Source organism: Pseudophryne corroboree, chromosome 1 (genome assembly GCF_028390025.1).
Source record: "Pseudophryne corroboree isolate aPseCor3 chromosome 1, aPseCor3.hap2, whole genome shotgun sequence".
NCBI lineage: Eukaryota > Metazoa > Chordata > Amphibia > Anura > Myobatrachidae > Pseudophryne > Pseudophryne corroboree.
In genome coordinates, this window is record NC_086444.1 from 833,488,050 (window position 1) to 833,632,228 (window position 144,179).

The following is a 144,179-nucleotide window of genomic DNA, read 5'->3' on the forward strand; positions in this document are numbered from 1 at the left end:
GGGGGTGCATGCACACAGTACCTATAAGACATTTTTTCTACTTGCACCACTGCCAATAAGGGACATGGGATATCTGATGTACATGATTAAGGCGTTGTCCTGGGATCACAATACCATGAAGACACTACAGAACCCTATACAGGGGAACTAAATCCTGCCTAATATCCTGCAAGTTGTGGTAGACCACTGACAAGTTGCAGGAGACTACAGCCCCCCACACCCATGGAAGGGTGGCCAGATCTCCCGCATCCTGCCCGCTTCCCAGTGAAGTGGACGGGATGAGGTGATTATACAGGGAATATTGGCACCATATGGAGGGGTGGGCTAAATGGCTCGTTTTCACATAATTTGGTCCCGCCCCCTCCTGATGGACCCACGAATAGCAGCATTTTGGGGAAGGTGCCTAGAGACATGACAGCCAGGGTCCTTCCCCCTAAGTGGTAAACTGTGTCTCCTCTCTGAGCTTCTCCCAGAGACAAGATTTAAAAAGTAGGTACTGTAGCTATAAGGAAACTTCTACTCTGGGGTCATACCCATTGGTGCCGAGAGGGGGGGGAGAGGGTACAAATTACCTGGGCCCAGGACTGATGTGGGGGCCCAGGCCCACGCCTCCTGTGATTAGGCCATGCCCCCTGAAAAGTACCTGGTCCCAGCCAGGCTCTCTACTGCCCTGGCTGGGAGGCATGCCATGCTCCAAAGAGGTGTGGCCATACCCCCGCCTGCTGTGCTCCAGGGAGGCGGGGGGCCCAGAAAGCTGTTGTACCGGGGCCCAGGATTTCTCTTGGCAGCCTTGGTCATACCACCACTAGATCCTCTAGAACATGGTGTTTTTTCTTGGCAGAGTGTTGCGGTGTCGGATAGGGATGTTAGTACACACAACAGCACTTAACCAGGATGATGTTTATTTATATAACAGAGATAACAGCTTGTAGTATATAGAAGATGTTCTGCAACAGCAGGAACTCATAGTATATGTGAAGCAGTACAGCGGTAACACAGTGTATCAGTACACACAAGATGTGGCTGTATACACACAAGGTGCGGCTGTGGGGTAGACAAGGTCACACACTCAGAAGAGCAGAAGCTGCACGTCAGTGAAGTTGTCTCACTCAGGAAGAACTCTCTCAGACTGTGCACTAAGCACCTCCTCCTGCACTGAGATGACACTAGGAGGGAAACACTAGAGCAGGGAAGCTGCCTCTAGTGCTGGGAACGGAGACAGACCGCAGAGTGATCCACTGTCTAACATCTTTCTTGTTGCCAGTCACCACAATATCACATACATGTGGTAAGCAATGTGTCTGAGAAGTTATACGCTTCTAAACTGCCCCACGCATGACATCAAAAGGTTCATGTGGTAAATTAGATTTTTTCCTCCTGGGGCTTGCCTGCTCCTAGTTCTGTCAGGCTTTTCATGGCCTGCAGTTTGGGGTGGAATTGTGGACAACTCTGCATCAGCGGCTATAGTGCTAAACCTGTAATAAGCAAATTGGATTTACTGTACAGGCTTTCATATAGCGGGCTAAGGGGCAGATGTATTAAGCTTGGAGAAGTGATAAAGTGGAAGGTGATAACATACCAGCAAATCAGCTCATGTCATTTTTCAAACCCAGCGTATAACTTAACAGTTAGGAGCTGATTGGCTGTTGCGTTATCACCTTTCACTTTATCACTTCCTCAAGCTTTATACATCTGCCCTTAAATGTGATAGCGAGTTCTGATTAAACTGCGAGGTAATAGGGTGCAAGAACATGCAACCTCGCATGTCTCTCACATTCCCGCCAGGGGCATAAGTTCATCCCAGTTGCCTGGAGGCAAGTTGGACTTTGGTGCCCCCCTCCCCCCAAAAAATGGAAAACAAGTATGGTGTGCGTGTGTATGCATATATTCAGTACTGTGCAAAAGTTTTAGGCAGATATGGTAAAAATGTTGCAAAGTAAGAATACTTTAAAAAAAATAGAAGTGTTAATAGTTTATTTTTATCAATTAACAAAATGCAACGTGAATGAACAGAAGAGACCCTTTGCCTTCAAAACAGCATCAATTCTTAAAGGTACACTTGCACACAGTTTTTGAAGGAACTCGGCAAGGAGGAACCACAGATCTTTTGTGGCTGTAGGCTTACTCAAATCCTTCTGTCGCTTCATGTAATCCCAGACAGACTCAAAAATGTTAAGATCATGGCTCTGTGGGATCCATATCATCACTTCCAGGACTTCCTGCTGAAGATAGTATTAAATGACATTAGCTGTATGTTTGGGGTTGTTGTACTGCTGCAGAATTAATTTTTAGCCAGTCAGACACCTTCCTGATGGTATTGCACGATGGATAATTACCTACTTGTATTTCTCAGCATTGAAGCACAAAAAAACGGGCAACAGGCATCTCAGTTACCTCTGGGAGTTCCGCCCCTGATTCTTGGAACTCACAATGGACAAACTCGCATCCAGATGTTTTCCTATGGAAAATATACAACTTGGCCAATGTAATAGGGCACAAGGTCTAAACTCGCACCAAAAACCTTACCAAAAACTCATCAATAAATAGACCAGCTTCTGACAGGCAAGTTTAACAGAAGCATGCATAGATCAGTAAGATCCGTGCATGAGTTTGAAAATAATACTGTTTTTTTACAGGAGGACTACAGTTCCCAGCAAGCCTCCCCTGCATGCTGGTACTTGGAGAACTGCAAGTACCTGCATGAGGGACATTAAAGGCCCGCTGTTACCTATAGTCCCCCTGTAAAATAAATTAAAATAATGACAGGACACACGAACCGTGAAAGCAAAACTTTAATACACACACTCACACATACTCACATATTCCTGGTGTAGATCACATCTACTTGTCCATGTGGAATCCACGATTCCTGTAAGCCAGTGGACATAGTAGTGACCTCTATGGTCACTACTTCCCGAATGATCGTTAACTGGGACCTTCTCCTATTAGAAACATTGCTGGAGCATTGATTGGCTGAGAGAGGCTCTTTCAGCCAATAAGCACAACCTATATTAACTTCAATTGTGGGGACCGCTAGGTTATCACTAGTCATAGACTCATAGCTATTGGTTGCCACCATTAGAGTGTCAAGTGTGTCACTTGGCTGTGGCATCAACCCCCTGCTAGTAGAACCTGGTGCTGGTTCTAAAAATTTGGGGGACCCATACTCATTTTGTTTCCCCTATTTTTAGAACCAGGACCGGTCCAAGAGCTGGTGCTGGTTCTTACGATACAGGGGAACCACACACATTTTGTTTCCCTGTATTTTTAGAACCAGGACTGGGTCAAAGAACCCAGGGCTTGTTATGATTTAGGGGGTGACCCCACGCTGTTTTTATCCTGTTTGTTTTTCCTATTTTCTATCTTTTACACACAGAAGCATGCACGGTTCTACCTGATCTGTGCATGTTTCTTTACAACTTGTCGCGAGTTTAACCACTCCTATGAAGGAGAGGGAAAATATTGGTCAGTCAGCCATGACAGTGCATCCACTGTCAGATGCTTCTGACCAATTACCAGATCTATCCTACATGCTGATTGATTTCAACATGTCTGACAGAATGATAATTACTGAACATTTGCGACTATGCGCTGTTCATTGTGCCCCAATCAGATTATCGGCATTGGAATTGGATTTTGTATCCCTATCATTATTCTGGAGCTGGTAACTGTTATAACTGTTTCATTAAATACATTTTGTTTCACACAGGTTAAATCAACATTTGACAATTCAGAGCTCAAGGACCAGTACAACAGTTCTCAAGTTGTTAGCCTCAGGTATGTGATCAGTGGCGGAACTAGTGAGCGGTGGGCCCAGGTGCGACAAAATGCTTTGGGCCCCCCCCCCATCCCATCCAAGTCCACCCCCTCACCCCTGGAGAGGATCTGGTGAGGGGGACCTGCTCAGGGCCAGAGAAATGGATACCTAGCAACAGTGCCGTAACTAGACATTTTAGCACTGTGTGCAAGAAACGGCATCGGAGCCCCACCCCTGCATGCAAAACAGGGGCAGTGAGCGCCGTAGGCGCGCGCAAAAATACATAGTGGCGTGGCTTCGTGGGGAAGGGGTGTGGCCACAAAATAATACCAATTCATAAAACGGTGCACAGTAGTCTCCATTATTCAAATTACGCCGCACAGTAACACCTCTACACCAGGTAGAGACCCTTTTACACCTTACGGCGGACAGATTCCTCTTTTTACACATTACGGCAGACAGCGCCCCCTTTTTACACATTACGGCAGACAACGTCCCCCTTTTTACACATTACGGCAGACAGCGTGCACTTTTTACACATAACGGCAGACAGCGTCCCCTTTTTACACATAACGGCAGACAGCGTGCCCTTGTTACACATAGCGGCAGACAGCGTGCCCTTGTTACACATAGCGGCAGACAGAGTACACTTTTTACACATAATAGCAGATAGCGTGCCCTTGTTAAACATAGCGGCAGACAGCGTACACTTTTTACACATAACGGCAGACAGCGTGCCCTTTTTACACATTAAGGCAGACAGCGTGCCCTTGTTACACATTACGGCAGACAGCGTCCCCCTTTTTACACATTACGGCAGGCAGATTCCCCCTTTTTACACATTGCGGCAGGCAGATTCCCCCTATTTACACATTGCGGCAAGCAGATTCCCCATTTTTACACATTGCGGCAGGCAGATTCCCCCTTTTTACACATTGCGGCAGGCAGATTCCCTATTTTTACACATTGCGGCAGGCAGATTCCCCCTTTTTACAAATCACGGCAGGCAGATTCCCCATTTTTACACATTGCGGCAGGCAGATTCCCCATTTTTACACATTGCGGCAGACAGTCCCAATAAAAAAAGAAAGAAAGAAAGAAAGAAAGAAAGAAAGAAAGAAAGAAAGAAAGAAAGAAAGAAAGAAAGAGAAAGAAGAATTATACTTACCCTCTCCTCTGGCTCAGGCTCCTCGGTGCAGCTTCTGGTCACTCACGATTCCCGGGCAGGAGAGAAGGAGGAGGAGGGAGGTGGAGGAGGGAGCCGCAGCAGCGCTGTGTTATTGGTGGAGGAGCTGCTGCTGCTGCCCCTCTGCTTCACTATAGGCTGTTCTCGGAAGACAGCCTATAGTGAAGCAGAGGGGCAGCAGCAGCAGCGCCTCAACCAGTAACAAAGCGCTGCTGCGGCTCCCTCCTCCGCCTCCCTCCTCCTTCCCCCGTACCGCTGCTCCTCTCCTCTCTGGGCGGCTGTGCGCTGCGAGCAGCGGTTGCCCGCAGCGCACAGCGGCATGTAATGAGTCAGTTTGACTCATTACATGCTTTGGGCCCCTGGACAGAGGCGGGCCCCAGTGCAACGCACTGGTTGCACTGGCGGTGGTTCCGCCTCTGTATGTGATATTTGAATACTGTATGTGCTTTAAATGTACAGTAACACCCATTTACCAGGGCCCTCTGAGATATGGTGTTATGTTATGTGTAACTTGAGTAACAATGTCATTCTTCTCACCTCATCTGGGAGTGCCTCCACCCAAATCTTGCTTCAGGCAAATGTCCAGGGGAAGATTTGCGAAATCCATAACATCACCTTTACCAGTGCAGTAATAATTGTCTGTCTCTCATACGGAGGAGTGGGCAGAGTGGGGGCAAAGTGCTAGAGAGCGAAGGCAGAGGAACATGCAGAGAGGTGGTGAGGCAGAGTTGAACACTAGATGGGTGGGACAGAGTGAAGCAGCAGGCAGAGAGGGATGGAGCAGTCTGTGGGCTGGAGCAGGATGGAGTCAGGAGTGGTCCCTTTTCTAATATTTATATATATATATATATATATATATATATATACTGTATATAGTTAGTAGGATGATCAGTGGTGCTGTCCATCCTACTATTGTCCAGGTTGAAACAAGCATACGGGTGCTTTAATGTCATTAGCACACAGGAACAGAAAATTTTAAAAACCTAGCTTTTATTCAGGGCACTCAAAGTCCTCCATGCCTCCTGCAGGTATGGATGCTGGCCTCCAGGCACCCTGGCCTGCTTGGCTGCAACACCCGCCTGGGCTGTATTCTCTGGGCAGCACTAAGGTGTGGGCACACCCCCTGTTTCTCCCTGTGTGGGCTCCAACACAGATTCAGTGGCTCACCATCTCTACCTAGCTAACAAGGTGCAAGGTGATAAATCTGACCATATCACCTGCGCACTTTACACCCCTGAACTTCCAAGTGTGCATTGGCAGTGGATGCGGTAATGCTACCATGATATCCTGTTCTGGACTGTTACTTGCTGCTGTCTGCTTACACCACAGATTTAAACCTGTGAAATGATTTGCAGTTGCTTGTTGGCTGTTCCATACACTAAATAATATTTCAATAAAAGCAATAAGCATGATTTTAGTATATATGCTTGCGTCCAATATTACCTTTTTTGAGGATGTTTCCACCTGAATTTCATCTGATAGCACCTTAGATACTGTTGCTCATGATACAATTACCCATAATCATATGGAACCAAAGCAGCCCATTAATTATTTTACTATATAATGTGACTATGCTGGATAGTTATTTTCTAAGTTAACACATGAACCCCTCCTATGGGGGATCCTTTACTTTCCATTCCTTGGTGTACTTCATTTACTTAGGTGTTTTTTGATTATTATGGTTTTTTCACCCACAACCTAGCCACGGGTAACACTTTTTTTTTTCGATTTGGCAATAAAATGATTTAACTATATTAAGAATTTTATTGTTAATGTGTAGGATATAGTGTTCTCTTTTTAAAAAATAAACATTTATTTCAACCATAATTTGTATTAAATAGAGGGTCAAAGTTTTTTTAACCGATCATATTTTTGAAGTTACAACATTAATATGGGTATATTCAGATTCAGTAGCGATCCCTGCTCATTCCAAGAAATGATGCTGCTAACAGCCTAATGTGCATTTAAGTGACTTATTGTAGAACAGCGTATTACTGTGCTTCAACTAAACATGTCTATTTATTATATATTATTGACCTCTTTCTCTGCAGCCCAGGAAGTGTCATTCCTGATTTCTTGTTGATTTTCTCGTTTGATAATACTGTGAACAAAAATATATCAGTTCAGAAGATATTCATAGAAAGTATGAACAACTCGACTGGGGCACAATTCAGTATTGACAAGAGTTCACTGCAATTGACAGGCAAGTAGCCCGCATGCTGCTCACTTTAAAAAAAAAAAGGATTTCAAACGACAGCTTAGATAGAAGTTAATTTGTGTATTTAACAAGATGAGTATAAAATGTGCCCAGGACTATTAAATATTAATATGCTCTATCAAAACTGACAGTCTGACACCAAAGCGAAGTAGTTCATGGTGCTGCAATGTGGAACCATAGAGAAAGCATGAGCAAAGCCACAAGTACTCATGTTTCCTCTGCCCATCGTACATCTTATAAAGGTTAAACTACTTGTTTCACCCTGATTCTTACAGTACAGAATATGAAACTGATGTAGTAAAAGTATTGTTCCCTTTTACACCTGTTCTTTTCAAAATGCTTTGTATTGTATTCCAGAACAGGTTTATTTTGAACCAGATATAATGCCTCATGATGTTTAGTCCATGTTCTGTCATTTCCATGTTCACTTTCCTTTTAGCTATTGTGAGCGCTGACAACCAATGAGTGTTCACAACAAGAAAAAAGGAGGATCTGTGTCAGACTATCAGACAAGCTGCAGGGCTGTAGCAAGTGCAGTATAAAGTGTGCATTAGTGCTGCATTAATCGCAAGCCTCCAGAAACGGGTTGTATGGTCTACTAGCCACCTAAGCTTGGGGCTTTGAATTTACTGGGTTCACAGACTCTATTTTGTGTTGCAAAAGGTTCATTGGAGGTAGGGGCTCAGCACTGCCAAAACGTCACTAGAGTAGGTTTTGTTGTTTCCATCACGCATCACTATCGCTATGGGGCATACACACAGAGCGATGTGTGCTTCTTTTCTAAGCAATCTTGCTTAGAAATTAAGCAAAAATCGCCCCTGTGTGTACCCCCCTTTACATACTAGGTTTATTTTATTTTTTTGCTGGGAGCCAGTTAACCTACGAATCTTGTTTTGGAGTGTGGGAGGAAGCTGAATCGAACCCATGACCTCAGAGCTGAGCGGCAGTAATTCTAGCCATTACACCATCCTCCGCACTGTCCCATCATTAAATGGTCTCAGAAAAAGTAAATTGAAAACTCTTCTATGTATCTTATTTACAGCACTGACATTTGGATTTGCTACCCATGTCCTATTTGTTACACTTAAAGAACCCCACTTGCCTAAACCCATGTACTGCAAATAATTATGGGACTGAATGGAGCCTATTGGGTTAAACGATTCCATACCCAAGTCTGCTTGCACATGTGGTTCAGGAACAACGTCTGCATGGCAGTGTCCTTTAAGAGTTGCATGCTCCATTTACTAGCATTCACTGAAGTTAACATAAAGGTTGGAGTACCGCCCTTCTTTGACAAGCCCAGGTGTATGTGCAGTACACACTGCATGGCGAGTGGCGATCATGTGTCAGATGCTATGTCACTGACATTTTCTTAATACCATGGACAAAAGGCTTTATTGACTTTGGTCAAAAAGTAAAGAATTTGCTATCAGTCATGTTTCTCATATTAAAGGTCAAACATGGGAATTCCTCACCGTCTGAAAATCTAGAAATAGAAACAAAGACATAATTGCCTACAGTACAAATGCACAAATAAAAAAGGCAAGAAAAGTGAAAGGGGCAAACAGGAAATGGGCAGCTTACAAATATGCTGCTCATTACACTACTACTGATATTCTATTTGTCTTTAACCTTTACCAAAGGTCACAACCCTAATTACATACATTAACAACGCTTAAGGGCTATGTTACAGACAATATTTGGCAACTGATCTAATAGCTCATCGTGTGACCCAAAAAGGTATTGTGATACCTCCCAAAAATTGATCCTAAATTTTTTTTCATGATCAGACATGTTAGTAAACGGCATTAAAAGATGTTACCAGATAACTGCTGGGGTAATCTGAATACTGATCCTGGCACCTTGAACTAAGCTCTGGATAGCCCCATGTGTTTCCAGCTTTACACAACATGTGTACTGTACTTGAAGCAGTACCTTCAATAACTTTATTCCGGGCTGCCATCAGGGGGTACTTGACTATGGACCTGGACAATCCAGGTGGCCTGAACTAGCCAATGGGTCCTCTGTACACCTGTGATCCAGTGACGTGCAGTGAGGTGAGGCAGATGTCATACTCCAGTATACTCCAGAGTTTCGTCTATTTAAAGTATTTAAAAAAATACAAAGAATATATTATAGATATCTTCTTTGCATTATTTTAATTATTTTTATAGTCAAAACTCTGGAGCAAAATGTCTATGGCAGGTGAGGCAGTGCCTCCCCTTCCTACCTTTCTAGCACATCTCTGATCAAAACTCATCAAATTTACAGCAGTATATATTGCAGCATCATTGTATAATGCCTACATGAACGCTTTGGCTCATATATTCTGTGTAAATATGTCTCTCATACTAGCTAGTACCTCCTAAGCCATTTACCTCACCGCACGTCCCTAGTAGACACCATCCCCTTCCTGCACAGTTGCACATATATCTCATCAGAGGCTGCGGAAGTCATCATTTTACTACACTCTCATTCTGGGATGGGCTCTTATCAGCCCATGTCACGGGGATATGACCATGTTTAGTACCTCTAAAAATGTTCCTTTATTACCCTGATTTTTTTTTCTCTATAATGACCTGGGCACAGTATAAGGTAGTAAAACTGTAAATGTGGAAATAATACAGTGTTATTACAAGAAGTGTACAGTTGTACTACAGTTTAGTTTACATTCTGTAGTGTACATGTCGCTTATAATCCTAGGTCACTGTACTGGAAAAATTGTGATAGCAATATGTCTAATTGGTGGGGAAAGTAAATGTAATGCTACAGTAAAGGCTAATATTTCTACAGATTGGATATCTGTAACATGTTGCCACTTGCATCTGTGAAAGCTTTAGCCCAACAGTGAAAATGGTATTGTTTATAGTATAGTATTTACTGTTGCACAAAGAATATGTTAGAAATATCTTATTTGTATTATTCTAATCATATTTATAGTCAAAACTTTGGAGTAAAAAGTATATGGCACGTGAGGCAGTGCCTCCTCAGATCAACACTCACCACATTTCCAGCAGTACATACTGCTGCATCTGTGTATAATGCCCACATGAACCACTGGGCTCATATCTTGTGTGTAACTCTGGCTCTAGTACTTGCCAGTTCCTCCCCAGCCATTTACCTCACCGCATGTCCCTGCTATAATCCCAGGCCTAGGCCTCCCATAAGAGTGTAAACCTCCCACCCCCAAAGCCATCAAAGAGTGCCCCGGTATGTGCAATAGGGTATGGTGATGCTCCCCACACAATTTTCCCCCCACCCACACCCAGTACCGACCAGATCTTTTGGGGGCACTGACTGTATAATTACTGTGCATAATTACTGTAGTAGCATATGGTAGTATCAGTAGAGATACACACACAAAATAGTAATTCATAATAGTGTCTGGTCCCTTGCACATTACTGTACCTGTTACTTTATTAATGAGGAAACAACGGTAAATCAGGCATAATAAGAATTATAGCAATAATAAGCTGTGTAAGAACTATTTTAATCCATTTCCTCATCGCCACATAAAATGCTGTCATTTTATCATTGAATGATAATCACAGATTGTTATTTTCACTTTTAGAAATCACTGCTGACTCGGCACAGGACCTTATTTACAGTCGTAAGTAAAATCTTAAAACCTTACAGTATTAAAAAGTATTTAAAGTTCCACTTTATGTAAGACACTTATGCAATGAAAAGCCAATTTTGAGACATTCTGGGGTTAATTCATAGTTGCTTCTAAATGTGTTTTGTGGATAGTATTGCTATTTTTACACCCGTGCATGCTATGCAACTCATTTCATCTCCACTTGGGCCTGAATGGAGGAAACTGGGTGACAATGGGACGTTCACACGAAGGCTAAGTGTTCTTAGTGTGCGTCTTGAAGGGGCTGGTTGGCAACATTTAACCTGAGCAGCGACACATCCTTAATTGTTTTTAAGTTCAAGTGTTTTTATGGCCCCCTCATATTCAGGGCTGTCTTAGCAGTGTAGGCCCCTAGGCAAAGCAGTGCACTGGGGCCCCTACACATCCCGCAGCGGTAGGGGTGGGGTGTGCTATCAGCGTCAGCTTTGATATCCCGTCGATGGTAGAGGGTGTTCTATCTTCCGCTCAGCATGTAGGACCTGGAGCAGTAAATTGCTGCTAAGTGCTCTTTTGCTGCACAGATGGTGGGAGATGGGGCGGGAGGGAATACACTAAACTGTAGAAGGGGCACTGGGTGGTAGGGCAGGGTTTAATACACAGAGGACGGGTGGATAGTGGAGTGGGCTTAATATTCATAATTTTCTGGTGGGAGGACAGCTTGCTTGGCTGCAGAAATCTCCAGTTCCTGGAAATCGATTTTTTATATTTCAATGGGAAAAAACCAGGGACGTGCGGTGAGGAAATTGGTTCCGGAGGCACTGGCTAGCACCAGAGCCATATTTACACACAATATTTGAGCCCATGGGTACATGTGGGCATTATACACAGGTGCAGCAGTATAAACTCCTGAAAATTAGGAGAGTTTTAATCAGAGATGTGCAGAAAAGATAGGCAGGGGAGGCACTGCCTCACCCACCATACACTTTTTACTCCAGAGTTTGGCTATAAAAATCATACAAAGAAGATATTTTAAACATATTCTTTGTATTTTCCATATACTTTATACAGTCAAAACTCTGGCGCAAACGTTAGTGTGACAGGGAAGGCTCTGCCTCGCCTGTCTCACACCACCGTACGTCGCAGGAAAAAATTAGTCTCCCACCTTTCAGGAGGTACTGGGGGACTTGGGGATCAGAGTTCAGGAGCCAGAGCAATCCACCAACGAAAATATAAAACTGCATACAAGGCATGTGGAGCTGGAGCAGAGACCAGCTGCTGGAAGGCTGATATGTCTGGCTCTGGGCATAGTATAGACAAGCTGCCAGTGTCCACCGGAAGGGAAGAATCCCAGCTTTTATCGTATACCCTCAGAAAAACTATAAGTCAGACAGAACCCGAGATATCTGGCTGGGAAGAGCAGTTAACAGGCTTGGATGGGGACCACTACTTTGAAGTCGGATATCTCAGGTTCCCTAAGGCTGATTTTCAAAAATCTGGTACCCCTGGAAAGAAGGGACCCTCACCTATCAGCCTAAAGCCCTTAGACTCCCGGGCCCTTGGGCAAGTGCCCATTGAGCCCATACGAAAAGCCGGCCCTGCTCTTATTATATTAGTTGATGTTGGGGTTTTTTTTGTTTTTTTTACTGTGTGTGAAATATTATATGGGGGTATGAAACTAATGAAACTACTGTGTGTGAAATGTTATATGAGGGTATGCATTGCCAGAGTGTGGCTTTGCCCTGTCCGCTGAAAATGTGAAATGATGATGTCACACTGCAGGAGTAGAGCCACTTGCACCAGGAATGACATGAGTGTCTTCTGAGATATCTGCTGCAATCCTTCCATAGTACATCTGGGTGATACTTAATATATGCAGAATCCACTGAAAACATTAGTTTACAGGGAATATCCCCACATTATAAATAGGCCCCAAAGTACTGTATTCTTGCAGATGCTGGGCTGATTTACAGTTGGGAGCAACGCAAATAAGAGAAAGTGACTTTACACCTTGGTAAAACCATGCTGCATGTGGTGTGCAGACTCCCATGTTTTGGTTTTGTCAAAGCCACCGTCAATGTTTTGGTTCGGATTTGGATTCCTTTAAAATAGATAAAATATATCTAAACATTGAGAAAAATATTTGAGAAAAATCAATAAAAACAGCTGAAGTCATGGAATTTGGACCTGTTTACATCCCATCTAAAACCTGAGTTCGGGTTTTAAATCCAGGTTCCAAACTGACAAGAGACCCAAGCCAGGTCCTTGTCCCACTCGGAACCCCAAAGTGATTCCCAACTGGGACTCCATTCTACTTGGAACCACTAAGTTCAGGTGTGTTCGTCTTTCAGGAAACCGAACCACACATTTCTAACTGCAGGTACGAGAGGTTGTGCAGAGATTTAGAGTTGGTAGATTCATGTCCAAACTCAATGATAAATTGTGTAAAAATAAAGCTGTTCAGTATTGGGGGGCTACATAAAGCATAGATGTATTTGTACCCCTTGCATTGCAACATGGTTTGTTCAGGAGCTAAGGTACTTTTTTCTCTGCGTTTTTTTTTTTTTCTGCTTTACTTACAAATCTGAATCAGTCCCTCTAGGTCAGGCCTGGCCAACCTGTGGCTCTCCAGCTGTTGTAAAACTACAGGTCCCATCATGCTTTGCCACAGTTTTGCTATTAGGGAAGGCTAAAACTGTGAAAGGGCATGCTGGGATGTGTAGTTTCACAACATCTGGAGAGCCACAGGTTGGCCAGGCCTGCTCTAGGTTTATCTGTTTTGTGCCTCATTCATATCTCCGCCCCAAATCTAGTCTTCATCTAATTAACGCCTATGTAGTAGAAACAGAATTTCTGTGAGGTATCTAATTTGGTATATCTGAGAATGTTTCCATAGTTTACCTGAGGTAAAATAAAATGTTATAAATGGATAAGAGTACAACACCAAGTGAGCAAGATGAGTATGAACGTACAGTATGAAGCACATGATGGCAGACATGTACGGATTAACAATTGGGCGTATGGAGCTGCAGCTCCAGGTCCCCCACTGAAAATAGGCCCACATGATCCCCTGTAGTGCAGCCAGTGTTGACAGATAAAAACAAAATTTCCTGTCACCACCAACAGCCCAGCTCATTCACTGTCCATCCTGGCTGCCCAAGGTAGCATTGCCTAGTAACCCCCACCCCGGACCGGAAGGCTGGCCAAAGTTCTGACCACACCAGGGCCCGACTGAAAGTCTGCTCAATCTACTGTCCTGAATCCACCATAGACTCCGTCCCCAGACCGACCCACAGCCCCACCTCCACATCATCTAAAGCTCCACCCCCTTTCCCATCTGTAGTTAATACTTACCATTTCCGCCACAATCCCACCGCTTTCTGAAGACAATCAGATGCAAGATGAAAGAGGGGAACGGCCTGAGGGAGGAGGCTGCTGTCTGTTAGGAGATCTGGGTCATTGTGGATTTCAGAGCAGAGGGAGAGTGCGTCATTCAGCGAGACGCAGCACACACCAGTCCCGGTCATCTCCCTCTGTCCCCTATTTCAGTAAGTGGTGTCTGTGTCACTAAGTTTATCTGTGTTGTGTGTGTGGAGTGTCTGCCAGTACTGTAAGTGGTGTTTGGGTCAGTAAGTGTGTGTGTGTGTGTGTGTGTGTGTGTGTGTGTGTGTGTGTGTGTGTCAGTAAATAGTGTCTGTCAGTAATACTGCTTTCACACTGCAAATGCCGGGTTGCACCCAGTATTTGTACATGGGTATATCCCTGCTGAGACTCCTTTCAGACTGGCTGTACTGACCTGGCTTATTTCTGGGTTCAATTACGTCACGACATTAGGTGTGGAGATAGCATTTGGTGATGACATAATCTCCAAGCGCTGGCTCAGACTATAGTCAACAGGTCCCAGGTCTCATCGATCCAGCTTACCCATTTACACTGCACCACAAACCGGATTGAAGCCAGCTTCAACCTTGGTTGCTACCCGAGTTGAAGTATCGGATTGCTGGACCCGAGTTATTTCAACTGTCCCCTTTCAGACTGCACAATATCCTGGATTGCGCATTCACGTGCAAGAACCCGGGATATTGCTGGTGGTTTGAAATGAGTATAAGTGGTGTTTGTCTCAGTGTGTGTCAGTAAGGGTTATCGGTCAGTAAGAGTGTTTGTGTCCGTAAAGGGTATCTGTGTCAGTAAGGGGTGTCTGTCAGTAAGTATATATGTATCACTAACTGGTATGTGTCAGTAAGAGGTATTTGTCAGCAAGTGGTGTCTGTGTCAGTGTGTTTCAATAAGTGCATGTGTCAGTTAGTGTGTTTGTGTCAGTGTTTCTGTGTCAGTAAGTGTGTGTCAATAAGATTGTGTCAATAAATGTGTCTGTCAGTGTGTCTGTGTCAGTAAGTGGTGTCTGTGTCAGTAAGCGGTATCTTTAGTAAATGGTATCTTTGTCAATAAGGGGTGTCAGTAAGTGTTTTTATCAGTAAGGTGTTTCAGTGTGTTTTTGTCAGTAAGTGCTATCTGTCAGTAAAGGGTGTACGTGTCAGTAAGTTGTATTAGTAAGGGGTGACTGTCAGCAGGGACGTGCAGTCAGGGGAGGCAGGGGAGGCAGTGCCTCCCCTGTCATTACTGATTAAAACAATATAAAGAAGATACTTATGACACATATTCTGTGTCATAAGTATTTGCTTTATATTATCCTAATCATCCGAGTCCTGTGTAAAATGTGTTTTGGAGGCACCTATCGTGGTGCCTCCCTGTCAGATAGGGAAAGGTAGGGGCGGGCGGGCGCGCGCGGGGCCTAGCAATGGGCATTAAAAGCCCATTGAAAAATTATGGGAAAGCGCACCATTAGTGGTGCCGCTTTCACACAGGGACGTGCTTTTAACCCATGAAAGCACGTCCCTGTCAGTGAGGCCACAGTGATTGGCCAGCTGATCCGTCACTGGATCCGATGTCAATCACTGTTGTGGGCGCGGCGGAGGTGCGGGCGTCGGCGGAGGTGCTGGCGGCGTGGGTGCGGGCGGAGGGGGTGCGGGCGGCGTGGGTGCGGGAGCGTGGTTGCGGCGGTGCGGGCGGCGTGAGTGCGGGCGGCGTTGCAGAGTTTGAGCAGCGGAGCGGTAACCCATTTCAAAAATGGCGCCTCAGCGTCATTTTTGAAATTGAAGATGGCCGCCGCGAGCCAATCACAGCTCGCCGCGTCATCGCTCCGCCCCCTCTGGCTGACTTATATAAGTCAGCGCGAGGGAACGGCTGTCAGTCCGACGGCGGAGGAGGAGCGGAAAAGAGCTCCTGAAGGTTGAAGACGCCGGAAGTCCTGGATGGGCGGCGGCTATGCAAAAGAGCTTAGCAGCCGCCGCCCACCAGGTGAAGACGCTGGAAGCCCTGGGGAAGGCGGCGGCCATGCAAAAGAGCTTTAAGGCCGTCGCCTCCCAGGTGAAGACGTCAGAGGAAGACGCTGGAAGCCCTGGGGAGGTGGCGCCCCCCCAGGTGAAGACGCCTGAAGCCCTGGGGAAGCGGCGGCCATGCAAAAGAGCTTAAAGGCAGCCGCCCCCAGGTGAAGACCCTGTGCAATAAAACTTATTTTTTAAGACTGTGTGGTGTTTTTATTTTAATATTTTCTTTACAGGTAGGCAACAGGTGCCAGCAGGCCATTTATGTCTAGGCATGCTGGCACTTGTGGTTCTCCAAGTGCCAGCATGCTGGGGCAGGCTTGCTGGGACCTGTAGGCCACCTGTAAAGAACAATATTACTATTCTTTACAGGCGGACTACAGGTGCCAGCGGGCCCATTATGTCCGGGCATGCTGGCACTTGTGGTTCTCCAAGTGCCAGCATGCTGGGGCAGGCTTGCTGGGATCTGTAGGCCACCTGTAAAGAACAATTTTAACAATGAACCCCGCACCCACCGCCACCAGGGGTGCGGCGCATAGCACTGGGCTATCAGCCCAGTGCTGGTTATTGCTCGGGAGGGGGACCCCATGTTTATTTTTTGGGGTCCCCACTTCCGAGGAATTCCAGCCCTGGGCTGACTAGCTTGGGGGGGGGGGAGTAGATTAATGCTATGGCAGGGGGACCCCATACCAAGTGTCTCCCCTGCTATGGCATTACCCCCCCCCCCTGGCTGGTTCTGCCTGGTGCTGGTTTTACGTATAAAGGGGGGGGGGGCTACGCTCCCCCCCCCCTCTATGGGGGGGGGGTCGCTGCTTGTGCCTCCCCAGCCACTGACCTCACCGCACGCCACTGACTGTCAGTATGTATGTATGTGCCAATAGGTGTGTGTCAGTAAGATGTGTCAGTAAGTGCGTCTGTGTCAATAATCGTAATCTGTGTCAGTAAGGGATGTCTGTGTTATTAAGTGGTATCTGTGAGTAAATGTGTCTATGTTAGTAAGGGGTATCTGTCATTAAGGTGTGTCAGTAAGAGGTGTCAGTGTAACACCCCAGGGATGGCAGGTATGTCTAATACCTCGTTTATACAAAATATAGTAGGTCACACCTGGGAGCGTGACACTGGAGCTTCCCGGGCGCAACCCGGCAACCCTCACTGCTGCACTTTCCAACCTGGCATATTGCCGTGTTGGTGGCGTCAGTGGTGACGGCGTTTGGAGATCACATGATCTCCAAGCAACGTCCGTGCATATGTGGTGACCGGGTGAGTCTTCCTTACCTCCGTTCGCTGGATGCAACTCTGGAGAATCTCGGTACTTTGTTTCCGGTGAATGAGGAGACAACTACACTTCAATGAAAGGAATAACAATTTTCCAACTGCATCTGTTTTTATTAACTAGTCGATTGTGGATGAATCTCGAATATCAAATGCAGGTAATATACTTTTGTGTAAACAACTATTACTCTAGCTTTAGAACGCGTACAACATAGTAATCACCAAAACGACATAGAATTGCATCAACATCTATGAAACACTTAGGTCGGCCGCAGCTTTTCCAAATATGGGTGATACGCTGCTTCACCCGGGAGCAACCAGCCCATAGGTTCTGTAAATAACAATTCACTAGGACGAACAGCAGCAATACCACTAATACTGGAAGGCGACACTATTTGCCAATAAACACGCACTTTGCATGCAAAACCACAATATTAATACAATACTCCTCTAACGTATTTCTTAATGACCTTGATGCACCAAATTATGTCTCTATTGGGTACCCAATGGTGCGAGGTATGTTCAGAGCAACCCGGGTTGTCTTTTGACCTGTGCACAGGAGTTTACTGAGGCGTCCCTTTGCGTACATTAAATATCTCCCGAGCAACGTGTATCCTTTTCCAGTTATTAACTCTCTCTCTGGGGCATCTGTTATGCAGGAGACCTACTGCTGGTTCAGGTAAATATCTGCATACAACCTGGGTTCGTCTCAACTACAGTCAGTAGGTGGTGCTGTCTCTCCACAAATCAGTGTAAGTAATGATATGCGCATTCCCAACTGGGCTAATAGCTCTCCTGGGTAGCCCCTCTCCCCTCTTCTTACAAGAGAGTTAGTATTTTGTAGCCCTCCAATGAGGATACAGTCCTGGTATAGGGAGGGGTGCTTAATCTGGTTTGGTCAGTCTATCCCGTTAGGTAGGACAGTGGAGTAAGGGCTGTGCGGACCCCTTTTTTACCCTTCAGAGTACTTTAGGAACAGGGTAAATGAGCAGGGGTGGTCCTAATTCACAGGTGCTGACAATGGGGGTTGCGATGGTGTCTCAGACGCATGTGGTGTGGTGACTATCAGTGTCTTTCCCCAACTCTTTCCAAAAATGTGGTGTCTCACCGGTATGTGCAGTCTTCACTGCTGCACACGCGGTTGCTCCTTGTCTGTGAGGCGCTCCACGGGTCGTGCAGTCACCGAACTTCCAAACTCTGCTTCGGTTCTCTGCTGGGGTGTCGCCCACACCCGATGCTGTATGGCTGGCTGTGTCACTGGAACCTCTGCCCGCAGCACTCTCCTAGCTAGCCACTGATCACTAGTGCAGTCAGTGGTGGCAAATTATCCTGTCAGCCTGGTCACCTTACCAGCTCACTCTCCTGCTTCCTTCCATGCTGCTGCACTTCTCACACTGAGTCCTCAAAATCCGCCTCTTCCTGCTCTTCCACCAGCCAATCCAGTCTCCTCTCACCAGTCTGTCAATCAAACCCCTGGGTAGGTCCCGCCCCTCCTCTAATCCTTAAAGGCACCAGGATACATTATCTACAGGAAGTCCTGTACTTTTATCTACAGCATGCAGGCCTTACTACTGGGCTGTTCAGGGACCCTGCAGGGTACCACATTCAACCCCACTTTTTCAAGTGCGTGTCCTCACGCATAGACCTAACATAATTTGCAGCAGTTTACCAATATAACAGTGTACTTGATCACATTTTCAAAACGTATCACATCAACATATAACTTACACGACATGGTTATGCAGTACTAACATTAATCTTGGTAACGATGTGGAAGAGTGCCCCTGGTACTTCTAGTGGAACGCCTCAGTTCAGAGTCAGGAGGCACCTCCACCTGGACAATGGGTACTTGGACAATGTCCGGTAAACAGGGTTGGACCTGGGAAGGCATTGTCGGCCAACTCACATTCATCAGTAGTTCAAGTGGATTAGTTGGTAGTTGAGGTAGGGGTTTGTTGGCAATGTATAGTCTTTTGTCCCGATCATCGGTCAGCACTTCTTCAGGCTCTTTATCCTGACTGGAGTAGGGTTTGATTTGATTTCGATGGACCCACTGTGGCCGGGTGCCATCCTGTCTAGTAATCTGATAGACAGCCATCGTGGATAGAGGTTCCTCTGTAATCACGTACGGACTCAGCTCCCACTTAGAATCCAGTTTACTTTGGGGTCTGTTGTTCTTTTTGAAAACAATACTCCCCACAGGTAAAGGGCACGCCTGTGCATTTCTATCGTAGTCTCTCCTTTGACGTTCATGCATCGCCTTCAGGCGTTGATCCACGAGTATGCTAGCCTCATGTAATCTACGCTGGTGTTCGCGTACCCAAGGGGTCTGTAATTGTACTTGTGTCTCTGTATCTGGAAGGTGGAGCTGCAAATCAGCCGGTAGTTTTCCTGGGCGTCCGAAAAGCAGATAATAGGGTGAGTACCCTGTAGAGGTGTGGCACGTATGATTGTAAATGAATGTCAGTTCTGCTAGCAATGTAGGCCACTCAGATCTTTGAGCTGGGGGAAACGCCCGTAACATGTGGATGAGTGTTTGATTCAGGCGTTCACATGCGCCATTTCCCTGGGGGTGATATGGGGTCGTGCGTAGTTTGTCACAGCCATAAAGGGCACACAGTTCTTTGAAAAGCTGAGACTCAAAAGACGGGCCTTGGTCCGAAAGAATCTTCTGTGGGAATCCATATGGTCGAACAAACGCCCTCCAGAAGATTTCTGCGGTGGTCCTGGCCGTTAGGTCCCTTACCGGTAAGGCAACTGCAAACTTCGTGTAGTGGTCCACAATGGTGAGGACGTGGGTGTATCCAGTACGACTGGGCTCCATTTTGACATGGTCGAGGGACACTAACTCTAGAGGACTTCGGCTCACAATTGGGTGCAGTAGTGCTTTTTCTGCAGCGGTAGTCGGTCTCCGGGCCGCACAGGTCACACAAGACTTGCACCACTCTTCAGTATCTTGTCGCAAGTTGTGCCAGTAGAACCGGCTTCGTAGATTGGCTTCCGTCTTCTTACTTCCAAAGTGGCCAGATCTGTTATGGTATGCTTGTAAGACCACGCTTATTGCTGTACGGGGTATGAGGATTTGTTCACTCACCAAGTGTGTCTTCGGGTCAGTGTACCGTTTGTACAACAACTCTCCTCGCATCTTTAGCTTATCTCGTTGCCTCCACAGCTGCAAGAATTCAAGAGGTGCCGTGTCTCTCTCCGCTCGGGATGGTTCTCGTTTGGCCATTAGATAAGCCTTCACTTGCCGTATGTGTGGACATGTCTGCTGCCACTGGATCCACTCATTACCCACCGCCACTTCTGTTTCTTCAGCATCTCTCATGTTCATCAGGTGCTGTATGGGGGTTTGGAGGTGGCTACCAAAAGTGGGGATCTCGACCTGTTCTCTTGGGTCTATTTCCTCTTCCTCCTCATCGGGCACGGGTAGCCTTGACAATGCGTCGGCATTCGTGTTGCTGCGCCCACTCCTATATTCAATTTTGTAGCGATAGTTGGCTAAACGGGAGGCCCAACGTTGTTCCAATGCTCCCAGTCGAGCTGTATCCTGATGGGCCATGGGGTTACAGTCAGTAACCGCGACAAACGGGGTAGCGGCCAAATAGTCCCGGAACTTTTCTGTCACTGCCCATACTAGGGCCAGGAACTCGAGCTTGAAGGCACTATAATTAGCGTCATTCCTCTCGGTCTTCCTCAAGCTGCGGCTGGCGTAGGCTACTACCCGTTCCTGCCCTTCTTGTACCTGTGCCAACACGGCCCCTAGCCCTTGTTTGCTGGCATCTGTGTACAGCCGGAAGGGGATGCTGTAGTCAGGATAGGCTAGGAGGGGTGCTTCTGTTAGCGCCTTCTTCAAGTAGTCGAATGATGATTGACGGGTCTCACTCCACTCCACCAGGACCTTTCGGTTGTACCCATCTTTGGGGATTCCCCGGAGTAGCTCAGTCAATGGCGTGGCCACCTTAGCAAAGTCTTGGATGAACCTCCTGTAATAGCCAACGAACCCGAGGAATCGCCGGACGTCCTTGACGGTACGTGGGACGGGCCACTCTAGTACGGCTTTGATCTTGTCCGGATCTGGAGAGACTCCTTCTGCGTTAACAATGTGTCCCAAGTATTGGACTTCGGGTTTCAAGAGATGGCACTTACTTGGTTTCAATTTCAACCCGTATTTCGCTAGTTGTTGGAATACCTCACGTAGGTGCTGGAGATGTTCGGGGTAGGTCCTAGAAAATATAATGATATCGTCCAGATACAGCAGCACAATTTCGAAATTCCGGTGCCCCAGGCAATGCTCCATCACTCGCTGGAATGTGGCCGGAGCATTGCACAGCCCGAACGGCATGCGGTTGAATTCGTACAACCCCATGGGCGTAACGAATGCCGTCTTCTCTTTATCGACCTCTGCCATCTGTACCTGCCAATAACCGCTGGTCAAGTCTAGGGTTGAGAAGTATTTAGCAGCTTTAAGGGCCGTCAGTGATTCCTCGATGCGAGGTAAAGGATATGCATCCCGGTGGGTTACGCTGTTCAGCTTCCTATAATCCACGCAGAAGCGTAGCTGGCCATCTTTTTTCTTCACCAACACCATCGGTGCCGCCCATGGGCTGTGACTCTCTCGAATAACGCCATTGCTTCTCATGTCTTCCAGCATCTGTCGGACTGGTTGATATAGTCCTGGGGCCACCGGACGATGTCGTTCCTTGATGGGGCGTGCGTCGCCTGTGGGAATTTGGTGCTGGATGTTCTCCACAATCCCCAACTCCGTCGGGCTTTTACTAAACGCGTCCATATTTTCTCGCACGACCTGCAAGACTCCTTGTCGGTGTTCATCTGGAGTTCCTGCATCGCCTATATGTATTTCATCCCACCACATCGCACCTTGATCTTCACCCGTATCTTCTTCCACCTTCGCATTACACTGCTTGGCTGGTGACATCGGATGTACTACATCTTGAAACGTGGTCCACAGTAAGGTAGCCAGTGGCTGGTTCCGATATAGCTTGACTACGTGGTTGTGTGGGTTTAGTACTCTCACTGGGACCCTTCCATTCTCCACGGTGACCAGGGAACTTGCTACAATGACCTCCTGTCTCGCAGAGAGCAAACCTGACTCGATTAGTGCTTCATACTTGCAACCACCTGGTCCACAGCGGGCTTTTCCCCATAGGATGGTTTCAGAATTGGGCTGTAACTTCACGGCCTTCCCATCTGTCAACCGAACCTTGCCAATTTCTCCCGTCTTCTGCACAAACCTCTGGTGCCCTTGGAGTATCTTGATCGTTTTTTGTAAAACTTGCTGGCTGGAAGGCACGGCTTGGGTCAATTTACTTCTCAGTGTCGCGACCAGTTCGTCTGGGCATCTTTGCAAGACGTTCATCCCCAAAATTATGGGAGCTACTTTCTCCTCGCTGGTTGTGGTGACCAAACATCCCTGCTTGGGTAACAGTGTTGCCCCGATCTTAATGTCGGCTTCCCAATAGCCCGCACACGAGATCTCTAGGCCATTACTGGCAATTAGTTGGAGCCAGGTAGGTGGTGGCGACAGCAACTGTTCTTCTCCCCAATGTCTTCGCAGAGTGGAAAGCTGTATTGTCGTGATTTGTGACCCCGTGTCAAGCATCGCCAGGGTCTCTACTCCATTGATGACCACGGGTAATGTCGGGCATTGTCCGATGTATTGGGGCCTCCATTGTTCTGGGTCTGGATCTACTCCCGATGTTCTCCCCGAGGTTCGGCCCTCGCCCTCGGGGTGTTGGAGTTTAAATGTTCGATCTGGTCGCAGTTCCTCTCAATATGCCCTATCGCCTGGCATCGACGACAAATGGGACGACCCTGGCTGTCGAACTGGTCTGAGGGCCGCCGCCCGTACTCTCGAGGTGGTTCCCAGCGACTTCTGGCTGACCTCTGTCGCTCGGACCTCCATCTAGGTTCTCCAGAATTGGGTGTCGGTGGTCTCGCTAGGAGTCGCATTTCTCTCTGGATCTCTGCCATCCCCACCGTTAACTCTTCCATCTGCTTGCGTAGGGTTTGTATCTGATCTCCTGAGGGGTGCTGACTACTCTGCACCACTGGATCTCGGACTCGTTTTGGTCTTTCGGGACTGGAAGCAGTAGCTCCCATCAGCTCTGAGGATTCTCTGAAGTCCACCAGCTCTGGGTACTCTTCTTCTCTTCCCGATTGGTTTCCAGTTATTGTGATGGCGGCTTCCTTGAAGTCTAGGAAGGTTTTACCCGGCATTTGCATTTTGAGTAGTCGTAGTTGGGTTTTGACACTCTCCCTTGAGGCTCCTTCTATAAACTGAACCGTTAGCGCTTCGTCTGCATTTCTGACTTCATCTTTGTCAACTGCTTGGATCGCTCTTAGTGTCTCTTGTAAACTCAGGGCGTAGTCTCGGAGGGTCTCGCCCGGTTGCTGTTTGCGCGCATACAGCTTCATTTTTAACTCGGGGAGGGTTTTTGTCTCAAAAGTAGTGGACAATCTTTTTAAGATCTGGTCTACCTCTTTCTTATTTTCAGTGGGCCAGGATATGACTTCTCTTAGAGCTGATCCTGTTCGTGACGCCAAATTTTATGTGGTGACCGGGTGAGTCTTCCTTACCTCCGTTCGCTGGATGCAACTCTGGAGAATCTCGGTACTTTGTTTCCGGTGAATGAGGAGACAACTACACTTCAATGAAAGGAATAACAATTTTCCAACTGCATCTGTTTTTATTAACTAGTCGATTGTGGATGAATCTTGAATATCAAATGCAGGTAATATACTTTTGTGTAAACAACTATTACTCTAGCTTTAGAACGCGTACAACATAGTAATCACCAAAACGACATAGAATTGCATCAACATCTATGAAACACTTAGGTCGGCCGCAGCTTTTCCAAATATGGGTGATACGCTGCTTCACCCGGGAGCAACCAGCCCATAGGTTCTGTAAATAACAATTCACTAGGACGAACAGCAGCAATACCACTAATACTGGAAGGCGACACTATTTGCCAATAAACACGCACTTTGCATGCAAAACCACAATATTAATACAATACTCCTCTAACGTATTTCTTAATGACCTTGATGCACCAAATTATGTCTCTATTGGGTACCCAATGGTGCGAGGTATGTTCAGAGCAACCCGGGTTGTCTTTTGACCTGTGCACAGGAGTTTACTGAGGCGTCCCTTTGCGTACATTAAATATCTCCCGAGCAACGTGTATCCTTTTCCAGTTATTAACTCTCTCTCTGGGGCATCTGTTATGCAGGAGACCTACTGCTGGTTCAGGTAAATATCTGCATACAACCTGGGTTCGTCTCAACTACAGTCAGTAGGTGGTGCTGTCTCTCCACAAATCAGTGTAAGTAATGATATGCGCATTCCCAACTGGGCTAATAGCTCTCCTGGGTAGCCCCTCTCCCCTCTTCTTACAAGAGAGTTAGTATTTTGTAGCCCTCCAATGAGGATACAGTCCTGGTATAGGGAGGGGTGCTTAATCTGGTTTGGTCAGTCTATCCCGTTAGGTAGGACAGTGGAGTAAGGGCTGTGCGGACCCCTTTTTTACCCTTCAGAGTACTTTAGGAACAGGGTAAATGAGCAGGGGTGGTCCTAATTCACAGGTGCTGACAATGGGGGTTGCGATGGTGTCTCAGACGCATGTGGTGTGGTGACTATCAGTGTCTTTCCCCAACTCTTTCCAAAAATGTGGTGTCTCACCGGTATGTGCAGTCTTCACTGCTGCGCACGCGGTTGCTCCTTGTCTGTGAGGCGCTCCACGGGTCGTGCAGTCACCGAACTTCCAAACTCTGCTTCGGTTCTCTGCTGGGGTGTCGCCCACACCCGATGCTGTATGGCTGGCTGTGTCACTGGAACCTCTGCCCGCAGCACTCTCCTAGCTAGCCACTGATCACCAGTCAGTGGTGGCAAATTATCCTGTCAGCCTGGTCACCTTACCAGCTCACTCTCCTGCTTCCTTCCATGCTGCTGCACTTCTCACACTGAGTCCTCAAAATCCGCCTCTTCCTGCTCTTCCACCAGCCAATCCAGTCTCCTCTCACCAGTCTGTCAATCAAACCCCTGGGTAGGTCCCGCCCCTCCTCTAATCCTTAAAGGCACCAGGATACATTATCTACAGGAAGTCCTGTACTTTTATCTACAGCATGCAGGCCTTACTACTGGGCTGTTCAGGGACCCTGCAGGGTACCACACATACACTGTGATAAGGAGCCAGGTCGATGCAACCTGGCTCCCATTTACACAGCACTGCCTTCCGGGTTGAACCCGTGTTCAACCCTGCAAACTACCTGAGTTGGAATACTGGGTCACTCGACCTGGATTATTCCAGTTGGGCCCTTTTACACCAAACAGCAACATGGTTTATGCATGCTCATGTGCAATAACCCATGTTACAAGCTGGCGGTGTTAAAGGGGTATAAGTGGTTGGGAGAGGTATCACAGGTGTTGGGTGATTATATGACAGATCTTTCCCTTGAATTGTTCTTCCACATACTTGGTTTGTAGTACCTTGCTCAGAGAGTCATGATAGATTGATTGATACGAAAAAGGAGTGAGCAATTCCAACAGGATGTCTTTTTGTTGAGCCGCAATGAACTCTGGGTTAAAGAGGATGGTTAGTTGTTTGGCAAAAATAAGATAATCACAAGAATGATATGGCATCAAAGAAGATTGGTAAATCACAGTCATAAAAGAAGAGCTTATGGTTAACTTTAGCTAATGGCATGTAAAAAACAGTTGGTAATTCAAAACGACAAGCAATATAATCACAGATAAACATTCTTATTCAAATATGACACAATAATAATGTGGTGATGAGAAGAGTGATGACAAATACAATTCACAGTGACAGTCTCTAAATTCCTAACTTTCCCTAACAAAGGAGTTGCACTTTTCACCAGCAAATAACGTTGGGTCTCTCTTTAAATCCTGAGGTGCCACAGTTTTGCAATGGGGGGGATGACACAAGAAACCTCGGTTAATAAGAATGTCACTTTGACTCAGTCTATTCAGAAGAGGATGAAGCTAGCAAAGATATTGTAGTGTCACTCAACAAATACAACTTACTTAATAATAAGGATTCCTTGGGCAAATAAACTCAGTCCTTTCCAGATAAAGTAACTCAATTTCACTAGTATCAATGACTCAGGTGGTCATTCCGAGTTGTTCGCTCGTTGCCGATTTTCGCTATATTGCGATTAGTCACTTACTGTGCATGCGCAAGGTTCGCAGAGCGCATGCGCTTAGTTATTTTACACAAAAGTTAGGTATTTTACTCACGGCATAAGGAGGATTTTTCATCGTTCTGGTGATCGTAGTGTGATTGACAGGAAGTGGGTGTTTCTGGGCGGAAACTGGACGTTTTCTGGGCGTGTGCGAAAAAATGCTGGCGTTTCTGGGAAAAGCGCGGGAGTGTCTGAAGAAACGTGGGAGTGTCTGGGCGAACGCTGGGTGTGTTTGTGACGTCAAACCAGGAACGAAACTGACTGAACTGATCGCAATGGCTGAGTAAGTCTGGAGCTACTCAGAAACTGCTAAGAAATTTCTATTCGCAATTCTGCAAATCTTTCGTTCGCAATTCTGCTAAGCTAAGATACACTCCCAGAGGGCGGCGGCTTAGCGTGTGCAATGCTGCTAAAAGCAGCTAGCGAGCGAACAACTCGGAATGAGGGCCTCAGTCTCTTTCTCTTCTATGATCACTAAATGTATTTCTCAACAGTTCTTAGGCAGGGGGTGTTTTTATTAGCTGCATTTAAACAGCTGCTGGTTGGTAAGATGTAGCGTTGTAGGGCTGTATTACACTGCTTGCTCCACTTACAATGACAAATGGACACTTGGGCATTGGCACTTTGTTTGCCTGTTGCTCATAACAATAACAGTCTCTGTGTACTCATTTTGAACTTCTGTGCTAGAGATACTCACTAGCTGAACCTGTCTTAGAAGTTCTTTACTGCACAAGATGGCTGCGGCATCAGCGCCTTTCAGTAGGCCTGGCGGTGTCCGTAAGTGGTGTCTGTGTTAGTGTGTCCGTAAGAGGTATATATGTCAGTAAGTATCTGTGTCAGTAAGTGGTGTCTGTGTCAGTGTGTCCTAGTAGCTCTCAGGTTTGTGTGCTCTGTTTTGCCCCCATCTCTGCTCCACTGTCTTGTCTGCTCTGTTATGCCCCCATCTCTGCTCTCCTTTTCCAGTCTGCTTTATTACAGTATGCCCCTGTCTCTGCTACCCTTTCCCCATCGGCTCTGTATTCCCTCATCTTTTCTAATCTTTCCACATCTGGTCTGTTTTGTCCCATCATTGCTCTTTTTTCTGCCTTCTATGCATGTTGATACAGCCACCTCAATGTACAAATGAGACCCACGTGTTACAACCTAATTTATTCTTTATTTTTTTTTGTCCCTGCATCCCTATCCTCTCACCCCTACACCCTGTCCCTGCACCCAGGTACCCTACACCTTGTTCTTGCATCCAGGTACCATCATCCTTACACTCTGTCCTTTCATCCAGAGACCCTAACCCCTACACCATGTCCCTCCATCCAGAGACATAATCATCCCCATAGCAGCATCCAGTCTAGCAGTTTCCTAGACTGCCTATGCCTTAGACCTCCATTCCTATCATCACACTCTTGTCTTCTCAGTTATCTCCTCTCAGTCTTACACCGCAATGCCCTGTGTCATACCCCCTGGATGTGATCTCCTCTGTATTTTATGGTGGTCATTGGAGTTCTGTGTATAATATGATATTCATTGCAATGTTCTTTGTGGTGTATGGAGGTCACTTGGATGCTTGGTTGGTATATTATATGGCAGTCACTGCAATGCTCTGTGTATTATAACCTGGTCACTCTATGTATCTCTTCTTTATGTGGCAGTCACTCTAGTGTTCTCTGTAATATATGCCATTCATTGCAATGCTCTCTTTATGATATGGCAGTCGCTGATACTCTGTATTAATGGTGGTCACAAACTTTCATGGTATAGCTTCACTATTAAGTTTTTGAAGGTAGGCACTAGCTAGGACCTCCATGGATATAGCCACACCCATGACACAGGTCAAACCCCCTATGTAGACCACACCCACACCACAATGGTCACACTCCCACATCACTAGTAAGTTAGCTTTAAAGGGGCACACACAAACACACTTGCAGCGCTTGTCACACCTCCTGTCGAAGCCCACAATAGGCCCTTCATAAATTTCAACTCCAAGCCCATGTGGACCTTAATCCGGTATTTATATCACTGTTAGCAGTAGTTTAATAACACCAGCATAAACGCTACAAGGAAACATTATACATTAGGAAGGTAGGGTTAGTTCTACTTGATGAAGCTGAATGACATGAACGGGTGGTACCAGAATGCTGCTGTAAGTAACAATGCTTAGGACCACCCAAGTTCATTGTATTATTGCATGTTCACATGCTTTTGTAGTTAGCAATGATGGTACTCTAGTATTTTTAGATGGAACACACAGGGGTTGGGTATGTGTGACTGGCGGTCACAATACTGACGCTGGGATCCCGGCTGTTAGATGGCCGGTGGAGAGGGGAGCGTAACAAAGCCCCTTGCAGGCTTGCACTCACCACACAGCAGGCTCGCTGCGCTCGCCACAGGTTCTATTCCCACTCTATGGGTGTCGTGGACACCCACGAGTGGGAATAGTCCCTATTGGTTGGCATGCCGACCGGCGGGATATTCAGGGGTCAGAAAGCCAGCGATGGTATTGTGACTAGCGGTCTCCTGACCGCCAGTCACATAACCGCATCCCACACACAGTGCCTGATTCTATGTTGCACGCAGAAGAAGCTGCTTTATCGTTTTGGGCTACATTCACATTGTTTATCTATCATCTGGATACCTAAGAAAATATATGGTTTCCTTTTCCTTCAAGAATGTTGTCATTTATTTACAACTGTGACCAACACCAGCTGTATGTTTGTTTGGCTAAGAACAAGAAACCCGACAATCAACCAGAAAATACCTGATAGATACATGCAACTTCATGCTAAATACTAGTATAAGCCCTTGCCTGGTGTACACCCTTGCATTCAAATGTGCCTCTTTAGTTGCAACCAGAGCCAGATTAAGGGGGGTCACAAGAAGTAAGTACCCCGGGCCGCCCCGATCTAAGAGGGCCCCTGCCACTCACCACGGATCTGATCCTAAAGACCGATCCGCAACGCGGCAACGGCAGCCACTAGCAGCTGTCATACTGACAGCACCTGAGCGCCACACTGCCGCTGTGCCGCGCTTCCAATGACCGCCAATTTTGAAAGGCTGCGTCGGCTGTCAGTGTAATTGACTGGCCGCGCAGCTTGCACGGAGGAGACGGCTCGGGGAGGGGAGGAGAGTGCGGGCAGCCGAGCACACCCGCCAGAGCCGTAACTAGGTGTGTGCCGATGGTGCCTTGCCCACAGCGCAAATGCACCGAGGGCGCACCATCGGCCATCACACCCGCTAGGTCCGACTGACTGCTGATGGCGGCGGCGCCGCCTGTGTTCCGCAGACGGCGGCACCGCCTGCATGATCCTGCTGAAGTTGCCGCCGCCGCCCGCCCGTGTCCCTCTGCAGCCGCTGCCCGCTCCCCCGTCCGCAACTTCCTCTAAAAACCTCCTCTGAACTGAAGTTGAAGCTGAAGCCGAAGCCGTCCACCTGCCCGCCCGCCTGTGTCTAGTTGAAGCCGCAGGCTTTAGCTGGACACGGGCGGGAGGGCGGACGGGCGGCGGCTTCGGCTTCAGTTTCATTTCAGAGGAGGTTTTCAAGCCACCGCTGCTGCTGTAAGCTCAGTTCAGCACTGCGGCATCAGTATAACAGATGGCCCAGCGGCAGCCCGGACCCCCTCCCCTGCAATTCGGGAGAGATGTCACGTGATGATGTCAGACGTCTCTCCCACACTGCCCTGCGCCCTGACTCTCCTGCTGCACAGCGAGGAGCGCTGGAGCCTATAGAACGTGGAACTTGGAACAGCCTGTGTGCTGCTGTCGACTCTGGTTAGTAAAGTCCGAGTCCCCACTGACAGCACATACACACAGCCGCTGATGCTGCGCTCCGTTTCCTCCTGCCTCCTATTTCCCTGCATCTCCCCCTCAGCACCCTGATCCTCACCCTCCCTGTGTCTCCCCCTCAGCACCCTGATCCTCACCCACCTTGTGTCTGGCCTTCAGCACCCTGATCCTCACCCTCCCTGTGTCTCCCCCTCAGCACCCTGATCCTCACCCACCTTGTGTCTCCCCCTCAGCACCCTGATCCTCACAACTCCCTGTGTCTCCCCCTCAGCACCCTGATCCTCACCCACCTTGTGTCTCCCCCTCAGCACCCTGATCCTCACCCTCCCTGTGTCTCCCCCTCAGCACCCTGATCCTCACCCTCCCTGTGTCTCCCCCTCAACAGCATGATCCTCACCCTCCCTGTACCTCCCCCTCAGCACCCTTATCCTCACCCTCCTTGTATCTCACGTAATGTGTAAAAAGGGGGACTGCTGCCTCAATGTGTAAAAGGGGGACTCTGCTGCCGTAATGTGTAAAAGGAGGACTGTCCGCCTGCCTTATGTGTAAAAAGGGGGACTCTGCAGCCGTAATGTGTATAACGGGGACTCTGCCTGCCGTAATGTGTAAAAAGGGTACTATACCTGCCGTAATGTGTAAAAGGGAGCTCTGTGGCCATGCTCCTTCCCCATGAAGCCACGCCCCCTATATTTTGAGCGCACTGGCCCTGTTTTTGTATATGGGGGGGGGGGGGGGGCGCCGATGCTGTTTCTTGCACACAGCGCTGAAATGTCTAGTTACGGCGCTGACTCCCGCACTGAGGAACATGTCGGTGGAGGACTTGGAGCATTCCGAAGTCACTGCAGTGTGTGCAGCCATGCAGCTCAATATGGGACAGTAAGGCATAAATGCTCTTTTTTGTCAATCAAATACACATGGAAAATTTTATATATATATATATATATAATCAGAGCCGGATTATTATGTATATATGCATAGGTCTATGATTAGTTTGTCGGAAAGACTTTGGGGCCCCCCTGTCTTAAATTCCCCGGGCCCCCAAAGCCGTAATCCGGCTCTGGTTACAACCATTAGACACACTTTCCAAACTTGCATCAGCCCCAGAGTATGTCCTTCAAACTAGGTTATTAGCGGGTAAATGTAATAGGGTCTGAGTTGCCGGAGGTCCAGGTTTTCGTTCAAGAATGGCCGTATTTTTAAAGTGGCAATCATTTACAAGACAAAATCAACCTGGTTTTGCCTTTTAAATGATTGCTGCTTTAAAAGTATGGACATTCCCTGACAAAATCCCAGACCTCTGGTAATTCTGACCCTATTACATTTACCCCTATTCTATTTCTTCGACAAACTTGCTAAACTCCTATGACATGCCCATAAGAGGTCACTGCCCAGGAATGCCCAATTAATTTCTGAGACCGTGCATCTTAATCGGTCCTGCGCCATGTTACGCATGCACTGGTGGACTTTGTAGTGAATTAGACACAGGACTGTTTGCGTGAATGTTGGCATTGTGTCCGACTCAGTCAAAATCAGACCCATAGGGGGAAATGTAATAGGGTGTGAGAATCAGAAAGTGAGAGATTTTGGTAAAATTCTCATGTTTTTTTTTTTTTTTTTTTAAAGTGGCAATCATTTACATAGCAAAATCAACCTGGTTTTGCCATGTAAATGATTGCCGATCTAAAAAAACAGGAGAATTTTACCAAAATCTCTCACTTTCTGATTTTCACATCCTATTACATTTCCCCCAATGTGTTTGAATCTGTATGTACAGTCATATCTAAAAGCATATTGAAGTTTAGGGCTATCAACCAGATACCTCTCATATCTATGTTCCCCTCCATTCGGCAACACTTCTGTATCTAACATATTTAATACTTAAACCATTTTAAAATGTTTTTACATTTATATGTGAATTGCACTAGCAGCTACAGTATAACTCTCTCAGATAGGACAAATCACATAATAACCATAATGTTTTCTTTTTCATTTGCCTTTTCAGCACCAAGCAGTAATGTAGTTAGTGCAACCACTCAGATCCCTGTTCAGACTGTTACAGGTGTATGCTAAAATACACTACTAACCTCATTATGTGTTATCATTAACCAGCACTGCATGTATGTTTACAAACATTTGATCCAAGTCTCTCCCACTGCCCGTGCCACTTCTACCTGGTCAAAAGCAGGGTCATAGAAAATTTATGTGTGCCTGTAGATGCTATCTAGGGTATACGCAGTGTCGGACTGGTGCATGTAGGGCCCACCGGGTGGATGCAGTGGTAGGGGCCCTTGTTTAGGGGTTTGGCCAGTCTGCAGAGGGGGTGTGGCCTGCCACCTCATTGGTTTGACTAACCATTAGAGAGTGCAACGTCTGGGCTCCTTCATTAAATTCAGTAAATTCAGCTGCTGCATGCATGATAATGAACCAGATTAATAACAGCAATGCACTGTAGAAAATACACAGTAGTCCAGTATAAGGTAACATATGTATAATGTATAATTCAAGTGCACAGTCTAGAACCTGATCTTTAGAGCAGAAGGTGGGCCCCCAGGCAGTGGGGCCCACCGGTGGTTTCCCCTGTACCCATGTGGGCCAGTCCAAGCCTGGGTATGTGGTTTACTATACCACCGCCGGAATCCCGGCAAGTTAGATGATTCCCCTTCTATGGGTGTACATGACACCCATAGATGGAAAATAGAAACTGCTTGCCATCGAGCCCACACTGATCATAAGGGTTAATATGTACACAATGCGCGTAGTCTGCAATTGTGCATAGTCATGCATTCTTTTTATGAGTGTACACAGAACAAAATTGCACAAAAATGGGATTTTAATTACCTACCAGTAAATCCTTTTCTCGTAGTCCATAGAGGATACTGGGGATCCATTTAGTACCATGGAATATAGATGGGACCACTAGGAGCCATTGGCACTTTAAGATTTTGATAGTGTGGGCTGGCTCCTCCTGGCTGGCTCCTCCCTCTATGCCCCTCGTACCAGACTCAGTCTAGGAAACTGTGTGTGTTTGTGTGTGTATCAGTATCAGTGTGTGTGTCTCAGTATAAGTGTCAGTGTGTGTGTTTGTGTGTCTCAGTATGAGTGTCAGTGTATGTATTTGTGTGTGTCTCCGTATCAGTGTGTGTGTTTCAGTATGAGTGTGTGTGCCTCTGACTCAGTATAAGTGTCAGTGTGTGTGTTTGTGTGTGTCTCAATATGAGTGTCAGTGTGTGTGTTTGTGTGTATCTCAGTATGAGTGTCAGAGTGTGTCTCAGTATCAGTGTGTGTGTCTCAGTATCAGTGTGTGTGTGCCTCTGCATCAGTGTGAGTGTCAGTGTGTGTTTCTCCGTATGAGTGTGAGTGTGTCTCAGTATTAGTGTGTGTGCGCCTCTGTCTCAGTATGAGTGTAAGTGTGTGTGTGTGTCTCAGTATCAGTGTGTGTGCCTCTGCCTCAGTATGCGTGTCAGTGTTTGTGTGTCTCAGTATCAGTGTGTGTGTCTCAGTATGAGTGTGTGTGTCTGCCTCAGTATTTGTGTCAGTGTGTGTGTGCCTCAGTGTGTGTGTGCCTCAGTGTGTGTGTATGTGTGCCTCAGTGTGTGTGTGTGTGTGTGTGTGTGTGTGTGTGTCTGCCTCAGTATGAGTGTCAGTGTGTGTGTGCCTCAGTATGAGTGTGTGTGTGCATCTGCCTCAGTATGAGTGTCAGTGTGTGTGTCTCAGTATGAGTGAGTGTGTGCCTCTGCCTCAGTATGTGTGCCTCTGCCTCAGTATGAGTGTGTGCCTCTGCCTCAGTATGTGTGTGTGTGTGTGTGTGTGTGTGTGTCCCTGCCTCAGTATGTGTGTGTGTGCCTCAGTATGAGTGTGTGCCTCTGCCTCAGTATGAGTGTGTGTGTGTGTGTGTGTGTGTGTGTGTGTGTGTGTGTGTGTGTGTGTGTGTGTGTGTGTGTGTGTGTACCTCTGCCTCAATATGAGTGTCATTGTGAGTGTATGTGTGCGTCTGCCTCAATGTGTTTTCTCTAACGTCCTAAGTGGATGCTGGGGACTCCGTAAGGACCATGGGGAATAGCGGCTCCGCAGGAGACTGGGCACAAAAGTAAAGCTTTAGAACTACCTGGTGTGCACTGGCTCCTCCCCCTATGACCCTCCTCCAAGCCTCAGTTAGGATACTGTGCCCGGACGAGAAGGGTGCACACTAGGTGGCTCTCCTGAGCTGCTTAGTGAAAAGTTTAGTTTTAGGTTTTTTATGTTCAGTGAGACCTGCTGGCAACAGGCTCACTGCATCGAGGGACTAAGGGGAGAAGAAGCGAACTCACCTGCGTGCAGAGTGGATTGGGCTTCTTAGGCTACTGGACATTAGCTCCAGAGGGACCGATCACAGGCCCAGCCATGGATAGGTCCCAGAGCCGCGCCGCCGGCCCCCTTACAGAGCCAGAAGACAGAAGAGGTCCGGAAAATCGGCGGCAGAAGACGTCCTGTCTTCAACAAGGTAGCGCACAGCACTGCAGCTGTGCGCCATTGCTCTCAGCACACTTCACACTCCGGTCACTGAGGGTGCAGGGCGCTGGGGGGGGGCGCCCTGAGACGCAATAAAAACACCTTGGATGGCAAAAAAAATGCATCACATATAGCTCCTGGGCTATATGGATGAATTTAACCCCTGCCAGAATACACAGAAAAACGGGAGATAAGGCCGCCGAGAAGGGGGGGGAGCCTATCTCCTCAGCACACTGGCGCCATTTTCCCTCACAGCTCCGTTGGAGGGAAGCTCCCTGGCTCTCCCCTGCAGTCACTACACTACAGAAAGGGTTAAAAAAGAGAGGGGGGCACTAATTACGCGCAGTATTAAAAATACAGCAGCTATAAGGGGAAAAACACTTATATAAGGTTATCCCTGTATATATATAGCGCTCTGGTGTGTGCTGGCAAACTCTCCCTCTGTCTCCCCAAAGGGCTAGTGGGGTCCTGTCCTCTATCAGAGCATTCCCTGTGTGTGTGCTGTGTGTCGGTACGTTTGTGTCGACATGTATGAGGAGAAAAATGATGTGGAGACGGAGCAGATTGCCTGTAATAGTGATGTCACCCCCTAGGGGGTCGACACCTGAGTGGATGAACTGTTGGAAGGCATTACGTGACAGTGTCAGCTCTGTATAAAAGACAGTGGTTGACATGAGACAGCCGGCTACTCAGCTTGTGCCTGTCCGGACGTCTCATAGGCCGTCAGGGGCTCTAAAGCGCCCGTTACCTCAGATGGCAGCTATAGACGCCGACACGGATACTGACTCCAGTGTCGACGGTGAAGAGACAAATGTGACTTCCAGTAGGGCCACACGTTACATGATTGAGGCAATGAAAAATGTTTTACACATTTCTGATAATACGAGTACCACCAAAAAGGGGTATTATGTTCGGTGAGGAAAAACTACCTGTAGTTTTCCTGAATCTGAGAAATTAAATGAGGTGTGTGATGATGCGTGGGTTTCCCCCGATAACAACTGATAATTTCTAAAATGTTATTAATGCATTATATCCTTTCCCGCCAGAGGTTAGGGTGCGTTGGGAAACACCCCCTAGGGTGGATAAAGCGCTCACACGCTTGTAAGAACAAGGGCTCTACCCTCTCCTGAGATGGCCGCCCTTAAGGATCCTGCTGATAGAAAGCAGGAGGGTATCCTAAAATGTATTTACACACATACTGGTGTTATACTGCGACCAGCAATCGCCTCAGCCTGGATGTGCAGTGCTGGGTTGGCGTGGTCGGATTCCCTGACTAAAAATATTGATACCCTAGATAGGGACAGTATATTATTGCCTATAGAGCATTTAAAAGATGCATTTCTATATATGCGTGATGCACAGCGGAATATTTGCCGACTGGCATCAAGTCTAAGTGCGTTGTCCATTTCTGCCAGTAGAGGGTTATGGACACGACAGTGGTCAGGTGATGCGGATTCCAAACGGCATTTGGAAGTATTGCCTTATTAAGGGGAGGAGTTATTTGGGGTCGGTCTTTCAGACCTGGTGGCCACGGCAACAGCTGGGAAATCCACGTTTGTACCCCAGGTCGCCATAAGAAGACGCCGTATTATCAGGCGCAGTCTTTTCGTGGGCAAGCGGGCAAAAGGTTCCTCATTTCTGCCCCGTGACAGAGGGAGAGGAAAAAGGCTGCAGAAATCAGCCAGTTCCCAGGAACAGAAACCCTCTCCCGCCTCTGCCAAGCCCTCAGTATGACGCTGGGGCTTTACAAGCAGAATCAGGCACGGTGGGGGCCCGTCTCAATGAATTTCAGCGCGCAGTGGGCTCACTCGCAAGTAGACCCCTGGATCCTTCAGGTGATATCTCAGGGGTACAAATTGGAATTCGAGACGTCTCCCCCTCGCCGTTTCCTAAAGTCGGCTTAACGATGTCTCCTTCTGACAGGGAGGCAGTTTTGGAAGCCATTCACAAGCTGTATTCCCAGCAGGTGATAATCAAGGTACCCCTCCTGCAACGGGGAACGGGGTATTATTCCACACTGTTGTGGTACCGAAGCCGGACGGCTCGGTGAGACCGATTCTAAATCTAAAATCTTGAACACTTACATACGGAGGTTCAAATTCAAGATTGAGTCACTCAGAGCAGTGATTGCGAACCTGGAAGAAGGGGACTACATGATGTCTCGGGACATCAAGGATGCTTACCTTCATGTCCCAATTTACCACCAAGGGTACCTCAGGTTTATGGTACAGAACTGTCACTATCAGTTTCAGACGCTGCCGTATGGATGGTCCACGGCACCCCGGGTCTTTACCAAGGTAATGGCCGAAATGATGATACTCCTTCGAAGGAAGGGAATTTTAGTTATCCCTTACTTGGACGATTCCCTGATAAGGGTAAGATCCAGGGAACAGTTGGAGGTCGGTGTAGCACTATCTCAGGTAGTGTTGCGGCAGCACGATTGGATTCTCAATATTCCAAAATCGCAGCTGATTCCGACGACTCGTCTTCTGTTCTTAGGGATGATCCTGGACACAGTCCAGAAAAAGGTGTTTCTCCCGGAGGAGAAAGTCAGGGAGTTATCCGAGCTAGTCGGGAACCTCCTATAACCGAGCCAAGTCTCAGTACATCAATGAAATGGTTCTGGGAAAAATGGTGGCTTCCTACGAAGCAATCCCATTCGGCAGATTCCACGCAAGAACTTTCCAGTGGGACCTGCTGGACAAATGGTCCGGGTCGCATCTTCAGATGCATCAGCGGATAACCCTGTCACCAAGCACAAGGGTGTCTCTCCTGTGGTGGTTGCAGAGTGCTCATCTTCTAGAGGACCGCACATTCAGGACTGGGTCCTGGTGACCACGGATGCCAGCCTGCGAGGCTGGGGAGCAGTCACACAGGGAAGGAATTTCCAGAGCTTATGGTCAAGCCTGGAGACATCACTTCACATAAATATCCTGAAGCTAAGGGCCATTTACAATGCTCTAAGCTCAGCAAGACCTCTGCTTCAAGGTCACCCGGAGTTGATCCATTCGGACAACATCACGGCAGTCACCCACGTAAACAGACAGGGTGACACAAGAAGCAGGAGGGCAATGGCAGAAGCTGCAAGGATTCTTCGCTGGGCGGAAAATCATGTGATAGCACTGTCAGCAGTATTCATTCCGGGAGTGGACAACTGGGAAGCAGACTTCCTCAGCAGACACGACCTCCACCCGGGAGAGTGGGGACTTCACCCAGAAGTCTTCCACATGTTTATAAAACTCGACAAGTATTGCGCCAGGTCAAGGGACCCTCAGGCAATAGCTGTAGACGCTCTGGTAACACAGTGGGTGTACCAGTCAGTGTATGTGTTCCCTCCTCTGCCTCTCATACCCAAGGTACTGAGAATTATAAGATGGAGAGGAGTAAGCACTATATTCGTGGCTCCGGATTGGCCAAGAAGGACTTGGTAACCGGAACTTCAAGAGATGCTCACGGAGGATCCGTGGCCTCTACCTCTAAGAAGGGACCTGCTCCAGCAAGGACCCTGTCTGTTCCAAGACTTACCGCGGCTGCATTTGACGGCATGGCGGTTGAACGCCGGATCCTGAAGGAGAAAGGCATTCCGAATGAAGTCATTCCTATCCTGATCAAAGCCAGGAAAGATATAACCGCAAAACATTATCACCGCATTTGGCGAAAATATGTTGCATGGTGCGAGGCCAGTAAGGCCCCGACGGAGGAATTTTCAACTAGGTCGATTCCTACATTTCCTGCAAACAGGAGTGTCTATGGGCCTGAAATGGGGGTCCATTAAGGTTCAAATTTCGGCCCTGTCAATTTTCTTCCAAAAAGAACTAGCTTCAGTCCCTGAAGTTCAGACGTTTGTGAAAGGGGTACTGTATATACAGCCTCCTTTTGTGCCTCCAGTGGCACCTTGGGATCTCAATGTAGTTTTTGGGTTCCAAAAGTCACATTGGTTTGAACCACTTAAATATGTGGAGTTAAAATATCTCACATGGAAAGTGGTCATGCTGTTGGCCCTGGCCTGGGCCAGGTGCATGTCAGAATTGGCGGCTTTATCCTGTAAAAGCCCTCATCTGATTTTCCATTCGGACAGGGCGGAATTGAGGACTTGTCCTCAGTTTCTCCCTAAGGTGGTTTTCAGCGTTTCACCTGAATCAACCTATTGTGGTGCCTGCGGCTGCTAGGGACTTGGAGGACTCCAAGTTGCTAGACGTTGTCAGAGCCCTGGAAATATAGGTTTCCAGGACGGCTGGAGTCAGAAAATCTGACTTGTTGTTTATTCTGTATGCACCCAACAAGCTGGGTGCTCCTGCTTCTAAGCAGACTATTGCTCGTTGGATTTGTAGTACAATTCAGCTTGCACATTCTGTGGCAGGCCTGCCACAGCCAAAATCTGTAAAAGCCCATTCCACAAGGAAGGTGGGCTCATCTTGGGCGGCTGCCCGAGGGGTCTCGGCTTTACAACTTTGCCGAGCAGCTACTTGGTCAGGAGCAAATACGTTTGTAAAATTCTACAAATTTGATACCCTGGCTGAGGAGGACCTGGAGTTCTCTCATTGGTGCTGCAGAGTCATCCGCACTCTCCCGCCCGTTTGGGAGCTTTGGTATAATCCCCATGGTCCTTACGGAGTCCCCAGCATCCACTTAGGACGTTAGAGAAAATAAGAATTTACTTACCGATAATTCTATTTCTCGTAGTCCGTAGTGGATGCTGGGCGCCCATCCCAAGTGCGGATTGTCTGCAATACTGGTACATAGTTATTGTTACCAAAAAATCGGTTTATTGCTGTAGTGAGCCATCTTTTCTACAGGCTCCTCTGTTATCATGCTGTTAACTGGGTTTAGATCACAAGTTATATGGTGTGATTGGTGTGGCTGGTATGAGTCTTACCCGGGATTCAAAATCCTTCCTTATTGTGTACGCTCGTCCGGGCACAGTATCCTAACTGAGGCTTGGAGGAGGGTCATAGGGGGAGGAGCCAGTGCACACCAGGTAGTTCTAAAGCTTTACTTTTGTGCCCAGTCTCCTGCGGAGCCGCTATTCCCCATGGTCCTTACGGAGTCCCCAGCATCCACTACGGACTACGAGAAATAGAATTATCGGTAAGTAAATTCTTATTTTTTTTACCCTGTGGAGGCCAAAGTGTTTTTTTATTTTTTACTGAAAGGGGCAAATGTTTTTGTTATAATTTATTCCTGTGGTGGCCAATGTCTTTTTTTTGTGGGGGATGGAGATTGAAGTTTTGCCTAGGGTTCCAAGAAACCTTGCACCGGCCCTGGCTGTATGATATGGTCATACAGCAATGATGAACCGGGTTTGAGAGGAAGGGAAAGTGAAGAATGAGAAGACATGTGAGGATATGTGTGGACTGTACAGAGTGGATGCAATTTGATAAGAAGGTTTATGAAAGTTATGTGGGCGGTTCTGGAATTTGATATGCTTGCCTAAAGAGGTGAGTTTTCAGGGAACGCTTGAAGGTTTGGAGACTAGAGGAGAGTCTTATTGTGCGTGGTAGAACATTCCACAGAGTGGGTGCAGCCCGATGAAAGTCCTGCAATCGTGAGTGGGAGCGAGTAATGAGTGTGGATGAGAGGCGCAGGTCTTGTGAAGAGCGAAGAGGTCGAGTTGGGAGATATTTTGAGATAAGCAAAGTGATGTATGTTGGTGTAGTTTGGTTAATGGCCTTGTGTGTGAGTAAAAGTATTTTATATTGAATGCGGTAGAGTACAGGTAACCAATGGAGGGACTGACAGAGTGGATCTGCAGACGATGAACGTCTAGCGAGGAAGATAAGCCTCGCCGCTGCATTCAAAATGGATTGTAGTGGTGAGAGTCTCGTTTTGGGTAGACCAGTTACGAGACTATTGCAATAATCAATGCGGGAGATAATGAGAGCGTGGATTAGAGTTTTAGCAGTGTCTTGTGTAAGGTATGGTCGTATTTTGGATATGTTTTTTAGATGCATGTAACATGATCTTGAGACAGATTGAATGTGGGGAACAAAGGACAGATCAGAGTCAAGGATGACACCTAGGCAGCGAGCTTGTGGGGTAGGGTAGATAGTCGAGTTTTCAACAGTGATAGAGATATCAGGTTGGTACCTACTATTGGCCGATGGAAATATAATTAACTCTGTCTTTGAAATATTCAGTTTGAGGTGGCGAGATGTCATCCATGATGAAATGGCAGAAAGGCATTCAGTGACACGGTCCAGTATTGATAGGGACACGTCAGGGGAGGATAGATAGATTTGAGTATCATCTGCATACAGATGATACTGAAAACCAAAAGAGCGGATTAGTTTACCAAGAGATGAGGTATAGATAGAGAAAAGCAGAGGACCCAAGACTGAGCCTTGCGGTACTCCAACTGAAACTGGTAGCAAAGAGGAGGTAGATTCAGAGAAGCGAACACTGAAGGAGCGATTAGATAGATAGGATAGGAATCAAGAAAGGGCTGTGTCTATAAGACCTAGGGATTGTAGTGTCTGTATGAGAAGAGAGTGGTCTACAGTGTCAAATGCAGCAGATAGATCTAGAAGAATAAGTAGTGAGTAGTGGCCTTTAGACTTCGTAGTGACCAAATCATTAACCACTTTAGTCAGTGCCGTCTCTGTGGAATGTTGGGAACGGAAGCCTGACTGAAGTGGGTCCAACAAAGTGTATGCGTTAAGAAAGTGTGTGAGTCGAGTGTAGGCAAGTATTTCAAGTAGCTTAGAGAGACAAGGGAGCTGAGAGATTGATGATTGATCAAATTACATCTGGATAGCTCAATAACTTCATGATGATAATTAAAACTTTATGATACCCCCTCGTACAGAGTTAATAAATGCCACTATGCATGCGATCAGTGATGAGATGCAATGCATTCAAAATGCATCCCGTCCTTTATGTTTACATGTTTGGTTAATGGATCAGAAACTATAATATACTGTACTAGTTAATGTGCTCTTAGGTTTACAACAAGGCTCATATTTTGTGTGATCCAGTAGATCTACAGTAAAAAGATAGACAGTCAATAGGTCGAGCACAAATTATCAAAATGCAAAAGGTCAACATAGTCAAAAGGTCGACATGGAAAAGGTAGACAGAATCAAAGGTCAACAGGTTTTTTTTGTTTCTGTTGGTGTCATTTTGTATGTTTCACCATATCTGAGCCAAATTAGTTGAAGCATGTGACCTCGCTTCACTCGCCACGCTTCGGCAAGGTTTCTATTCCCAATTGTAGTTCTCGTGGATGGTAAATGATGGAAAAAGTTGAAAAATAATGTACAAAAAAACAAACCTTGAATTGACCATATGTGTGTCGACCATTGTCATATCGACCTTTTGAACCTGTCGACCTTAAGCACTGTCTTCCTTTTACATGGGACCTTTTGACCCTGTCAACCTTTTGCATGTCAACCATTTGGGATGAACTTACTGACGATCTTTTTACTGTAGATCTATCAACCAGATACCTCTCATATCTATGTTTCCCTCCATTCGGCAACACATCTGTATCTAACATATTTAATGCTTAAACCATTTTAAAATGTTTTTACATTTATTTGTGAATTGCACTAGCAGCTACAGTATAACTCTCTCAGATAGGGCAAATCACATAATAAGTTAATAACCATAATGTTTTCTCTTTCATTTGCCTTTTTTAGTGCCAAGCAGTAGTGCAGTTAGTGCAACCACTCAGATCCCTCTTCAGGCTGTTACAGGTGTGTGTCAAAATACACTACTAACCTCATTATGTGCTATTATTAACCAGCACTGCATGTATGTTTACAAACATTTGATCCAAGTCTCTCCCAACCAACCCCTAACCCCCCCTTCCCCCATCCTCCCTTCCTCATTCCACCTCTACCCGGTCAAAAGCAGGGCCATAACAAGTGGCAGCTCACCACCCCATTCTCGGACGCAGCCCTGGATTACAAATGCATGCAGGAGGAGTCTACTTGTACAGACGCATCCTGCTGCATTACCTTATCTGTGCATCGTTGCTGCTTCCAAGTAAGCAGCAGTGATGTACAATCCAACCACATCTGAATCAAACCCAGTGTGCGCTAGTCTGCAATTGTGCGTATTCATGCATTCTATTTATAAGCCTATGGGCTTCTATCCACAGCATTCACAGAAAGGGATCCAAAAGGACCACCATCCCCCATGGCTCATGCATGCACTGGCTGATGGATGTGCATGAGTAGAAGGACGCTGGGATCATAAACCCGAAAGACCCCACACTCCCCTGCCAATAAGCAGTCCTTTGCTTAAACCTATATGCATATGGATGCTAATTTCACATCCCGAAGGTTCTGTGTCCTGATGCACAAAGTATCGATCTTCGGTGCTTTGCGCAATGAGCATGTGCAATATAGCATCAGACTATCATTTACTGGGGGCAGGGAAGGTGGTGGCGACGGCCTCCGTTTGTCACCGTTTAGGGGAAGGGAAGGGGCCAGGATCTTCATAGTTGGACGGAGATTTCCTGGGCTTTTACGAGGGTCTGCAACAGGTGGCTTGCACCCCCCCCATGGATGCTGGTGTCACAGTAATCAGGTGCCTGCATCCTAGGACCCTGCTCGGATCACTACTGCATTAGAAGGTGGCTTCTTGTAATAGACACCTCCTGCTGCATTTACATACAGAGCTATCACTGCTGCTAGTCTCTCTGAACACATCTGAATTAGCCCAATGGTGTCAATAAAAGCTGCTACACATGCGATGAGTGGCGGGACACATCACATTCAAAATGTGATGCGTTATGCATCCTGCCCTCTATATACATGTTTGGTTAATGGATCAGATATCCTAATATTCTAGTTAATGTGTTCTTAGGCTTGTAATATGTCTCATATCTCAGTGTCCCTCCATTGGGCAACACATCTGTATCTTTCATATTTAATTCTTAAACCATTTTAAAATGATTTGTAAATTGCACTAGTAGCTGTAACTGTCTCAGATAGGGCAAATCACATAATAACCATAATGTTTTCTCTTTCATTTGCCTTTTTAGTGCCAAGCAGTATTGTAGTTAGTGCAACCACTCAGATTCCTGTTATTTATTTATTACCAGTTATTTATATAGCACACACATATTCCGCAGCGCTTTACAGAGAATACTTGGCCATTCACATCAGTCCCTGCCCCAGTGGAGCTTACAACCTATATTCCCTACCACATGTACACACACACATTGACGCTATGGTTAATTTTGTTGGGATCCAATTAACCTACCAGTATAATTTTGGATTGTGGGAGGAAACTGGAGTACCTGGAGGAAACCCACACAAGTACAGGGAGAATATACAAACTGCGCACAGTTAGGGCCATGGTGGGAATCGAACCCATGACCTCAGTGCCGTGAGGCAGTAATGCTAACCATTACACCGTTCAGATTGTTACAGGTGTGTGTTAAAATACACTAATAATATTTCATGATATGAAAATATTAATAACAGCAGCATATACTTATACAAATAATGGACCAGATCTCAGAATGGCTGTGTTGTGTAAATATCAACAGGTTCCAGACTCTGGATAGACAGTGTCTAGTTAGACAGTCAATAGGTCGACCCCATCTGGTCAACATGTAATTGGTCACCATGATCAAAAGGTCGACAAGTAAAAAGGTGACAGGTTTTAAAGGTCGACACACAAATGGTCAACACACAAATACCCGACACAGGTTTTTTTTTAATTCACATTTTTGCTTCATTTACTATCCACGTGGACTATGATTGGGACTAGTAACCTTACCCGAAGTATGGCGATCGAAGCAAGCTTTACAAGTGTACATAGTACACTAACTGGGGTCACATATGAGGAAACATACAAAATGACGCCTCAAAAACTGAAGAAGAAAAAAGTGTCGACCATTTGACCCTGTCAATCTTTTGCACGTGTCGATCTTAGACATAGTTGACCTTTCTACTGTTAACCTTTTGCATGTCGACAATATATGGTTGATCTATTGACTCTCTATCTATTTAGTGTAGATCCACTGAACTACACCCAATCATAACGTGTGCTGAAACCACTTCTCCCCAGTGGTGCAAGTATGCAGGTATGCTCGGGTATGGAGTACCCTTAAGAATTTGTCAGCAGGTACCACCCACTGCACACTTTGCACCTGTGACTGCCATTACTGCAATTATAATGCGCTGCCGGGCAACAAGACTATGGTGTTTGGCAGCATGACGGCGCCTCCCACTTTGTCAGGGCTACAGGGAGAGCGATGGTGACGTCATGAGATCACATTTAGCTTCCTCTCCTGACGGTCGTGGCTGGCATGAAGAGAGGAGCCTGGGGACTGGGCTGGGTGCCTTTTCATGCAGTGTCCAGCTTTTGTTCTTCACAGGCTGGGCTGCCGGGCAAGTCCCTTAACTTTTTAATGTAATGTAGACAATACTATATATTTTTATTATTATGGGACATTACTATATATGTCTATTGTAATGTGGACACTACTATATATTTCTATTATTATGGGGCATTACTATATATTCCTATTGTGTAATGTGGGACACTACTATATATTTCTCCTCTAGTAACTCACACCAGCCTGTTCTCTGAATAGTCCAGGGGAGCATGAACGTGGCCTGTGATCGGGTTGGGTGTTTGGGCGGGGCCGCACCTCCGCACCAGCTGTACATAAGGATCTTCAGTGCCCTCCTCATCACTGGTGCTGTCTGCCCCAGTTCCTGCGTGACAGTCAGCGGTGGTGTGCGGCCCTGGAAAGGTGGCTTGACCGCTGCTGCTGTCCTGCTGTCCCTGCATATGCCGTGGCTGTAAACTGCAGCGGCGGCAGGGGGGGGGGGAGCGGAAAGCACTATCGGCTGCCACAGGTAAGATTGGCAGGGTGGGGGGGTGGCTATTGTTCCTGGCAGTCAGCCCGGGAGGGGGGGCGGTTTGGTGTCCTGCCAGAACAATCCACCCCTGCCGCCGAGCACAGCTTTGATATGCTCACTGCCCAATCATAATGAGCCTCAGTGACAGGGGCGTGCTCTCATATGAGCTGAAAGCATGCCCCTTGTCAAAGAGGCCATAATACTAGGTGCCGCTTGCAGGGCTTTTTTAATGGTCTTTTACTGCCCGATGCCTGGCCCCATCCCCCACTTCCGGCCCTTTCACATAGACAGCGGGGGGCACCGAGAGTGGTGCCTCCGATTCACATGTAAAACTGTTTTTTTTAAACAGAAAACATAATTAACATTATATAAAGGCTGAAGCACATACTTATGACACATAATATGTGTCATAAGTATCTTCTTCTTTGACTGGACTTTCCTGACTATTACAGTATATATTCCTGTTATAATGGGGGCATTACTATGTATTTTTATTAAATTGAGGACATTACAATACTGGGGATATTACTATACATTTCTAGTCTTGCCTCCAGAGTGCAAAGAAAAGGGACTGTGCTGTGTGACCACACCCCTAATCTAATGTAATGTACCCCCCCTAGAGTCATGTGATCACGCCCCCTCATGGCACGTGACCACGCCCATTTTTTGGCACACTCAGTACCACTAAGAAAATATTTCTACTTGCACCACTGCTTTTCCCCCGTATCGACACTTCTTACATCTACCTCTCAGTCCCCAGTTATTATCTGCATTGCCAAGTGCACTCTGCACCTGATTCAGGGGGTCATTCCGAGTTGATCGCTGAAAATTTTCGCTGCGCTGCGATTAAGTAAAAAAATGGCACTTCTGCGCATGCGTATGCGGCGCAGTGCACTCGCGCTACGTACTTTCACAACGGCCTATGTATTTTTACACAAGGTCTAGCAAAGCTTTTCAGTCGCAATGTCCGCCGCAGAGTGATTGACATGAAGTGGGTGTTTCTGGGTGTCAACTGACCGTTTTCAGGGAGTGCTCGAAAAAACGCAGGCATGGCAAGAAAAACGCAGGCATGGCTGGCCGAACGCAGGGCGTGTTTGTGACGACAAATCCGGAACTGAATGGTCTGAAGTGATCGCAAGCGCTGAGTAGGTCTGGAGCTATACTAAAACTGCACAATTTTTTTTTGTAGCTGCTCTGCGATCCTTTCGTTCGCACTTCTGCTAAGCTAAAATACACTCCCAGAGGGCGGCGGCTTAGCGTTTGCACGACTGCTAAAAACTGCTAGTGAGCGATCAACTCGGAATGACCCCCTCAGTCTCTAGTTACTTGCATTACCTTGCATTCCTAGCATCACTGTAGAAACAGACTGCTGCAGCGCTGGGGAACTGCAAGGCAGTTCCGTCCTCTGTGTGGATATAGACAGAGGTGTAGCTATACCAATGGGGGCCCCACAGCACAATCCCCATTGCCCCCACCCCTCGTGGACTATTCACAAACACCGAAGTTCCCCTCTCCGCCCCAACCCACCCCGTGGATTGCCCACGGAGACACCCTCCCCTTGTAGACTGATAACAGACCCAGTTGCCTGCTTTTCATTTCTCAGCAGTGTACCTGCAGGCTCAGCCTCCTCCCAGCATCAGTTAGGACTGAGGAGACGGAGTCGTCTGCCAAAGCAGCAGCACACTGATTAGAAATAAAAGCAGTGGGGCTCAGCAACTAGGTGCAGAAGGAGAGCTGGGCACCTGAGGCGGCCTGGGCACCTTAGCTGCTGCACTTCCTGCACATATTTTAGCTGTGCCCTTGGCTATGGAGCAGCGCTGCAGGGACAGTCTCCAGCAGCGCTTGTGAGCTGACAGATGTCTCCATCCACTGTGTGAGCAGTGCCAGTGTGGAAATAGCAGCGGGCCAATCCCCCTTTACCTGTGGCTGTGCCCCCTTTATCTGTGGGCAATCCCCCTTTACCTGTGGCTATGCCCCCTTTACTTCAAGCGTACCAGTTTTTAAAGGCAAAATGTGGTAGGGTATGATTCTGTATCCAATTAAATATCCTATACAGCATTCAGCAGAAATTCCAGTTATCCACCTTCTGGTCTGTTTTGCACTTCACACCTATTCCAGTAGGTGTCCTACAGCATGCAGCATACTGAAATACGATGGTATTTCAACTTTTTATATATATATATATATATATATATATAGAGTTTTTTTGTTTATTATTTTATATGAGACCTCACAGAGCTCCTTCCATCATAATTATTCAAAGGTATGACCAACTATAATTGTCTCAAGTGGCTTTTAGGCATAATATACAGCCATCATGGTTCAGTGGTTAGAGATCTCGACTAGTAAAAAACCAAACCGCAAACTCCCAGTTTTTATTTTTTTATTTCTTACTTTAAATAGGTTATTCCATTTTATATAGAGATAATTTAAACCTTCAATATACCCCCTTTCCAAGCAACTGCTCCCCTTACCTAATCCAAATATACATATATATGGATTCAAAACCCCATAGATTTATCAGAACCAACATCTATTCTTAATATATTCCCTAAATAGATCCATATTATTAAAAGACCACAGATTTCTATAACGGTATATCGACATGATTCCCCATTCATCTAGATATTATTCATCTCTATATTATCGTTTAGTCCCAAAGGAAAAAGAGATCCCATAGAGAAAATCCAGAATGCCTCTCTCTTGCACAGTTTACTAAACCTATCGCCACCTCTCTCAGTATCAGGGATATTAGGAATCCCATAAGAGATTAATGGTTTGGAGAGTTTATACCCGATATTGAGACTTTTTAGTTTTTTAAGACAATTTGTAATTGTTATATCCACTGTGTTTTTATAATAAATATGGAATATTTCTGCGCTCTCTTGGTTTAAATTATTGTATATTTGTAACTAGTAGGATATTTCAGACTACTTTGTGGGAGCTGCATGGTTTCTAATTGTATGTAATGGTAATATTATTCTAATACAGCCTTGTGGAAAACTGCTTTGCGCCCGAAATTGATCCTGCGCGTACATACATAGTCCGGTGGACTAGTATTCTATACTCCGCCTGTGTATGTATGCGCACAGTCAAAATATATTTTCCACTTTTTAACCTTTATCTGTTTCATGTCTAAAGGGCCCCATACACTAACGCAACATGTCTGTCGGACATGTCGCCGGCAATCACTCCGGCAGCCTCGCGGGGGACAGGATCACCCAAGATACATCGTATGCTGTCCTTTTGCATACAATGAATCTTGGCGATCCTGGACGATCCCAGCCATGCCTGTGGGATCGGACGTGATTGAATGTGCAGCACATTCAATCTGGAGGATCCGATTCGATGCTCGCGGGAACGCTCATCGGATTGTTTCGGAAACACCTCCAAAATGCCCAATTTCATCCGATATATCAGGCCTAATGCCCGAAATCGGATTAAATTGGGCATTATCGTCCTAGTGTATGGGGCCCTTAACATATACTCACTGTGAAGCATACCCTTGTATATATTTTTAGTAGGAATTTTTTTTTTTTTTAATTGTTTGCTTGTATCTGCAAATTTTAGTGGTAGCTCAATTAAATAAAGCAACATGTATTTCTAAATAAGTATCACCTAGTTATCTAGCCATTAAATAACCATAATCTTTTGCACTTCATTTGCCTTTTCAGCGCAAAGCAGTATTGTAGTTAGTGCGACCACTAAGATCCCTGTTCAGAATATTTCAGGTGTGTATTAAAATACACTACTAACACCTCATGTGTCAGTATTAACTAGCTTCTGTATATGTATTTCCAAACCGTTGTTCCAAATTTATGACTCATTGTGTTGTATTATTATTATTTTTATTACACAGACACCATGTGGTGTTGTGTTGTGATTCCTACAGTATCAAACCTACAGTATCATATTTTGTCATGTTTTTGTTATTTTAGTTTATTTAAATTAAGGGGCACTGGCGTTTCTATAATGGGTGCAGTATGTGCGGTGCACATGGGCCCTGAGTCCAGAGGGGGCCCCGACCGCACACACTGCACCCATTTTTAAAATACTCACCCCTCCAAAGTCCAGCACCGGCATCTGCAGCGCTATTGGAACTCTGTAAAAATGGCTCAGCAGCCATTTTCACAGAGTTCTGCGCATGCGCAGTAGAGAAATCTCAGGGGAAATGGGCGCTGCGCCATTTTCCCGGAGATCTGCGCATGCGCAGTAGAGTCTGAGCCCTCTAGAGTTCAGACTCTACAGCGCTCCGGGAAGAGAGGAGGGGGCCCCGAACGGAGGAGGCTGAACACGGGCCTCCTCCTCTCTTAAAACGTCCCTGTTAAGGGGGATATCCTATTGCCAGCTGTACTTTACCACTGCTAATAGGATCGCCAGGGGCTATCCTATGAGCCCCGATGCCAGCATCCTTTTCCACCAATGCCGGCACTTATCGATGATTATGCTTTGTGCGCCTCATGCACACAAAGCATAATCCCAGATAAGAAGCAGCAAAAACACATGAGAATGGGAAGTTATCCCTGATCCCATGTGTTATCGTGCAATCGTGGGTCCAATTTTGGCCATTAAAAACGACCTCTAATTGGACACTATGATAATGACCATCGGTCATCATTAATCACAATATCCAGACGTTCAGGGTTCAGGGACTAACACATAATCTCAATAATGAGAATATCCCACTGATAGGTACTTATTTAAGTGAGGAAGTAGTCTGTGACCGATTAAAACATTTAAAGATTAATAAGTCACCAGGTCCCGATGGTATTCACCCAAGGGTTCTAATGGAGCTTCACTCTGAACTTGCAATACCGCTATTTTTGATCTTTAAGTATTCAGTAATATCAGGTATGGTTCCTAAAGACTGGCGTATAGCGGAAGTAGTGCCTATATTCAAAAAGGGAAGTAAAGCTGAACCAGGTAATTATAGACCAGTTAGTCTTACATCTATAGTGGGGAAAGTATTGGAAGGTATTCTAAGAGATAGTATTCAGAAGTTCCTTGAAGTCAATAAGGTCATTAAAAGGAATCAACATGGGTTTATGAAGGACAGATCCTGTCAAACCAACTTACTTGGCTTTTATGAAACAGTAAGCGCAAACCTAGATCAGGGTAAAGAGGTGTATGTAATCTTTTTAGATTTTGCCAAAGCGTTCGACACTGTACCACACATGAGACTTATATACAAGCTACAAGAATCAGGGCTAGGAAGCACAATATGCACTTGGGTCAAAAACTGGTTAGATAATAGGGAGCAGCGCGTTGTGGTTAATGGATCTTTTTCAACTAGGACTGAAGTGCTAAGTGGTGTGCCGCAAGGCTCAGTATTAGGACCGCTATTGTTCAATATTTTCATTAACGACCTAACAGAAGGTCTAGAGAGCATGGTGTCAATTTTTGCAGATGATACCAAATTGTGTAAAGTTATAAATGCGGAGGGGGATGCTGAGTCGCTTCAGAATGACTTAGTTAAATTAGAAGCTTGGGCAGCGAAATGGAGAATGCGCTTCAATACAGACAAGTGTAAGGTAATGCACTGTGGTAACAAGAACAAAAATAACACCTACCTAGTAAATGGGGTAAAATTAGGGGATTCTGTACTGGAAAAGGACTTAGGTGTCCTCATAGATAGCAAACTAAGCAGTAGTACCCAAAGTAGGACTGCAGCAAAGAAGGCTAATAAGATATTAGCATGCATAAAACGGGGAATTGATGCTAGGGATGAGAGTATTATACTCCCGTTATATAAATCACTTGTGAGGCCACACCTTGAATACTGTGTACAATTCTGGGCACCTTACTACAAAAAGGATATCCTGGAGCTAGAAAAGGTTCAAAGGTGGGCGACCAAACTAATTAAGGGTATGGAGACGCTGGAATACGAGGAAAGGCTTGCAAGACTAGGCATGTTTACACTGGAAAAGAGGAGATTAAGAGGGGACATGATCAACATTTACAAATACATAAGGGGACAATATACAGATCTTGCGCAGGACCTGTTTTTGGTTAGATCAACACAGAGAACTCGTGGACACTCGCTCAGGTTAGAGGAGAGGAGATTCCACACAATACGGCGTAAAGGCTTTTTTACGGTAAGGACGATACGTGTTTGGAATTCCCTGCCTGAGGGAGTTGTAATGGCCAACTCAGTCAACACCTTTAAGAACGGGTTAGATAAATTCCTAATGGATAAGGATATCCAGGGTTAAGGGGCATAGTCACGCACTATGGTTATTATAAAAAAGAGGGGTTAATCGGAACGGCAGTCAGCAACTTCAGTCAAAATTTTATACAAAATAATCGTGCATAGGAGAACACAAATAGGTTGAACCCGATGGACAATTGTCTTTTTTCAACCTTAGATACTATGTTACTATGTTTGTAACGGGCGAAATTGCATCTGGGTTTAAAGGATACCCCTTTCCCCCTCCCCTATGTGTCATAGGCAAATAGATGTTGCATTCAATTTGCTAATTAAGATCTCTGAATATATAGTTCAACCCATAAACTGGACTTTATTAGTTAAGGGGGTAATTCCAAGTTGATCGCAGCAAGAAATTTTTTAGCAGTTGGGCAAAACCATGTGCACTGCAGGGGAGGCAGATATAACATGTGCAGAGAAAGAGAGATTTGGGTGTGGTGAGTTCAAGCTGCAATCTAAATTGCAACGTAAAAATAAAGCAGCCAGTATTTACCCTGCACAGAAACAAAATAACCCACCCAAATCTAACTGTCTCTGCAAATGTTATATCTGCCCCCCCCCCCCCCCTGCAGTGCACATGGTTTTGCCCAACTGCTAAAAAATTTCCTGCTGCGATCAACTTGGAATTACCCCCTAAGTGTGAATGCATTAATTTAGGCACTTGCTTGTTTTTAATAGACAACCACTGCATGTTACTATACAACCCATTCTATCCCAAGTAGTCTTTTTTTATTTTTTCGTTGGTGCCTTTGTATTTGTTTAAACATTAATGAAACCTAATGGGGCTGATTCAGTGTTGGAAGCAAGAAAAGAAAAGGAGCAACTTATCACCTGGACAAACCATGTTGCAGCAGTGTAAGGGTTCGACATACATTTACTCTTTTTGCATGCTAGGTAAAAACTGCTTGATTTAGCATGCAGCTAACTAAAGGCAGGCACAATGTCGATATTCCAAAATGGTCAGTGTTGTTCAACTTAGCATACGTCTAAGTAGACATGCATGGTTTCATAAATGTCTTTGAAATGTATTGATCGTTCCTCGGCAGTGCCTGGGAGGCGGCTGTTCAGACGTATGGAAATGTACTGTCTTAACCACTTAACTGGCATGATCACATGCGACCGCTCCGCCCCATTGTGTCCCCCAGTTTTTCACAAGGAGATCTTTCTGCAGATATGCATAATATAATATTTTAATATTTCAAAAAAAAACTTTTTAAACTATATTAAATAACAAATAAAGAATAAACACATTTTATGAACGGTTTTGAAGGGAAAAATTGTCAGTTAATTGGTTAAGGGTCAAAACCGTGAACAAAGACTGTGAAATGTTACACAATTAGGGGCCTATTGTCCCCTGGTAATTAAAAATCCAACTCTCCATGAATTGCATTGGTGGATACTACCAGAGCAATTCAGCATTGCTCCGAAGCAGGGCTCAGAAAAGCAGCTATCTCACGATGATTAACACCTGCAGCTGCTAATTAGTAACTTTACACTGCTGTTTCTGACTTGGCAGTGTTTATGCACATGCTTCAACCAAGTTTATGGATGCCCACGGAACGGGCCGAAGTATCTAACTGGATCCCTATTCGCAACCCGGCGCTTGTTCCCATAGAAATCAACACCATCTTTTAGGTTCTTTAGCCCCTACTAATGAATAGGCCTATTACTAAAAACGTGTGTCTAGCTCATTAGTGATAATGTATAGGTCCTTTAATGATTAAAATTCAATTACATTTTTTAAAATATTTTGGAGCAAGTAGAGACTCATTCTCACAGTGATCAATATAGTTTTGTGTTGTGCCACTAGCCCATGTGTACAAGTGAACTACCATTATAGTAATAACTTTTCTACATCCTCTTATGTTTAATCAATATACAACTGTATGACTCAGGCTAGTTATAACAGCTGTGTTCTAGGCGTTTCCTCAACTTTGGTATCCCAGGCCAACTGCCTAGGTTCATTTAATATAGTAGTGCTGGGCTGGCTCAACTTGTGAAAGACAATTTCTTAATCCAACGGGACATCACAATTATCCCAGTCCTGGCCTAATTTTTGAAAGACAATTTCTTAATCCAACTAGACAAAGCAATTATCACAATCACCAATAGATCAGGCACTGACCCCCAAAAATGAATCACCAATATTGCTAATATCTTTTCTGGTTTACTGAATGAAGATCAGTTGCTGTATGTGTTACTCTTGCAATACTTAGCTGTGCGAACTAGAAGAATATTAAATGCTTGATAAAGTCAGGTCTACCAGTAGGATTATATGCACTGCACAGCTGCTGCTCTAAAGATAAAGTGCAACCCCCTGAGCCAGATTAAGGTGCAAGTTTACTAAAGGTCAGTTTAGGATTTTTGGGCAATTTACAGGCAATTTTTCAAAACAACTATTTGATAAAACATACCTCCCAACCAGAGCCGGCCCTATCCAATATGATGCCCTAGGCAAGATTTTGGCTGGTGCCCCCTAGCACCATCGCTAGTTCCGCCTCTGACCCTGCACCCCTTTCCCAGCACCATCACCCCCCACCCCCACCCCCACCCATAGCAGTCCTTTTTTTTCTCCCCAACCCCCTGTAATTTAAATAATAACAGAGTGCACATTCGGCGCACAGCCCAAAAAGGGGTGTGTTTTTGCTGGCAAGGGGCATGGCCACACAATAGTACCCCCAATTCAACTTATGCCTCACAGTAGTGTAACTTTATTCACAATTTATCATGCAATAGTGTCCCTTATTCACATTACATCACACAGTAGTACCACTTTACCTTATGGCCCTCATTCCGAGTTGTTCGCTCGGTAAAAATCTTCGCATCGCAGCGATTTTCCGCTTAATGCGCATGCGCAATGTCCGCACTGCGACTGCGCCAAGTAAATTTGCTATGCACATAGTAATTTTACTCACGGCTTTTTCATCGTTCTGGCGATCGTAATGTGATTGACAGGAAATGGGTGTTACTGGGCGGAAACAGGCCGTTTTATGGGCGTGTGGGAAAAAACGCTACCGTTTCCGGAAAAAACGCAGGTGTGGCCGGAGAAACAGAGGAGTGTCTGGGCGAACGCTGGGAGTGTTTGTGACGTCAAACCAGGAACGACAAGCACTGAACTGATCGCAGATGCCGAGTAAGTCTGAAGCTACTCAGAAACTGCTACGAGGTGTGTAATCGCAATATTGCGAATACTTCGTTCGCAATTTTAAGATGCTAAGATTCACTCCCAGTAGGCGGCGGCTTAGCGTGAGCAACTCTGCTAAAATCGCCTTGCGAGCGAACAACTCGGAATGACCTCCTATATACGCTACTCCTCACAGTAGTCCCCCTCATTCACATAACATCATACTGAATTGCTGTTTATTCACATTACACCACACCATAATGCTCTTTATTCTCATTACACCACACCATATTGCTCCTTATTCACATCACACCACACCATATTGCTCTTTATTCACATTAGACCACACAGTAGTGCCCTTTCTATATGTTACGCCACACAGTAGAGCACCTTATACACATAATGCCACACATTGGTATGCATTTATACACATAATACCACACAGTAATGCCCCTCACACATATGACACACATTATTAATGTCCTTATAAACATAATGCACCTTACACATTATGCCAACCCTTATTAATGCCCTTATACACATAATTTCCCTTACACATATGCTGCACGTTATTAGTGCCCTTATACACATAATGACACACATAATGTCCCTTACACGTATGTTACACATTATTAATGTCCTTATACACATAATGACACATATAGTTCCAGATGTGAGTCAACTGGCACCTCTGCTAATGTCGGGTGCCTATCTTTTATGAAAATGCATCTTATTTGTATTTCTATGTGGCTAGGATGCACAAGCAGCTTCTGCTGATTAAAATGATATGCGGCATGCCTATATACTGTGTGCGACTGTGGCTGTATCTCCATACGAAATGCTACACACAGAATATAGGCATGCCGCATATCATTTTAATCAGCAGAAGCTGCTTGTGCCACCTAGGCATACCAAATGCCCTAGGCAATTGCCTAGTTTGCCTATGCCTAGGGCCGGCTCTGCTCCCAACTATCCCGCAAGCAGCGGGTGAATAGACGTGGCATCTATCTATATCACAGTGTAGGGAGAGCCTTGGGACAGCCCAGTATCTTCCCACAGTGACACGAAAGTATACCTCCCAAGACTATAGAATCAAGAAGAGGGATTCCTGCACGTTCACCCGAAAAGGGGGCATAGTTAAGCCACCGCTCCCAGAAGTGCACTCACGGAAGCAAAAATACGGAGACCAGCCGCAAGAGTTGGAACTAACAGCATTTAAATGGATTTTTGGGACAGTTAGATAGCGATTACCTGCTGTAAACACCCCCAGGAGGCACATCAATGGAATCGAGAAATACATTGCTTCACTAGTAAATTCCAGACACTCGCTATAAGAGAGCTGTAAACATTACTGGTATTACTAATTAACTTTACATTTCACAGCGCTTCACTATATCTGCTTTAGACCAGAATTGGGTTTGCATATTTACTAATGATTGGTTTTAAAAACCGACCATAAAACTACTGCAAACCCGCTCACACAATAGACCTGCCTGTGACAGGTGAGTTAGGAAGAACCACTGTACAGATGACTATGATCTGGGCAGGCATCATTAGGTTTTAATAGTTAGAAAAGGTTCAAATAAAAAAAAATGGGTGCCCTCCCCCTATTTAATAACCAGCCCTGTACCTCTGATTCTGGGCTAGTATGAGAAGCTTGGGGGGAGGGGGGGAGGGATAGCATGGGGATCACCCTTTTTTCCTGTAACCAGAACCACAGCACCAGGCTGAACCATAACAGCATGCCATAACAGCAAACAGACCCAGACTGGTCAGACCAGGACTGGAATTCCTCAGAAGGTAAGGACCCTAATAAAATGTGGTCCCCTCATCCAAGGAACAACGAGCTGTGGTCTGAAAGCCCAGGGCTATTCCCCACACCCCCGGGCGGAGGGTGTGGGGGTTAATGGCAAAAGAATAGTTAATAATATTGTTCTTTCCAGTTGGATTACAGGTCCCAGCAAGCCTGCAACGGCATGAGGGCACGTATGGAGCAACAAGTGACACCTAGCCCGGACATTAAGAGCCAGCTGGCACCTGTAGTCTTCCTGTAAAGAAAATATTAAAATAACCATGACTCGAACACTGCCTTTCATAATCTTTTACCTAAATAAAAACAACCACACATCCCAAATCCCTCAATTTTATATTGATCAAATTCTTGAATGGGCTCCTCTACATTCCAAGTAAGCATCCAATGGTTTTGGTAAAATAACAAACCGCACAGAGCCCCTTGGACAGGCACTGTACACTTTACACAGTGCCAACGCGAAATGACAGGACACTGCCATAGAAATGAATGGGGAATTACAGACTGGCTCACACTCTTAGTCAATTTATTTTTAAAGTAAGTTTCCATGTTTTTATTTATTATTATTATTTATTTATTACCAGTTATTTATGTAGCGCACACATATTCCGCAGCGCTGTACAGAGAATATTTGCCCATTCACATCAGTCCCTGCCCCAGTGGAGCTTACATTCTATATTCCCTACCACATGTACACAGACACATTCACGCTAGTGTTAATTTTGTTGGGAGCCAATTAACCTACCAGTATATTTTTGGATTGTGGGAGGAAACCAGAGTACCCGGAGGAAACCCACGCAAGTACGGGGAGAATATACAAACTCCACACAGTTAGGGACATGGTGGGAATCGAACCCATGACCTCAGTGCTGTGAGGCAGTAATGCTAACCATTACACCATCCGTACTGCCCTACTGCCCTGTTTTCACTATCCACTTTTAGTGGCAGAATATATGATCTGTAAATACGGGTGGCATATTGTTTTTTAGTTATAGACACTGCAGAACAGTTAACAAAAATATGTCAAATTTATAATTGCTGTAATGTTGCACTTACCATTCGAAAACGGGTTGGGTACAGGTGACCGGCGGTCAGCATACTGACGCTGGGATCCTGGCCGACAGCATGCCGACAGGGGGGGCGAGCGCAACGAAGGCACCCTGCCGGTATTCTGGTGGCCAGGATCCCGTCATCGGTATGCTGACTGCTGGGATCCCGACTGCTGGGATCATAACTACATCCCTTCCAAAGCATCTACCATCCTGTTAACAAAACTAATTTTTTCATGAAGGAGAGTTGTGGTGAGATACTGTACTCAGCTTATTCCACAAACTTTATACATGAGTGATGCAAATATTCGCACTGAAGTAATGGGGACATATTTAACAATTATTGAATTTTAGAGTCAATAATTATATTTTCTTATCACTGCTATTTGTGACAATAAGAAATTACAGATCATCATCATGTATAATTAAAAACACATGGAGACAGAGGCTCCAAAAGGAGATCATCCCTGCGATGTGGAAGGGATCGCTTTAATGATCACTTCTCTTTTGGCACCCTACAGCACTACAGTGCATGCGCGATCTACTGGCTACGGGGTGCAGTGGTCATTGAAGAGGAGGATCCCTACAAAACTGACTACCAGTTAGTTTGGCAGTAATTAGCCTACTATAGGCTACAGTGACTAATGCCATCTGAAGATGGTGTTAGCTGCCGGGGCCAAACTGTGAAGCCTTCCAGAGCTTGGTAAATCCAACAGCCTGACAGCCTCTATAGAAACCTGCTTCTTCTGTCGGAAATAGAGGGCATGCAGCAGATATTGGCAATATCTGTTGTGGTCCCTGCGTATTACATTAGGGGGATACTTAATGTTGGCAGTACCCCTGAAAATGGGTGTTTTCAGGGGTTAACCAACTTGCAACCTAAGTGGGACCCTCTAGGGGGAACATGGGCATAGCTATAGTGGATGCAGGGGTTGACACTGCTACAGGATTTAGAGGCTTAGGGGGGCCACTTCAAAATGTTGCTATGGGGCTCACAAAGGTCTGGCTACAGCCCTGAAGGGAACATATATCAAACCTTGGAGAGAGATAAAGTGGAGCAGTTGCGCAAAGTGTCTGTCATTTCAAAGACTGTGCTACAGAAAAGGCAGTTCAAAGCTGATTAATTGCTTTGCACAACTCCTATGCTCTGGGGTATATTCAATTAGGGTCGGATCCATTCCGACATGCATTTGTCGGAATGGATCCGACAACCCCTATTCAATCTCAGCTCAATTCGACTTTTAAAAAGTCGAATTGAGATGAGGGACCCAGAGGAGGAAAGGAGGGGAAGCCGCGGGGAGACCAGCGGGGACAGCCGCGGGCAGACAGAGGAGAGCAGCATTACAGTAGCGCTGCAGGAGGTTGTATCACAGCCACCGGCTCCAGCAAGCGTGACCTCACTTGCTGGAGCCGGGTGGACGCTGCCGTGAGCGGCGCGGCTGTGAGACATCCTGCTGCAGCGCTGTGCTGTAGCGCTTCTCTCCCCTGTATGCCCTGCGGCTGTCCCCCATCTCCCCGCGGCTCCCCCCCCCCCCCCCCCTCCTCCTCTGGGTCCCACGTTTCAGTCCGACATTTTTTTATGTCGGACTGAGATGGTCGGAAACGGTGCCAAATCCTGTCGAATTTGGCTCCGTTTCACTCAAAAGTACGTGAATCGGCAGCTATACCGCCGATTCACGTACTATTCGACAAGTCAAATTCCACGACTTGTCGAATAAAAACTGATGGGACTGAATAGATCAAATCACTATTCGACCTTAAAAAGTCGAAAACTGACGTCTTTTCGACAGACAGAAGTTTTCAACCCTAATTGAATATACCTCTTTATCTCTCTCCCAGACTTGATACATAAGCCTCTGCTACACACCTCCGGAATCCAGGCCCACTGAATGTCTGTCTATCCTTGTGTATAAGCTGGTGCTGACAACCACACCAACATGAAACAAATAATATATAAAGCTGCGTTTGCTGGGAGATGTACAGAACTGGTCAAGGTTTTAAATCTCGTTATTACAATTCTATTAAAAAATAACAAAAATAATAAATAAACAATAAAAATAAAATTGTAAAGTAGTTTTCTACAGTTCCCTCTGTAACGAAAGTAATTGAAGTTCCGACTCCGTGGTGCTGCTCTGCTGTAGACCACCATTGACAATGCGTGCTTTAGCAGGAAAAGTTAAAATGTATATATTGAGCTAAGAAAATTCTTAATTTACTTTTTTACACATGTTTGTTACTCCTCTGCTTCAACAGGTTGTGGTGTTGGAGGTCCTTCAGTATCAAGTAGAATAGTAGGAGGAACAGCAGCAGCTCTGGGTGCATGGCCGTGGCAGGCCAGCCTGAGACTGAACGGCAGACATGTTTGTGGAGCCTCACTGATCAGCAATACCTGGCTTGTGACTGCTGCTCACTGCTTTAGTTCGTAAGTTAATGCATCCATTCTATTCTTACAACTTCCTGTACTGAAATAGTCAAAGATCATTTATATAGTTACACATTATTTGACTCCCCAGAGTCCATTTCTGCAGCTTATAGAACTGTTGTGTCAGAATATATGGGCTTGCCATAATGTCTCTTTAATCCGGGACATATATGATTTACACAGGTTCTGTGGCTGTTTAAATTCAAGTCTGCATTTCACCTGGTTTTAATCAGCCACAGAACTTGTGTAAATCATACGTGTGCCAGATTAAAGGGATATTATGGGAAGCCTAAGAATATAGCTTCTTACAGATGTTTAAAAACTGTTCAAAGATGAAAAAACAGTCTCACTGTAGTTGCATCTTTTACCAACACCGCCAATGTCACTGATAGGGGATGGTTTCAGCAGCCCACCTGTCGGGATGCTGGCGGTCATGTGACCGATGCCGGAATCCCAACAGCATTCAGGAGACCAGTACCGGATCACCCAGATATGGGAAGATGAGTATCGAGAGTACAGCCTTAGGGTTAGGGCCTGGGGGAAGGGGGGGGGTGGGGTGTTAGGGTTAGGCACTAGGTAAGGGGGTTAGCCCTAGCCACCACCTCCCCGAGGGTTAGTATTAGCCGCCACCCCCAGAGGGTTAGCCCTAGCTGACACCCCCTGAGGGTTAGAGTTAGGGCAGGTGACAGAGAGTAAAAATACTTACCCCTCCGATGTTGACATATTCAGTTTCAGGATGCCGCATTCGGACATGTGACCGCTGGCATCCTGACCACCAGCATATCGTATGGATTCCACTGATAGATGTTACAATCCCCACCCCACCAATTTTACCTCTAACCATTTGGCTTATTCAAGCAGGCCAAGATGGCGTCTCTGAAGCTACCTGGGTAAAGATTTTTGACACTGTTTAAATAACCCACCTGTGATCATTCAAATGTTCTAACTGAGGACCCCTCCTAACTCTAGATTAGCTGGAAAAAAAATCTTTCCCTTCAGGCTACTGAATCAGAAAATTCAAATGGATTGAGTCTTACTTACATATAGTTTTTAAAGACAAGTACTCCCAAAGCAATATTAGATTATTTTGGAAAATCATATTAAACATGAGTAAGAAAGAGGTGAGCTACATTATGGGTCGGTCATTCCAAATGTAGCACAAATAGGCATATATTGTACTCACCACTACTGTTAATTGAAATCTGAGTGAAAAAGAGATCAGGTCATGTGTTATGGGCAGGGGTGGATTTAGGTTGCAGGCTGTCCCTAGCCACATTATTGGTCGCCCCCATCATGTCACCACCTTCTTCATGTCTTCATGTCAAGACCAGTCCCAATACCTTCAGAGACGCCAAATAGCCCCATTCTCACCCACCACCACCTCCTGCATCAGAGTTTGCAGCCCATTGTCCAGCCCCGTCAGTTGCAAAGTAAAGAATAAAACAATAAGTTGCAATGACAAAAAATAAATACCTAACCTGGCCTCATCTGCATGCTGTGCCACTCCCCAGCAGGTGCCGCCACTAGGCTCGTGCCTCACGCTCCTAGCGGGAAATCCAACACTGGTTACAGACAGTGGTGGCTACTGGTTATAGACAAGAAGAAATTGACTCTGCACACTTTTTTTTTTCAATATTAATTTTTATTATTTTGTAAGGGGACAAAAGAAAATGGGAGTGGGGTACAGAAGAGAAAAAAGGGGGTAAAAGGTTAGGGGGGGTACACAGACCATTCAACAAAAACATAATTGTACAGAGATTATTAAAAAAATCAACATACATGAAAACCACGTGAGGCCAAATCCATCCAACAGCAATTATATGTTAGTTTGTCAATCAGGTTTCTATATATCGTGGGAGTGTATGGCATCTGACGGGCAGTCATGCCAGTAGGCAGACCACGAATACCAGCGAAGAAGATGGCAGGACGGGGTAGAGGAATAGGCCACTCCTGCTGTTTCAAATTCGCAGGGTGACTGTACTGCCATTGCTATCGCCCTTATATGGGGGATCCCGGGGGAATGCCATTGACGGGCTATTAGGAGTTTGGTGGAGATAAGTATATGGCCCAGGACGAACCGTTCGCCCGGCGATAAGTCGCCATAATAGAGGTAGAGGAGAGCCAGTCTGGGATGGGGAGTTATCTGGCGGCCTAGTACCAATCCTATTAGGTAAAAGACCGAATTCCAAAGCGGGGTAAGCATTGGGCATTCCCAAAAGATATGGAATGAGGTCCCGACATTACCACAGATGCGCCAGCAGAGATTGGATGTGGAGGGTTGCATCGCATGCAAGCGGGATGGGGTGAAATTAGAGATGAGCGGGTTCGGTTTCTCTGAATCCGAACCCGCCCGAACTTCATGTTTTTTTTCACGGGTCCGAGCAGACTCGGATCCTCCCGCCGTGCTCGGTTAACCCGAGCGCGCCCGAACGTCATCATGACGCTGTCGGATTCTCGCGAGACTCGGATTCTATATAAGGAGCCGCGCGTCGTCGCCATTTTCACACGTGCATTGAGATTGATAGGGAGAGGACGTGGCTGGCGTCCTCTCCATTTAGATTAGAAGAGAGAGAGAGAGAGATTGACCTGATTTACTGGAGCTTAGGAGTACTGTAGAAGTGTAGAGAGTGCAGAGTTTACTAGTGACTGACCACAGTGACCACCAGACAGTGCAGTTTTATTTAATATATCCGTTCTCTGCCTGAAAAAAACGATACACACAGTGACTCAGTCACATACCATATCTGTGTGCACTGCTCAGCCCAGTGTGCTGCATCATCTATGTATATATATCTGACTGTGCTCAGCTCACACAGCTTATAATTGTGGGGGAGACTGGGGAGCACTGCAGTGCCAGTTATAGGTTATAGCAGGAGCCAGGAGTACATATTATATTAAAATTAAACAGTGCACACTTTTGCTGCAGGAGTGCCACTGCCAGTGTGACTGACCAGTGACCTAACCACACTGACCACCAGTATAGTTAGTAGTATACTATATTGTGATTGCCTGAAAAAGTTAAACACTCGTCGTGTGACTTCACTTGTGTGGTGTTTTTTTTTTTATTCTATAAAAAACTCATTCTGCTGACAGACAGTGTCCAGCAGGTCCGTCATTATATAATATATACCTGTCCGGCTGCAGTAGTGATATATATATATTTTTTATATCATTATTTATCATCCAGTCGCAGCAGACACAGTACGGTAGTTCACGGCTGTAGCTACCTCTGTGTCGGCACTCGGCAGTCCATCCATAATTGTATACCACCTACCCGTGGTTTTTTTTTCTTTCTTCTTTATACATACATACTACTACATCTCTTTATCAACCAGTCTATATTAGCAGCAGACACAGTACAGTACGGTAGTCCACGGCTGTAGCTACCTCTGTGTCGGCACTCGGCAGTCCGTCCATAATTGTATACCACCTACCCGTGGTTTTTTTTTCTTTCTTCTTTATACATACATACTACTACATCTCTTTATCAACCAGTCTATATTAGCAGCAGACACAGTACAGTACGGTAGTTCACGGCTGTAGCTACCTCTGTGTCGGCACTCGGCAGTCCGTCCATAATTGTATACCACCTACCCGAGGTTTTTTTTTCTTTCTTCTTTATACATACATACTACTACATCTCTTTATCAACCAGTCTATATTAGCAGCAGACACAGTACAGTACGGTAGTCCACGGCTGTAGCTACCTCTGTGTCGGCACTCGGCAGTCCGTCCATAATTGTATACCACCTACCCGTGGTTTTTTTTTCTTTCTTCTTTATACATACATACTACTACATCTCTTTATCAACCAGTCTATATTAGCAGCAGACACAGTACAGTACGGTAGTTCACGGCTGTAGCTACCTCTGTGTCGGCACTCGGCAGTCCGTCCATAATTGTATACCACCTACCCGTGGTTTTTTTTTCTTTCTTCTTTATACATACATACTACTACATCTCTTTATCAACCAGTCTATATTAGCAGCAGACACAGTACAGTACGGTAGTCCACGGCTGTAGCTACCTCTGTGTCGGCACTCGGCAGTCCGTCCATAATTGTATACCACCTACCCGTGGTTTTTTTTTCTTTCTTCTTTATACATACATACTACTACATCTCTTTATCAACCAGTCTATATTAGCAGCAGACACAGTACAGTACGGTAGTTCACGGCTGTAGCTACCTCTGTGTCGGCACTCGGCAGTCCGTCCATAATTGTATACCACCTACCCGTGTTTTTTTTTCTTTCTTCTTTATACATACATACTACTACATCTCTTTATCAACCAGTCTATATTAGCAGCAGACACAGTACAGTACGGTAGTCCACGGCTGTAGCTACCTCTGTGTCGGCACTCGGCAGTCCGTCCATAATTGTATACTAGTATCCATCCATCTCCATTGTTTACCTGAGGTGCCTTTTAGTTGTGCCTATTAAAATATGGAGAACAAAAATGTTGAGGTTCCAAAATTAGGGAAAGATCAAGATCCACTTCCACCTCGTGCTGAAGCTGCTGCCACTAGTCATGGCCGAGACGATGAAATGCCAGCAACGTCGTCTGCCAAGGCCGATGCCCAATGTCATAGTACAGAGCATGTCAAATCCAAAACACCAAATATCAGTAAAAAAAGGACTCCAAAACCTAAAATAAAATTGTCGGAGGAGAAGCGTAAACTTGCCAATATGCCATTTACCACACGGAGTGGCAAGGAACGGCTGAGGCCCTGGCCTATGTTCATGGCTAGTGGTTCAGCTTCACATGAGGATGGAGGCACTCAGCCTCTCGCTAGAAAAATGAAAAGACTCAAGCTGGCAAAAGCAGTAGCACCGCAAAGAACTGTGCGTTCTTCGAAATCCCAAATCCACAAGGAGAGTCCAATTGTGTCGGTTGCGATGCCTGACCTTCCCAACACTGGACGTGAAGAGCATGCGCCTTCCACCATTTGCACGCCCCCTGCAAGTGCTGGAAGGAGCACCCGCAGTCCAGTTCCTGATAGTCAGATTGAAGATGTCAGTGTTGAAGTACACCAGGATGAGGAGGATATGGGTGTTGCTGGCGCTGGGGAGGAAATTGACCAGGAGGATTCTGATGGTGAGGTGGTTTGTTTAAGTCAGGCACCCGGGGAGACACCTGTTGTCCGTGGGAGGAATATGGCCGTTGACATGCCTGGTGAAAATACCAAAAAAATCAGCTCTTCGGTGTGGAGGTATTTCAACAGAAATGTGGACAACAGGTGTCAAGCCGTGTGTTCCCTTTGTCAAGCTGTAATAAGTAGGGGTAAGGACGTTAACCACCTCGGAACATCCTCCCTTATACGTCACCTGCAGCGCATTCATAATAAGTCAGTGACAAGTTCAAAAACTTTGGGTGACAGCGGAAGCAGTCCACTGACCAGTAAATCCCTTCCTCTTGTAACCAAGCTCACGCAAACCACCCCACCAACTCCCTCAGTGTCAATTTCCTCCTTCCCCAGGAATGCCAATAGTCCTGCAGGCCATGTCACTGGCAATTCTGATGATTCCTCTCCTGCCTGGGATTCCTCCGATGCATCCTTGCGTGTAACGCCTACTGCTGCTGGCGCTGCTGTTGTTGCTGCTGGGAGTCGATGGTCATCCCAGAGGGGAAGTCGTAAGACCACTTTTACTACTTCCACCAAGCAATTGACTGTCCAACAGTCCTTTGCGAGGAAGATGAAATATCACAGCAGTCATCCTACTGCAAAGCGGATAACTGAGGCCTTGGCATCCTGGGTGGTGAGAAACGTGGTTCCGGTATCCATCATTACTGCAGAGCCAACTAGAGACTTGTTGGAGGTACTGTGTCCCCGGTACCAAATACCATCTAGGTTCCATTTCTCTAGGCAGGCGATACCGAAAATGTACACAGACCTCAGAAAAAGAGTCACCAGTGTCCTAAAAAATGCAGCTGTACCCAATGTCCACTTAACCACGGACATGTGGACAAGTGGAGCAGGGCAGGGTCAGGACTATATGACTGTGACAGCCCACTGGGTAGATGTATGGACTCCCGCTGCAAGAACAGCAGCGGCGGCACCAGTAGCAGCATCTCGCAAACGCCAACTCTTTCCTAGGCAGGCTACGCTTTGTATCACCGCTTTCCAGAATACGCACACAGCTGAAAACCTCTTACGGCAACTGAGGAAGATCATCGCGGAATGGCTTACCCCAATTGGACTCTCCTGTGGATTTGTGGCATCGGACAACGCCAGCAATATTGTGTGTGCATTAAATATGGGCAAATTCCAGCACGTCCCATGTTTTGCACATACCTTGAATTTGGTGGTGCAGAATTATTTAAAAAACGACAGGGGCGTGCAAGAGATGCTGTCGGTGGCCAGAAGAATTGCGGGACACTTTCGGCGTACAGGCACCACGTACAGAAGACTGGAGCACCACCAAAAACTACTGAACCTGCCCTGCCATCATCTGAAGCAAGAAGTGGTAACGAGGTGGAATTCAACCCTCTATATGCTTCAGAGGTTGGAGGAGCAGCAAAAGGCCATTCAAGCCTATACAATTGAGCACGATATAGGAGGTGGAATGCACCTGTCTCAAGCGCAGTGGAGAATGATTTCAACGTTGTGCAAGGTTCTGCTGCCCTTTGAACTTGCCACACGTGAAGTCAGTTCAGACACTGCCAGCCTGAGTCAGGTCATTCCCCTCATCAGGCTTTTGCAGAAGAAGCTGGAGACATTGAAGGAGGAGCTAACACGGAGCGATTCCGCTAGGCATGTGGGACTTGTGGATGGAGCCCTTAATTCGCTTAACAAGGATTCACGGGTGGTCAATCTGTTGAAATCAGAGCACTACATTTTGGCCACCATGCTCGATCCTAGATTTAAAGCCTACCTTGGATCTCTCTTTCCGGCAGACACAAGTCTGCTGGGGTTGAAAGACCTGCTGGTGAGAAAATTGTCAAGTCAAGCGGAACGCGACCTGTCAACATCTCCTCCTTCACATTCTCCCGCAACTGGAGGTGCGAGGAAAAGGCTCAGAATTCCGAGCCCACCCGCTGGCGGTGATGCAGGGCAGTCTGGAGCGACTGCTGATGCTGACATCTGGTCCGGACTGAAGGACCTGACAACGATTACGGACATGTCGTCTACTGTCACTGCATATGATTCTCTCACCATTGAAAGAATGGTGGAGGATTATATGAGTGACCGCATCCAAGTAGGCACGTCACACAGTCCATACTTATACTGGCAGGAAAAAGAGGCAATTTGGAGGCCCTTGCACAAACTGGCTTTATTCTACCTAAGTTGCCCTCCCACAAGTGTGTACTCCGAAAGAGTGTTTAGTGCCGCCGCTCACCTTGTCAGCAATCGGCGTACGAGGTTACATCCAGAAAATGTGGAGAAGATGATGTTCATTAAAATGAATTATAATCAATTCCTCCGCGGAGACATTGACCAGCAGCAATTGCCTCCACAAAGTACACAGGGAGCTGAGATGGTGGATTCCAGTGGGGACGAATTGATAATCTGTGAGGAGGGGGATGTACACGGTGATATATCGGAGGATGATGATGAGGTGGACATCTTGCCTCTGTAGAGCCAGTTTGTGCAAGGAGAGATTAATTGCTTCTTTTTTGGGGGGGGTCCAAACCAACCCGTCATATCAGTCACAGTCGTGTGGCAGACCCTGTCACTGAAATGATGGGTTGGTTAAAGTGTGCATGTCCTGTTTTGTTTATACAACATAAGGGTGGGTGGGAGGGCCCAAGGACAATTCCATCTTGCACCTCTTTTTTCTTTTATTTTTCTTTGCGTCATGTGCTGTTTGGGGAGGGTTTTTTGGAAGGGACATCCTGCGTGACACTGCAGTGCCACTCCTAAATGGGCCCGGTGTTTGTGTCGGCCACTAGGGTCGCTTATCTTACTCACACAGTCAGCTACCTCATTGCACCTCTTTTTTTCTTTGCGTCATGTGCTGTTTGGGGAGGGTTTTTTGGAAGGGCCATCCTGCGTGACACTGCAGTGCCACTCCTAGATGGGCCCGGTGTTTGTGTCGGCCACTAGGGTCGCTAATCTTACTCACACAGCTACCTTATTGCGCCTCTTTTTTTCTTTGCGTCATGTGCTGTTTGGGGAGGGTTTTTTGGAAGGGACATCCTGCGTGACACTGCAGTGCCACTCCTAAATGGGCCCGGTGTTTGTGTCGGCCACTACGGTCGCTAATCTTACTCACACAGCTACCTCATTGCGCCTCTTTTTTTCTTTGCGTCATGTGCTGTTTGGGGAGGGTTTTTTGGAAGGGACATCCTGCGTGACACTGCAGTGCCACTCCTAGATGGGCCCGGTGTTTGTGTCGGCCACTAGGGTCGCTAATCTTACTCACACAGCTACCTCATTGCGCCTCTTTTTTTCTTTGCGTCATGTGCTGTTTGGGGAGGTTTTTTTGGAAGGGACATCCTGCGTGACACTGCAGTGCCACTCCTAAATGGGCCCGGTGTTTGTGTCGGCCACTACGGTCGCTAATCTTACTCACACAGCTACCTCATTGCGCCTCTTTTTTTCTTTGCGTCATGTGCTGTTTGGGGAGGGTTTTTTGGAAGGGACATCCTACGTGACACTGCAGTGCCACTCCTAGATGGGCCCGGTGTTTGTGTCGGCCACTAGGGTCGCTAATCTTACTCACACAGCTACCTCATTGCGCCTCTTTTTTTCTTTGCGTCATGTGCTGTTTGGGGAGGGTTTTTTGGAAGGGACATCCTGCGTGACACTGCAGTGCCACTCCTAAATGGGCCCGGTGTTTGTGTCGGCCACTAGGGTCGCTAATCTTACTCACACAGCTACCTCATTGCGCCTCTTTTTTTCTTTGCGTCATGTGCTGTTTGGGGAGGGTTTTTTGGAAGGGACATCCTGCGTGACACTGCAGTGCCACTCCTAGATGGGCCAGGTGTTTGTGTCGGCCACTAGGGTCGCTTAGCTTAGTCATCCAGCGACCTCGGTGCAAATTTTAGGACTAAAAATAATATTGTGAGGTGTGAGGTATTCAGAATAGACTGAAAATGAGTGGAAATTATGGTTTTTGAGGTTAATAATAATATGGGATCAAAATGACCCCCAAATTCTATGATTTAAGCTGTTTTTTAGGGTTTTTTGAAAAAAAACACCCGAATCCAAAACACACCCGAATCCGACAAAAAAAATTCGGTGAGGTTTTGCCAAAACGCGGTCGAACCCAAAACACGGCCGCGGAACCGAACCCAAAACCAAAACACAAAACCCGAAAAATTTCAGGCGCTCATCACTAGGTGAAATATAAACGATGGAGGAGCTTATAAAATAGTTCTATATGTGATATACATTTAGATACTGTACAGCAGGTTCGGAAAATCATCTCCCATTCCTCCTCCGAGACGGAACATCTAAGATCCGCCTCCCATTTCAATTGAAAGGGGACTTTCTGTAGTGGCTGGGGATTGATAATGTAGTTATACCATTTAGTGATGCTTCCCCTACCCTCCCTGGTATCCAGGAAACTCTGGATAAGCTTAGGTAATGAGGATAAGGTGGACTCTGCACACATTTTTATGCTTCCTGAACATTCTCGCTGTAATAAAAATAGAGAACACATGCAATATAGGGGCAGATTTAATTTATCCGTCTATTACGGTAATATGGGGGGAGGAAAGGGATGGGGGAAACTTGAGCACAGGTGGTGAGATATAATATACAGCTGAATGAATTGGAAAAACCACAATAGTTTGAAATTACGTCCTTCACTGAAGGGTACTATAACAATAACTCATGTGGAGGTGCACCCCTGAAAGTAAGCAATAGTGTACCAAAAAAGAAGAAAAAGAGACTCTCGTTTTTTGGGGGGCACTCATTGAAAGATATTACATAAAATATTACTTTTATTGATTATCATTTAAAAAAAATTGCCACAAACCAAGACTAGGACATGAACATGTACACATAAATACCAGAATTCACAAAAAACAAAAAACAACAAAAAAACCACGCCTAAATTTACGCGTGGTATGAACACACTGTGGGGAGATACACGTGACCTGGTCAGGGTCAATGTTATTGATCCTGACAATAGTTCCTGCAATAATAAGCATTGACAGTCCCCTAACAAGAGGAGACAAATTGTAGAATGATATAGTCGGCTGAAACAAGAAGCGGTAGCCCTATAGATAGATTTACCATAAATTTCAGCCTGTTGTAATGGATGCTACTGGCGTAGAAAATAAGTAACAATAACAGTGTTGATTAGTATGTGTCCAAACTTCATAGCACATACAATCTCCCCATCGATTGCATATCATATGTTCCCTTAGAGAGGTAGTAGCGAAATAATCTAATAATTATTCAAGATCTAGGATATAGATCTCCATAATATGAGTAAAAACTGATCCTGTAATTGTCTTAGTGCAAATACTATTGATTTTCTCAGTGCAGTGTACCGGTAAGCCTATTATTAGTAGAATTGGTAATTTCTTGGTAAAAAATGTCCACTATATATAACACCCTGATCCGCGTCTCAGTTATTGGCAGGTTATTGCTGATTGAATTTGTTGTCTGGACAGAAATATCTAGTATGCCTCAAGAACACACTGTAGCAATAAATGTATCAATCTTGCTCCTCATATGTAACCATCATATTGATATTCAGAAATCAGTATAACTGTCACATGCCAGGGGCAGCGGCCGCCGCGCTTACCTCTGCGTGTCCGCTGGTCCTCCTGGCGGTCCCAGCCTCCGGTGGTCGCTGGGTCCCGGCATCTGGTGGCGCTGCTCCCGGCGGTTCCCCGGAGCGTGGGCGCCGCCATTGCGCCCGGCTGTCACGTGGGTGGTGAGCGGGTGATGTCGCTGGCTCCCCTCCACCAATCGGAGGAAGGCGGGGAATTCAAAGGTGGACGCCGGACGGAGCTTGGCGCCTGAGTATCGTCTCTCCTTAGTGAAAGACTCTAGTGCTCCCTTTGTGCAAGCGTGTTCCATCTCACAGTCTCCAGTGTTCCCAGCATTCAGCGTGTCCTCCGTCTCACAGTCTCCAGTGTTCCCAGCATTCAGCGTGTCCTCCGTCTCACAGTCTCCAGTGTTCCCAGCATTCAGCGTGTTCTCCGTCTCACAGTCTCCAGTGTTCCCAGCATTCAGCGTGTTCTCCGTCTCACAGTCTCCAGTGTTTCCAGCATTCAGCGTGTTCCTCTGTCACACAGTCGCCAGTGCTTTCAGCATCGCTCACAAATTTCTCACCACTCAGTGTGCTTCAGCATCGCTACAGGGATTCTTTGGCATATCTCACAGTAACCACCAGCACCGTTCTCAAGTCCTGTCTTTCAGGCGGATTCCAGTATGAAGAAAACCTATATTCGGCCATCTCTACTTCGGCCCAGCTGTGGTTCCCCTTCCCGGTCACCGGAAGAACCCCCGAGTTCACAACACTCTCAACCCAGGTCAGTGATAGTATACTGAGGCCACATGGACCCGGGGGATCGGAACACAGAGTCGAGCGCCATCCAAAATTTGGCTTCCCGAGTTCAGAGTCAGGAGGCGACACAGGGCCAGGTGATGCAGTATCTCCAGGAATTGTCCGGTCGATTGGATCAAATTCAAGCATCTTTAGCTTCGGTAATTCCGGTTCCAGTTCCCGTAACCACTCCAGTTGCCGTTTCCAGTAATGTCCAACCTTCGGCCGGTACCAGGTCACGCCTTCAGCTTCCTACTCCTTCCCGCTATAATGGGAATCCAAAGAATTGCCGCGGTTTTCTAAACCAGTGCGAGGTGCACTTTGAACTTCTTTCACACAATTTCGCCACGGATCGATCTAAAGTGGCTTATATTATTTCCTTGCTAGAAGGTTCAGCGTTGGATTGGGTGTCTCCGTTATGGGAACGATCTGATCCATTGGTTTCCAATTACACCAATTTCATCACGTCCTTCCGAAGAATCTTCGACGAGCCCGGCAGGGCAACCGCCGCTTCCTCTGATTTGCTTCGTGTTTGTCAAGGCTCCCGTTCTGTGGGGCAGTACGTTGTTCATTTCCAGACCATTGCCTCAGAACTACGCTGGAATAATGACGCTCTCAGGGCCGCCTTTTAGAACGGGCTCTCTGACCGCCTGAAAGACGAGCTGGTCACTAGGGATCTGCCGGATCCACTAGAAGAGTTGATCTCACTCTGCGTCAAGGTGGACCTCCGCATGCAGGAGCGTGGTGGTGAACGTAGTCGTCGGATCGGTCCAGGTTTCGGCTTCCTCCTCCTAGGCAAGCGGTTGTACCATGTCCGGACGAGCCCATGCAAATTAACCGATCTCGACTGTCTCCGGAGGAACGACAGCGCCGTTGTGAGGGTAAACTGTGCCTGTACTGTGAAGCCGCAGATCACTTTATCAAGTTCTGTAAATCCCGTCCGGGAAACGGGCAGGCCTAGCTTGTTCTGGAGGAGTCAAGTTGGGGGTCACGACCAAATCTTCTCCGACTGTGGATTGTCTACTCTACGTGTCTCTGTTTTCTGAGTCAGTTGCCAAACCTCTTAATGCCCTACTGGACTCTGGGGCTGCAGGGAATTATGTTTCTCTTTCTTGTGTTCAGAGGCTGGGTTTAGAGCTGCAGTCTATCAAAAGACCTATTACGCTGACTGCTATCAACGGTACCAAAATAACCAATGGTCTTATTACAAGTCGTACAAAGCCCATCAAGCTACAGGTCGGAGCTCTACATCAAGAGCGTTTAGTGTTCCTAGTGATTCCGGAGATGCCCCACAATCTTGTCCTGGGGTTGCCTTGGCTCAAAATTCATAACCCTCACGTCGACTGGAAGTCGTCGCAAATATTGTCCTGGGCTCGTTTTGTCACTCTAGTTGCATCACACCCATTTATCCGCTCCGTGCACCTTCCAGGTCGGATGAAGAACTCATTCCGAAGATCTATCGGGAGTTCGCAGATGTCTTCTCTGAACAGGCGGCTGATCAGTTACCACCCCATAGACCCTGGGACTGTCCCATTGAGCTTATCCCAGGGAAGATGCCACCCCGGGGGCGCACGTATCCCTTGTCACTACCTGAGACCCAGGCTATGTCGGAATATATTAAGTCTAATCTGCTTAAAGGATTCATCCGTCCCTCTACCTCCCCGGCTGGAGCGGGTTTCTTCTTCGTGAAGAAGAAGGATGGGGGATTAAGACCATGTATCGATTATCGTGGTTTAAACAATATCACCATTAAGAATAAATATCCCTTGCCACTAATCACGGAGCTATTTGACAGGGTTCGTGGAGCCCATGTTTTTACGAAGCTCGACTTGAGAGGAGCCTATAATTTTATACGCATTTGACAGGGGGATGAATGGAAGACTGCCTTCAATACCAGGGATGGGCATTACGAATATCTGGTAATGCCGTTCGGTCTCAGTAATGCTCCTGCCGTTTTCCAGGGATTCGTAAACGAAGTCTTCCGAGATATGTTATATCAAAGCGGCTGAGGAAGCCGGAAAGCGAAACAGCTGTCTGAGGCTCAGTGCAGTGCAGCCGGAGCCGTACACCCTGACATCCACGCGTACTCTCAGGTACTTTTCATTTCGAGTGACAGCCGGCGGGACCGCATGGTGGGTAACGGGTCCTGCAATACCTTGCGGCATCAGGACCGTTACTACCATTAGGGTCCCAGCACTGTCACCTAACTACTTTCTTCCAGGCACTATAGGCGTAAGGAAGGTACCGCTCACCTGGCATCAATGTATACACATATGCAAGGAAGCAGCATACATTCAAAAGGGGATTGGTGCTCTTTATTTTCATCTTATTGATACATTGGGGTATATGCAATAGCGGGCGAAATCGCGGCAATTATCGCCGTTTTTTCAATTCGACCAAATTCGCCAGGTGAATTCCGGAAGGTGGCTTCCGGAATTCACCATATGCAATGAAAAACGGATTCGCCAGAGTCGCGGGCGAAAATCGGCCGATTTTGCGGATTTTACCGCGATTTTAAAAAACGGGAAAAAACGGGGAAAAACCCGAAAAAAAAATGGCGTGGGGTCCCCCTGTAGAGATGTGCCCTGTGGGCACATCTGTGGTGGTGTCCCTAGCTGGGGACAGCGCTGGGGCAGCTTGTCTGTCCCCAGCGCTGGGTGCGTGGCGGCGGGTGTCCGGTGCAGGGATTACCCTTTTCCCTGCACCGGACCAGAGGCTTTTGAATCTTGGCGCCCTCCGGGAGCCAATCGCGGCTCCCGGAGCGGCAGCCAATCAGAGAGGGACGCGGCGAGCCAATCGGCGCTCGCCGCGTCATAGGCCCCGCCCCCGGCGTCTGATGTCAGACGCCGGGCGGGAGCCGAAGGGACCGCGCGCGCGGAAGAGCGCGAAGAAAGAAGACGGGCGGGAGCAGCGGAGATCGTCGGCGCGCAGGAGCGCAGAAGATAGTCCGGCGCGGAGGAGAAGACGACGGCCGTGGGAAGAAGAGCTCCGGTGGCCGCTGAAGAGGCCGGAAGACGTCGGGCTCCGGGAAGATGTCCAGCGGCGGCTGGACGCGGCGAAGAGACGGCGGCGCCGCTGGCCAGGACGGGCCAGCGGCAGAAGAATGCATCCAGGCCGAGAAGGCTGCAGTGGTGGGAAGCAATTGAGCTGTGCAGTTCCCCACTGCAGCCTTCTCCACCGCAGGTAGGCCCTTCTAAGGTGCCCCCTTCTCTCCTCCCTAGACCACCGGGTGTTCGGGCATTAGGCCCGTGGGCAGAGTCAGGCCCTCTCGGCCTGTGGGCATTCAGTCGGGCCCTCCCGGCCCGTGGGCACAAGCGTGGTCGGCTCTCTGGGTCCAAGGCCACGTGCAGCCGGGGTTCCACCCGGCCCGTGGCCCAAGTACCCAGACCCGACCACATTGATAGGGGGTTTGGGCATTAGGTCCAAGCCACCTCAAAGCGCCGCAGTAGGCGGGCACTAGGCCCGGGGGCAGTTCAGGCATTAGGCCTGTGGGGACGTTAGAGGGCAGTAGGCCCTAGTGTAATTGTGGCCAATTAGGGATACATTAAGGTGACCTTGGGCACAAGGCCCAGGTCACCCAATGGGCAGCAAGTTAGGCGGGCGCTAGGCCTGTGGGCGAAGTCAGGCCTGCGGCCTGTGTGCAGTTAGGGGGCGCTAGGCCCAGTGAATAAGAGCCCCGAGGTGAGTACAGGTGGCCCTGGGCACTAGGCCCAGGCCACCCCGAGGTATTTAGGAAGGCAGAGCTGAGGCCCACATGAGGGAAGGCACAGGAGGTGGGTAGGCCGTGCGGTGCCCACCCCCGTCCAGCGGCAGGTAGGGATTAAAAAGGGACAGCACTGTTTTATATTGTATTTCCGATGTGTGTTGTTACCGTGCAGGGTGAATTGCTGTTATAATGTTTGTGCATAGTTATGTCGCACCACACCCACAGAGCTAGTTTGAGGGCTCTGCCGTTATAGTTAGTATAGGGTGTGACACTAGGTCTAGTTAGGCCCTGCACGGCTGTTTCTTTCTTTTGCCTCCTTACAGGGACCTGTACTGGAGAAGATCGGAGTACCGGAGTGTAAGACGGTGAGTAACCACGGTCTGAGTGTTTGGTTGTGTTCCTTTCTATCTCCCTTCCTTCAGGGCAACGGTGAGCCTTGCACGGCTGTGCAAGGCGGAATTTCCACCTGGTGCGAAAGTGCCGATAGGTGAAATTCGGGCTCTGAGGCGGACGCCAATGATGACCCCCACCTAGCCCGAAAGCACTATTTTTCTAGAGGTCGGAGGGCGTTTCGGTCCACAGGTAGGAGGACGGCACTCAGCAATCTCTTTCCTCCTAGGTCGTCGTGTCCGGGTCCGACGGAAGAGTTGCCAGGTCCGTTGAAGGTTCCGGTACCTGAAGGTGAGAGAGAGCGGCGCCTGGTGAGTACAGAGTCTACACCTGCACGGCAGCAGGCACCACCACACGCACAGCAGCCGCACCTCTCACACCCCCTCCAAAGCATAACCAGCCTCGGGCTCATCGAGCTGGTCCTGGTTCTAAAAATGCAGGGGAAAAATCGGGCAGGGATCCCCCGTATTTTTAAAACCAGCACCGGGCTCTGCGCCTGATGCTGGTGCCAAAAATACGGGGGACAAAACGAGTAGGGGTCCCCCGTATTTTTAACACCAGCATCGGGCTCCACTAGCTGGACAGATAATGCCACAGCCGGGGGTCACTTTTATACAGTGCCCTGCGGCCGTGGCATCAAATATCCAACTAGTCACCCCTGGCCGGGGTACCCTGGGGGAATGGGGACCCCTTCAATCAAGGGGTCCCCCCCCCCCAGCCACCCAAGGGCCAGGGGTGAAGCCCGAGGCTGTCCCCCCCCATCCAATGGGCTGCGGATGGGGGGGCTGATAGCCTTTGTGTTCAAAAAAAAAGATATTGTTTTTTCCATTAGTACTACAAGTCCCAGCAAGCCTCCCCTGCAAGCTGGTACTTGGAGAACCACAAGTACCAGCATGCGGGAGAAAAACGGGCCCGCTGGTACCTGTAGTACTACTGGGAAAAAAATACCCAAATAAAAACAGGACACACACACCGTCGACAGTAAAACTTTATTTCATACGTCGACACACACATACTTACCTATGTTCACACGCCGACATCGGTCCTCTTCTCCATGTAGAATCCACGGATACCTGAAAAGAAAAGATCAATTATACTCACCTCAACAGGCTCCAGAGATAAATCCACGGACTTGGCAAAAAAAGAAAGCGCATTTACCCGCACCAAAAACGGACTGAAAGGTGTCCCATGCTGACACATGGGACACCTATCCACGATTAAGATCTGTCAGTGACAGTTGTCACTGACAGGTCTCTAAGCCAATCAGGAAGCGCAACTTCGTTGCGCTAACCTGATTGGCTGATCGCTGTGACAGCGCATCGCACAGCTCCCTCCATTATATTCAATGGTGGGAACTTAGCGGCTAGCGGTGGGGTCACCCGCCGGTCACCGCTGACCGGCGGGTGACCTCACCGCTAGCCGCTAAGTTCCCACCATTGAATATAATGGAGGGAGCTGTGCGATGCGCTGTCACAGCGATCAGCCAATCAGGTTAGCGCAACGAAGTTGCGCTTCCTGATTGGCTTAGAGACCTGTCAGTGACAACTGTCACTGACAGATCTTAATCGTGGATAGGTGTCCCATGTGTCAGCATGGGACACCTTTCAGTCCGTTTTTGGTGCGGGTAAATGCGCTTTCTTTTTTTGCCAAGTCCGTGGATTTATCTCTGGAGCCTGTTGAGGTGAGTATAATTGATCTTTTATTTTCAGGTACCCCGGGATTCTACATGGAGAAGAGGACCGATGTCGGCGTGTGAACATAGGTAAGTATGTGTGTGTCGGCAGTGTGTAATAAAGTTTTACTGTCGACGGTGTCTGTGTCCTGTTTTTATTTGGGTATTTTTTTTCCATTAGAACTACAGGTACCAGCGGGCCCGTTTTTCTCCCGCATGCTGGTACTTGTGGTTCTCCAAGTACCAGCTTGCAGGGGAGGCTTGCTGGGACTTGTAGTACTAATGGAAAAAACAATATCTTTTTTTTTGAACACAAAGGCTATCAGCCCCCCCATCCGCAGCCCATTGGATGGGGGGGGACAGCCTCGGGCTTCACCCCTGGCCCTTGGGTGGCTGGGGGGGGGGGACCCCTTGATTGAAGGGGTCCCCATTCCCCCAGGGTACCCCGGCCAGGGGTGACTAGTTGGATATTTGATGCCACGGCCGCAGGGCACTGTATAAAAGTGACCCCCGGCTGTGGCATTATCTGTCCAGCTAGTGGAGCCCGATGCTGGTGTTAAAAATACGGGGGACCCCTACTCGTTTTGTCCCCCGTATTTTTGGCACCAGCACCAGGCGCAGAGCCCGGTGCTGGTTTTAAAAATACGGGGGATCCCCTGTCAATTTTTTCCCCGCATTTTTAGAACCAGGACCAGCTCAATGAGCCCGAGGCTGGTTATGCTTTGGAGGGGGGACCCCACGCCATTTTTTTCCCGGATTTTACCGTTCCAGCAATAAAAAAAATAAAACAATAAAAATATTATTTTAAAAAATATATAAATAATATTTGTGCCTCCCCCAAAAAAAAAAAAAAAACCTAATCCCTTCTAATATAAATAGATCTGCTATTCCTAAAAAAAAAAAACACAAAAAAAAACATGTTTAAAATTTTTTTATTTGTTTTCACCCTCCAAAGTGTGGCGGAGTGAAAATCGCGAATTTGCTGTCTAAAAGCACTGCAGGCGAATTTCCAAACTTGAATTGAATATGCTGGAGGCGAATTGCAGCATCTGTACCATTGCAGAAAAGGCGAATTCGGAAAAAGGCGAATTGAGAAAAGGCGAATTTTGACGGGCCGTTTTTTTGCGAAAAATGACTGCACTGCATAGGCGAATTGATTTTTGGAGGCGAAAACGGCCCGGAATTCGCCTATTTTGCCAATTCGCCCGCTATTGCATATACCCCTATGTTTCTTAAATCTTTTTTCGATGCTCTCTCATTGTCATAAGGAGAACTCAGAGGACCCCCTGCGCTGTTACATCAGGGTGCCCGAGGGTGATCTTTTCAAAAGCAGGAGCATTCGCTCTGTTTCCAACACTTAGGTGCAGATGGGACACGCTCATTTACTGTATTAATGCATGTCACACAGTAAACAGTAGCCACCCCACTGCATCAATGATAGGAGTGCCTTTTCTTCCCCTTTTCTGCAATTTGTACCAGCTCATTCATATGCTCCTTACCTCTTTAAGCCATCTTTTTACATACACGTATTAGAGGATATGTTAGATGTATACCCTGTTATACTGATTTCTGAATATCAATATGATGGTTACATATGAGGAGCAAGATTGATACATTTATTGCTACAGTGTGTTCTTGAGGCATACTAGATATTTCTGCCCAGACAACAAATTCAATCAGCAATAACCTGCCAATACCTGAGACGCGGATCAGGGTGTTATATATAGTGGACATTTTTTACCAAGAAATTACCAATTCTACTAAATAGGCTTACCGGTACACTGCACTGAGAAAATCAATAGTATTTGCACTAAGACAATTACAGGATCAGTTTTTACTCATATTATGGAGATTTATATCCTAGATCTTGAATAATTATTAGATTATTTCGCTACTACCTCTCTAAGGGAACATATGATATGCAATCGATGGGGAGATTGTATGTGCTATGAAGTTTGGACACATACTAATTGTCAGGCCCGGGTGTTTTTGTGAATCCGTTAACCCGGAACCAACCACAGGTGTAGGTGCTGGGTTATGAAGAAAGCAGGGAGGACGAAGAAAGTTCCGCTTCATATATTTATTAAATAACAATTCAGTAAGGAGTTAAATGACTAGTTGTTAATCATCATTATACTGAAATATTGCAAGAATGGCAGAAATAATATGCAAGAGAAAACTCAAAAATAAATAAAAGAAATGTTCATGGAAACATATGCAAAAACAAGCTGAAGAATAAATGTTGAATTGTCCAAATATAAACAAGCTTTGATGCTGAACTGCAGATTGTGTTTAACTGGTTAATGCAGACATGGTGAATTAACTGTAAGAATTTGCAATGGAGTTTTGAGGGTTAACTGAGAAACTGTGATGAATTATCCTTGTAATGACAACATAGTAAATAAAAAGTACTGAATTGGGTTACTTGCGGGTTCCGGAGATCACTGTGAAACTGTAGTAGAAGACAAGGTGATGAATGGGTTAAATGCAGAGTTGAACAAACGAACAGCTGAGAGAAACAGAATCCTCCAGACTTTGAATGATAGGCAGACTGACAAGGTAACCTCATGCAGGACACTGGGAATCCAACTATTTCCAATAGGAGTGCAATTAACTGACAGCACAGCGGAGAGCCGGTGGATCTTTCAGCAGTGAAGGCTGCAGACGGACCTCTGGGAACGGAGGCGATATCTGGACCACGGGAATCACACAGGAATGCACGGAGAGAGCTCAGAGCTAGAGCACAGCTTTGATACAACAAAGCACTGGCCCAGAGTAACATAATCCCAGCCTACTTAAAGGCAGCACAAGCACGGGATTGGCTTACACCTGCCCACAGGTGTTTTCACAAGTGCTCAGTATTAGCTATTTGGTCTCCAACATGGCCACCTCCTATACAGCAGACACACCGCAGTGCCTTAGGCCATTTGGTCCCCGCACTCACAGTTCCCAGACTCTGCATTACCTGTGCCATTGATCACACCGTGTCCCCACACGGGCGCACAGCACCGCGAGCAACCGCACTGGCAACGGATGAACCCCAGAACCCGCAAAGGTGAGAGACCGGTTCGTGACAGTACCCCCTCTTCTACGGGTGGTCTCCGAACACCTTTGAACCTTGTCAGGATTTTTGGAGAAGTATTTCTGTACCAGTCTTGGAGCATGAACATCTTCAGAGAAAACCCAGGATCTCTCCTCCGGACCGTAACCCTTCCAGTCGACCAGAAACTGTAAACGTCCATATCGGGAACGTGAGTCCACAATCTCTTTAACTTCAAATTCCTCATTCTGCAAAGAGTGAACTTTAGGAGATTTGGACTGGGTAGTACGGAACTTATTGAGAATCAAAGGCTTCAGTAAAGATGTATGAAAGGCGTTAGGAATTCTCAAAGACGGTGGCAACTTGACTTTATATGACACAGGGTTGAGTACCTTTACAATGGGAAATGGACCAATAAACCTGGGAGCAAATTTCTTAGAAGGAACTTTGAACTTGAGATTGCGCGTAGAAATCCAAACTTGGTCTCCCACTTTGTAATTCGGTACAGCTTTACGTTTTCTATCTGCAAAAGATTTATAACGAGCGGAAGTTTTGACCAAGGACTTACGTACACAACTCCAGATGCTAGATAGACGTTGAAGCTCTTGATCTGCCGCTGGGACCTCTAGGGCTGGCAATGGATGAAACTCTGGCACACGAGGATGAAAGCCGAAGTTAATATAAAAGGGTGTAGATTCTGAAGATGAATGGAAGAGATTATTATGAGCAAATTCTGCCAATGGAAGGTAGTCAACCCAGTCATCCTGTGAGGATGATATATATAGCCAGATTTCAGAGATGAACAATCTGGCTAGTAAAGGGGCTGATGGTAACCCAGTTAATGGAATGAAATGTGCCATTTTCGAAAATCGATCCACTATCACCCAAATGGTATTTCGCCCTTTTGATGGAGGTAGATCGGTCACGAAATCCATTGAAATATGAGTCCATGGTTGTTTGGGTATGGATAGTGGATGTAATAGACCTGGTGGAGAACTTCTTGGACTCTTATGTTGGGCACATTTAGGACATGCTGCTATAAACTCTTGGACATCAGCTTTGAGACGTGGCCACCAATAAGACTGTTGAATAAATTTGAGAGTCTTTAGAACCCCAGGATGACCCATGAAGGAAGAGGAGTGAGCCCAGGTAAGCAGCCGTTTTCGAAGACTTGTGGCGACAAAGGTCTTGCCAAGCGGAGGAACTGGAGAGGTTCGAGTCATTAAAAAGGACGTAGGATTCACAATGGCTTGATTCGTGGTAGCATCATTTAATTCAGAAGAAGCAAAGGACCGGGAAAGGGCATCTGCCTTTTTGTTCTGAGACCCTGGACGATAGGTGAGTTTGAAATCAAATCGTGAGAAGAAAAGCGCCCATCGAGCTTGTCGTGGATTCAAACACTGAGCTGACTGCAGATACAGAAGATTCTTATGATCAGTATAAACTGTAATGCGATGTTGTGCTCCTTCTAGAAGGTATCTCCACTCCTCAAATGCCAACTTGATGGCAAGTAACTCTTGCTCACCGATTGCATAATTACGTTCTGCCGGGAGGAACTTACGGGAGAAATATCCACAGGGATGGACCTTTTTATCTTCAAAGACTTGTGACAACACAGCTCCTACTGCTTCTGTAGATGCATCCACCTCTAGTAGAAAGGGACGATTCAAATCAGGCTGTCGAAGAATGGGGGCTGACACAAAGGCTTGCTTTAAATCAGAGAAGGCTTTGATTGCTTCAGAAGACCAGTTCATAGGATTTGCTCCCTTGCGAGTTAAGGCTGTGATGGGAGCAGCTAACGTAGAATAATTCTTGATGAATCTCCTATAGAAATTCGCAAAGCCAAGAAATCGCTGAATTCCCTTGAGAGTTGAAGGAGTGGACCAATCTCGGATAGCTTGTACCTTACCCGGATCCATACATAGCTCTGATCCCGAAATGATGTAACCAAGGAACGGTATGGAAGATACTTCAAAAGTGCACTTCTCTAATTTACAATAAAGTTGATTTTTCCTCAGACGTGTCAGTACCTCTTTAACTTGGTGACGGTGAGACTTTAGATCCTTAGAGAATATTAGGATATCATCCAGGTACACTACTAGACACTTGTAGAGAAGATCACGAAAAAGTTCATTCACATAGCTTTGAAAAACTGCAGGTGCATTACAAAGACCAAAGGGCATTACGAGGTATTCGTAATGCCCATCCCGGGTATTAAAAGCAGTCTTCCACTCGTCCCCTGCACGGATGCGGATTAAATTGTAGGCCCCTCGGAGATCCAGTTTTGTAAACACAGTAGCTCCCTTTACCCGGTCAAATAATTCTGGAATTAAGGGTAATGGATACTTGTTTTTCACAGTGAACTCATTGAGTCCACGGTAATCTATGCATGGTCGTAACCCACCGTCCTTCTTCTTAACGAAAAAGAATCCGGCTCCTGCAGGTGAAGAAGATGGTCTGATAAATCCTTTGATTAGATTTTCCTGTATATAGTCAGACATAGCTTGCGTCTCTGGGATGGATAGCGGATAAATTCGTCCCCTAGGAGGGGTTTTGCCTGGAACCAGGACGATTGGGCAGTCCCATTCGCGGTGAGGAGGTAGAGAGTCTGCTGCTTGTTTACTGAAAACATCTGCAAAAGATTGATACACCGGAGGTAGGTCGGGAAGGCTAATTGACCAGAGAGGTACAATAGAGGCTAAACAGTCCTTGGTACAAGATTTACCCCACGAAAGGACTTCCATGGTTTGCCAATTGAGTTGAGGATTATGTTTCTGCAGCCAAGGTAAACCAAGTATCACATCTTGAGAGGCTTTGGGAATCACGTAGAAGGAGAGGTATTCGGAATGGAGCACACCAACTTTCATCTTGAGACATACGGTTCGATGAGTAATTATACCATCTGGAATTCGACTTCCATCCACTGCTGTAACGGCAACTGCTGCTTCCAGAGGCATGGTTTGAACTTTAGACCGCATGACAAAGGCTGAGGAGATGAAGTTCTCGGCTGCCCCGGAATCTAGGAGAGCTGAAACTTTCACTGTAGAACTTGGAACTTCTAATTGAATAGACAAGGTCGGCTCTTTCCCAGAACGTGATTCTAGAGTAACTCCTAGCTTAACCTCTCTTGAATAAGCTAGGAGCGAGAGTTTCCCGGTCGGAGTTTGCAGAATTTAACTAAGTGTTCGGAGGACCCACAGTACATGCAGAGGTTACCCTGTCGACGACGAAGTCGTTCCTCTTCTGTGAGGCGAGAGCGCCCAATCTGCATAGGTTCTTCTGTCGTTACCGGAGACTGTGAAGAAGAGTCTTGTCGAGGCCTAGGATGATAACGTGGACTGGATCGCTCTGCCCTGGATTTCTCTAAACATCGCTCCCTGTAGCGTAGGTCAAGTTTGTTACAGAGAGAAATCAATTCATCCAGTTTAGTTGGCACGTCCCGGATAGTTAAATCATCCTTGATTCTCTCTGAAAGTCCATTCCAAAACGCGGCGATCAGGGCCTCCTCATTCCAGTTTAACTCTGAAGACAACGTGCGAAACTGAATAATATATTGACTGACAGGACGTAAACCTTGACGTAGACGGAGAATCTCCAAGGATGCTGAGGTGGTCCTGCCTGGTTCGTCAAAGATTCTCCGGAAGGAAGATACAAACTCTTTGTAATTAGAGAGGATAGGATCACCTCTCTCCCATAATGGTGATGCCCACTCCAGAGCCTGACCAGAGAGGAGGGCAATAATATATGCGACCTTAGAACGAGCTGATGGGAAACTGGCGGACATCAGTTCGAACTGGATCTCGCATTGATTCAGGAATCCTCTGCAAAGTTTTGGAGTCCCGTCAAACTTACTTGGAGAGGGTAACTGCAAGCGGGACGTAGGCAGCATCACAGGAGAAGCTGTAGTGGTAACTGGGACAACCGGAGTTGGAATCTGAACTTGAGACGTTTTAATAGCTGTATGAAGAGTCTCTAAACGGTCTGCCATAGTTTGCATAAACTGCACTATTTGTGTCTGTATAGACTCCTGGTTTTCCAGACGGGAAAGGAAATCTGACGTAGCACCGCCTCCTGCGAATTGGTCACTTGACGGATCCATGTGGCCAGTGCTTACTGTCAGGCCCGGGTGTTTTTGTGAATCCGTTAACCCGGAACCAACCACAGGTGTAGGTGCTGGGGTATGAAGAAAGCAGGGAGGACGAAGAAAGTTCCGCTTCATATATTTATTAAATAACAATTCAGTAAGGAGTTAAATGACTAGTTGTTAATCATCATTATACTGAAATATTGCAAGAATGGCAGAAATAATATGCAAGAGAAAACTCAAAAATAAATAAAAGATATGTTCATGGAAACATATGCAAAAACAAGCTGAAGAATAAATGTTGAATTGTCCAAATATAAACAAGCTTTGATGCTGAACTGCAGATTGTGTTTAACTGGTTAATGCAGACATGGTGAATTAACTGTAAGAATTTGCAATGGAGTTTTGAGGGTTAACTGAGAAACTGTGATGAATTATCCTTGTAATGACAACATAGTAAATAAAAAGTACTGAATTGGGTTACTTGCGGGTTCCGGAGATCACTGTGAAACTGTAGTAGAAGACAAGGTGATGAATGGGTTAAATGCAGAGTTGAACAAACGAACAGCTGAGAGAAACAGAATCCTCCAGACTTTGAATGATAGGCAGACTGACAAGGTAACCTCATGCAGGACACTGGGAATCCAACTATTTCCAATAGGAGTGCAATTAACTGACAGCACAGCGGAGAGCCGGTGGATCTTTCAGCAGTGAAGGCTGCAGACGGACCTCTGGGAACGGAGGCGATATCTGGACCACAGGAATCACACAGGAATGCACGGAGAGAGCTCAGAGCTAGAGCACAGCTTTGATACAACAAAGCACTGGCCCAGAGTAACATAATCCCAGCCTACTTAAAGGCAGCACAAGCACGGGATTGGCTTACACCTGCCCACAGGTGTTTTCACAAGTGCTCAGTATTAGCTATTTGGTCTCCAACATGGCCACCTCCTATACAGCAGACACACCGCAGTGCCTTAGGCCATTTGGTCCCCGCACTCACAGTTCCCAGACTCTGCATTACCTGTGCCATTGATCACACCGTGTCCCCACACGGGCGCACAGCACCGCGAGCAACCGCACTGGCAACGGATGAACCCCAGAACCCGCAAAGGTGAGAGACCGGTTCGTGACACTAATCAACACTGTTATTGTTACTTATATTCTACGCCAGTAGCATCCATTACAACAGGCTGAAATTTATGGTAAATCTATCTATAGGGCTACCGCTTCTTGTTTCAGCCGACTATATCATCCTACAATTTGTCTCCTTTTGTTAGAGGACTATCAATGCTTATTATTGCAGGAACTATTGTCAGGATCAATAACATTGACCCTGACCAGGTCACGTGCATCTCCCCACGGTGTGTTCATACCACGCGTAAATTTAGGCATGTTTTTTTTTTTTTTTTTGTGAATTCTGGTATTTATGTGTACATGTTCATGTCCTAGTCTTGGTTTGTGGCAACATTTTTTTAATGATAATCAATAAAAGTTATATTTTATGTAATATCTTTCAATGAGTGCCCCCCAAAAAACGAGAGTCTCTTTTTCTTCTTTTTTGGTACGCCGTCTATTACGGTAGTCCGATTCTGATTGTACCAGCATATCCTGCAAGGACCAGTTGCGATGGCTTCCATGAGTAATTGTAACTCCCCTATTAATTACTGTAACTAACTTCTAAAAAAGTCTTCCACTTGTAGCCAGACCCTACATACCGTTTGAACATTATTTCCTCATCTTCACAGACCCAATGAAGATGAGCAGAGGCCCCAGCACTAGGTTAGGCTCACTCTGCCTCACACCGCCCAATGTGTATATTGTCCAGCACCACTGTAAGGGTAATTCATTTTCCCCATTCCCCACACCACTTAATGGGGAGGACAGCACCAGGCTGCGGGGGGGGGGGGGGGGGGGGAGGGGGGGGGTTCCTTTTAGCCTCTGGGTAAATAAACAATATGGCCCAAATACGAGTTGCAGCAAGATTCGATGATGTAGTGTCTGGATTTAAATGTTGATTGATTTGTCTTTAACAAATTGCCATTTTTAATTTTTCCCATTGTGATGCACTCTGTCTATGCTTTACTTTGACATTGCTTAAAGCCGAATGTCATAGATAATGCTTCTGTTTGTCTTTAGCTTAAAACACCGGAAAAATTTCCTGTATATTTTTGTAAACTCATCTATCTCACAAGTGGCAGAAACTGTGCATGACAGTTTTTTGCACAGTTTAGGCTAGGTACACACTGGGGTAAATTTACTAAGATTCGTATTTTCCCGTTTGAGGTCAAAGTTCAATCACGAATGACATCGAAAGTGTAAATATGCAACTTTTTTAATTGATTACGACTAATTTACTAAGCTGCCGTATTCTGCATTTTCGTTTTTTCCGATGTCGATGTCATTCGTTTTTTTAGGCAGTGTTTTACGTGAGTGACTTGTAAAACACTGCCGACTTTAATACAATCAATCTCGGCCGGATCTGAGAGATCCGTGCAGGGCTTCATTGTGCACCTTGTAAAAAAAATAAAAAATGTTTAAACTTAAAAAAAAAATTGTGTGGGGTCCCCCCTCCTAAGCCAAACCAGTCTCGGGCTCTTTGAGCCGGCCCTGGTTGCAAAAATATGGGGAAAAAATTGACAGGGGTTCCCCCATATTTAAGCAACCAGCACCGGGCTCTGCGCCTGGTCCTGGTTCCAAAAATACGGGGGACAAAAAGCGTAGGGGTCCCCCATATTTTTGAAACCAGCACCGGGCTCCACTAGCTGGACAGATAATGCCACAGCCGGGGGTCACTTTTATACAGTGCCTTGCGGCCGTGGCATCAAATATCCAACTAGTCACCTCTGGCCGGGGTACCCTGGGGGAGTGGGGACCCCTTCAATCAAGGGGTCCCCCCCCCAGCCACCCAAGGGCCAGGGGTGAAGCCCGAGGCTGTCCCCCCCATCCAATGGGCTGCGGATGGGGGGCTGATAGCCTTTGTTGAAAGTAATGAATATTGTTTTTAGTAGCAGTACTACAAGTCCCAGCAAGCCTCCCCGCAAGCTGGTACTTGGAGAACCACAAGTACCAGCATGCGGTGGAAAACCGGGCCCGCTGGTACCTGTAGTACTACTACTAAAAAAATACCCCAATAAAGACATTACACACACACACCTTGAAAGTATAACTTTAATGCATACATACACACCACCATATACACATACTTACCTTATGTTCACACGAGGGTCGGTCCTCTTCTCCAGTAGAATCCATGGTGTACCTGTTGAAAAAATCCTACTCACCAAATCCAGTATAGAGGGCTCCTCGGATAATCCATTTGTAATCCACGTACTTGTAAAAATAAAAAAAACGGGACACCCGACCACGAACTGAAAGGGGACCCATGTTTTCACATGGGACCCCTTTTCCCGAATGTAGTCAGCAGTTGACCGAAAGTGACCTCACCGCTGACCACAAAGTTCCCACCATTGGTTACAATGGAGCGCATAGGCGCTACATTGAAACACTGCCGTGTGCCGCCTGTCATACAGTACAGGAGCACACAGCCGATCAGGAGGATGCCACAACGTGGCGTTCCCTGATTGGCTGATGGAACCCACTTAGACATCAGTCAGAGGGGGTTTCTGGCATTCGGGAAAAGGGGTCCCATGTGAAAACATGGGTCCCCTTTCAGTTCGTGGTCGGGTGTCCCGTTTTTTTATTTTTACAAGTACGTGGATTACAAATGGATTATCCGAGGAGCCCTCTATACTGGATTTGGTGAGTAGGATTTTTTCAACAGGTACATCATGGATTCTACTGGAGAAGAGGACCGACCCTCGTGTGAACATAAGGTAAGTATGTGTATATGGTGGTGTGTATGTATGCATTAAAGTTATACTTTCAAGGTGTGTGTGTAATGTCTTTATTGGAGTATTTTTTTAGTAGCAGTACTACAGGTACCAGCGGGCCCGGTTTTCCGCCGCATGCTGGTACTTGTGGTTCTCCAAGTACCAGCTTGCGGGGGAGGCTTGCTGGGACTTGTAGTACTGCTACTAAAAACAATATTCATTACTTTCAACCCGAGGCTGGTTTGGTTTAGGAGGGGGGACCTCACGCATTTTTTTTTTGAAAAATTATAACATTTCCCACCCCTTCCCACTGAAAAACATGCACGGATCTCATGGATCCGTGCATGCCTATACAAACACGGGATAAAAAAGCAGGTCTGGTTTTTCTTAGCACTTTTTCACGATTTGTATTTTAGCACGGCAGTGTTTGGCTATTGTCGGCAGTGTTTGTGTTTTGCACTTTTTAGTAAATTCCCGATTTCTACCAAATTGCAGGCGTATTTGACCGATGGTGTATTGATTCGTGATTTTTTCCTAGGACTTCCAAAATATTACGAATGCCCTCATCACTGCCGTGATTTTTGCTTAGTAAATTACCGAGATGACACTTTGAAGAAAAAACGGCATCTCGGTCAAAATCGGGACCTTAGTAAATATACCCCACTATGGGGTGTATTCAATTGGTGTCGGATCCTCTCTGACGGAGAGGATCCGACACTGCACTATTCAATTTTTGGGGGCGTTTTTTCGACAGGTTTAGCCCATTTTCTACAATGCTTATCCGACTTTTATTAAAGTCGGATCGACGTTGTCGAGAACGGGCCAAAAACCTGTTGAAAATGTGCGCAAATCCGTCAAAATACGTGGATCTGCTGCTAAAAACGTCACTTGACTTGAATAAGTCATGAAATCCGACACCAATTGAATACACCTATATGCCATAATTGAGCCAATTTTCAGCTGCGACATTTCACTAAAACAATGAGTCAATATCTTGCACATATTTGAGTTCTGTTAATTTAAAAACATCACCTTTGTGATGATCTAGGTCAGATAATTGTTCGGATTGGAAAGTAAATCAGTAGTGTGTACACTCAAAATTGTTTAATCACTGTGAAAAATATAAAGTTGGTTGGAGAGTGAGTGAAATCACTCAGATACATACCTAACTTTAGTAGTGCTATTCAACCTTGAAAATTGGCTGATATAATTGCATCTCTATACCCCCTGCAATTGTCACTGCAGTCCCCTTGTGACTAGTTCCGTCACAAATATGTGTGGTATACAGAAAATATTGTGCTTATTGTGATCCTTACAATACTATACACCTGTTACATTTGGAATTCCTACTTCAACATTCTGTGCTTACCCTGAGGGTATAATTAAAATTTTACAGAATTTTTCGTTGGTGGAAAACTCAGTTTCAAGATAGAAATAAACTGAATTATGGCATTCTATTAAACCCATTGTTTTGATTACTATGTCTGACTAGCATGGAACATTGCTATAATTCTATGCAAAACTTTTCAATTGTGGCAGTATTTGCAGTAGAAGAAAGTAGTTATATAATCAGCCAAGTACTTAAAATGTTATGTAAAGAGAAGATGTAGAATAATAACTAACATGTAACCAAAAATAAAAGGAATATACATTCATGATTCTGGCACATTCACCATAGTGATCGAACAAATAAATATCCACCAAAGTGTATTCTAATAAATTAGTACAGAACTAAATTTGAACATATGCTTATGTTAGACCAGAGGTACTGGTTTTAAATGTATCCATGCTTGGCCACAGGTGACTTAATTAGCACCTAAGTATATTTGATTTAACCATCTGTGCTGAGCCATGGATATGCCTAAATCCTGGAATGTTGGAGTGCCTTGAGGACCGCGTTTGGGAACCTCTGTGTTAGACAATGGCAACTACAGTACTATGTAAAAAAAAACAGCCATATAGTACATACTGTACATGATCAGTTGTTCACTAAGCAGGATGTGTGACAAGAAACATGCTTATGCTCCTAGACTAGTTATATAAAAGTGACAATAGGATACATGCTTTACCATAATGACTGTAGAGCAAAACAGTGATTAACATGGTTTTATCTATCCACAGGAGTAATAATGTGAATTCATGGACAGTCGTCTTAGGAACAGTATCTTTAAGTAGTGGATATGGGTTACAGCTCCAAAATATCATTATTAATGAGAACTATTCCAGTAATACACACATAAATGACATTGCACTTCTTCAGTTGTCAAATCCGGTAAACTTTGCATTGTATGTCCAGCCAGTATGCCTGCCAGATGCATCCGACATCTTTCCTGACAACTTCTCATGTTATGTTACTGGATGGGGAACGCTGACAGATGGAGGTTGGTAACATTAAAATAACTTCTAAAAAGCATTAAAAGGTATTAAGGATGTCTACTCTGGGACACACTCCAAATGATAAATGTTTTGTTCTTTTTAAAGGGAGTTTATCAACAGTTCTACAACAGGCTGAATTGAAGATAATTAACACATCATTATGCAGCAGTGCCCAAATCTATGGGTCTTTAATAAAGCAATCAATGATATGTGCTGGTTATATATCAGGAAGAATAGATTCATGTCAGGTAAGAATGTAAAAATCGCAAAACTACAACTCCTCCCCACTGAAATTAATCTTAAGGGTTGCCCCCTGCCTACGCAGCCTAGCTGCAAAGGCGGTTGCCGGGCAGTCATGTTTCAGGTCGTAGCGGAGTGCTCAGTGAGGGCAGTACTTATGTAAACTGAATCAATATTCATGAATAAGTAGTCTCTCAATTCACTAGAAGCTCAGTGACAACACTGATTTTAATGAATGAATGGTTCTAATGAATGGCCAAACTGACTCTGGTCACCGGATTGCTGCACGCCACAAAATGGCTACCTTCATGGCCTAAAGAAGACAGTTGAATTTTAATATATCAAAAAGTTCTTCCTAGGGGGCGTGGCCTGGAGGCTGAATGAGAAGGCAGCACTTCATATGAGCTCTCAGGGATCTGGGAGTTTAAATACATAAAACTAGCCTTCCCACGTTGTATTTTATGCCCTGTGTCCTCTGGCTACTGTACTGGATTAGTGAGAAAGCGAGGAAGTAGTGCTGCAGAGTCGGGGAGCCGGTTTCCTGGCTCCCGCGGATTGCGGCCTACTCCTTGCTCTGAAGCCGGGGCCTCAATTTCAGCACATACCCACCGGCCGTGCGGTTGCCCTCCCGGGACGTTTGGGAGGCCCGCCTGGGCCCTGCTCCTGCTGAGGCTCCACTACAGCCTGTCCAGTGCCCCTTGCTGGGTGACGGAGGTGCTCCGGGTCCGGATCGGGGCCAAGCCGCGCGCTCCGTGACACGGGCGGCGGCCATCTTGGGTGCCGAACACAGGGGAGAAATACAGCCGCAGCGCGGAGGAGACGTCCGGCGGCCCCCTGGGTGAGTGTGACTTGCGGACCTGGCTCAGATGAGCTGACAGCACACCTCTCTTCCCTCCCCGTAGACTCTTGCCGGGCGCCCGTCTCGTGCGGCTGTTGTCTGACCGCCGGCTCGCCCCCCCCCCCCTGCCCTCTGCCTGTCTGGAGCCCAGCTCAGCGGCTCTTACTGCGGGTGCCCCCCCCGTGAATCTGAGACCCGTCAGCGCCGCTTTCCCACATCCTGGAGAGAGAGCTGCCCCCTGTAGGCGGCGAAGACCTCCCCCCCCTTCTGGTTCCCCTTTAGACGCTTGGGGGTCCTGTGGCGCCCCTGCCCCTCTGAGTGGCCTCCCACGGCTGTGGGTGGCTTGCCGGGCGGTGCTGGAGGTCGACACAGCCTCCTGCGGCCTTCAGCTATTAGAAGTTTGATACAGGGCTGAAGGTAGAAGCCCAACATACCACAACCGTGGGGGAGAATAAGAAGGAATCGGTCCCCAGCCCTACCGTCTCATCCCCCCTCTGGCTGGAATCCTTCCTGGTGGATGGGATTCACCCCTGTGTCTGCACCTGGAGTTGCCGGGAATTCTTCATCTACGAGAGGATGGCTAGCCTTATAGCCCTGTCAACCCTGCTCATGCCATTGTAAACCAAGAGATTTCTCCTACCCCTGCCATTATCTACGTGATGTCTTGATAGTCTCTGAGAAAGTGGAGCCTTCAGATCTTTCCATCTTCCGTGTTTGGAACCGTTGAGCTATCTTCTTCTGGGCCTTATCATGCCCACTAGGCGCAGCAAACCGTCAAAGCCTGCACAGCAGCTTTCATTTTTCAAGTCATCTCCGAAAATGTCTGGCTCTAAAGTCGCAGGGCCCTCTACAAAAGGAGCGGCCCCCCAGACCCCTCCTTCACTGGAGGTGCCTCCGTCTGCTACGGCCCTGGATAGGGTTGGAGATGGTGAGGCCCTCACTGTGGGCACTATGAAGCTACTTTTGTCCCGCTTTAAGGAGGAGGTGGCGGCTGAGTTCCGTACCATGTTAACGGCATGCCAACAATCAATAGATGACCTGGGTGGCCGCACGGACCATTTGGAAACTAAAATGGAAGAAGTCGTGGGGTCCCACAACGGCCTACTGGACTCTCATGATGCCTTAGAAGCAGAGGTGAAGCTTTTACGGGACAAAGTCACAGATCTGGAGGACAGATCGCGTCGCAGCAATCTTCAATTACGCAGAGTCCCCGAGTCGGTGTCACACAGCAATCTGCACGATTACGCGGTGGCCCTCTTTAAAGCATTATTGCCTAAATCTCCATCTGCAGACTTCCTTATTGACCGAATACACCGGTAACCGAAGGCCAGAGCGGTCCCAGGCGATGCACCTAGAGACGTCCTAATGAAGATGCACTACTTTCGTGTTAAAGAGGCCTTACTGAAAGCATCTAGACCGACGTCTGATACATCTTCAGCCCTTCAAGGACTTCAACTCTTTGGTGACCTGTCTGCAGCCACCCTCTACAAACGGCGATCATTTCATCAGATCACTGCGGCCCTCAGAAAGGCTGATATCCCATACCGCTGGGGTTTCCCCACCAAGCTGCTGATTCACCGAGATGGCTCTACTGTCTCTATCTCTACTGCAGATGAAGGAGAAAAGTTGCTTAAATCATGGAATATTGCAGAACCCACTGCGGACTCCTCCCCCCGTCGACTTCAGCAGGACTGGTCGTCGGTGAAGTGAGGATGCCTGCTTTGGGTCGGACACCTTATATAGCTGTTATGTTCCTACTGTTATGACTCCAGTGACTCTCCAGATAAAGGGGTTTGTTAGGTCAATGTTGCCTTCACCCCTACATGAGGGTCCGTGGTGTGTCGGGGGAGGCGCTGAGTATAGCGGGAGATGTGTCCATGTTTTGGAAGTATTTCACTGATTACTCATTTTGCTTTACTAGTTGCCCTCTCTTTGGGGTGCTGTGCCTGGCGCCTCCCCGGACATAACTGTTTACATTAATGTCGGCCTGTTGGGATAGTTTAAGAGTTTGACACGCAGTACGAGTCGCTGGACTGGTTCTAATGTTAGATTTATATGTTCTGTTCCCATGTTGGAGCGTTTTTGTTCCGCCTTATTTGTTCTTAAGGTTCCGTGTGCACATATGTGCATTCATCTGCTCCTATGTTATCAAGACGTTCCTATATTCTTTGGTTTATAGTAAAAAAGAATGGCGGTGGGTGGGAGTTATGCCACTAACCCCTCCTTTAGCCTACACAGTCGCCACATTATGGCGACTGGCTGTGATCTCATGGGAGATCAATTTAGTTTTGTTTTGTTTTTTACTTTTCTTATGTTTCCCCTCATGTTCTCTTATATGTTTCCCCCCTCCTATCAGGATTATCGGTTTCAGCACAGATATTGGTCATCGGAGTTATCAGTTCTACTTGTAGTTGAATATGGTGAAGATAGTCTCCATTAATGCCAAAGGGCTTAACTCTCCCCAAAAACGAAGAGTAGCCTTGAATTATTTTCATAAGCTTAAGGCACATGTGGTAGCGGTACAGGAGACCCATTTTCAGAGTCAAACCCCCCCCCCCCTCTTCACTAATTCACGTTACCCCCTTTGCTATACTGCAAATGGACCTGCCAAGAAAGCTGGCGTGGCTCTCCTTATAGCACAACACTGCCCGTTTGTTCTGTCCTCTAAATATGAAGATCCTGACGGGAGATATTTAATCTTAGTAGGTCGGCTAGATAATGTAGAGACCACTCTGGTCTCTTGTTACGCGCCTAATACCAAACAAATAGCATTCCTTAGAACCTTTTGTAGAATTCTCCAGGAGCATACTAGAGGAGCCCTGTTGATCCTTGGAGACTTCAACATGGTGCTGGACCCCAATATGGATTGCTCTCGTCCAACCCGAACTCTTCGTAGCAGTCCGACCCAGGATCCCTCAGGCAAATTTGGTCAATTGTTAGCTGAGTATGCATTGTATGATGTATGGAGAGACAAACACCCTGCAGAACGGGATTACACTTTCTTTTCCCACGTGCATAGCTCGTACTCTAGAATAGACTTAGCATTAGTTGATAAGTGGACGTTAGCAGCTATCAGTAAGGTGGACATATTACCTATGTCTTGGTCAGATCACTCGCCACTTGTTGTAGTTTGGGATGCCGATAAGAGGGTGGTCCCCCATGGCCCCTGGAGACTAGGCCCGTACCTTCTAGCCCGCCCTGAGGCTCGCCAGGCCATCCAGCAATCTTTAGATTTATATCTAGCTACTAATTGTCCCAAGGATACAACCGTTTTCACCCATTGGTGTTCTCTTAAAGCCGTGGTTAGAGGCTCTGCAATCCAAATAGCGGCTAGACTCAAACGCGAGTATAGAAGCAGACACGCCTCGGCCGAAAGAGAGGCTGCCCGACTGGAATCTGCACATAAAAGTAGCCCTGATAATAAAGCCCTCTTTAAGCGACTCCTTGCTGCCCGAGACAAGGTGAATACATTTGCTTTATCTGAAGTTCATCGTAACTTGCAGTGACTCAATCAACAATACTATAGACTTGGTAACAGAGCGGGACGTTTGCTGGCGCGTAAACTAAGGGGACGTAGAGCTAAGGAACGCATACATGCTATCCATACATCTTCGGGAGTTAAAGTAACCGATCCGGTAGAGATAGCTAATGCGTTTGCTGAATATTACTCGCAGCTGTACAACCTCAGAGATGATCCTGATACCCCTCAGCCCTCTTTGGTAGATATCGCTGGGTTTTTGGAGGGGTTGTCGCTCCCCACTATTGATTCTCAGACCCGTGAATCCCTTAGTTCGCCCTGGGTACTCGAGGAAGTCGAAGCAGCCATTGATTCCTGCCCAGTAAATAAGGCCCCTGGCCCAGATGGGTATCCCTCTAACTTCTACAAAACCTTTAAACTAACTCTTGCCCCACTTTTAATGTCAGTTTTCAATGAAGCCTCGGACTCCACATGTTTCCCGAAAGAGATGTTAGAGGCCCGGATAGTTACCATCCCTAAGCCGGGTAAATCTCCTGCAGTGGTCCAGAACTATCGTCCAATAGCATTGCTGAACACTGACCTTAAGTTGCTCGCTAAGATGGTTGCAAATAGGATATCCCCACTCTTGCCTAGTTTGATCAACCCTGACCAGGTGGATTTTGTTTTGGGACGGCAAGCGTCAGATAACACACGTAGGGTTATCAATTTGATTGAACGTTGCCAGGCCCGAGGCGAACCTCTCTTGCTCCTTTCTCTCGATGCAGAAAAAGCATTTGATAGGCTCCACTGGGACTATTTACGGGCCACCCTGGGCTGCTTTGGATTTGCGGGTAGGATACTCGACTCCATTTTGGCTCTGTATTCCTCACCCTCGGCTTCGGTTTTCACCAATGGTTACAATTCATCTACATTCGATATCACTAATGGGACTCGTCAGGGTTGCCCCCTATCACCCCTCATCTTTGTGCTGGCAATTGAGCCCCTGGCGGAGCGGATTAGGGCGCTGGACTCCATTGTTGGTCCAGTGGTGGGAGGGATGCACCATAAAATCTGTCTTTTTGCTGACGATATTTTAGTATGCCTTAGTGAGCCTGAATCGTCTTTACCACATTTACACTCTCTCTTAGACTCATATGCAGCGGTTTCCTACTACAAGCTGAATACTACTAAGACTGAGGCCCTCCCTTTGAATGTTTCTGATAACGCTCTTAGGCGTCTAAAGAAAGATTACAAGTACGCATGGCAACTCAGGTCGCTTAAATATTTGGGTGTGCATATATCCAGAGGGCGGGATTTAATGGGATGTAATTACGACCCCCTCTTTCGAACATTTGAGCTATTTATTAAAGACTGGATGATGCAGGAGGTTTCCTGGGTTGGACGAGTGGCAGCTGCGAAGATGGTTCTCTTACCTAAATTGATGTACCTTTTCCGTACCATCCCCAGGACCTTCCCTAAAGATATCTGTAATAGATTTAACCGATTGCTATCCAACTATGTGTGGGGGGGCTCAAAACCGAGAATAGCGAAATCCACCTTAATTGCTCCGAAGTGTGATGGGGGAGTGGCATACCCGGACTTAGAGAGATATCATAATGCTTGTTTACTCGCCCAGGCCAGAGATTGGTTCACCCAAGACACCCCTAAACCATGGGTATCCTTGGAACGGAGTGCTGTATCCCCCTTTATACTGTCGGACTTGTTCTGGTTGCCTACCATTTCTATCCCTCCCAGAGTTGCTGAATATTCAGCGGTCCAAGCAACGTTGTTAGCATGGAGAACCGTACTTAAATCCCTCCCTGCCGGGGCTCTGCCCTCCCCCCAATTGTCTCTCCACGCCATAGCCACCTTGATCCCAGACTTACACTTACACCATTGGCGGGACATGGGCCTCTCCACCCTGAAGGATGTCCTTCGAGACGGTGTTTTAGTCCCCTTTTCCCTACTCCAGGAACAATTTCAGGTACCTAAACAAGATTTTCATAAATATCTGCAAATGAGGCATTGGCTTCAAAGTTGTTCTCCCAACCGAGTCCCCCATGTTGGCTTCCCTAAATTGCTGATGTCCCTTCTGATGCCTAGCGGTAATAGAGGAGGCATCTCCAGATGGTACCAATATCTTGTGACTGAGTCCCGGCATGGGGTATTCCCCTCACAGACTAAATGGGAAAAAGACCTCCCTGCAGGCTTCACCGAGGATATCTGGAAAGCTTCAATCTTGCTTTAAAATTTCTAAATGTGTAAATCACTGTGAAATGTATTACAAATTGGTCCATAGGGTATATTTTACACCGGAACGTTTGCACAAGATTTGGCCTGATGTCTCCGCTAGTTGCTGGAGGAACTGTGGGATGGTGGGAGATATCCTTCATATTTTTTGGTTATGCCCGGCAATCCGGTCGCTTTGGAGGGAGGTGTTCCTTTTCATTTCCCATGTCCTGGGAGTAGTCCTCATACCTGACCCCCTATTGGCATTATTTCACTATTACCGTGGTGAGATGTCCAATTGTGACAGATATCTTTTAGGCCACATTCTCATAGCTTCTAAGGCCGCCATTGCCTCCAAATGGAAGTCGGCGGTCGTCCCCAATTTAGCGATGATAGAACAAAAAGTTCATCAACACTATGTGTTTGAAACCGCAGAGGGCGATTATTCCCCAGGGACACCCACTATGAGTAAGAAATGGTGTAAGTGGTTCCTATATAGGGAGAGATCGGGCCAGATGGGTGTTAGGCGCCGAGGGTCCGCCCGTCAGTGCGGCCCGGCGCCTAGCAACTAGGGACGCCGCAGGCAGACAGCCGCCGGCTCCCTAGCAACGCTAGACGCCGGGCGCACGGAGCCGCTCAGACCCTAGCAACGGGGACGCCACGGTCAGACCGCGTTCCCCGTTGCTGGGTCTTAATTAATCAGTGCTTGTGTATTCTGGCCGTGCAGCATGCAGCTGCACGGCATCATTATGTGATTACCCTGTCTGAATCATGATTGGAGGGCTCCCAAATTTAAGCACTCTCAGGACTTCTCACAGACGCCGGTGATAGCTTCCTGTTTGCTGTGTCAGTTACAGAGAGTTTCCAGTCCTGCTCAACCCGGTTGTTCCTGTCCTCAGTGATCCAGTACTCGGAATTTGTCATCTATTCCTGGAGTCCGACCGAGCACCTTTAACATCCTGTGGTGTTCGTGAGTCGCGGCGTAGCCGTGTGTTGCGGCTTGACCGCTACTATTTATTATTTAGTTTATTGTGTTCTGGAGCTTTTGCGGAGGATTCCGCTCCCACAAATCCACTCTGGTATCCAGCGGTGCTGGATAGGAGTAACGGATCAGTGGATCTTTGGTTGTCCTTTTCCCTGGCGGTTTGTCCGCACATACTTTTGGTTTAAGTTAGATAGCTTGTAACCCCTGGCCTGGTTGCTTAGTCAGAGGGCCCCTTGTTATCACCCTGTCTCGGATTTCCCTTTGTCTCCCATTAAGACCTGAGGGGGCATCGGGGTTGGGCAGACATAATCCGCCCTTCGAACGCGGCTGCCATGGGCTCAAGCAACCATAGTCTCGCAGGGGATTTCTGATAACACGGGCGAGACAACGGAGTTAGGGCGCCAGGGGTTACTAGGCTTTCCTGCTCCCGTACCAGCATATCCTTCCAGTACTCAGACCTCTGCCATAAAGATCTCCTCTGGTCTGGAGTACGAGAATCATAACAATGGGTGTATCCGGTGCCACGACTGACCTACCTGACCTTTCTGTGCTTAGTTCCCTGATCCAAGCTGGACCCTAACTTGCTACGAGCTTCAGACCTCTTCCCCTTCATCATATTCTGATTTCATTGTTGTTTTAAGATGTCCCTGATATCTACCCTTCCTTTCCCTTGTCTTTATTAGTTCTGTTGTGTACATGTCTTCTCCCCCCCTTTCTGTTTTATTTCACATTTACCAATTTAAATGTAATTATAATTTGTATGAAAACTCAATAAAAATTTAATATTAAAAAAAAAAAAAAAGTTCTTCCTAAATATTAATTACAGTGACTTCCAGAGTATAGTAAATATGGAGCAATGATAGGCCTGATTCACAGTTAGGAGCAAATAAAAAGGAGCAATTTGCACCTTGGACAAAACCATGTTGCACGACAGGTGGGGCAGACATAAATGTACAGATATTAGAGTTGGGAACATGTGCGTCCTAGCTTAGTTTTACATTTCATTGCAAAAACAAAGCTGCCCAGTATTTGTTTGGTACATGCAGAAGCAGCCAGTATTTTCCCTGCATGCAAAAAATATTAATGCATTTGCACCCCTTGCATTGCAGCATGGATTATTCCAGGAGCAAATTGCTCAGTTTTTTTTTTGTCTTGCTCCTAAATCTGAATTGGACCCATTGTGTATAGTACATTTTTATATTTGTCATGTCTGAATGTGATATATTTTATCATTACGTAAATCTGGAATAAGCTCCTGTACTAAATTGTGACCTGGCAAATGTTCAGAAACAGAGATTATTTGATATGCTTATTTACTACAGCAGTGTACCTTGCTAGAAGAGTTTTCACATACAGTATGTTATACAGTATACTCGCATGTATTGAAGTACTTTATGACACAGTAATATAGTGCTGGTTCTTTCAATTGTGAATTATCATCTTTAGAAATATAAATCATATTAACCTTAAAGGGTATTTTTTTTTTCTTGATGCAGGGAGACTCAGGAGGTCCTTTGGTTGCATTACAGTCTAATAATAGATGGGCACTTATCGGAATTGTTAGTTTTGGCTATGGATGTGCCTTACCAAACAAGCCTGGTGTCTATTCCAGTGTCACTTACCTGCGTAGCTGGATTACACAGAAATCTGGACTGTAAATCCACCACTACCAAGATGAATTGGACTAATTTCCTACTGACACCATCTATCAGTAGCAAGTTCCTTATATGTTTGCCAAGAACAGCAATATTTGCCATTTCGGGTATTTCTGGACACCTAGTTACCAACTATCAGTGAGTATATTTACTAAGGTGCAGGTTTATAGAAGTGGAGATGTTGCCCATAGCAGCCAATCATATTCTAGCTAAATTATCTTCTGGAAGATGAGGTAAGTAGAATCTGATTAATTGCTATTGGCAACATCTCTTCTTCTATATACTCACACTTTAGTAATTTTACCCTAAGGGTCAATGAAAAAGCTGATAGTGCAATAAAGTCATGTAGTTGTTTTTCATGGGTTAATAGGGAGCTGGAACGACATCTAATAATTCATCAATAGCATAAAAATTGCTTTCCAATAAAATAAATATTTTGTGATTTTTTTTATTTTTTTTATTTTGATATAAATTTTGCTCTGAACATGGAAATCTCTGAATCCATTTCAGGTCTCTAAATGACCATTCATCTCTTGCTGCATGTACATTCAATTCATTGAAAATTTTTTTTTTAATTAATGTGAATATGTTTTTTTTCAAAATGTTGTAAATAAAATAAGATGGATGAGAAAATGATATATGTATATATATCTATACACACACACACACACACACACACACACACACACACACACACACACACACACACACTTCGGTACATATACTACCAGGGGAATTCATTTAGCCTCGGGTTTTACCCCGGACTTAATTGATCGCACTGCATGATTCAATCAGTTGTGGGAACCACGCGCGCTAACCCCCAGGAGGTAGGATTATTCTTTGCAGCCTGAAGCTGACCATACACTTAAAGATTTACAGGGGCTAATACAGACTGGAGCCGCATCAATCGCAGTCTGAATCCTTTTGTGGAGTGTGCACACGCAGCAGCCGCACTGCATGTGCGCACCTCAGGAGCCCAGTGAGATGCTAAAAGCATCTCAGGCCTGCGATCGCCTCTACCTGATTGACAGGCAGAGGCGGTCGCGGTGCAGGAGAAGACGTGCCAATGGCATTAGAATGCTGTTGGCGAGGCGCGGTTTGGACAACGCAGGCTAGTCCAGACCATTGCGGAGGCAGGCCATAGGGGCGGTTCGCGGTGGCGGGCCGCGGCAGCTGCATGATGTCACATGCAGCCGATGCATCCTGGGACACAGCGTGTAGCCCCCTGCCAGTGCGCAGGAGCTGCGCAGGCAGGGAGCTACCTGCCAGGTGCAAAAGCATCGCCGGTGTGCACCCGTGCAGGGGGTGGGGTGAGCCAGAAATGCGGGGCGGACTAGCCCTGTGCTGGGCGTCCCCCCACATGTCTGAGTAAATGATCGTAGATATGCTAAATTTAGCACATCTACGATCAGATCTGAATTACCCCCATTGTCGGATCTGGCTGGTTGGAACAAAAATATGGATGAGAGCAAATGACAAAAGTAATTCCACACATAAGAAGTGGATTTTTTTGTCTTATACCCGGGCATCACAATGGCCTTTTTCATATTACAGTCAAGAACTGCTTCCACTGGTGCCCGAATTACACAAACAACATCCTAATCAACAACAACATCCTTATCATCAATATCCTTATTAGCGCCGGACATTTTTTTTTTCCTTTAGGTAACCTCAACCCTATTTGATTCTTTTTTTTTTGTAGCTAAAATGTTATTATTAAAAGCCTTTCAATAGTTAACAATATAAGATAACAGTTGTGAATACAGAGTACAATACATTGACAGTACTCACAGATTATTGTCAAATGATGCGAAGGCAGTTGGGTAATCCAGCGCCAGTCCAATATAGGACAGTTATGAGTATGAGCAGACAGATTATCCACAGCATCACTTAACAATCAACAAAAGCTAAGTAAGAAGAAAAGAAAAAAAAAGGGAAAGAAAGAGGGGAGGGGGTAGCAGAAGGGAAAGTACCAGTCGGTGGATGTCGCCGGTTTCAACAGCATGACGTACAAGAATGGTGAAACTAGATAATGGTTCGAGGAGGCTCTGCCTCAAAGTGGTCTGTCCAAGGCTTCCAAACCTTGATAAAATGATGTGACATATCATGTAAAATGGATGTGATTATTTCTATGTGATGTTTTTAAATATAGCATTAATGGTGGCTGCCAAAGATAGAGGAGTTGTAGACTTCCATTATGTAGCGATATGACACTTAGCCAAATTCAACATATGTTTAATGAGTTTCTGTGCAGGGTGAGGGAGATGTGGCAGAGGGTGAGAGAGCATTGAATACCATGAGTATCGGGTATCTGGGTCCCTGTTATAGATCTAATCAAATCATGGATCTCCAACCAAAAATGATAGGACCACCAGTGCAGCATGGCTCCCCATTGACCACATTGGCGCCAACATAGATCAGCAGCCAGATAGATAGATTGATTTGAGTGGGAACTAGGTACTAAGGATAGTACAGCTTAAAGGCATTCTCTTTGACCTTTACTGAAATTGAGCTATTGGCCACTTCTAGACAAATGTTTGACCATGATGATAGCCTCTCACCTATCTCTCCCTCTCCCATGCTAGTTCATGTTTTCTTTTGGAGGTTGCTGATGAGATAGCAGTAACTGATGAGAATAGGACCAAAGGGCACTGGTTGTGACCAATAAAAGTGTTGGATTTGTAAAAAGTGGGAAAAAAAACGCCTGTGGGATAGCGAAACGATTTTGCACGTTAGTAACTTCAGGGAAAGTTCTTAACGGTGTGACGTCTATTAATAATAGAACATTATGGCGAGTCCATGAAGAAATGGAGTGGTGGGCAATACCTGTGGTGAAGGCAGGGTTATCCAGATTGGGGCTAAATATGGATGAAAGGAACGGAAGTTATAAAGTGTAGTACAAAGGTCCCAATTAGGGTGAAGTGATTTTTGGCAACAGCATAGCAGGAGGTGGTCATTTGCAGGGTGAGCACCAGTGGAGGCTACTGCCATCCAGTCCCTATAGCCTGGGGGACATGCCACTGTATGCATGAGGCAATGTGTACCGTACGGTAATATTTTATTAGATCTGGGACACCCATGTCACCCAAGATGGTCTGTTTTTTGAGTAGTCACATTTTAACTCATGGCCTCTTTCCTGCCCAGATGAAATCTAACATGTCCCCCTGGAGAAGCCTCAGCATTTTCACAGGACTATGTATAGGTAGTGACCGCCAAAGGTATAAAAGTTAGGGCAAGACATTAATTTTTATAGCAGTTATATGGCCATACCAAGAGATGAAAAGTTTATTACATGGTGAACATATCGTATTTGATCGAGGCAAATAAAATTGGGAAATTGGCTGAATGAAGATGAGAGTACGATTTGGTAAGGTACAGTATATTCCCAAGTATTTAATTTTCTGAGATTGCCAACAGAATGAGTAAGAGGCCTGTAAGGAGTTAAATTCTGCTGATGGAACATTTAATTCCATCATCTCTGGTGTATCTGTATTAAATTTTATAACTGGAAAATCTACCATATTTTTTTATTTCATCGAATATGCATGGTAAGGAAATCAGTGGGTTGTTTAAAGAGAGAATGACATCATCGACGTAGAGCGCAATTTTATGGTCCGTATGGCCAACATAAATACATGTAATATTAGTGTTGAGTCTTATTCTAGCTGCCAGTGACTCTATCACAAGGACAAACAGAATTGGGGAGAGGGGACAGCCCTGGCGTGTGCCATTCTTAATAGAAAAAAGGATCTAAGGCAAGACCATTGACCAAAATAGAGGCTGAGGGGTTACTATATAGCAATTGAATACCTTTGTGAAATGGTCCGAAAAAGCAGATACAATCAAGTACATGCTGCATAAAGGGCCACGCAACTCTGTCGAAAGCCTTTTTAGCATCGAGATCCACCACCAGGGTCGATAATGATTTTTCTTGAGCAATTAAGATAAGATTGATGAGGCGTCCGGTATTATCAGCCGTCTGTCTATTTGGGATGAAGCCAACTTGATTTGTGTGGATTAATGATGGCATAATAGGTGCTAAACAATTGGCTACAGTTTTGGCAAATAATTAACTATCGACATTTAAAAGTGAAATTGGTCTGTAATTACTCATAATAGTTGGGTCCCGATCTGGTTTGGGAATAATTATAATATTAGCCCTGGTGGTGGCATTTCGAAGCGAGCCTCCCTCAAATAGAGAATTATACAGCAATCGAAGCATAGGGAGGAGGGGATCTCCACATTTTTTATAATTTAAAGCTGTGAATCCGGCTGGGCCCAGGGATGCTGAGTGATGTAACTGCATAATCACCTCACGGATTTCTGCTTCAGTGATGGAAGCATTGAGAGAATTAGCTGAGTAGTGGAAGGTTAAGATAAAGTGCAAGAGTCGAGATATTGATGAGCAGCATCAATATGGGAGGGGTTTAGATGAGTCGGGGGTGGGTATGTTATGTAACTTCATAAAATCTTTGAAATTGAACTCCTCATAAAATCTCTGAAATTATGTAACTCCTCATAAAATCTCTGTTTAGCCCCTAAACTCTGGGCCATCAGGGCGTCAACTCTGTTAGATTTCTCATAAAAGTGTTGCTGAGCCCACATCAAGGATTTGCCAGCTTTTATAGCAAGGCCCTGAGAGAGTAGACCCTTAATCGCTAATATTTTTAGATAGGTACATTTTTTGGGATGCTGCTGTTGAAGTTGGGAGAGAGAAGCCAAAGCGGCCTCCAGTTCAGATACTCGCAAGGACTCTTTTTGAGCGGCTGATAAAATGACCACGGAGGGTGGCTTTGTGTGTTTCCCAGAGAGTAGAAGGATCAATGTCAGATGTGGCATTTGTCTGATAATCATCAGCTAAAGCTGTAGATAATACAGTGATGTTAGAGGGCTGTAAAAGCAGAGTGATTGAGTCGCCAAAAGTGAGCCGGGGAAGGAGAGGGTGAGATAGCAGCTTTAACTCTACAGCGGACTGGTCAGACCAGGAGACTGGTAGAATTTGAGCAGAGAGTATGGTTTGAGTAGTAGACATATCTATGAAAAAATAAACAATGTGCGTGTAGAGGTTGTGAGGTGGTGAGTAGTGGGTGTACACCTTGGCAGATGGATAAGTAATGCACAATGCATCAGAGATCATTGAGTGCTAGGGAAGAGAGCAAGCATTTAGACACCCTAGCATAGTCCGGGGTCTAGAGTGACATTAAAATCACCTTCAATGATAGTCAGAGCATTGGGGAGTTAGGTGAGGTGGGTAAAAAAAAGTGGTATATAAGAAACCATGCTGCACACCTGGGGCAAAGACTGAAGCCAAGATTATTAGGGCCTGATTATACATTCCAGTAAGGATGACAATGTGACCTTGATCATCTGAGATTGTCTGCTGAACAACAAAAGGGAGGTATCGGTGAATCATGATGGCTGTTCCACTGCATTTGGCTGTCGTAGAGGAGTAGTATACCTGTGGATAGTGCTTACACATTAAAGAGGGGTGCAGGAGTTTCAAGTGAGTTTCCTGTAAAATGATGATGTTAGCTGTATGTCGGGAAAAGTAGCACGCTTAGTGGGTGAGTTGAGGCCTTTAACGTTGAGAGTTTAAAATGTTTAGCTTCAAGGTGAGTGAAAGGGGACGTAGTCGATAATAGGTAAGTAGACACACAACGACTGGGGAAAGGGGTGGAGTGAACAGTTTAAAGTAAAACTGGAGTGAAAATAGAAGGTTGGGTAGGACACAAAGGGTGGAATTCAAATGTTTGAAAAGTCGGTTGGGTGTCTGTTTTTTCCTGTCTATTAGTTAGAAAAAAACAGACTCCCAACTGACTTTTCAAACATTTGAATCTCCCCAAAGAAGGAGTGACCCTTTCCTACGGTAGGGCTGGATCTGAATGGGAAAGTAAAGGTGTCATTGATACGCCTCTTTCTGAGGGAGGCATGGAAATAGACTAATAGTAAGCCTATTAACAGGAGTAGCATAGCAAGAAAGTGGAATGAGGAGCAACCAAAAGCTAGGGGGCATTAGAAGTGGAATAATAACGTAATATTTTCCAAAGAGTAGAGGGGGAGCATCCATGAGGATAATAAACATTAGGTTATAGAGCATCCTCAAGACTTTGGGAGATCTAAAGTTTAACCTACGACAACTGAAATTAAGATTAGTGAAACTATTAGGATGGGTACCTGCACAGCGCTTTATAAGTAACTGAAAAAGAAAAAAACAACAAATAAAAGAAGAGGCCAATAGTCTCTCAGTCGCAGGTATAAACAGGGCTGCTAGGAAACAGTTTGGTCATGATCTAACACCATTAACAACAACAGCTATAGTGCTGAATATGCAAAATTCACTTGATGAGTTTTCTAATTAGATTTAATTACTGTGCAATACCTTAAATGTCATAAGGGAGGGAAATAACAATCCCCCAATTATAAGTACAGCAGAGCCCAGTTGGGGCATAATAGGAATGCAATCCAGTGAAGTATACGTTACAATAAAAGATACAGTGGTTAATACCAGCAAAATAAAGTAGGCTACAGTAACTAAGGTAGATTAGCTATAGAGCCTGGGCTCAAATTAACGGCAATATCTCTAAAGTAAACCCGAGAAGGAACTTGAGTTTCAAACTATTAACATGAGTCAATCTCAACGGCTGTAACGGAGAAAAAAAACAATAATTACAGTACGTGTCAGAGTCCAGATATTGCAAAGAGACGAGCAGCTATGCTGTAGACCAGTCTGGTAATGGTGCAGGGGACCTATGCATGTCGGGGACAATGTTTTTCTGCAAGGCCTCAGGGAGATCATCTATAATTCCAAAAAAACTGTAGAAGTTCATAGCCCTTGATCAGAGTCTTGACCATGTGTGTCTGGTCATCCTTGGTGACAAGGGTGGTCATTCCGAGTTGATCGCTCGCTAGCAGTTTTTAGCAGCCGTGCAAATGCTATGCCGCCTCCCACTGGGAGTGTATTTTAGCTTAACAGAAGTGCGAACGATTGTAACGCAGAGCGGTTACAAAATAATTTTGTGCAGTTTCAGAGTAGCTTCAAACCTACTCAGTGCTTGCGATCACTTCAGACCATTCAGTTCCGGATTTGACGTCACAAACAGGGCCAGTTCTTGACCTTGTGGCGCCCAGTGCAAAAGTTTCCTTTGGTGCCCCCTATCCCCGAAAGGTAAAAGAGGGTTAGTGCGCACCGAAAGTGCGCATAAAAAATAGGGGCGTGGCTTCATAGGGAAGGGGTGTGGCCCCTATAGAAGTGCCCCCCGTAGATGTGCCCCTGTAGTTTTGTCCCCTGTAGATTTGCCCCCAGTAGTTATGCCCCCCAGTAGAGATGCCCCCTTAGATGTGCCACCAGTAGAGATGCCCCCTTTAGATTTGCCCCCAGTAGAGATGCCCCTGTAGTTATGCCCCCTTGGATGTGCCCCCAGTAGAGATGCCCCTGTAGATTTGCCCTCATTAGATGTGCCGCCAGTAGAGATGCCCCTGTTGTTATGCCTCAATGTAGCGCTGCTTACAAACACCCCAAAAAAATACTCACCTGCCCTGCTCCTGCTTCCCGACCGCTGCTGACGCTGCTGCTCCATCTCTGGCCACCACCAGCTCCTCTCTTTGGGAAAGACATCATGACATCTCTCCCATAGCGCTGAACAGACACTAGAGGTCAATTATGACTGTAGTGTCTGTCTGACAATGGAGCCGGCTGCAGCGGGCGCCCACACTGCCCACAGTGCTTGCTGCAGCCAGGGTGGGCGGCGGGCACCTGCGGGGTGACTGCAGCATCCCGGGCACCCATCCTGCTTGCCTGTGCCTAGATCCGCTCCTGGATATGGTGTCCGCACTAGGAGGAGTAGAATAGTAGCCAGGTGGATGATGATTAGCACAGGGCACCTCTCACTGAGCTCTGCTGCAGCACAGAGATCCTTGCATTCAATTACCTGGCTGTCACCATCAGTGTCCCAACCCCAGCCACGGCAGGCAGGAGCTGCCTGCAGCAGCAGTGATGCCCACATTCCCGAAGCCCGGCAACATACGTCTATACTGACTGGTCCTGCGGTGGACTCTCTGCCCAAGAGGACATGGCTGCATCTGCGCCTCAACATCTTGAGCAGCAGGTTGGCTTGTCGGTGTCCTTAGTTTTGTGGCGACTCTCTCTCTCTCTGCAACTGACAGTGCAGAAGAGGAGACAGAACATGATGCAATGGAGCCGGCACCCAGGCCCGGCAGCTGTCCAATGAATGTGCTGACAGTCTGTCAGGGCACGGAAGTATTCAATGATCCCAGCGGAGCCAGCTCTAGTAAACAAGCTTTTCATTAAGTAGTCCTGTTGGCGGGCCCGTGGCACCCACTGGGCCCTAAGCAGGTGCTTAGGTTGCCTTTGCGGTAAATCTGCTACTGTTTCACACACAGACACTTCAGGCACAGAGCGGGAAGCCGCAAGGGCGGAGCATCCAGATGACAAGCTGCAGCCCTGCCCGGCTACTGAATCTATTGCGCTTCTGCTTCACAGGAGGTTTCTGTCCTCTCTGAGCTCGCTATAGGTAGTCGGGCACTTCAGCTACATACAGCGGCCACACAATACTAGTGCGGTGCTGACCTGCCAGTGTTGCCAGTGGTTCTGCGCCCACAGTACATGTGCAGTGTATATGCGCTCTGTGCCAGGCACTGCTGGCACACACCTAGTTACGGCCCTGATCACAAATACATACAAACATACCATACAAACAAAATCCATGCAGAAAAAGAAGAACTTGGCGCTTAGTCTATTTAATCTATTTCTCCAGCTGCTGTCTCTTAAAGGGATACGCAAATCTTAAAAACCTCCAAAAATCTATATAAATACAAATATATGTAAATAGAGACAGCTCTTGAAAAAAGAAATGTAATTTCATCCACTACAATAAAAACAAATTACATGTACAAAAATCACATACAAAACACTGGCTGGTATTAATAGTTTAAAACAATAGCAATAATAAAAATCTTATAACCTGACCACAGCTGACTACTTTTGAAATTGTGCCCCAGCTAGGTTAGTGATTTTTAGTATGCGTAGCTTTCCATATCAGCGGCGTTAGTATGTATTGGCAGAGGCATATAGTTGCTGTTAGTACGGCATCCATAACATTATTAAAATTACAGTTCCTCTGTTTTAGCCAAAGGCAATGATGCAGCCCCACCAAATAATATATGTGACAAAGCTGTCTGCCCAATATATTTGAAAGAGTTTACTAGTCAATGGTTAAATGGTTTATCCCGGCTCCTGCTGCTTATCCATACACGACGCCTTATGTGGAATATCCAGAAGCTTGATTTTAGCAAAGGGCTGAACTGTGGATAAATACCAGAAAGGAGGTGTTCTGCAATGCCAGCTAACGCGTTTCTCCACCTTACTCTAGGTCAGCGGCTTCCTCAGAGGTAACAGCAACTATTGATCAGTGCACTCTTGCTTTATACTGACCCAGAAGTAGCAATTACATATCTATTTTTACATGATTAAAAGTTTATGTTACCAAGGTATTACATGAGGACCCTGCTTATATACTGTAGGTTTTTATTTGTATGGTAGAATTCCAGAAAGTAAAGACCGTTTGTACATTCCCGCACTGCAGTTCATTCACCCTGCCCAATTCATAATCGGGCAGTCTCCCTAACCTGTTTTCTAAGTGCTCTGTGAGTGGAGTGCTGTTATCAGGGCTGCCACCAGAAATTGTGGGGCCCGGGACTGACAAAATAGGCAGCCCCCCACACACACACACACACACACACACACACACACACTTTTACAAAAAATATTTAACACCTTACTTAAAAAAAAAATGTATACATTATTTTATATATATATATATATAAAGCAAGAGGGTCTGGCACAGCCACTTGCACGTCCTAGTTGCGGGTGCCTTCACAGATAGGGAATGAACAGGTGGACAGAGGTGCGGCACTCCAATGAACTGATAACTGATAGCAGCGATGATTCATTGGAGTGCCGCACCTCTGTCTATATATATATATATATATATATATATATATGTGTGTGTGTGTGTGTGTGGGGGCAGGGAGGAATTCCAGGTACTCAGGACCCCCCCTGCATTGCGTGTATGAGAGGGAGGTAAGTGAGAGGGAGAGTGTCAGGGAGAGTGAGAGAGGAGGGCGAGATAGAGTGTCAGGCAGTGAGAAAAAGAGAGAGGGGAGAGAGTCTCAGGGAGAAAGAAGGGGGAGAGACAGGAGTGAGACACTACCTTTAGCAGGCGACACTACAATATCACTTCTGTGTGATGAACGTTACTTCATTAGGCCTTGCCTCCTTTCCCATACATCCTCAAATCGCGGGACTACTGTATATTTCCGGGGCTCTGGAAGCGATAACTGAGACACTCTAAAATAATAGTACATAGCTTACAGTCAAGCCCAGGCTATGTAGACAAAAACAAATGTTTCCGCACAGGTACAGTACGACTGGATCCCCGTCTAGTATAATGGCCTCAAAATCTGGGGGAATGTGCTACCTGCTACCTAAGAAACATGTATTTTACCAAAAAGAAAAAAGGAGGTAGCACTGTGGTGCACTCAGTCGAAAGGCTAATAAATATTTATTTATTAAAACGTAACTTTTATTAGTTATAGTAAAATATGATGAACTCCCCACCTATCTAAAAAGCTAAATATTAAAAAATAGAAAAAGGTAAGAAGTGAAATAATAAAATCTGGCGCTGAGGCACCTGATATGACTCCTGCTTATATTAGTTAATCGATCCAAATATCGGTAATAGTATTGTGTCTGCAAGTGGTAATCTATTGAGTCTTAACCACTAAATATATTGTCAAGTGATCCACTAGAAATAACAAAAAACAAAAAACGGAAACAAAAGACACTCCTCCTATATTTTAACAATCTCGTTATGTAATTAAGGAGTGATTGACAAATAGAGATACGGGAAAAAAAATATATATATATATATATCACTGAGCAATTAAATAGGACAGTATAACGTCCTATATTGGTTACAATTGAACTGTCCACTCAATTAAATAATGTGTTTCCCCCATACAGTGTTGCAAAACTGAAAAGGTGTATAAAGTAACAAAATAAGTCACTGTAGCGATAATGTAGCAAGTTGATTATTCATTCATTCCTCTACATACTGCTAGAGTGCAGAGCATGACCTCAAATTCACTAATCGGTACTTCCCGCAAATATAGTAATAATCCACTGTATTGTGGGAATGCGGGGTTAAAACTACTCACAATTGCTGCCTAAATGAATATATTCCTTATTTATTTATGCTGTGATGAAATCATAACTTAACTCGTTACTCCTTCCTCTATACACTGCTGAGGTATACAGTCTAATCTCAGAGTAAATACTCAGCGCGTCTCACAAGAATAGTGACAATTCACTCTCATATAGGCTTAAGGAGTTATACTCCCTCTCATTGTCAGGAATCGGCGGTCAGCTGCGTCTCACCTACCAGCACGCTGGTGTGCAGGCCTCCGGAGGTCATGGCCCCAGTCGCGGCTGCATGGATGCGCTGACCGCGAGCATCATCTCCCGTGTCGCTGAGTACCCGAGTCTGGTCCTACGTATGTGTTCCGCTGTGTGCCGGCATCTGGCCTGTATGGACGCTGCCATGACACCTGCACTCAGCTGATCCCGGCATCCAATCCAGCGCTGTGTTTCCAGCTAGGGCCCTGTGACCAATCACTGCAGAGCAAGGGGTATAAGTTCCTGTCCGGGGCTCACTCACATCGCCTCGGACAACGAGTCACATACCCTGTGTCTAGTTCTCCCAGTTCCTGTGTTCCTGTTCCAGCGTTCCCCTGTGGTTATCTTCAATGCTCCAGTTACCATCTCTACAGCTCTCCTGTTACTCCAGACTTCAGGTACATCCAGCTTCAAACCCATCAGCAGTAAGAGACTCTCCTCAGGTGTCCTTTCTCATTACCTTACCTGTGCACTAATTGTCAGCGTACCATCTGTACAACTCAGCAGTAATAACATCTACTTGCTTAGAGACTGTCTCCTGCTTTAGCCTAAGTGTGGCTATATGGACTTGTGCTTTACAGAGACTGTGAGTTTCTAATATATACTGGAGTTCTGCTTCCCAACCATTGTCAGTTTATCTCATCTTGTGTTATTCAGAGACTGTGTATTTTCAAATACTATTGGAGTTCTGTTATTTCACCTGCATTCAGTATCAAGTTATTTTACGTTCTGCTGCAAGAGACTTTTAAGTTGTTTGGATTCAGTTACCTGTCATTGTTTTCCACATTACCGGTTTTCAGTGTATTCAGTTTACACCATCTGCTTTGCATGAATAAACATCAGCGCATATGCGCAGGACTTTCATATTGCCTCCTCGCTTTGTACATCGGACCAACACTGACCCACTAGCGCCCCCGCCGGGTACAGACAAAACCAGAGACCTGACAGTTTGTCCTTGGCCCATGGACCCGGACGGTGGTCAGAATGTGGGGTCAGGGACACTCCAAGGCTTAGTGTCACGACTAGATGGTCAAGAGGCTGCGCAGCAGCAGATTATACAATTCCTGCAAGAAATGTCTTCTTGCTTAGACACTCTGCAACAGTCATTTCCAACTTCAACTTCTCCAGTGTCCTCATCAGTTTCTGCTCCTGTTCCTAGTTCCACAGTTCCTAGCTCTCCAGTTGCTTCTGTTCCAATGTCTCGCATCCATCGTCCTACACCAAGTAAATTTGATGGTAATCCTAAAATGTGTCGTGGATTTTTGAATCAATGCGAAGTCCACTTTGAATTGCAACCACAGAACTTTCCAACACCCAGAGCAAAGGTTGCATATATTGTCTCTCTTTTAGCTGGTTCTGCTCTGAACTGGGTCTCTCCACTGTCGGAGCGAGCAGATGCATTGCTGAATAACTATACAGAGTTTGTTGCCGCATTCCGATGCATCTTTGACGAACCTGGGCGTACGACCTCTGCTTCTTCAGACCTCCTTCAGATCCGCCAGGGAACACGTACTGTGGGTCAGTACGTCATTCAGTTCCAGACATTGGCATCAGAGGTGAAGTAGAACAACCAGACATTGGTTGCCACCTTCTGGCATGGTCTGTCTGACCGGATAAAGGATGAGTTGACTACCCGAGATCTACCAGAGCAACTGGAAGCCCTAATCTCTCTATGTGTCAAGTTGGATCTACGTTTACGCGAGCGAACCTGTGAACGCTCTCGAGGTGATCTTCACAAGCACCGAGTTATGCCTCCTGTACAGTCTCTACCTATTACTGCTGACGAACCCATGCAGGCAAACAAGTTTCGTTTAACACCTGAGGAGCGGTCCAGAAGATTAAAGGTAAGACTGTGTCTCTATTGTGCTGCTGCTTCATCTCAAGACCTTATATTGCCTGTCACTTTGGAAATGCCAAATGGACTCCAGTCAATGTCCGCTTTAGTGGATTGTGGTGCTGCTGGGAATTTTATCACACAAGCTGCAGTGGATAGACTATCTCTCCCAGTGTCAAAGCTGTCTCGTCCGGTTTATCTCACTGCCGTAGACGGGAGCCGTATTGCTGAAGGTTCCATCACTCAGCAGACCAAGTCGGTAGTTCTGGGAGTGGGCTTCCTGCATTCTGAGCTCATCAAATTCCTGGTCATACCAAAAGCTACCTATGAGATTGTACTGGGTATGCCTTGGCTTCAATTGCACAATCCACAATTTGACTGGTCTACCTTACAGTTGACGGCGTGGAGTTCCTCCTGTCTTCATTCATGTTTAGCTCAAGTGTGTCCAATAAAATCTACAAGTGTAAAACCTCAGTCTGGCCTTCCAGAGGCCTATCAGGAATTCACTGACGTCTTCAGTGAGAAAGCTGCGGATGTCTTGCCGCCCCATCGAGAATGGGATTGTCCCATTGATTTGGTTCCAGGGAGCAAGCCACCTAGAGGGCGTACATACCCTCTTTCAGTTCCAGAGACCCAAGCAAATGAGTGAATATATAAAGGAGAATTTACATCTTCTTCCCCGGCCGGTGCGGGATTCTTCTTCGTTAAGAAGAAAGATGGAGGACTACGCCCCTGTATTGATTATCGGGGTTTAAATGACATCACGATTAAAAACAGCTACCCGTTACCTCTTATCACAGAGCTGTTTGAGTCAGAGGTGCCTACATCTTCACGAAACTGGATCTTCGCGGGGCTTACAATCTTATCAGGATTCGAAGTGGCGACGAGTGGAACCGCCTTCAATACTCGTGATGGCCACTACGAATATCTAGTGATGCCCTTCGGTTTGAGTAATGCCCCGGCTGTGTTTCAAAACTTTGTCAACGAAGTATTCAGAGATCTCCTGTATAAGTATGTGGTAGTTTACCTCGATGACATCTTGATATTTTCCCGTGATTTAGTTTCTCATCGCCAACAGGTAAAAGAGGTTCTTCGACGTCTTCGACAGAATCATCTGTATGGCAAACTATCTAAATGTACATTTGAAGCTTCTTCAATATCTTTCCTGGGATACATCATTTCCGGAACAGACCTTCAAATGGACCCGGCTAAATTAGAAGCTATAGAGAACTGGTCTCTTCCAACAACACTCAAGTCTGTTCAACGTTTTATTGGCTTCGCTAACTACTACAGGAAGTTTATTAAGGGCTTTTCCACATTAATAGCCCCAATTAGCTGTCTTACTCGAAAAGGGGGAAGTCCTTCCCAATGGTCTGATGAAGCACTGTCTGCTTTTCATAAAATAAAACAGACTTTTATTTCAGCTCCCGTGTTACAACAGCCAGATGTCAAAAAGGCCTTCATCTTGGAAGTAGACGCCTCAACGGTTGGCGTGGGCGCAGTCCTGTCCCAGGTGGGCGTTGATGGTAAGACTCACACTTGCGGGTTTTTCTCTCGTAGATTCTTGCCCGCAGAAATGAACTATACCATCGGTGACCAGGAGCTGTTGGCAATCAAATTGGCCCTTGAAGAATGGAGGTATCTGCTGGAGGGTGCGAGATTCCCTATTACTATCTACACGGATCACAAGAACCTCCTTTACTTGAAGGCAGCGCAGTGCCTGAATCCCCGACAAGCAAGGTGGGCCCTATTCTTTTCTCATTTTGACTTTAAGTTAATGTTTAGACCTGGCTCACAAAATGTAAAGGCAGATGCATTATCTCGCTCTATGTGTTCAACTGAGGAATCATCAGAGCAATCTGCTCGACCCGTATTAAATCCTGTGGTGTTCGCAGCTACAGGGGTGTCCCAAGTTCCACCTCCAGGCAAGATGTTTGTCTCTCCTGAGCTTCGTCCAAATCTTCTGTCCTGGGTTCATACGTCTACATTTACCGGCCACCCTGGAGTTCTAAAAGCTTTCAAGTTCCTATCCCAAAATTATTGGTGGCCTCATATGAAAGTAGATGTTCAAGAATTCATAGTTCATGTCCCAAATGTGCTCAGCACAAGGTTCCTCGTCAGGCTCCCGCAGGTCAATTGCTACCAAATTCCATTCCCAAGCGCCCCTGGTCTCATTTATCAATGGATTTTATTTCAGATCTTCCTCCCTCTAATGGGTATGATACCATCTGGGTAGTGGTCGATAGGTTTTCAAAGATGGCACATTTCATTCCACTCATGGGGTTACCCTCTGCTCCAAAGCTGGCACAGTTATTTCTTCGTGAAATGTTTAGGTTACATGGACTTCCAACAGAAATAATATCTGACCGTGGTGTACAGTTTGTGGCAAAGTTTTGGAGGGCTCTGTGTTCTGCACTGCAGGTTAAACTTAAGTTCTCTATGGCCTATCACCCTCAAACAAATGGGCAGATGGAGAGGGTAAATCAAGAGCTTGAGACCTATCTAAGACTGTATATTTCCTCTTCACAGGATGACAGGGTAGACTTATTGCCTTGGGCGGAGTTTGCTCATAATTTCCGTTATCATACTTCTACAGATACAACTCCTTTTTTCGCAGTTTATGGTCAACATCCTAGAGTACCGGATTTCCAAAATTTACCCGTCGTAGACGTGCCTGCGGCTGCTTCTGCTCTTCAGCGGTTCTCTCAAATTTGGAAGAAGATTCATCTATCTCTTAAAAAGGTTTCTCAACGGTATAAAATGTTTGTGTCACAACTGAGGGTTTAGGCTGACGGGAGGAAGCCTCAGTTGTAGGGGGTGAAATGAAATCAAACTTAGATGGTTTAATCAGACCCCTGGACATGTAAGTGTGGAAGGAAACCCGAAGGTGTGACCATGACAAGCAGGTTAAAAGTCAAATGAAAGTTTATTAAACAGACTCCGTATAATCACAACAGCGTTCACAGTCAGAATTAGCAGTGGCAGATAATACAGTTCCTGGATCACTAAACCATAAAAGAATTTAGCAGTGGCAGATAATACAGTTCCTGGATCACTAAACCATAAAAGGTATAACAGAGCACTGGTAGGTTGCAGAACGGATGTTATAGTCCTTGGGTAGAATAACCTTACCAGGCCAGGCTGTAGTAGTGGAGACAACCGAGGAACACGCCAGTAGGTGTATGAGATGATGCTGGTAACTGGAATGCACTGTAGGAGTCACTGGACGGAACCAGCCAGATGGTGGAGATACGGAGTTAAAACTGAAAGATGCTAGGGTGCGTGGAAACAGATGAAATGAAGAGTGGTTACCGGTGGTAGTGGATACTGCTGGTAAGTAGAAATCCGCTGGGAGAACACCGGCTCTTTAAGGAGGCTGAATTCTGTTGGAAGCAGGTTGCTGGAAACAGATGGGTTAATAGCTGAAAGCTTGGAAGCTGGAAGCAAACGAAGTAATAGCTGAAAGCTGGATCAGTCACAGAGGATTGCAAAGTCAGGCTGCACCGCAGGATGGAAAGCAGGTGCGGGTCTCTTTGTGGATGCTGGAGACAGGAGCTGGAACCTGGAGAAACAAACCACAGGAGAGAGAGACTGGAACAAGGTATGACATTCAAAGCACTGACATCTATCTGGCCCAGACACAGGATACTTATACCTGCTGCTATGCAGGCATTGGGTGGGCAATTATGCAGATTCCAGCGACGGTGGATTGGAGGAATTAGAGCATGTGATCAAATCCGACATGGCTGCGCCCATGTTGGAACCTGGAGGGAAAACTGGTTTGAAATGAAATGTGCAAACATAATGATAATGGCGGCGCCGGCCGCGGAGGACAGGAGACGCCAGATGACAATTATATGCTGAGACACTTGGAGGGCAGCAGAGGCCGCGGCAGGCATGATACATGATTCTGAGAACCTGCAGCAATAACACAGTAACGGCGGCGGAGGCCGCGGAGGACGGGAGACGCCATGTTGGATTCAAACATGGCGCTGCTGTGGTAGTGTCTCAGAATGACAGGAGGGATGTGCAGAGTGTTGACACAGATGAGATCCGGATTTGGAACGCTGGGCCAGTCTCAGAAGACACCTAAACGGCAGGTAATGGCGTCCAGATACCCAGATCGTGACAGCACCCCCCCTTTAGGAGTGGCCCCAGGACACTTCTTAGGCTTTAAAGGAAACTTTGAGTGGAAATTTCGGACCAAGGCAGGAGCATGGACGTCTGAGGCATTGGTCCAAGAGCGTTCTTCAGGACCATAGCCCTTCCAGTCAATGAGATACTGTAGCTGACCGTAACGAAAACGTGAGTCCAAAATCTTGGCCACCTCGTACTCGACTCCCCGTTGAGTCTGAACTTTGGGAGCTGGAGGAAGTGCGGAATGAAGCCGATTTAGGATCAGCGGTTTCAACAAGGAAACATGAAATGTCCTGGGTATTTTCAAGAAGGGTGGTAACTGTAATCTGTAGGCAACAGGATTGATGACTTGTTCAATCTTGAAGGGACCGATGTAGCGAGGTGCAAATTTCATGCTGGGAACTCTCAACCTCAAATTCTTCGTGGACAACCACACACGATCACCCACCTTGAGAGCAGGAACCGCTCTACGCTTCCTATCGGCAAACTTCTTATACCTGGATGAGGCTTTAAGCAGGGCTGCGCGGACGTTCCTCCAGTTATTTGAAAACTGACGCAAGGTGACATCCACTGCTGGAACAGAAGTTGCGGGAAGCGGTTGGAATTCTGGGACTTTAGGGTGGAATCCATAATTAATGAAGAATGGTGTAGAAGAAGATGAGGAATGGTATTGATTGTTGTGGCTGAACTCGGCCCAAGGAAGGAGTTGAACCCAGTCATCTTGAGAGGAAGACACATATATACGGAGGAAGGCCTCCAAGTCCTGATTCACCCTCTCGGTTTGACCATTGGTCTGAGGATGGTAAGCCGTGGAAAACTTTAACTTGACTTGGAGGGCTTGACACAAACTTCGCCAAAATTTGGCTACAAATTGTACTCCACGATCCGAGATGATCTCTTCAGGAAGACCGTGAAGTCGGAAGATCTCTTGTATAAATACTTGAGCCAACTTGGAAGCTGACGGAAGACCGGTGAGAGGGATGAAATGTGCCATCTTGGTGAACCGGTCAACTACCACCCAGATGGTATTAAACTTGTTGCAGATAGGTAGATCGGAAACAAAGTCCATCGACAAATGGGTCCATGGTCGACGGGGAACAGATAATGGAACCAGTTGCCCCGCAGGCGACTGGCGGGAGACTTTGTGTTGGGCACACTTTGGGCAGGAGGCAATAAATTCCATAACGTCCTTCTTCAGAGTTGGCCACCAGTAGGACCTAGAAATAAATTCAAGGGTTTTCTGAATGCCTGTATGTCCAGCAAAACAGGAAGCATGGGCCCAATGCATGAGCTTCTTCCTTAGAACTGGCTTAACAAAACTTTTCCCTGGTGGAGGCGTAGAGTCCATCCCTACCGTGGAGAATGCCAACGGATTAATAATAGGATGCTTGTCTGCAGACTCGGACTCATTTTCTTGCTCCCATGAGCGGGAAAGGGCATCGGCCTTACGATTCTGAGAACCCGGACAGAACTGGAGTTTAAAGTCAAACCTAGAAAAGAAAAGGGCCCATCTGGCCTGACGAGGATTCAGACATTGTGCGCCTTTGAGATATAAAAGATTTTTGTGGTCGGTAAGTATGGTGATTGAGTGGGAAGCTCCCTCCAACAGGTATCTCCACTCCTCCAGAGCGAGCTTGATGGCCAGCAACTCCTGATCGCCAATGGCATAGTTGCGCTCAGCTGGGGAGAACTTCCGGGAGAAGAAACTGCAAGGATGTAGATGTCCATCTTTGGCCCTCTGGGATAACACTGCTCCTACTCCAACGGAGGAGGCATCTACCTCTAAGATAAAAGGAGAGTCGGTGTCGGGCTGTTTCAGAACTGGTGCAGAGATGAACCGTTGCTTCAGAAGGTGAAAGGCCTGCGTAGCTTCCTCGGACCACTTGGACGGATTAGCACCTTTCTTGGTTAATGCAGTGATAGGCGCCACAATGGTGGAAAAGTCTCGTATAAATTTTCTATAATAATTGGCGAACCCTAAGAACCTCTGGACCCCTTTGAGGGTTAAGGGTATAGGCCAATTCTGGATTGCTTGGAGTTTCTCAGGATCCATCTCTAGTCCGGAACCGGACACAATGTAACCTAGAAACGGAATGGTTTTAACTTCAAACACACACTTCTCCAATTTACAATAGAGGTGATTGACACGGAGACGGGAAAGAACCTCTTTTACCCAGAAACGATGATCTTCGAGATTATTAGCAAAGATGAGGATGTCATCTAGATAAACCACGACATGGCGGTACAAGATGTCCCTGAAGATCTCATTCACGAAGTGCTGGAAGACTGCTGGAGCGTTGCTCAATCCGAAGGGCATGACGAGGTACTCATAATGTCCGTCACGGGTGTTAAAGGCGGTCTTCCACTCGTCACCCTCACGGATTCGGATGAGATTGTAGGCACCCCTCAAGTCCAGCTTTGTGAAAATGGTTGCACCACTAACTCTATCAAAGAGCTCGGTAATCAGGGGTAAAGGGTATCGGTTCTTGACGGTAATGTCGTTCAGACCTCTGTAGTCGATGCACGGACGCAGACCACCGTCTTTCTTCTTAACGAAGAAGAAGCCTGCGCCGGCTGGAGAAGAAGATGGTCGGATGAAACCCTTCGCCAGGTTCTCTTTGATGTACTCTTCCATGGAGTGTGTCTCAGGCAGAGACAACGGATAAGTTCGGCCTCGCGGTGGAACCTTCCCTGGAATGAGGTCGATTGGGCAGTCCCATTCTCTATGAGGAGGAAGGATATCAGCAGAGGCTTTACTGAACACGTCCGTGAAGTCTTGATATGGAGGAGGCGGAACATCAGATGACCTGGGGAAGGAAGAACAAACAGGAAGAACTTTGGCTAAACAAGTCTCAGCACAGGAGGGACCCCATGCCAGTATTTGCGTAGTCGTCCAGTCAATTGATGGGTTATGGAGACGGAGCCATGGAAGGCCTAAAACCACTGGATGTGTGGCTCTTGGAATCACTAAAAAAGAAATATACTCAGAATGAAGAACTCCCACTCTCAGACGAACTGGAGGAGTCCTTAAGGAAATGACTGCGTCAAAAATCTTGCTGCCATCCACGGCAGTCAAAGAGATGGACGAGGACAGTCTCTCGGTGGGTAGGGACCACCGTTTAACATAAGCTTCGGTTATGAAATTCCCAGCTGCTCCGGAATCAAGGAGGGCAATGACGTTCCTGTAACGTTGAGCAATTTGGAGCGACACTGGGAGGTTACAATCATGAGGAGATGGAGAGGAGATCATTACTCCTAGCCGGCCCTCTCCTTGGCGAGCTAGGATCTGGAGTTTCCCGAACGTTTGGGACAGGCGTTGATAGTGTGCGACGGAGCTGCACAGTAGAGACATAGAGACTCGGAGAGGCGTCTTCGGCGCTCAGCGGGAGATAGACGGGAACGACCAATTTGCATCGGCTCATCCTTGGATGGAGATGGTTGACGAGGAGGAGGAGCAGAAGATTTAGGAACGGATGATCTTCCTCGCTCGGTTGCTCTCTCTCTTAACCGTAGATCAACCTTCGTGCATAGTGAAATTAGCTCATCCAACTTAGAAGGCAAGTCTCTGGTAGCTAACTCGTCTTTAATGCGTTCTGACAAGCCATGCCAGAATGCAGCATACAGGGCCTCGTCGTTCCAGGCCAGTTCAGATGCCAGGATTTTGAACTGTATAAGATACTGTCCCACAGTACGTGTTCCCTGGCGTAGACGGAGAATCTCAGATGAAGCAGAGGAAACCCGGCCCGGCTCGTCGAAGATGCGCCTGAATGATGCTACAAAGTCAGTATAGGAGGACAGCAGGGGATCAGACTTCTCCCATAACGGTGATGCCCAATCAAGGGCTGAGCCACTGAGGAGAGAAATAATATAAGCAACTTTGGTACGGTCACTGGGGAAGTTGCCAGATTGAAGCTCAAAATGGATTTCGCATTGGTTAAGAAATCCCCTGCAGAACCTTGGAGATCCGTCAAATTTTGCTGGCGTTGGAAGATGAAGACGTGGTATGGAAATGGGCAAGGTGGGTGGGGTTACAACTGGAGTCACTGTGGTGGACGCACCAGACGTGCCAGGTCCACGGAGGGTCATCTGAATCCCATCCAGCCGAGTAGAGAGATCCTGGAGACAGCGGATGATGTGACCTTGTGCAGCCTCCTGATGTTTGAGTCTGGCTGCCAGTTCTTGCATAGGTCTAGCCGCTTGATCCTGGTCTCCGGCTGGATTCATATGGTCAGTGCTTACTGTCACAACTGAGGGTTCAGGCTGACGGGAGGAAGCCTCAGTTGTAGGGGGTGAAATGAAATCAAACTTAGATGGTTTAATCAGACCCCTGGACATGTAAGTGTGGAAGGAAACCCGAAGGTGTGACCATGACAAGCAGGTTAAAAGTCAAATGAAAGTTTATTAAACAGACTCCGTATAATCACAACAGCGTTCACAGTCAGAATTAGCAGTGGCAGATAATACAGTTCCTGGATCACTAAACCATAAAAGAATTTAGCAGTGGCAGATAATACAGTTCCTGGATCACTAAACCATAAAAGGTATAACAGAGCACTGGTAGGTTGCAGAATGGATGTTATAGTCCTTGGGTAGAATAACCTTACCAGGCCAGGCTGTAGTAGTGGAGACAACCGAGGAACACGCCAGTAGGTGTATGAGATGATGCTGGTAACTGGAATGCACTGTAGGAGTCACTGGACGGAACCAGCCAGATGGTGGAGATACGGAGTTAAAACTGAAAGATGCTAGGGTGCGTGGAAACAGATGAAATGAAGAGTGGTTACCGGTGGTAGTGGATACTGCTGGTAAGTAGAAATCCGCTGGGAGAACACCGGCTCTTTAAGGAGGCTGAATTCTGTTGGAAGCAGGTTGCTGGAAACAGATGGGTTAATAGCTGAAAGCTTGGAAGCTGGAAGCAAACGAAGTAATAGCTGAAAGCTGGATCAGTCACAGAGGATTGCAAAGTCAGGCTGCACCGCAGGATGGAAAGCAGGTGCGGGTCTCTTTGTGGATGCTGGAGACAGGAGCTGGAACCTGGAGAAACAAACCACAGGAGAGAGAGACTGGAACAAGGTATGACATTCAAAGCACTGACATCTATCTGGCCCAGACACAGGATACTTATACCTGCTGCTATGCAGGCATTGGGTGGGCAATTATGCAGATTCCAGCGACGGTGGATTGGAGGAATTAGAGCATGTGATCAAATCCAACATGGCTGCGCCCATGTTGGAACCTGGAGGGAAAACTGGTTTGAAATGAAATGTGCAAACATAATGATAATGGCGGCGCCGGCCGCGGAGGACAGGAGACGCCAGATGACAATTATATGCTGAGACACTTGGAGGGCAGCAGAGGCCGCGGCAGGCATGATACATGATTCTGAGAACCTGCAGCAATAACACAGTAACGGCGGCGGAGGCCGCGGAGGACGGGAGACGCCATGTTGGATTCAAACATGGCGCCGCTGTGGTAGTGTCTCAGAATGACAGGAGGGATGTGCAGAGTGTTGACACAGATGAGATCCGGATTTGGAACGCTGGGCCAGTCTCAGAAGACACCTAAACGGCAGGTAATGGCGTCCAGATACCCGGATCGTGACAGCTTGCTGATCGAAAGAGACGAGCAGTCCCTAGTTTAAAGCCAGGCGACAAAGTCTGGTTATCTACTCAGAATCTCCGTCTCAGAGTTCCGTCAATGAAATTTGCTCCACGGTTTATTGGACCATTTCCAGTATAAAGTGTTATTAATCCGGTGGCTTATAAGTTAAAACTGCCTTCCTATTTGAAAGTTCCCAACTCATTCCATATTTCTCTCTTCAGACCACTAATTCTCAATCGTTTCCAGAGAGCGCTTCCAGTAGCTCCAAAGGTACAAACTCATCGGGGCGTGGAATACGAGGTAGAAAAGATCTTGGACTCTCGTCATCGCTATGGTCATTTGCAATACCTGATTGACTGGTCTAGATATGGTCCTGAAGAGAGGAGTTGGGTTAACGCCACGGATGTGCAGGCTCCACGGTTGGTACAAGCCTTCCACAGACACTTCCCTGCCAAGCCTCGTGGGTGTTCGGTGCCCACCCATAAAGGAGGGGGTACTGTCAGGAATCGGCGGTCAGCTGCGTCTCACTTACCAGCGTGCTGGTGTGCAGGCCTCCGGAGGTCATGGCCCCAGTCGCGGCTGCATGGATGCGCTGACCGCGAGCGTCATCTCCCGTGTCGCTGAGTACCCCTGAGTCTGGTCCTGCGTATGTGTTCCGCTGTGTGCCGGCATCTGGCCTGTATGGACGCTGCCATGACACCTGCACTCAGCTGATCCCGGCATCCAATCCAGTGCTGTGTTTCCAGCCAGGGCCCTGTGACCAATCACTGCAGAGCAAGGGGTATAAGCAGGCCCGGCCCTATAATTACGAACATTACGCAGATGAGTAAGGCGCCGCACATAGAGGGCGCTCACTCAGTCTGCCGTCAATGAACAAAGCACCGCTCAGCACAGCCCAGTGACTGTATTACTCACTGTGCTGCTGCGGCTGGCTGGCTGGCTGCTCGGCGTACGCGCTCCTCCTCCCTGTGTGCAGTGTGCATATCTGTAATGAGCGGCGGGACACCGCACATTACAACATGCTCAACCTGTGCTTGGGCAGGACGACCGCCGCCGGCCGCAGAGCCATTGCCGCGGTGCCTGGTGTGGAAGGTGGTGCGTGCTGTTTGCATGACCGCCGGAGTCTGGAGGAGACATCTTTGAGCGGGTCCCTCCCGCGCACAGGCCACACTGCTTGCTTCCCTGGCTGCCGCTGCCGGAGAGAGGAGGTAAAGACTCTGGGCTGGCAGGCTCAGGCAGGGCCAGCCCTATGTAAAGATATATTCAGTTGCATAGATGTATAATATATATATATATATATATATATAGACAGACTAGTCTATAATTATTACAGAGGGAGCAGTCTTCTGCAGATGTTTGTTGTTGCAATTTTTTCAGTGGGCAGGGGGCTCAAAACTTGCAGATGGCATGGTGGCCCCCTCATTCATTATAATGCCACAGTGGAATCATAATTAATGAGGAGGCCATCTGCAAGTTTTGAGCCCCCTGCCCACTGAAAAAATTGCAACAGCAAACATCTGCAGAAGACTGCTCCCTCTGTAATAATTATAGACATATATATTATGCAAGTGAATATATTTTTATATATATGGAAAAAAAAATCATGATGCCGTAGCCTGTACATGATGCTGTAGCCTGCCCTGTCCTCCACTCCCGTACTTCTCCCGATCCACGGTGCTCTTGCGAAGCACACGGGGGCCCTTTTAACATTTTGCTATGGGGCCCATAAAGGTCTAGTTATGCCCCTGGCCGCCAGCCACCAGCCCCTCACTGCTCACCGCCACCAGCCGCTTACCGCCGCCAGCCGCTCACCCGCAACAAATTGCAGTCAGAGGGACCTCACCGCACCAAGTCAGGTAATGTTTCCCTGCTGTCACCCTCGTCACTCTCTCTCTCGTCACTCTCTCTCTCCCTGTCGTCACTCTCTCTCCCTGTCGTCACTCTATCTCTCTCCCTGCTGTCACTCTGGCTGTCCCTGCGGTCACAATTTCAGCTCATTTAGTGTGCTATAATGTGAATTTCGGCTCAATTAGTGTCCTATAATGTGAATTTTGGCTTACTCAGTGTGCTATAATGTGAATTTTGGCTTTTTCATTGTGCTATAATGTGAATTTTGGCTTATTCAGTGTGCTATAATGTGAATTTCGGCTTATTCAGTGTGTTACAATGTGAATTTCGTCTCATTCAGTGTGCTACAATGAATTTCGGCTCATTCATTGTGCTATAATGTGAATTTCAGCTCATTCAGTGTGCTACAATGAATTTCGGCTCATTCAGTGTGCTACAATGAATTTCGGCTCATTCAGTGTGCTATAATGTGAATTTTGGCTCATTCATTGTGCTATAATGTGAATTTTGGCTTATTCAGTGTGCTATAATGTGAATTTCAGCTCGTACTGTGTGCTATATTGTGAATTTCGGCTCGTACCGTGTGCTATAATGTGAATTTCAGCTCGTACCGTGTGCTATAATGTGAATTTTGGCTCGTACCGTGTGCTATAATGTGAATTTCAGCTCGTACTGTGTGCTATAAGGTGAAAGGGGCACCAGTACTAGATAGTATAAAGGGTTCTAATACACTATACACGCCTCCTTTGAGTGACCACGCCCCCTTTGAGTGTGCACGCCTTATTTTCTGGAGCGCGCACGTATAATTGCATCCTTAACTTTTCCATACCCCCACTTCAAAATTTCCACTTCAACCACTGTGTGTGTATATGTGTGTATGTGTATATATATATATATAAAACACAAATTCCCAAGTGCGCTAAAGTGGAATGTAATTACACAGTTCTTCCAGCGTTATTTTCGTCGGACTATAGACTGGAGGGTATTTAAATCTGGGGACCTGTAACAGACACCCCTCACCAAATAGTCACCCAAACAAGAGGCCAACAGGCCAATTAGTAAAAAGTTATTTTAATAACGTATACACAGTTCAAAGTATAAAATTGTGTCAATAAAATGCAACTAAAAGAGTACACAGCCAACACGTTTGTAAGGTGGAATCTAGATATCCCCTCACCTTTTGCAAGGTGCGAGCTCGACAGGGAGTATCTTTACAGACTAGGCTGTGATTCTCTGACTGACAAACCCAACGCGTTTCATCTTATCGACTTCATCAGGGGTAACGAATATAGGAAAAGGCTAATTTGCTCATGATGAATTAATATAAAGGATCATAACCTCTAATGTACGATTATTCAGAATCTCCTATATCTGGACTTAGTGGATGAAGCTCTTATATCAGGGCTCCTGATTAGAGCTTAAGAGGTATTCCTTCTTAAATGTGTAATCGGTTGGATAATGGTGTTTTGTATAAACTACCTTAAAACTAATTGGGCGTAAATCCTTACAGGGTCGCCTAGGAATACTATTGGTTATAATCTCTTAGGAGTGCTGACAACCATATGTCGGCATTTTTGCAAACTACCTAAAGTGTGGTGTCCAATTTTAAATTCAAGACTATTTCTGATTCGGATGTTGACCCACGTACAACGAAATTCAAGAATTATATAGCTGGTTTAACAATCTCAAAAGTATAAGTGGTGTGGCTTCCTCAATAGGTCTCACAGAATAGATCCTGGGAGAGATTTGGCTGCATGTGGAAATCACAGAACCAGAAATAGTCTTGAATTTAAAATTGGACACCACACTTTAGGTAGTTTGCAAAAATGCCGACATATGGTTGTCAGCACTCCTAAGAGATTATAACCAATAGTATTCCTAGGCGACCCTGTAAGGATTTACGCCCAATTAGTTTTAAGGTAGTTTATACAAAACACCATTATCCAACCGATTACACATTTAAGAAGGAATACCTCTTAAGCTCTAATCAGGAGCCCTGATATAAGAGCTTCATCCACTAAGTCCAGATATAGGAGATTCTGAATAATCGTACATTAGAGTTTATGATCCTTTATATTAATTCATCATGAGCAAATTAGCCTTTTCCTATATTCGTTACCCCTGATGAAGTCGATAAGACGAAACGTGTTGGGTTTGTCAGTCAGAGAATCACAGCCTAGTCTGTAAAGATACTCCCTGTCGAGCTCGCACCTTGCAAAAGGTGAGGGGATATCTAGATTCCACCTTACAAACGTGTTGGCTGTGTACTCTTTTAGTTGCATTTTATTGACACAATTTTATACTTTGAACTGTGTATACGTTATTAAAATAACTTTTTACTAATTGGCCTGTTGGCCTCTTGTTTGGGTGACTATTTGGTGAGGGGTGTCTGTTACAGGTCCCCAGATTTAAATACCCTCCAGTCTACATTCCAACGAAAATAACGCTGGAAGAACTGTGTAATTACATTCCACTTTAGCGCACTTGGGAATTTGTGTTTATTCTTCCCAACAAAGATCTCTCCCGTGGTGCCGCTTCTAGGTTGGCGCGAGATAAAGACACTACTGTGTTTATATATATATATATATATATATATTTAAAATATTAATTTGCATATACTTCACAACAGTCCCCATGTTGGTGGGGTTGTTCCATCATCCCCTGGCTGGTCGTTCAGCATGTTCATCCAAATTGCAGCCGTTTTTATGCAAAGTCCCCTACATTAATTTGTAATACTTTGCTGAGAATCACCAAATGCTGTGTTTTCTCCTTTGTTATGCTTTGCAGCTGTTTTCAGTTGTTGGTTTTTGTTTTCGGCAAGTGAAATGCATGCCTGAGTGGGTTGAGATCCGATTATTGAATATCTAGCAAAGTTTTAACTTTATGGTAGACAGTTGATTACATCAATATTTCGCGTAATGCGGTTTAAGCTTTTGTGTGTATAATATCTTCCATCATCCATTGGGGGGGAGGGGGGGCACAATCTATATTCGCTTACCAAAAAATTTAGGCTTGGGCCGGCCCTGGGTATAAGTTCCTGTCCGGGGCTCACTCACATCACCTCGGACAACGAGTCACATACCCTGTGTCTAGTTCTCCCAGTTCCTGTGTTCCTGTTCCAGCGTTCCCCTGTGGTTATCTTCAATGCTCCAGTTACCATCTCTACAGCTCTCCTGTTACTCCGGACTTCAGCTACATCCAGCTTCAAACCCATCAGCAGTAAGAGACTCTCCTCAGGTGTTCTTTCTCATTACCTTACCTGTGCACTAATTGTCAGCGTACCATCTGTGCAACTCAGCAGTAATAACATCTACTTACTTAGAGACTGTCTCATGCTTTAGCCTAAGTGTGGCTATATGGACTTGTGCTTTACAGAGACTGTGAGTTTCTAATATATACCGGAGTTCTGCTTTCCAACCATTGTCAGTTTATCTCATCTTGTGTGATTCAGAGACTGTGTATTTTCAAATACTATTGGAGTTCTGTTATTTCACCTGCATTCAGTATCAAGTTATTTTACGTTCTGCTGCAAGAGACTTTTAAGTTGTTTGGATTCAGTTACCTGTCATTGTTTTCCACATTACCGGTTTTCAGTGTATTCAGTATTACACAATCTGCTTTGCATTAATAAACATCAGCGCTTATGCGCAGGACTTTCATATTGCCTCCTCGCTTTGTACATCGGACCAACACTGACCCACTAGCGCCCCGCCGGGTACAGACAAAACCAGAGACCTGACACTTATATACTGCCTCAGTAAATATGTTTCTTTTAGGTGCTGCTAATTAATGAAGCTGGATTGATTGCCCTTCGAAGTGTATAGTGGACCATCTAACTCAGTCACAGCTGTAACATAATTATATTACTGACGTGTTATCAATTAAGGCTAAAATTGATCTCTGACATTATGCCTACATACATGTATTAATATAACTGTGGGCACAGCTCTGTATCTCTCAAACGTCAGTTAGTAAGTTGTACATAAAGTATTTAGTCACCAGTGTCTCCTTATATATGTGACTAACAGCAATCTGCTAGATTCACATTAGCTGTACTGAATAAAAGGATGTTAAGGAATGGCAGTCTGCACAGTGTTGCATATAGTTATAACATTCTCACAGTGTAGGAAACTGAGAATGGCATATACATCTCGTACTGCAGGCAGTGTTATATTCCATTTACACTTGCACCTTCATTTGGATCACTTTAATTAGTATCAATGACACATAACATATATAATTTCACAATACTGCTAGGAGCATATACACGGCTGTCAGCGCCTCACTCCAATGCGCATTTCACCCGTAGCTTAATCATGGAGCCGACCCGACTGTCGGGTCCGCCAAGTTTATATAGGGGTATGTGTCCGTTAGAATTTGTGCAGCTCTGAATCCGAACACGCCCCGTTCACCCTGTACTAGTCGCTCGCGAGTAACCGAACAGGGCTTAGTAATAGAACTCCTGTTCTCCTTATTTCGCACCTAATAATGCTCTTCAGGTTAATGGGAGCATGTACATGTTATACATTCTTGTCCTCCCAATTGTAGACACATTAACCCGTGAATCTGCCCAGGTGACTAAGTTGTCACTATTTATTCATTGATAGTCTTTTATTAATTTCAATGTCCTAATGTAGCAAGGCAGGGAGCATAAAAGGACGGAAGTTATGAGACAATGAATAAATGACAGTAAGGATATAATGATAGCCAAGTTCCATGATGTACATATGGACATCTTGATATATGAATCATCTTTTATACGCCGACTATACACTCTGTATGAACCGTTGCGATTCGTTACATAATTTAATTGTAAGTTATGTCAATCAATTAAATTCATCATACCTATGTTAATCCTATTTATTTACACTAATCTACTTCTTAAACTATCACATGTTCATAACGAAGTTTTAGAAATTTTTATTTTTATTATATTATCCGATGACTCAATTCCATAATGTGTCATAAATATTAGTTAGTTAATTACGTGCCTAATATTAAATATTTAAATACACCTCAACGTGTTGCATTACTAGCCAATATTAAAAATCAGACATTATTATGTGCAGTTGATAAATGCATGATTTAATAAAAAAACTCCATCTAATTCTCAGTGCTAATATAAATATAGGTGCTAAGTGATACCATAATAAAACTAATGTTCCCATCATCAAACTACTGGTGAGGTGTAAATAAAGTGAAAATCGTGATAAAAATATAATGTAAGGGAGAGATATTCATGATCAATCTAAGACCCTCCAGAAAAAGTGTAAAAAGAGTAAAAAAGGATAATGTATACTACTGATACCTTCCAATCCACATAACTAGAAAGAACTTGTAAATAATATGTGAATAATATGGCCTCCTAGGTCAAATCATGATCCCGGAGGTTACATAAATATAAATCATACACACATGCTAATTGTGTAAATTAATTAAGTCTAATAATAAAAGAGCCAAATTGGAAGCCGAGGAATTATCTCTATCTACTGTAAATGAGAACTGAAAAGAGTTAACTTATTGCTGGTCTATTTCATTCCTGATACATTATGGCATCTATGACTAAAGATGATACTGAAGTAAACTATTCTTCCCAGATGTACCCATTTCTCATAAGAAGTCAGAATAACCGATGTTCTCATTCAATCCATGTGGTTGAATGCTCCCCATCAGAAAGATGAGACGTGCTTCTCTCCTCAGGAGTTGGTTAGTCATGTTTCCTCTTCTATTTTCTGATTTAACTCTTTCCATCGCAAAGGCTTTCAAGTGTCGCGTGTTACTTTGATGATAAATCATAAAGTGTCTAGCTACTGTAGACAGAACCTTGCATTTCCGTTGATCTTCCTCAGCTCTCCGGATATTGCCTGCATGCTCGAGTAGTCGCTGTTTAAGAGCTCTACTTGTCATGCCCACATAATGAAGATTACATGGACATGTCAAGCAGTAAATAACATTCTGTGAATTACAATTGAGGAAATCTTGAATCTGCCATGTATGTCCATATTTATCTGTAAATTGCTGCGTCTTCACAATGTACTGACACGCTTTACAGTGTCCACAGCTGTAAAATCCTTTTAACGGTGTTCTTATGGATGATTCTGATTGGAAATGGCTATGTACGAGAGAGTCTCTAAGATTTCTCGCTCTCCTCCAACACATTTGGACTTTGTCCCCCAAAATTCTAGAGAGGTCAGGGTCTGCTTTAAGTACATGCCAATGTTTCTGAATAGTTTGTCTAATTAGTTGGTTCTCCTGCCAAAAAGTGCCAATGAATCTGGGGATAAATTAGAGTACTCCTGGATTTCCTACTTGCTTGATTGTATGCTTTCCGTGTGGACCTCTTACTATACCCCCTCGCAGTTAGTCTACCTTCCAATTCCTTGGCTCTTTGCTCAAAGGTTTATTAATTTGTGCAATTCCTATGTGTCCTGAGGTATTAGCCCTTGGGTACTCCCCTGATTACTGCCTCTGGATGGAAGCTAGTAGCATGTAGGATGCTATTAGTTGATGTTTCTTTCCTAAACATGTCTGATGTCAGTTGTCCATCTTCTTCTACCGAGATTGTCAGGTCCAGGAAGTTGACAGCTTTCTGACTCATCTCTGTTGTCAATGTCAGGTTGAAGGGATTGGTATTCAAGATCAAAATGAATTCTTGCTATAGTTCCTTTTCTCCTTCCCAAATGACAAACAGGTCGTCTATGTAGCGTAGCCACAGGAGGACATGTTGTGTGAAGATTTCATGGGCTTCCGTGAAAACGTGTTCCCTCTCCCACCAACCCATGTATAGATTAGCGTAGGTTGGTGCACACGCTGTGCCCATCGCCGATCCTCTCTGCTGAAGGTAGAAACTGCCATTGAAGATTAAATTATTTTTGGTGAGCACGAACTCAAGAAGTTGGAGTAAAAAGCCGTTAAACTCATTTCGGGCTTCCATGTTGAGAAAGAATTCCGTTGCATATAAGCCTCTAGTATGTTGTATGCTTGTATATAGTGACTCCACATCACATGTGGCTATCCAAGTTTCTGGACTTATATGCAAATTTTCTATCCTAGCAAGCACGTCCATCGTATCTCTCACATACGATGGGAGGGTAACTACTATTTCTCTCAGATGTTTATCTAAAAAATAGCTAGCTTTCTCGGTTAAGTTGTTAATGCCCGAGACAATAGGTCTACCCAGGGGCTTATTGCGATCCTTATGTACTTTGGGTAGCATATAAAAAAGTGGCTACACTCGGTTCTTTGGTCTCCAGGTATTCAAATTGATTTTTATCTAGAATCCCCTCATCACGTGCCTGTTGGAGAAGATTATTGTACTGTCTCAGGAATTCCTCTGTTGGATTACCTGGAAGCTTTTTATAGCAAGTAGGGTCGTGGAGTTGCGTCAGTGCCTCCTGAGTGTACATTTTCTTAGGCCACAATACTATATTGCCGCCTTTATCAGACGGTTTGACTAGGACATATGGCCATTTCTGTATTTCCAGGATTGCCTGGTCCTCTTCTTTACTCAGGTTGCGAACATGAACTGATCTTCTTTCTTTGATCTGATCTAAATCACGGGATACTAGTTCTGTAAAAATCCTAATATGTGCGTTAGTGTTAATGTCAGGAATTTTTTTTTACTTTTTCTTTAATACTGGTACTGTGGGAGTAACCAATACCGATTCAGGTATAGGATCAACACCCTGTGACTCAGTCAGGATTTTCAGGGCCCTCCTCTCCTCCAATGTCTCAAATTCCGTATCGATTGGATGGAAAAATTCATCAATGTTAGTCTGCTCTCCTATTGATGCCTGATTTATCTCACCAGAAATTCCTTCTTTCTTAGAAAAGAATTTCTTGAGAAGTAACTTTCTGGCGAATAGGTTTAAATCTTTCTCCCATTCAAATCTATTAATTTTTTGTGTGGGGGAAAAAGAAAGACCTCTCCTCAGAACTTTAATTTGTGGGTCTGTCAAAACCTTATCCGTCAAGTTGATAATTTGCAAGGCTGTTGCATCATCTTTCAATATCTCTAGCAGTGTATAGAGGAATGAATGAATAATCAACTTGCTATATTATCGCTACAGTCAGAGCCGGATTAACAATGGGGCGGATGGAGCTGCAGCTCCAGGCCACCCCATCAATATAGGCCCACAGCATCCCCTGCAGCTGGAAACAGGAAAAATGTTTTTCCTGTTCCAGCAAGTCAGTAGTACCAGAAAGCCTCCTGCGCTGAAAGATTTCTCTTCTCCTCCCTTGCTTGACGGGATACAGCCTGTGATTTAGCAACTTATCTGGTCCCGTGACCCCTGTGCAGGCTAGTGATGCGTGCTTAATGGTATGGAGCGTTTCCCTCAAAGGGGGCGTGGCCACAGGTCCGTGATTAGGCCACGCCCCCGGTTTGTCTACCGCTCCTGCTGTGTCCGGATATGGAAGTCTCAGTGACAGGGGGAAATGGGGGAGAGTGGGACGGGAGGGCTGTGGGGAACAGGGATTTTGTGTTGGAAAGGATAGGCTGGATGTGTGTGACTGTATAGAGAATGGGGTGAACAGGGTGAGAGTGTGTGTATGGTGACTGGAGGGGACAGACTGTGCGGGGGGATGGGTGGGGACAGGCTTTGTGCATATGTATGTATGTATGTATGTATGTACTCAGGGCCGGATTAAGCCCTTCGGGGGCCCAGGGCACACAAGACAGGGGGCCCACCCACCAGCAACCACCCCCCGCAGGGGGGAAAGCAGGATTCGGAAGGGGGGTTTCCTTTGAAGCACACACGTGTGTGTGTGTGTGTGTGTGTGTGTATACACACACACACACATTACATAGAACTCATGTACCCCCATACACACAAATACATACACACAAAACACATACACACATATACACGAATAGAACATATACACATATATACAGTATACACAGATAAAACAAATACACACATAGAACACAAACTGTGCGTACACTTACATCAAAGCCTGCCCTGAGGAAAGGGGTGAGGATGCCGCAGCCAGGACATATTGCTGGGAGCCAAGGGCACAGTTCACCATTAGCCCCCCCCCCCCCCCCCCAGCAAAAATGCAGTGATTCGCGGGTCGGTGGGGAGGGGGCGGAGCCAACATGACATGATTCTATAACAATTATCTTATATTACCTCCGTCCCCTCTGCTCCGACCCCCGAATCGCGGCATACCCCCGCACAAAGACCCAACACTGCAGTGGGGAGAAGACTACCGGCTGCTAGGGAGGGAGGTTTCCGCGCTGCCAGCGGGTGTGTTATGTCCCGCTCGCGGCTGTGCGTGTGGCTCCCTCCCCTCCTAATGGGCAGCTCGGATCAGGGATTGATACAGGCAGCAATCTCCAGCCTCCACTGCAGCTAGGAGAGCTACTGCTGGTGGCGGAGGCTGGAGACGGGACAGCAGCACCAGTGCGGACCAGCGCAGCTTTGGCTGGGGGCCCTTTATGACAGGGGGCCCGGGGTATTGACCCCCTGGGCCCCCCCCCTCAATCCGGCTCTGTATGTACTGTATGTGTGTGGTGTGTGTAGAGACAGGAGAAACAGGCTGTGTGTGTAGGGAGGGGAGGGGGGGGCTGGCTTTGTGTATCTGTGGTGACATGGGTATGTTGCTGGGGTTAGTTGCATGCACAGACTGAATTGCTCTCATTGGAGGCTATGCTCGGGCAGGTGATCTGCGTGTCTGTGGACACTCGGTCCCCATGCATTTGGCTGCACTATGTGTACTGGGAGGGGCTTTATTGTCGACGTTGGAGTGTTGGCTGCGGGGGGGGGGGGATGCGGGGAGGGTTGCTGGTCATCCAGCTCAGGGGATCCCGCCAACGGTTTTGGGTGCGGGTTAGCAGGGCAGGCGCCCAGGGCTCTGTGGTCTGAGGCTGCAGTTACCCCATCAGCGCCAACAGCACCCGTCTGCTGCCTGCACCGCAATACCTCCCACCACTTCCTGCTGCCAATCCCAGTCCTGGCCACTTCACACTGCACGCACCTCACCGCTTCCTCCTGCTGGCTACCCCCCTCTCCTGGACGCTTCCTGCTGGCCGCCTCATGCCACTACTTACTTCCCTCCAGCTTCATGCTGGGTGGAAGTATGAGGAGAGCATAGAGCCGCGGGACCACAGGCGCCGGATGGTGAGTGACGGCTAGCTGGTGCAATTTATATAATGGTCTACCTGGCACAATGTGTATAAGAAGCTACCTGGTGCAATGTGTTTAAGGTGCTACCTGGTGCCATGTGTATAAGGGGCTACCTGGCACAGTGTGTATAAGGGGCAACCTAGAGCAGTGTATAAAAGAGGCTACCCGGCGCAGTTTGTATAACGGGCTCTACCTGGCACAGATTGTATAACGGCTCTACCTGGCGCAACATGTATAAAGGGGCTCTACCTGGTGCAACGTGTATAAAAGGGACTCTACCTGACATAACGTGAATAAAAGGAGCTCCGTGAAGATGGCCCGGGAGATCGTGACTGAGCTATTTGGCTGCTGCTTATTGCTAAGGGAAGCCGGGATAAATAACTGCTGCACAGACAGAGGCACGCACCCCCAACCAACCGTAAGTTATACCACCTGTCAGCCGGCATATAATATCAGCATGGCACCAACACACCGCAAGCCCACACTCAAAGCCAGACGTCTAGCTATTATCTCAAGGACAGTGCTATATAAGTGTTCCCCTAGTGAACTTCTACTTACAGCTTGTGCTCCCCACACCCATATCTGTCTTCATATACTTCCCTCACACATCCACCCTGAATACTGTAAAATATTTAATGTTGTATGTGTTGTACACACATTACATTCTACACACTTCTATTAGACACTGGCCAGCACCTATATCACCAACCTTAATAGGTTTTTAGATTGTTTTGATACTCACTTCTGGGCCAATAAATTGATTTAACTGTATTGATTTATTACTAATAAAATATACCAGCGTATATATAGAAAGAGATAGAGCTATAGATAGATAGATATATATATATATGTGTAGAGAGATAGAGCTATAGCTATATATATAGATAGATAGATTGATAGATAGATAGATAGATAGATAGATAGATAGATAGATAGAGATATATAAATATATATATATATATATATATATATAAAGAGATAGGGCTCTATATATATGTATATATATATATATGTATATATATATATATATATATATATATATATATATATATAGAATTTTGGTTCGCGCACACTGTAGTGAGTCCAGAGTTTGTTAGCTCATGTGGTGCCCGCTCATCCACTCCTGCCAGGAGTTGGGGGTTTCTAAATAATGTCAAAAATAAGGAGAGCGCACCAGTGAATAATAATAAAAGGTAACACTTTACTGTGTAAATATCCACGTACATGAAAGTTAAAATAGATGCACTTAGCCAGTTCTCCGATAACTGCCGCCTCGGACTGAACCCTCTGCTGGCGGAGTACTTTTCACGGAGAAGACGTCTGCTCTGTTCCAGACGGGAGACCGACTTCGTCTGCAGATGCAAGCCACGCCCAACGCGTTTCGTCACTCAGGGACTTCGTCAGGAGCTGTGTTATTGGATCCTCAAAGCTCGCCTTTTAACCAATACTCTCTGCTTTGGTTGGTTAATTGCTTCATACTGATTTTCAACATTAAAACCATTGGTTTTTTTTTAAATCCTTTCAAAAAATTCATACACATTTTACAGAAACTCATCATTTACATAAGCAGCAATATTTTACCACAATGCAGTTGTTAATACTAACAAAATATCTTAAAACACTATTGTATGTCCAAGAAACATATCTGATTAGCCACCACATGATCATTTTACGCTGCCGGCCCTTTCAGATGTTATCTTGATTTTACACATGTTTCCAATTAAACCTTTTTAATGAGCCGTATATTCCTGCAGCCATCAGTATATGTTTCTAGGGCTTACCACTTCATATCAATTAAATCTTAACCATTCTATTTCATAATTACACTATGATTATAAAACCAATTTATTCGCTTCTTCAGTCCTATCTAAAATCTATATGCTCCTAATCCTACAACCTTCTGCCTAATTTACCCAGATTTACATAGAGATCGGGATGTTACATCTAATCTGTTGTGACTGGACTTGAGATCCAAGTGTTTGCCACCCCCATCGGGTGTTAACACCAACTTCGATGGGGACTACACTCAGACTCATATCCCGTCAGTTTACAGAAACGGTACGATGTCACATCCCTCATTCAGACCATCTGGGGTTAATGTGCCTAACGTGTAGATCCAGAAGGTTTCCCGTTGTGATAGCAGCTTTAAAATGTCTCCCCCTCTGTTTCCTAAATGTACTTGCTCTATTGCTTTGAATGATAAATTCTCTATCTTTGAGTTACAACATTGCTGAAAGTGACGGGGTACACTGTGATTTAATACTTTGTTGTTAATATTCCTTGTATGTTCTAAAATTCTTATTTTTAACTGCCTCTTTGTTTTACCTATGTACCTCTTCCCGCATTTACACTCCAGCATATATATAACATGTGTACTTAGACAATTTAGTTTCCCTTTTATCTTCCAAAATTTTTGTTTATCATGACTCCAGATGTTTTTATTATCCCTGCACGCCAATTTACATATTTTGCATTTGTTACACGGAAAGAAGCCTTGTAAATTGCTCAGCCATCCTTCTTTCTTTTCAGTTAGGGGGTTACTGGGTGCTATTATTGATTTTAAATTTTTTGTTTTCCGACATATGACTTGTGGTTTGTCAGGTAATATTCCCTTTAATACTGGGTCTAATTCTAGCACCCCCCAGTGTTTTTCAAGAATTCTTGTGACATCTCCCAATTTACTATTAAATGTTGTAACAAATGGGATGTTACTCAATCCATTTGTTACTTCCTTTTTTTTATACTTTACAAGATCTTTTCTATCACAGTTCGCAGCCCTCAATATTGAGTTAGTGATTAATCCTTCTGGATAACCCTTATCTCTAAAACGTTTTCCATATATCTCCGCTTGTTCATTATATTTCTCTACTGTCGAGCAATTACGCCGCAATCTGATGAATTGTGAGTACGGTATATTCGATACCCATTTTTTATGATGACAGCTGTCATAATGTACATAACTGTTACAATCCACCTTTTTAATGTGCGTATATGTTGCCACCTGATCTCCTTTTATGCAGTTCGTACTGTCCAAAACTAAGTCTAAAAACTCGATCTTCTGTTTATTAATATTGGATGTAAATTTGAGATTATATGTATTAGTATGGAGATATAGCATAAATTCCTCAAACTCGGACGCTGCACCCTTCCATACTATCACAATATCATCTATAAATCTTTTGAATAATTGAATATTGTCTTTAAAAGGATTGTTATTCTGTATCATCTCCATTTCCCATTTTCCTAGGTATAAATTAGCTAAATTTGGGGCATACGGGGTTCCCATCGCCACGCCCCTTCGTTGTATATAATACTTATCTTTGAATAGAAAGTAGTTGTTTTTTAATATGTATTCTATACAATCTAGGATAAATTTTTTCTTTAATCTATTAACCTCAGGGTCTCTTTCTAAAAATACACCTACCGCGTCTAAACCATTTTGGTGAGGTATGCACGTATACAGCGCCTCAACGTCTATTGTTACCCAGAAATAATCAGCCTCCCATTTAAATGTTTCTAGGACTTTCAGTATATGTGTTGAATCTTTAATAAATGTATCCAATTGTGTAACATACTGCTTTATTTGGATATCTACATATTCGGATATTTTTGAGCTGACTGAATTAATTCCCGATATTATGGGGCGTCCTGGGGGTTTTTCTAAACGTTTGTGTATCTTTGGAACACTATAAAATATAGGTGTTATTGGTTTAGTATTAATCATATAATTAAATTCATCCAGAGTGATTATACCATTACTTAGACCTTCGGTTAATAAACAGTTAACCTCTCTTAGTATTCTCTCTATGGGATCTTTTTCCAACCGTTCATACGTATTTACATCATTTAAGAGCCTGTCACATTCCTCCTCATAGTCTGTTTTATTTAATAAGACCACCCCTCCCCCTTTATCTGCCGATCTTATTATTATCTGTTTATTACTCTCTAAAGTTTTGATTGCTTCCCTTTCACCTCTACTTAGATTATCTCTCGTTTTACCTACATTATTACACAGAGTATCCATGTCTTTTTTAACCAAACTGGCAAATGTCTCTATGTAACTTCCTCTAGATTCTACAGGGTAAAACGTGGACTTTTTCCTTAGAACTTGTTTGTCTATCTGGACTTCTTCTACTACTTTATCTTTATTGTCTTTGTTAAAATGACGTTTTAAAGTTAGATTTCTAACAAATTTATTTGTATCTATAAACAATTGAAATCCATCTGGGGATTTATTTGGAGCAAATGTTAATCCTTTTGATAACAACTGTTGTTCGTTTTTTGTTAATGTGTGTTCTGATAGATTAAATATCCCTACCTGTCCCTCGACCCCTGTTTTCTTATTTTTGTTTCTTTCTCCACCTCTCTTGCCTCTCCTGCATCTTACTTTTTTCTTTTCCCATATGTGTTTGGACTTGCTACACTCCCCATGTTTCTTATCTGATTCCTTTCCCTCCCATACTGTCCCCGCTGAAAAAAAACGTCTTTCTTGCTGCAAGCCATTGGGAGAGGCTAAAGCTTCATACCTGTTTCTTGTTTGTATCTCGTTTTTTCTATTCACATATTTATTTTGTGGTCCTTTATATACTTTTTGCCATTGTCCTTCATTTGGACGTTGCTGATTGTATTGATTACTCTTCCATTGTTTATTTGCTACCGGCCAGCTTCTTATATTACCTTCCCTGTAATCAGCCGTGTCCCTTTTAAATTTATTAACCTTTGTTGTTATGATGTCTTTCTCTAATTTTTTAACCTTTAATTCACTTTCTGCTAGTAATTTCTTAAATTCCTCCACCTCTTTAATTGGTTCTATCTGTTTTTCTATTTCTATAATTTTTTGATCTATTTCTACTAGTTCTTTTTTTCTTTCACTCACAATCAATTTCATCAACTCCAAAGAGCAACTATCCAAAGTACTATTCCATTTATCTATAAAGTCCTTATTTTCACTTCCAAATGTGGGTGATTTTAACAATCTTAATCCCCTAGGTACTCGTTTGGCTTCTATATACTTCTCTATGGTGGTAACCTCCCAGCTGAGTTTCATTTCTTTCATTAGTAATCTTTCTGTTCTTATGCATAAATTATCTATGTCTACTTCAGAGTTTCTATTGGTGTTACATTTACCAACTTCAATGTCTAAATGGTCATTAAATACTTTGTGGCATTCTTCATTTCGCCTAATAATTCTATCCATTCTATATGTACTCATTATACAAAATAACACAATGTAAAAATGCAAATGCAGTTGTTAAATACAATGATACACTTATTCTCGTATATATTTATATCACTGAATGTTCCTTTCCATACGGGTGCTGCAGACCATATAGCAATGCAATGGATATGTAGAATTTTGGTTCGCGCACACTGTAGTGAGTCCAGAGTTTGTTAGCTCATGTGGTGCCCGCTCATCCACTCCTGCCAGGAGTTGGGGGTTTCTAAATAATGTCAAAAATAAGGAGAGCGCACCAGTGAATAATAATAAAAGGTAACACTTTACTGTGTAAATATCCACGTACATGAAAGTTAAAATAGATGCACTTAGCCAGTTCTCCGATAACTGCCGCCTCGGACTGAACCCTCTGCTGGCGGAGTACTTTTCACGGAGAAGACGTCTGCTCTGTTCCAGACGGGAGACCGACTTCGTCTGCAGATGCAAGCCACGCCCAACGCGTTTCGTCACTCAGGGACTTCGTCAGGAGCTGTGTTATTGGATCCTCAAAGCTCGCCTTTTAACCAATACTCTCTGCTTTGGTTGGTTAATTGCTTCATACTGATTTTCAACATTAAAACCATTGTTTTTTTTTTAAATTCTTTCAAAAAATTCATACACATTTTACAGAAACTCATCATTTACATAAGCAGCAATATTTTACCACAATGCAGTTGTTAATACTAACCAAATATCTTAAAACACTATTGTATGTCCAAGAAACATATCTGATTAGCCACCACATAATCATTTTACGCTGCCGGCCCTTTCAGATGTTATCTTGATTTTACACATGTTTCCAATTAAACCTTTTTAATGAGCCGTATATTCCTGCAGCCATCAGTATATGTTTCTAGGGCTTACCACTTCATATCAATTAAATCTTAACCATTCTATTTCATAATTACACTATGATTATAAAACCAATTTATTCGCTTCTTCAGTCCTATCTAAAATCTATATGCTCCTAATCCTACAACCTTCTGCCTAATTTACCCAGATTTACATAGAGATCGGGATGTTACATCTAATCTGTTGTGACTGGACTTGAGATCCAAGTGTTTGCCACCCCCCATCGGGTGTTAACACCAACTTCGATGGGGACTACACTCAGACTCATATCCCGTCAGTTTACAGAAACGGTACGATGTCACATCCCTCATTCAGACCATCTGGGGTTAATGTGCCTAACGTGTAGATCCAGAAGGTTTCCCGTTGTGATAGCAGCTTTAAAATGTCTCCCCCTCTGTTTCCTAAATGTACTTGCTCTATTGCTTTGAATGATAAATTCTCTATCTTTGAGTTACAACATTGCTGAAAGTGATGGGGTACACTGTGATTTAATACTTTGTTGTTAATATTCCTTGTATGTTCTAAAATTCTTATTTTTAACTGCCTCTTTGTTTTACCTATGTACCTCTTCCCGCATTTACACTCCAGCATATATATAACATGTGTACTTAGACAATTTAGTTTCCCTTTTATCTTCCAAAAATTTTGTTTAGGAAAAAACAATGGTTCCCTAATGCACACTGAGTGAATAATATTCCTACATAATAGTCAGATAATACGGAGATCTTGGTTGCGTATATCTGCAGATATAGGGTTAAGCCCCCAGGCCGATCGACAAGGCCTCTCCGTCACTGGGGGTCCCTAATATTAGGTATGGGTCCGGGGTGCAGGACCCCATAATGTCGGCACAGGTCGGCTACCCCAGGTCAGCACACAGGTGAGAGTTAATAGGGTTAATAAGAAGCACAGAAGTGCTATGTGAGTGGTGTGATTAAAATAATACAAAAATATATACAAAGTGATAGGGAAACTCATAAGTGTTAATAAAGTGTTAGGGTGTGCCGACCTGAAGCAGCCCAGCGATACCGACACAGGGGCCACCACACCCCACACCCACCCCATAAATAATTCCAAATATGTCTGGGTTGAATTCCCAGTGTAAGGCCACATGGTAATGGCTCCTACAGCATCTGAGAGCCAGCTTACCTGGGGATACCCCTGACTTCCCCCTATGGCAGTCTAGAGTCAGCAATCCCTCCTAATGCTGACCCGTTCATGCCTCTCAATACAATGCAAAAAAATGGTGAACTGCTCAATCAGATAGTGATGTCACTCAGGTGCTAAAAGGGAGGGGTAATTCTGTGAAGGAAAAAACAATGGTTCCCTAATGCACACTGAGTGAATAATATTCCTACATAATAGTCAGATAATACGGAGATCTTGGTTGCGTATATCTGCAGATATAGGGTTAAGCCCCCAGGCCGATCGACAAGGCCTCTCCGTCACTGGGGGTCCCTAATATTAGGTATGGGTCCGGGGTGCAGGACCCCATAATGTCGGCACAGGTCGGCTACCCCAGGTCAGCACACAGGTGAGAGTTAATAGGGTTAATAAGAAGCACAGAAGTGCTATGTGAGTGGTGTGATTAAAATAATACAAAAATATATACAAAGTGATAGGGAAACTCATAAGTGTTAATAAAGTGTTAGGGTGTGCCGACCTGAAGCAGCCCAGCGATACCGACACAGGGGCCACCACACCCCACACCCACCCCATAAATAATTCCAAATATGTCTGGGTTGAATACCCAGTGTAAGGCCACATGGTAATGGCTCCTACAGCATCTGAGAGCCAGCTTACCTGGGGATACCCCTGACTTCCCCCTATGGCAGTCTAGAGTCAGCAATCCCTCCTAATGCTGACCCGTTCATGCCTCTCAATACAATGCAAAAAAATGGTGAACTGCTCAATCAGATAGTGATGTCACTCAGGTGCTAAAAGGGAGGGGTAATTCTGTGAAGGAAAAAACAATGGTTCCCTAATGCACACTGAGTGAATAATATTCCTACATAATAGTCAGATAATACGGAGATCTTGGTTGCGTATATCTGCAGATATAGGGTTAAGCCCCCAGGCCGATCGACAAGGCCTCTCCGTCACTGGGGGTCCCTAATATTAGGTATGGGTCCGGGGTGCAGGACCCCATAATGTCGGCACAGGTCGGCTACCCCAGGTCAGCACACAGGTGAGAGTTAATAGGGTTAATAAGAAGCACAGAAGTGCTATGTGAGTGGTGTGATTAAAATAATACAAAAATATATACAAAGTGATAGGGAAACTCATAAGTGTTAATAAAGTGTTAGGGTGTGCCGACCTGAAGCAGCCCAGCGATACCGACACAGGGGCCACCACACCCCACACCCACCCCATAAATAATTCCAAATATGTCTGGGTTGAATTCCCAGTGTAAGGCCACATGGTAATGGCTCCTACAGCATCTGAGAGCCAGCTTACCTGGGGATACCCCTGACTTCCCCCTATGGCAGTCTAGAGTCAGCAATCCCTCCTAATGCTGACCCGTTCATGCCTCTCAATACAATGCAAAAAAATGGTGAACTGCTCAATCAGATAGTGATGTCACTCAGGTGCTAAAAGGGAGGGGTAATTCTGTGAAGGAAAAAACAATGGTTCCCTAATGCACACTGAGTGAATAATATTCCTACATAATAGTCAGATAATACGGAGATCTTGGTTGCGTATATCTGCAGATATAGGGTTAAGCCCCCAGGCCGATCGACAAGGCCTCTCCGTCACTGGGGGTCCCTAATATTAGGTATGGGTCCGGGGTGCAGGACCCCATAATGTCGGCACAGGT

General features: G+C 45.7%; 1 protein-coding gene and 1 long non-coding RNA gene across 2 annotated transcripts; one reads left to right on the plus strand and one right to left on the minus strand.

Annotated features, from left to right (window-relative positions):
- Positions 1–2,006: 2,006 nt before the first annotated feature.
- On the minus strand, positions 2,007–7,047 carry LOC134911884 (uncharacterized). Its single transcript, XR_010176936.1, has 3 exons — positions 6,981–7,047; positions 2,337–2,458; positions 2,007–2,222 (listed from the first exon to the last, which is right to left on the minus strand). It is a non-coding gene; the product is annotated as an uncharacterized LOC134911884 (long non-coding RNA).
- A 2,306-nt stretch (positions 7,048–9,353) lies between these two features.
- On the plus strand, positions 9,354–100,831 carry LOC135049928 (transmembrane protease serine 11C-like). The gene is made up of 8 exons (XM_063955953.1): positions 9,354–9,366; positions 10,733–10,771; positions 42,524–42,580; positions 49,384–49,440; positions 60,151–60,319; positions 90,616–90,875; positions 90,976–91,118; positions 100,116–100,831. Exons 1-8 carry the CDS (start codon positions 9,354–9,356, stop codon positions 100,275–100,277), a joined length of 900 nt encoding a protein of 299 aa, XP_063812023.1. The 3' UTR covers positions 100,278–100,831.
- The last annotated feature ends 43,348 nt before the right edge of the window (positions 100,832–144,179 follow it).

Bases quoted from the DNA above. Each gene is read 5' to 3' on its own strand.
- LOC135049928 (XM_063955953.1), top strand. The intron at 42,581-49,383 runs GTGTGTGTCAAA...TTGCCTTTTCAG, and splicing joins CCCTCTTCAGGCTGTTACAG to CGCAAAGCAGTATTGTAGTT. The intron at 91,119-100,115 runs GTAAGAATGTAA...TTCTTGATGCAG, and splicing joins GAAGAATAGATTCATGTCAG to GGAGACTCAGGAGGTCCTTT.